Here is a 143,716-nt window from a genome sequence, read left to right as displayed (position 1 = left end):
CTACCTGAGCACCAAAGGGAAATCCATGGTGGCTGTGGAGATCTTCTCCATCTTAATCTCTAGTGCAGGCTTACTTGGTTGCATTTTCGCTCCCAAAATTTATATCATTGTCCTGAGGCCTGAACTAAACAATAGAAAGATGCTTGTAAAGAATAAATAGTTTTAAGATATGTTTTTCTCTGATTATTTAATGTGCATAGTCTTAAATTTTCACAGACCTACACTCCCTAAAGTTTTGTACTCGATTGTGATATTTGAATAATATGAACTATTTAATTTTATTTTATTTATGACATTTTCTCTATAACCTCGAGATCAGTTTAAAATGGAGGAAAGCAAAAGAAAAGATAACAAAACTTTGAACTGCTGTGAACTCCCGAATTATATACTATGTACTGCTAAATTCTTGACGATTTCTGCCTTCCGGGGCAAAACGTGCAGGGCCTTTGCTTGGAAATTTTTGATTTCTATCTTTGTGCATGACACTCTCCTCATGAAAGACCCCTTCCACATTTTCCCTCTCTCCGTCACAGCTTTTTTCCTCCTGATGAGGCTGCAAGGAAAAACATGCTGAACTTCATCCCCCACCCCTTGGCTTGTCAATTACAGCAAGCCACCCATCATAGCACAGCAGTTCTCTTGTGGATTGAAACTTTCTACTCCCTCAAACACCAAAATTATTTTTTTGTTAAAAGTCACTTGCATTTTGCCATGCAGTAAGGCCATAACACTGATGCATTTTTAATTTTAAAAAGATCAAAAGTTCTCTGTTGGTATGCAGAAATGCCAGAATGATCCAGAATCCACTTTTGGGGGATTTATGTTCTTTTGGACTTTACTTATGCCTGGGTTGATTTCTGGGATGCTGAATATAGTAACTGAAGCCACAAAAGTCATTTTTTTTGTAAATCATTAGCACCTAGAGGCTGTCCAGGGGTAGATTCCTTGTGCGGAAATGGTCTCTGTTGCTGCCATTGAGATGCACAAAAATTACACAGGGAAGTAAATTTTGGTGCATTTTTATAATACTCATAAGTTTGCCAATTTTGTATAAATTACTGTGTAATTATGCTTTTATGAGTCTGAGTTTCAAATGCACTCAACATTTCACTTTGCATTTATTGTTCTGGCCTAAATGACTTTAAATAGAGTTTGTTTCAATGTGCTGGTTTAACCAAAGAACATGCATATCTCTCACTACAGTAGGAGCTAGATGTGTTCTTTATGCTAAGGGAAAAACCCACAGGCAAGCAATGTCTGTTAATACTAACATGATATAATTTTCATTTAAAATTGCTGACAGTGTGTGTTTAGTTTTTAGTGTCATAGTTTTAAAGAATGTTTTATTTTTTTCCAAAATAAAAATAAATGTTACATTTTTATTAAGTAGAACAATACTTAATAAAAGGCCCAAGCACTTTGGCACCTGTTAAAGTCAATAGTGCCATTGACCTTAAATGGATTTTTTGGCTTTCCCGCCTTTCCCAGGTTCTGAGGGCATGGGGGTTTCAGTAACAGCCTCCATTCCTTCAGGGTAGCTGGGGAGGTGGGTAATCGGGAGAATTTACTGCTTTGTTTTGACCTTAATGATGCTCCAGCTACTTGGGACATCAAATGGTCATTTGTCAATTTACATTTGAAAGCCCTTATCAGCTTCAGAGATAGTTCTTGGATACAGATATTTCATGAAGAGTCTGGGCCAAGGAACAAGAAGTCCCAGAAATCATATTCCGCTGAGTGATGAATGGGAGAAGGGGAGGGGGAGTTTCCATCAACTGGACCATCAGCTGCAATTTGTTTATAGTTTCAGCTCCCTCAAGGACACCAGCAGATTTAGATGCTCATCCATGAAAAGTCAACAGGGTTCCAACAGAGTTCTAATGTGTTCCATTATACAGTTCTTCCATTTCAGCTAGCAATCACCACTAGGGTGTTTACTAAGTGTATGTTGTCAGCGTCAATTGTTTACCACCATTCCAATGGGGTGACAGTTTTTAACCTTCCTTGATGACTGACTATCAGTAGGGTCATCCCCTCTGAAGGACCAAGAGTAGGTGGACAAGGTCTTAAGGCTATGTTCATATAGGCATCCCAACCATAAATGGTTCCTTCCCCTGTGGTTTTTTTTTTTAGTAATATCCATTCTTTCAACCCAGTGAGGGCCACTGCTTCAAAATGAAGCTTGAAACTGGGAACTTTTAGACTTCATCTCTCTTTAGAATGTTTTCATTTTAATTCTTGCTTTCTGTCCTTGCCAGATATATTCTGCTAATTTCTTTTGCCAACAATACAATACTTTGTCTGAACTTATAATGGGTATATTTTGGAAAAGAAACATAATTTAGGTTAGGGTTAGGGTTAGGGTTAGGGTTACTAAGATTCTCACTAGGAAAGATTAATTTAGATGCTCCCACCTATTTATATCTTCTTTTATTTCTTTCCATAATTATTTTGAAAAAGTGTTTAATTAGAGTTAGTTATTAGAACTCCTAAGTATTTAACTTTGCTGACTATTTGAAAACCAAGAGCTTTTGGTCTTTTAACAGTATATTTTTTATAATGATTTTAGATTTACCTTTGTTAACTTTTAAGCCTGATACTCTACCAAATCCTTCTAGTTTTGCGTTTGAGTATTTGGAATTATCACTGATTTTTTAGCCACAGGCATAGATCAATTTCAAATGAAATAATAAAATTCACCTTTCGATCAGCAAAAAGCAGCAGAAGATAATGCTGGTCCTTGGGGAATGTCAGAATAATCTGAAATTCTCAATCCAGGAATAAAGCCAGGCTTTGTTATTTTAGTCTGCTTTCCCCTTAAATTATTACAATTGCATTAATATATATTAATTTAAATTGTGCCAATTTCAATGGCCCTTTGAGACCAAGGTCAACATCTTCGGCACTATGATAATTAGGAAGGCATGTCCTCATTACAGTTGTTGTCTTGTTAGACAAGAAATTTCCAGGGGCCATGATAACAAAATTCACTCTGTATAACCCCCCGTAAATTAGCAGAGCTTTGATGCATATGTACAGGGATCCGTGTAAATTTATCTGTATATCTGTAAAGTTGTTTCCAACTCATGCAGAGCTGGATGGCCCAGACTATCCCCATTACATCAGAAGCTAAGTGGGATTGCAGACTACTGAGAAACTCCATGATTGCTCTACAGAAGCTAGCAATGGTACACCGCCTCTATTTGTTTATTCTCCTGAAGGCACAACGAGGTATCTAGAAACTGTTTATGATTTGAGGACACTTTCTGCCATTTCCCCACTGATCTCCCTTAGAAATTACAAAAAAACAAAACCCCAAACCCCACGAACAGAGAAAAGCTGGATCTAAACAGAAATTCTCCTGGTGAAAATGAAGGAGGCATCATATTTCAGGAAACATAATGGGTATGCTGAGAATCATGAGTCCCACATCGGCAAAAGCCTTGTGAGGTAGGGGCTGTAGCATAGACCGTTTATGCACTGGGAACTTCACTGCCCCAGCTGTCATGCAGGAGCACAAATCGGGGTCAGTTGAGGGGCACTGGGCCAAATGCTCGCCCGTGTGGGTGCAAGAAGAGGTGGAGCAACCTGCCACGACTAAAACTCCAGCCTGAAACCTGACATGAAACCTCCCGTGCATAAACGGTCATAGAGGGAACTAGGTAAGACTGAGTAAGAAACTGGATGGATACAAACTCAGTCCCACAATTAATCTCCTCTCTAAGCCCTCATACTTGTCACTTGGACCTCATGGAAGGGGCAGGGAGAGTACATAAAGTTTTACAAAGTAATGTGGTGTTTTTTTGTGTTTTGGGGGGGAAATGGTTAATGGGGAGAACATATTGCTTTGTTTTGAACTTAGTCACATTTCTGCTTCTTGAACCATCAAATGCTTCTGTTTCAATTTACACCTGAAAGACAGAATCAATTCCAGGAATAGTTCTTGGAGGAAGCTCTTTTAGAATGAGTTTAGACAAAGGAACAGCCAGTTAAAAAGAGAGGAGAATGTAAGAAGGCATAGATATTGCATTCTACTGAGAGATGAATAGGAGGAGGCAGGAGGGGGAAGCATCCATTGACTGAACCTTCTGCTGAGATTTCCTTATAGGTTCAGCTACCTCAAGCAGACCAGCAGATTCGTTTGCTGATTCATGCATTCAAAACACAGTGAATTCTGAGAAAACAGCACTTGCCAACAGACGTCTGGGAATGGAAGGAAAGTGGTTCTTGAGGAAGCTGCTGATAATGCTGCTGCTGCTTTTATTCCTGTGCCCTGCCATATGCAAGAAACATCCCATTCAATGCACCACGGCTGTTGACCTTCTTCCTATTCCTCATGCGTTTTATCAGCCTGGTGACCTGGTTGTGGGTGAGATTGTTTCTCAGGTCTTCCATGTATACGAGACTCCCTCCTTCAAAGACCAGCCTGCCCAGTTGTTCATTGGGGAGCCTGTGTAAGCCATTCATGCATACTCTTTTTCTCATTTATCAATTTATGTAAATCCTCCATATGTCTGACATTTGTAAAAAGGAAGATTAGACTGGCTTTTGTCTTTCGGACACATGGAAGGTGCATGGAAGGTAGCAATATGAGCAGAGAGGGGTGCATTGGAGAGGAGGAGGAAGGGAAAGAATAGACTTCGCTCCCCATGACATGTATTTTGGCCCCTGTACGTCATCTTACAGGAAAAATGGATTAGAAAAGTAAGTGCTTTTTGTGGCAGAGTGCTGCCTGGGGAGAAGGACTGACCGTTTATGCACTGGGAACTTCACTGCCCTACCTTCCTATCAGGAGCACAGATAGGGGGTGGATGACATGCACCAGGCCAAATGCTCCCCCATGTGGGTGCAGGAAGAGGTGGGGGCAACCTGCCACAACTAAAACTCCAGCCTGCAGCCCAGCATGAAACCTACAGTGCATAAACGGTCACTGAGATGCAACAACTGAGCATTGGAGAAATAGAGTTATATTTTTTAATCAGGAAAAAGGAACACCAGAACATGGACCAAGAGTGAAATGAAATGAGAGTTAGAAAGGAGATAATCTATTCATTTTGCAGTCATGTCTGACCCTCGGCGATTCTATTGAAAAGTCTCTGTCATGTGCCCCTGTCTCTGACAGCTTCTTTTAGTTGGTTCATAGTCATCCCTGTGTCGGCTTTGATCGTGTCGAGCCAGTGGATACTTTGGCGACCACCTTTCCTTTTGCCTCTGACCATACCCTATCAGTTGCAACTGATAGGGTGTACTTAATCCCCATCAATATGTCAGTATGATATTGGGAAAGTGGAATTGAACTTTAGTAGTTGACTTGGAGAGCAGGGCATTGCATGGGAAGTCTATTAACAAGCACCCTGAGCCATAAATGGAGGAGTCAGTCATGAATAGGCCATCATTCATCTCTTTTCTTCAAAGAAGTTTGTAACATCTCTTCCTCAAAGTCTTTTTATCAGTGGGGCAATGTAATGGGCATATTTAAACACACACCTTTTCATTATAGCAAGAATACAAAAGGGGAAATGACAGTGGTGGTCAGATTTGCCACCACAAGAATGACTCTCCCCAAGCACCTCCCAAATGAATATTTTCATTTTTTCATCATGCTAGAAAGGAAGAAAGGAATCCCCTGAAAGTGAATTCATTCAGATTAATTACACCATAAACTGGAAAATTAGAGAAAGACAAGGTCAGATTATGATAATCTGTAAGCATCCCAAAGCATTTTGAAAATTACCATGTTGCCCTGACTTGTAACATGTGAACACATCTTTCTTATTTCAGTTTCTCCAATCTAGTGTTAACAAAGCAATACCAGAGATATTGTCACTCAGCATTTCTGAATAGTTCAGTATTTGCAGGGCAGAGCTATGATGCAAACCAATAATACCCTCGTCTCCATCTCCACAATTTCATTGTATTTGCACAAACCATCACATCACATTGTTTTTTTTTTCTTTCATTTCAGTGAGATAAACATTGGCATTTGGAAATACCAAACCTCTGCTAAAAGCACAATTGTAAAGGATCAGAGTCCTACTGTGATGAAACAGCTCCTTGTAGGAAGGAGGGATATAAATATGGAGAACTAAAGGAAGATATATTTTGTCTCTTTAGTTTTAAATTCATCTATAACTCTCATTATAGATCAATACTAAAGAACTACCAGCACGTCCTGGCCATGGCTTTCGCTGTCAAAGAAATTAATGGGAATCCCAATTTCTTACCAAACATCACTTTGGGCTTCCACATTCTCAACAGCTACTATGGGACAAGGATGACCTATAAAGCCACCTTGAGCTTACTGTCTTCACAGCACAAGTTCCTCCCCAATTTCAAGTGTGATTCCCAGAGCAACCACATTGCAGTTGTTGGAGGACTGAATTCAGAAACGTCTGCCAATATGGCCACCATCGTTGGCATTTACAAGATACCACAGGTAGGTCATCCACACAGGGGAGCAACTCATAGGAGTTTGTGGAAATTTCATTCATTTAACACAGGGACACGGGGCCTGTGAGATGGAGCTCTCGCATCAGGCATTTGGTTGAGGCTGGGACCAATAAGATGATGGGCGTCTCCCCACAATGGCCAGGACATTGGGCCAACCCCTAAATACTCCCCCAGCCTAGCACAATAAGAGGACTTTCATGCTGGATGATTGGGTTGGGGTAGGAGTTAAGTTATTCACTGATGGGGGTGGGTGGGTTGGTTTAATGGGGTTTTATGATTTTATGTGGGGCTTTTATCTCATAACCCACCACAAGCCAGCTAGCCTGAGACCGGCAGTTAATAAATCTCAGCAGCAGGAGGAGGACCAGCACCAGCATCAACATTGAATAGTATGTTTCATTCCATACAGGGAAAAAAAACAAACATAAATACTTTTTTTCCAGCTTGCTTATGGATCATTTTCACCAGCACAAGTAAACCAACTGCAAGTGTCTTCAATGTATCAGATGGTCCCAAATGAAGCCACCCAGTATATGGGAGTTATCAGGTTATTTCACCACTTCAGATGGACATGGATCGTGCTCTTCGTTGCAGAAGACGAAAATGGGGATAGGTTTTTGCAGATCATGGTGGCAATGCTTTCTGAGAATGGCATCTGTTTTGACTTTACAATAAGATTAACAAAACAGAGATATTTCCAAGAGGTGATGGATGTCCTTATAAAGGAGTCGGAAAATTTAGCTGTTCTCAGACAAACCAAATCCAATGTGCATTTTGTATATGGAGAAAACTCATCCATGTTAGTTTTGCGAATAATGTTGTTTTTAAATACATTTACTTCATTGCCTCCCCAGCACAAGGTGTGGATTGTTACATGTCACTGGGATTTTGAATCATTGTCTGTCCAAAGGGCTTGGGATGTAGACACCTTCCATGGTGCCCTGTCCCTTGCAGTTCACTCCAATCAGCCACCTGGATTCAAAACATTTCTACAGTCCATAAGCCCCTCCTGGGCAAAAGGGGATGGTTTTATTGAGAACTTTTGGGAGCAGACATTTGGTTGTTCACTGAGGAATCCAGATGACAGCAAGATAATGTGCACTGGAGAGGAGATGCTGGATTCTATCCCTGTCACTTTGTTTGAAATGAACATGACTGGCCACAGCTATAATGTCTACAATGCTGTCTATGCAGTCGCACATGCCTTGCATGCCCTCTACGGACTCAGATCTAAATACAGAACAAGAGAAAAGGAAGAGGAAAAGGAGAGGAATCTAATCTTGTATAATATGCAACCCTGGCAGGTAATTACTTCTCAAACTGTACATCCCAAAGACATCCTTTTTTTCACAGCAGTCTTCAATTTTTATTACATTTTAAATATTTATACTGCATATCTTTTTGTCCAGATTTTGAAACAGTTTTCCGGACAATAACCCTATAGAAGGACTGATAACCTAACATAATGAAATTAATGCAATATCAATAAGCAGAGAGAACCAGTGAAGAAAAATCATTCTTACCAAGCAATTATTTGCAGATATTGCAGATCAAAAAACCCTCTGCAGACAGAGTTCAATAGTACTTGTTCGATGTCTGAGCTAAACTATGTTCTCTTCAGCCATCAGTTCCCAAGTATTTCTGCTCAACTGATACTAATCTATTGAATCCCTTTGAGCAACCTGTAATTCAAGGCTCTCTGTCTCTGTGACACATTAACCCCTCATAGACCTTAACATGTTCATACAGCACATATCCCTTAGATATTATCATAGATCATTGGGAGCTTTATGGTAACAAACAGCAGCTTGTTTAATTTCACTCATACAATCAAAGTAGGATGCTAACAGTACACTAACAGCTTCTCTTAATCAGGATAAATATCTCAGCACCCTTTAGAAGCAGATCCACATGGAGTTCATTATATCCACCAACCTCCAAGTAACACAGGGATCAAAAATCATGGCCAAAGAAGCCTCTTAAGGAAGGTTCATATGTGGTTCACCAAAGGACCTATGAACTAGACAGCTCTGGGTTACCAATTGGTGACTATAGGAGAGGTGAGACCCAGGACAAAATAATTAATTCATTAGCCCAATTTAGCTTTAATACTAGTGAACGAATAGTTCCAATGTCTTCTCATTATAGCACATTATATCATTTGTCCCAGTATATTTAAGACATATTCTGGATCTTGGTCATTCCTGAAATTGCTTACATTTTATTTCTTTTCTTTTTTTTCCCAATCAGCTACATCTTATTTTAAGGAGCATCACATTCAACAACAGTGCTGGTGACACCATACAGTTTAATGAAAAAGGGGAACTGAAAAGTGGTTTTGATGTGACAAACTGGGTCACTTTCCCAAATGGCTCCTTCATCAGACTCAAAGTTGGAAGACTTGATCCTTGGGCTTCTCCAGGAGAAGAATTGACCATTCATGATGATCAAATTGTGTGGCACAGAACATTTAATCAGGTGAGATATCGGCATGGATAGAGAAAAACATTGTGTTTTTCAACTACATCCCAGATGAGTGATCTTCATGCACACCCCATGACCACCAGCATTGTCCATTCTGCTGATATTTGTGGAATTCATAATTCATCATTAAAAATCCCCCTTTATTTTCCTCTGTACAGAACGCCAATAATATTTGGCAAAATCTACAGAATTACAACTAAGTAATATTTAAGTACATGTTTTTTTCTCTCAGGTTGATAAATAATGTCCCCCATTATTCCATGGGCCAGAATGCGATGCATTGGTTGTAATGTTAAGGTTTTGGCAGCTGAATCATTCCCACATTTTTATTTTTCTTGTTTGTTTACAACTTTTCCACTTCTTTGGTCAGTAACCCAAATCTAGAAATGGTATGCAAAAATAGAAAGCAACCCTCAAGGACTTGCAGTGGTTTCTTTATTTCTCCCTATAATCCTTATCCCACATAGTGTCCTCTTTCTTTGCTCTTAGACGCCCCTAAATCCTCTCTGTTGACTTTCTTTCTGTCTCGTTTCACCAACCAACCTTTCTTTTGTCTGCTCTTACAAATCTTCGTCTTAGTTATTATTTATTGACTACTTTATAACTCAATTTTGTCTCCAAATGGGGCCTAAAGCAACCCACATCAGTCTCTCTTCTTCGATTTTATCGACAATTTTCTGCATGCATGAGAGAATGCACTTTCAATGTGCATTTCTAGTTGGATTTTCATGTGTTTAACAGGGAAAGTGACTTCTAAAGTGCAATGAAAGTGCATTCTCCAACATGTACAGAATTGGTTGAGAGAAACTGACCATCACCATGTCCCCCAGTAAGCTTCCATGGGAGAGTGGGAATTCGAATCTGCATTTACCAATGGCTCTCAGTTTCCCTTCCTCCTTCTCCCAAGTTGTCTCTCCCTGAGAAAAGTCTGGTTACGTTTCAAACTGGTGAGGTAGCAAATAATTCAGGGTATGCTGTGTGGTTCTGGTAATTTGTACAAATTGGGCAAAGGGCGCTTCGGGGCTCAGGTTATCTGTGTGGTTATCCTGTAGCCACTGCTCATCTGGGTTAGTCTATCAGAGTTCTCCATGGTTAACAGCATAGATTGTGTTCATCTGAGGTTCTCATTGGACATATGGGTGCCGAACTCACTTCCTGTTTATTCACAGGTTCTACCAGTCTCTGTGTGCAATGAGCACTGCTTTCCTGGCTCCAGCCGACAAAAGAAGGAGGGAAAGAAATTTTGCTGCTATGACTGCCTTCCATGTTCAGATGGGATGATCTCTGAGGAGATAGGTAGGAAACAGAATGAATAGAGATAGCAATCATACACAGTATGAAATTCAAATATAAGTTCATGGCATATAAGTTCATGGCACATGATATCTAAGAAGGGTATGTCTCAAAATGCAAATTTCATAAATGAGAGTTGACAGATGGATTTAAGCAAGGAAGCCAGCGGAAATTTGGATGCATCCTAAGGCTTCAACCATAGGCCCTTCAGAACAGCTGTTTTACAGGCTCTGCAGAACTGCATAAGGACCCACAGGACACTGATCTCACCAGCCAGAGAAGTTCATCATGGTAGTGGGATGTTTCACACATAAGAAGCCACAGTCAGAATTGTATCATTCACCACCTTCACTGCTATCCCATTGTTCAATAGGGGGGTGCTGTCCACAATTATTCACAGCACCAGCAATACATTATATTTGTAACAGCTTTTGCTTTTATAAATTATTGAGAAGGCTCTCCTAAGGTGGGCCCTCTTTGGCCCTTTTCGGCTGATGGATGACTACAGCCTGGAAGGCTGCCTGCCGCCACCTCTCCCAGGCTCGGCTGGCCTTTTCAGAGTTGCCTCTTCACACCAAAGATTCCAAGTGAGCCTGGGAGAGGCATCAGCAGGCAACCCTCCTGGCCACAGGTGAATGTGTCAGTAGAGCTGCCTGTGGCTGTGGCTACAAGGCTCATCAGGCTTTTTTGGCTTGGGGAGGGAAGCAAAGTTCCTCCCAGCCAAGCCAGGAAGCCCCACCGATCCTGTGAGACATGATGGCAGCAAGCCCTCCTGGCCACAGGTGTGTATGGCTAGTGGGACTGCCTGCCACTGCAGATTCAAGGGTGTGGTGGAAAGAAGTGCTCAGTGAGCAAACATCAACAGGAATCTATGCCTGGAGTGGAACCAGAGCGCCAAGAAAGCTAGATAGGGAAAACAATGGATGAGTAGGTTGTCCTTCAGAAATTGAGCCTAGGATATTTTTCACAGCATGTGTTTTAAGCGAAAACTCTAATTCTGTGTAATGAAGAGGTCAGCATAAAATACAAAAACTGGATTAAGAACAGGAATAGGTTAAAAAGCAAGTGAACATAGAATTTTTTAGAGAGCCAATAAATTGGGGGGGGGGGGTCTCTAATCCAGGAAATTCTGCCTCATTAGATGTCCTGTCAAATACCAAAAAGGGAAATGAAAACCCAACCTGGTTAGACAAGTTAGGAAACCAAAGGTTGAGCTGCAGGTAAAATTTGTATTTAAAATACAAATATTTATTATAATCAGGTGCACATGATAAAAGAAATGAGAAACATTGATATCTCCACTACATACTATATATAACAATTGTTTGACTTATTTTCATGTGGAGACTTTTATCTGATATCCCTGCTAAAGAGTGCTCCAGTTGTTTATTTGAAGATTCCTTAGGCTGCCAACACGGCCGCTTCTGAAGAAAGAGGCTGCTTTTAAACCTACTCCATCCTCCTCTCATCCTTGAAAATATATTAGATTGTTTTCATGAAACCTGTTTTGCCACCATGGCAGACCTAACCCTAAGCAGCAAAAATCCATGGAAGAAAATGATAAAGAGAAAAATCTCCCATATGAATTAAATTCAGAGCTGAGTTATGATCAGAGTAGAGACAACTTTGCAATATAGGAAGGTTTCCTAGTCTAACAAGGACAATCAGATTCAAAAGGAAACTCCATTTTTAAAAATATGTTTCCAAACAGCAGACAAATATGGAAATACTATAACAAGCTCTCTCTCTCTCTCTCTCTCTCTCTCCCCAGACATGGATAGCTGTGTCATCTGTCCCCGAGATCACTATTCTAATTACAACAAAAATCAATGTGTTCCCAAGGATGTAAGCTTCCTGTCTTATGAAGAACCCATAGGTATCATCTTAGCAATCATGGCTATTACTTTCTCACTGACCTCAACTTTGGTACTTGGAACATTTGTGAAGCACCAGGATACCCCCATAGTCAAAGCCAACAACCGCAGTCTGACCTATCTTCTTCTCATCTCCCTTGCTCATTGCTTCCTCTCTGCCTTGCTCTTCATTGGGAAGCCTGGAAAGGTGACCTGCCTTCTCCGACAAACAAGTTTTGGCATCATATTCTCAATAGCTATTTCTAGTGTTCTGGCCAAAACCATCACTGTGGTTCTGGTCTTTCTGGCTACCAAACCAGGCTCTAGTTTCAGGCCATTGGTGGGGAAAAGACAGGCATATTCTTTTGTCCTTTCTTGCTCCCTTGTTCAAGTAGGTATTTGTGTTCTTTGGATCAGTACTTCCTCTCCTTTCCCAGATAAGGATCTGCATTCACTGAAGGAGACAATCATACTGGAATGTAACGAGGGCTCGGCTGCCATGTTTTTCTGTGTCCTAGGCTACATGGGCTTCCTAGCTGCAGTCAGCTTCATGGTGGCTTTCTTAGCCAGGAAGTTGCCTGACAGTTTCAATGAGGCCAAGTTCATTACTTTCAGCATGTTGCTCTTTTGCAGTGTTTGGCTGTCTTTTATTCCAAGCTACCTGAGCACCAAAGGGAAATCCATGGTGGCTGTGGAGATCTTCTCCATCTTAATCTCTAGTGCAGGCTTACTTGGTTGCATTTTCGCTCCCAAAATTTATATCATTGTCCTGAGGCCTGAACTAAACAATAAAAAGATGCTTGTAAAGAATAAATAGTTTTAAGATATATTTTTCTCTGATTATTTAATGTGCATACTCTTAATTTTTCACAGACTTACACTCCCTAACGTTTTGTATTCAAAATTGTGATATTTGAATCAGTATGAACAATTTAATTTTCTCTTGGTAAAGAATTTTTCTCTATAACCTGGAGATCAGTTTAAAAAGGAGGAGAACAAAAGAAAAGATAACAAAACTTTGAACTGCTGTGACCCCCTAAACTATATACAATGTACTGCTAAATTATTTGACCATTTCTGCATGTTGGCACAAAACGTGCCTGGCCTTTGCTTGGAAACTTGGGATGGCACCCCTCTTCATGGGAGACCCCCTCCACATTTTCCCTCACCCCATCACAGGTTTTGTCCTTCTAATGAGGTTGCAAGAGAAAACATGCCGAACTTCATCCCCCACACTTTAGTTTGTCAATTGCAGCAAGCCACCCATCATAGCACAGCAGTTCTGGATTTAAACTTTCTAACCCCTAAAGGACCAAAATTATTTTTTTTGTTAAGAGGCAGTTCCATGTTGCCATGCAGCAAGGCCAAAAAAAAGTTCTGTGTTGGTATGCAGAAAAGCCAGAATGATCCAATATCCTTCCATCTTTTTGGGATTCGTGTTCTTTTTGACTTTACTTATGCTTGTGGGTTTTTGGGATACTGAATATGGTAACTGGAGCCCCCAAAGTCATTTTTTTTGTGTAAATCATTAGGAACCAGAGGCTGTCCAGGGGTAGATTCCTTGTGCAGAAATGGTCTCTGTCAATGGTCTCATTGAGATGCACAAAAATTACACAGGGAAGAACTTTTTGGTGCATTTTTTATAATACTCATACGTTTTCCAATTTTATATAAATTACTGTGTAATTATGCTTTTATGAGTCTGAGTTTCAAATGCACTCAACATTTCACTTTGCATTTATTGTTCTAGCTTAAATGACTTTAAATAAAGTTTGTTTCAGTGTGTTGGCGTAAACAAAGAACATGCTTATCTCTCACTATAGCAGGAGCTAGATGTGTTCTTTATGCTAAGGGGAAAACCCATAGCCAAGCAATGTCTGGTAATACTAACATGATATAATTTTCATTTAAATTTGAGGACACTATGTGTTCAGTTTTTAGTGTCATAGTTTTAAAGCATTTGTTCTTTTTTACAAAATAAAAATAAATTTCTGGTAATACTTACATGATACTATTTTCATTTATATATATATCTCTGAATTGGGGCTGCTTTTGAGAGATTCAGACTGACTTGGATCAATTTCTATCACTACCATTTCTCCACTGGTCCTCCCTTATAAATTAACCTCACAAAAATGAATTGTATAAATTGGATCTAATCAGAGTTTCAACTGGACCGTTTACGCACTGGAGGTTTCATGCAGTTTTAGACATGGCAGGTTGCCCCACCTCTTCCTGCACCCACATGGGGGAGCATTTGGTCCGGAGCACCTCATCCGCCCCCAATCTGTTCTCCAGCACGGGAGGTGGGGCAGTGAAGTTCCCAGTTCATAAACGGTCCTGATGGAAATGGATGCATCATATCTGACCAAATATAATGGTGAGAATCATGGGTCTCACAGGGGAAAAAGTCTTGTGAGAGAGGGGCTGTAGCATGAAGGGAAGTGGTAAGACTGAGTCGAAAAGCTGGCTTCATTCAACCTCAATCTCATAATTAATCTGCTCTCTTATCCCTCATGCTTCTCATTTCCACCATATGGGGGGCATATAATTTTCCACAGTACTATGGTGCATTTTATAATTTTGGGAGGTGGGTAATTGGGAGAATTTACTGATTTGTTTTGACCTTAGTGATGCTTCAGCTACTTGGGCCATCAAATGATCATTTGTCAATTTACATTTGAAAGCCCTTATCAGCTTCAGAGATAGTTCTTGGATACAGATATTTCACGGAGAGTCTGGGCCAAGGAACAACCACTTGACCTAGAGAGGAGAATGTAAGAAGGCACAGAAATCATATTCCGCTGAGTGATGAATGGGAGAAAGGGGGAGTTTCCATTAACTGGACCATCTGCTAAGATTTTCTTATAGTTTCAGCTACCTCAAGGACACAAGCAGATTTTGATGCTCATCCATGAAAAGTCAGCAGGGTTCCAACAGGGTTCTAATGTGTTCTGTTATACAGTTCTTCCATTTCAGCTAGCAATCACCACTAGGGTGTTTACTAAGTGTATGTTGTCAGTGTCAATTGTCTACCACCATTCCAATGGGGTGATAGTTTTTACCTTTCTGTAAAAGGCAGACAGACTCATAACTAGGCTTCTGGATTAATAGAAAGCTTTATTGGATGTAGATCTGAACACTCCGACGTCTGTAGTGGAATCTAATCAATACATGGCAAGCAATCAGTTATCAATGCATCCTTCCTGCCCAAATGCCCCCTCGTTCCCAGGGTAGAATTACCCCCATTCTCACAGATGCCATCCTTGGCTTCCTGCCAGACCGTCTCTGGCCTGGCAGGCCTTGGGGGATCAGCACCCTCCCTTTCAGATAACAAAGTACAGAGCAACATTTGCAAGAAAGTGTCACAGCATGAAAGGATACACAAAGCAGTGTGAAATAGTTCAGGTTTGTAAAAAGGGTTACCAAAGGTTTATCAAAAAACACACATCAAACCAACATGGAGTTTCTCTTCTCAACCACAAATCATGGCAGAGATCAGACGGGCTGATCCTGACACTTCCTTGATGACTGACTATTAGTAGGGTCATCCCCCCTGGAGGACCAAGACTAGGTGGACAAGGTCTTAACGGTCTGTTCATATAGACGTGCCAACTGTAAATGGTCCCTTCTAATGTCAACAATCTGTGTTTTTTGAGTAATATCAATTTTTACAACCAAGACAAGACGACTGCTTCAAAATAAAGTTTTAAATTGGGAACTTTTAGACCTCCTCTCTCTCTAGAATTTCATAATGTTTTCATTTTAATTCTTGCTTTTCGTCCTCGCCAAATATGTTCTGCTAATTTCTTTTGCCAACAATTCAATACTTTGTCTGAACTTATAATGGGTATATTTTGGAAAAGAAACATAATTCGGGGTAATATATTCGCTTTAATTACTGAGATTCTCACTAGCAGAGATAAACTTAGATGCTTCCCCCTATTTCTATCTTCTTTTATTTCTTTCCAAACCATCTCATAATTATTTTGAAAAAGTGTTAAATTAGAGTGAGTTATTATAACTCCTAAATATTTTACTTTACTGACTATTTGAACTGATTTTGCTTCCAAGAGCTTTTGGTCTTTTAACAATATATTTTTTATAATGATTTTAGATTTACCTTTATTAACTTTTAAGCCTGATACTCTACCAAATCCTTCTAGTTTTGCGTTTGAGTATCTGGAATTATCACTGATTTTTTAGCCACAGGCATAGATCAATTTCAAATGAAATGCTAAAACTCACCTTACGATCAGCAGAAAACTGCAGAAGATAATGTTGGTCCCCAGGGAATGTCAGAATAATCTGAAGTTCTCAATCTAGGAATAAAGCCAGGCTTTGTTATTTTAGTCTGCTTTCCCCTTAAATTATTACAATTACATTGATATATATTAATTTAAATTGTGCCAATTTCAATAGCCCTTTGAGACCAAGGCCAACTTCTTCGGCACTATGATAATTAGGAAGGCATGTCCTCATTACAGTTGTTGTCTTGTTGGACAAGAAATTTCCAGGGGCCATGATAACAAAATTCACTGTGTATAACCCCCCGTAAATTAGCAGAGCTTTGATGCATATGTACAGGGATCCCTGTAAATCTATCTGTATATCTGTAAAGTTGTTTCCAACTCATGCAGAGCTGGATGGCCCAGACTACCCCCATTACATCAGAAGCTGTGGGATCAGCCCTGGATTGCAGACTACTGAGAAACTCCATGATTGCTCTGCAGAAGCTAGCAATGGTACACCGCATCTGTTCGTTTATTCTCCTGAAGGCACAACGAGGTATCTAGAAACTGTTTATGATTTGAAGGCACTTTCTACCATTTCCCCACTGACCTGCCTTAGAAATTACAAAAAAACAAAACCCCAAACCCACGAACTGAGAAAAGCTGGATCTAAGCAGATTTTCTCCTGGTGAGAATGAAGGAGGCATCTTATTTCAGCACATGTGATGGATATGCTGAGAATCATTGGTCCCTCATGGGCAAAAGCCTTGTGAGGTAGGGGCTGTAGCATAGAGGGAACTGGGTAGGACTGAGTGGAAAGCTAGGTGGACACAAACTCAATCCCACAATTAATCTCCTCTCTAAACCCTCATACTTCTCAGGTAGGGAGAGTACATAAAGTTTTACAAAGTAATGTGGTGTTTTTTGTGTTTTTAAATGGTTAATGGGGAGAACATATTGCTTTGTTTTGACCTTAGTCACACTTCTGCTTCTTGAACCATCAAATGCTTCTGTTTCAATTTACACCTGAAAGACAGAATCAATTCCAGGAATAGTTCTTGGAGGAAGCTCTTTTAGAATGAGTTTAGACAAAGGAACAGCCAGTTAAAAAGAGAGGAGAATGTAAGAAGGCATAGATATTGCATTCTACTGAGAGATGAATAGGAGGAGGCTGGAGGGGGAAGCATCCATTGACTGAACCTTCTGCTGAGATTTCCTTATAGGTTCAGCTACCTCAAGCACACCAGCAGATCCATGAATTCAAAACACAGTGAATGTTGAGAATACAGCACTTGCCAACAGACATCTTGGAATGGAGGGAAAGTGGTTCATGAGGAAGATCATTGTTCTGCTGCTGCTGCTTTTATTCCTGTTCCCCGCCGTATGCAAGAAGCATCCCATTCAATGCACCACGCCTGTTGACCTTCTTCCTATTCCTCATGCGTTTTATCAGCCTGGTGACCTGGTTGTGGGTGAGATTGTTTCTCAAGTCTTCTATGTATATGAGACTCTCTCCTTCAAAGAGCAGCCTAGCCAGTTGTCCATTGGGGAACCTATGTAAGCCATTCATGTGTACTCTTTTTATCGTTTATCAATTTAACTATATCCTCCATGTATCTGACATTTGTAAAAATGAAGGTTAGACTGGCTTTGTCTTTTGGCTACAAAATGTATCGTTTGATGTATGGAAAACAGGAAAAATACTTATATTTTTTAGTCAGGAAAAAGGAGCATCAGCAAAAGAAGCAGAGAGAGTTGCAGGGGAGAGAAGGAAAAAGGGGAAGAATGAGCTTCTCTTACCATGGCATGCACATTGGCTCATGTAAGTCACCCTGTAGGAAGAATGGTTGAGAAGAATAAGTGGTTTTGGTCACAGAGTGCTGCTTGGAGAGAGCGATCAAGGTCCAACAACTCAAGATTAGAGAAAAAGACTTTTTTTTCCAGCCAGGAAAAAGGAGGACCAGAACATGGGCCAAGATTGAGATAAAGGAAATGAGAGTTAGAAAGGAGATAATTTCTCAGTGTTGCAACTGACAGAGAATATTCTAAGTCAATATCTCAGTATGATATTGGGAAAGTGGAATTGAACCTTCGTAGTTGCCTTTGGAGAGCAGGGCATTGCATGGGAAGTCAATTGGCAAGCACGCTGAGCCATAAATGGAACAGTCAGGCATTAATAGGCCATCATTCATCTATTTTCTTCAAAGAAGGATGTAATATATGTCCCTCACAGTCTTTGTATCAGTGGGGCGATATAATGGGCATATCTAAGCACATAACTTTTCATTATAGCAAGAATACAAAAGGGGAATGGACAGTGGTGGTCAGATTTGCTGCCACAAGACTAAAAGACTTTTCCCAAGCACCTCCCAAATGATTATTTTCTTTATTTCATCATGCCCAAAAGGAAGACAAAAATCCCCCAAGAGCTAATTCATTCAGATTAATTACACCATAAAATGGAAAATTACCAAAATTCAAGGTCAGATTATGATAATCTATAACCATCCCAAAGCATTTTCAGAATTAGCATGTCATACTGGCATATAACATATGAAGTCATCTTTCATATTTCACTTGCTCCAATCTACCTGTTAAGAAAGTAATCCCAGTAATATTGTTGCTCAGTATTTTTTTTAAGTTGAGAGTATTGTATTACAGAGCTAACAATATATTGTCTTCTCCATATCCACAATTCCATTGTACATGCACAAACCATCACAGTATTTTTTTTTCCATTTCATTGAGATAAACATTAGCACTTATATATACAAAGAACAAGTCATGTCAGACCAACCTTATCTCTTTTCTGAAGATATTGACTACCTTGCTGGATCAGGGGGATGCAGTGCACATAGTTTATATGGATTTCAGTAAAGCTTTTGATAATGTTCCACATGATATTCTGATTGACAACTTGGTAGAATGCGGTATGGATCCGAATTCTGTCAGGTGGATTGATAACTGGTTGACAGATCATACCCCAAGGGTACTTGTAAGTGGTTCAGCATCATCTAGGAGAAGAGTGACAAGTAGGGTTGTGCACGGCGGCATCAGCCAGCGCCACACCACAGGGGGGGGAAGGGAGGCATGGGTGCCAGTGCACAACTCAGGGAACACACGCAGGTGCCAAGCTTCGTGCATGTATGTGTGTTCCAACGGATGCACCGGTGCCTGCACCTTCCCTACCCTTGCCGTGGTGCGCACTGGCCACGTCAGCCTGGAACAGAGTTCCCCAGGGATCTGTCCTAGGGCCAGTGTTGCTCAACATATTTATAAATGATTTGGATAAGGGATTAGAGGAGGTACTTATTAATTTTGCAGACAATACTAATCTGGGAGGAGTAGCAAACACAACAGAAGACCAAATCAGAAAACAGGATGATCTTGATAGGTTCAAGAACTGGGCTAAACTAAATAAAATTAAATTAAATAGGGACAAATGTAAAGTTCTGCATTTAAGTAGGAAAAACCATTTACCCCAATATAAGATGGGGGAGATTTGTCTTGGCAGTAGCATGTGCAAAAAGGATCTAGGAGTCTTAGTAGACCATACATTGAACATGAGTCAGCAGTGTGACTTGGTGGCTAAAATGGCAAATGGGATTTTGGGCTGTATCAAACAGAGTATCGTGTCCAGTTCACAGGAGGTGATGCTATCATTTAACTCTGCTCTGGTTTGTCCTCACTTGAAGTACTGTATTCAGTTTTGCGCAACACAGTTGCAGAGGACAAACTGGAGCGTGTCCACAGGAGGGCAACAAAAATGGTGAGGGGTTTAGAGACCAGGACATATGAGGAATGGTTGGGGGAGTTTGGTCTGTTTAGCCCGGAGAGGAGAGGACTGTGACGGGATCTGATCACCATCTTCAAGTATTTTAAAGGCTGCCATATCGAGGATGGAGCAGAGTTATTCTCTCTTGGCCTGGAAGGATGGACCAGAATCAATGGGATGAAATTAATTCAAAAGAAATCCCATCTAAACATCTGTAAGAAGTTCCTGACAGAGTGGTTTAACAGTGGAACAGGCTTCCTCGGGAGGTGGTGGGTTCTCCATCTTTTTTTTTTTCAACAGAGATTCAACAGAGATTTTTCAACAGAGGCTGGATAGCCATCTGACAGAGAGGTTGATTCTGTGAAGGTTCAAGGAGGTGGCAGGTTACAGTGGATGAGCAATAGGATTGTGACTGTCATGCATAGTGCAGGAGTTGGACTAGATTACTCAGTTGGTTCCTTCCAACTCTATGATTCTATGTTTCTAAATATCTGTTAAAAGCAAAATTATAAAGGATTATAAAGGATCAGAGTTATAGTGTGATGATGAAGTTTTTCAAAGGAAGGAGGGATATATGGAGAACTAATGGAAGTTGTATCTTTGCTCTTTAGTTTTCATTTATAACTCTCATTATAGATCAGTAGCAAAGAATTACCAGCACAACCTGGCTTTGACTTTTGCTGTCAAGGAGATCAATGGGAATCCCAATATCTTACCAAACATCACTTTGGGCTTTCACATTCTCAACAGCTACTATGTGGCAAGGATGACCTATAAAGCCACCCTGAGCTTTCTTTCTTCACAGCAGAAGTTTCTCCCAAATTTCAAGTGTGATAAACAGAGCAATCATGTTGCAGTTATTGGAGGATTGAATTCAGAAATGTCTGCCAATATGGCCCCCATAGTCACCATTTACAAGATACCACAGGTAGGTCATCAGAACAGGAGTGCAACACATACATGTGGAAATTTCATGTCTTTAACACATAGATGCAGGGCCTGTAAGACAGAGCTCTTTCACCAGGCATGTGGACATGTAAGATCAGGGGCTGCTCCTCAAAATGATTAGGATATCAGGCCTGGCCCCCTCCAAGCTTCCCAAGGCACTGAAGGAGGTCTGTCAGGCTGGATGGGTGGGTTGGGTTAGGAGTTATGGTATTTGCTGTCTGGGGTGGAATTGTGTTGGGATTAATGGGGTTTTATGATTCACGTTGAGATTTTATTTTGCTTGAGGCTGACTGACTCAAAACATCTACATGTCCAGCCCCCCCTCCCGTCAGACTGAGACGTCAAACCTATCTAGGGATTGTCAATGTTATTGTTTTGTTGAAATGCTATTGTATCTTGTATGTTATATCATGATTGTTATCTGCTATATTGTTATATGTTCTATGTAAATGTTCTTTAATGTTTTATGTAAACTGCCCAGAGCCATATGGAATGGCGGTATAAAAATCTAAATACATAAATAAATAAATCTTGTAACCCGCTGCTAGACTGGGAGTGGTAGGTAATAATGATGATGATGAAAAATGGTATGTTTCATTCCATATGTTAAAAAAAAAACTGTGTCTTTTTCCAGCTTACTTATGGATCATTTTCACCAAGCCACAGTAGCCCATTGCTCATTTCTACATTGTATCAGATGGTCCCAAATGAAGCCACTCAGTATACGGGAGTTATCAGGTTATTTCACCACTTCAGATGGACATGGATTGTGCTCTTTGTTGCAGATGATGACAGTGGGGACAGGTTCCTGCAGATCATGGTGCCAATGCTGACTGAGAATGGCATCTGTTTTGATTTCACTGTAAGATTAACACAACAGACGTATTTCCAAGAGGAGATGGATGCCCTTACACAGCGGATGGATAATCTAGCTGTTCTCAGTCAAACCAAAGCCAATGTGCATTTTGTATATGGAGAAAACTCATCCATGTTCGTTTTACGAGTAATGTTGTTTTTAGCTAACTTTATTCCATTTCCTCCCTTTCATAAGGTGTGGATTGTCACATGCCACTGGGATTTTGAATCAACATCAGCCCAAAGGGCTTGGGATGTAGACACCTTCCATGGTGCCCTATCCCTTGCAGTTCACTCCAATGAGCCACCAGGATTCAAAACATTTCTGCAGTCCATAAGCCCCTCTTGGGCAAAAGGGGATGGTTTTATTGAGAACTTCTGGGAGCAGGCATTTGGCTGTTCATTTCATCCAGATGTTCATGGGGACAGCAAGATAATGTGCACTGGAGAGGAGAAGCTGGATTCTGTTCCTGTTGTTTTGTTTGAAATGAGCATGACAGGCCACAGCTATAATGTCTACAATGCTGTCTATGCAGTGGCACATGCGTTGCATGCCCTCTACATACTCGGATCTAAATGCAGAACAAGAGAAAAAGAGAGGAATCTAATCTTCTATAATGTGCAACCCTGGCAGGTAAATGTTTCTCAAACTGTACCTCCCAAAGTCATTCTTTTTTCACAGCAGTCTTCAATTTTTATTACATTTTCAATATTTGTACTGTATATCGTCATGTTCAGATTTTGAAACAGTTTTCCAGTCATGTATCCAATACTGATAACCTAACATACAAAATGATAAAAAATAGTGAAATTGATACAGTATCAATAAGTAGAGGGAACAAGTGAAGAAAAATTCATACCAAGCAATTACTTGCAAATATTGCAGATAAAAAACCCTCTGCAGACAGAGTTCAACAGTACTTGTTCGATGTCTGAGCTAAACTATGTTCCCTTCAGCCATCAGTTCTCAAGTATTTCTGCTGAACTGATACTAACCCATTGAATCCCTTTAAGCAACCGGTCATTCATGGCTCTCTGACTCTGTGAGACATTAAACTCTCATAGGTTTAAACATGTTCATACAGCACATATCCCATTATCATATATCATTGGGAGCTTTATGGTAACAAACAACAGCTCAGTTGATTCCACACATACAATCAAAGTAGGATACTAACAGTGCACTACAGTTAGTGCACTAACAGCTTCTCTGAACCAGGATAAATTTCTCAGCACCCTTCATAAGCAGATCCACATGGAGTTCATTATATCCACCAACCTCCAAGTAACACAGGGATCAAAAATCATGGCCAAAGGTAGCCTCTTAAGGAAGGTTCATATGTGGTTCACCAGTCAAGATTGGCTAAAGCAGGGGTAGACATCCTGTGGTCCTCCATATGTTCATGGACTGCAATTCCCATGAGCCCATGACAGTGTTTGCTGGCAGGGGCTCATGGGAATTGTAGTCCATGAACAACTGGAGGCCCACAGGTTGACTACCCCTGGGCTTAAGGACCTAAGAATGAGAGAGCTCTGGGACTCAATCTGGCAAGATATCAAACGGTGACCCTAATACTATAGTGGAAGAGAGATCCAAGCCAAAATAAGTTAATTCATTAACCCAACTTGGCTTTACTATCAGTGAATGAATAGTTCCAATGTATTCTTATTATAGCAAATTATATCATTTGCCCCAGTACATTTAGGACATATTCTTGATCTTGGTCATTCCTGAAATTGCTTACATTTTATTTCATTTTTTCTCAACAAGCTGCATCTTTTTTTAAGGAGCATAACATTTAACAACAGTGCTGGTGACACCATACATTTTAATGAAAATGGGGAACTGAAAAGTGGTTTTGATGTGACAAACTGGGTCACTTTCCCAAATGGCTCCTTCATTAGAAAGAAAGTTGGAAGACTTGATCCTTGGGGTCCACTTGGTGAAGAACTGACCATTCATGATGATCAAATTGTGTGGCACAGAACATTTAATCAGGTGGGATATCTGCATGTGTAGAAAAAAAAACATACATTTTCTCCTTTGCAATTTCTGTTTACGTCAAATCTGGGGATGGATCTTCCTAGCATTTTTCTTGAAAGTCACTCCAGTCACCTATTTCCTTTAACTGCATCCCAGATGAGTGATCTTCATGCACACCCCATGACCCCCAACGTTTTCCATTCTGCTAATAGACTATTTTGGGAATTCATAATTCATCAATAAAAATTCTCTTTTGTTTTCCTCTGTAGAGTGTACTGTAAGGACCGCCAATGATATTTATTCTCCAACATGTACACAGTTGGTTGAGAGAAACTGACCATCACAGTGTCCCCCAGTAAGCTTCCATGGGAGAGTGGGAATTTGAATCTGCATTTACCAATGGCTCTCAGTTACCCTTCTTCCTTCTCCCAAGTCATCTCTCCCTGAGAAAAGTCTGGTTAAGTTTCAAAACTGGTGAGGAAGCAAATCATTCAGGGCAGCTGTGTAGTACCCCTAAGGATTCTGGTAAATTGGACAGGGGTGGGTTCAAGGCTCAGGTGATTTGTGTGGTTATCTGGAAACCACTGCTGATCTGGGTTAGTCTCAGGGACAATTGGCTAGTCAAGAAACAGTTCTAGAACAGGGACATCTACAGTAGGTGAAAATTGCTGATTGCTGGGCATTCTGGAGGAATCTATTGTTGGTTGTTGCTTATTTTATTTCACTTATTTGTTTCATTTATACTATGTAATTAGTATCAATTAATTATGAATTACCCCTATTCTGATGATGTTTTTACAAGCCATTAAGGGTTTTTTTGAAATTTGAAATTTACTTATTCTCAGGAAACTCATAATATCAAGTTGTGTACTGCTTGTTTCTATGCCTTGCCTTCTAATGAGTAGGAGTACAGGGCTGTATTGTATCTCCTTCCCCCCCCCCCTTATATTAGTACTTCACTTTTATCCCTAAAAAAGGCTTTGAATATGATTCTCCTCTTCTCTATTTCATTTTCCCAGGAATAACAACAACTCTGTAAGGAAGGTTAGGGAAAAACCACTAAGTATTCATCACTCTATGATTTAAACCAGGGTTTCATAAGTTATTCTTCTTAGAGAGGCAGACTGGTATAGTGGCTAAGAGTGGTGGCCTTTAATCTGGAGTACAGGGTTTTATTACTCACTCTGCCACATACAGCCAGATGGGAGACCTTGGGTCAATCACAGTTCTAAGAGTTCTCTCAGCCTCACCTACCTCACAGGGTGACTGTTGTAAGCAGAGGGAAGGTAGCTGCTTTTAGAAGCTTTCACCAAATAAAAAGGCGATACAAAAAAACAGCTCTTCTTCTCCACTTTCTCCAACATTCTTCTCCACTTTCTCCAACATTCTTCATGGTTAACAGCAAATATTGTGTTCACCTGAGGTTCTCATTGGACATGTGGGTGCCACTCTCCCTTCCTGTTTATGCACAGGTATTACCACTCTCTTTGTGCAATGACCACTGCTTTCCTGGCTCCAGCCGACAAAAGAAGGAGGGAAAGGAATTTTGCTGCTATGACTGCATTCCGTGTTCAGATGGGATGATCTCTGAGGAAATAGGTAGGAAACAGAATGAACAGAAATTTAAATCATACACAGTATTATATTCAAATAGACCAAAGACGAGTTCATAGCACATGCTCTACATGACCTCTTGTGTATGGGCATAACCTTATTTCCTTGTTTGATTTCTGGATGATGAGTTAAATTCCCAAACCTTAATCTAAACAAAAATACAATCCAGGATTATCAAACAAAGGAATTGTCTCCCCCATGGTACAGATATGCTGATATAATTTAATATTTATTTTAATTCCCCAAAGTCTCAGAGTAGGTTACAACAAATAAGATATACATTTCAAAGTTGTATTTTTAAAGTATATATATTTTATTTTAAAGTTACTTGAAACTACAATACTTTGAAGTACAGAAAATCCAAAAATCCAAAGTATTTCCCCAGTACCGCTTCTTATATATGTGGGGGGCATGTCTGAAAAAACAAATTCCATAAGTGAGAGTTGACATTGATTTAGGAAGGGTAGCCAGATGAAAATTGGACGTACCCTAAGGCTTCAACCAACGTTTCCTTGGCAAGGTCTTGGTTTATCTCCCCACCTTTTGTTTGTATCCACAATTATTAGTGATATGTCACACCTTAATGTAGATTATAAAATATTTACTTCAATGATTGCCCAAAGATTAAATTAATCCTAAATATTTGATTCATGAAGACCAAGCAGCGTTACTCCCAAATACCCAGATAAAAGGAAATATGATAACATTTATACAGTGATTTAATATTATCAAACCCATCCAGATAAACAATTAGCTTTTCTTTTTCTGGATATAGAAAATGCCTTTGATTCTTTGGACTGGAAAATGATGTTGGCAGTGCTAGAAAAAAATGTACTGTGCGAAGAATTTTATTGGTTAGAATAAAACATATATAAAGATCAACACACTATTTTAATAATTAATGGAGAAATATCCCTTACTTATAAAATAAGGCAGGGATTTCCTCTTTCGTCACTACTTTTTATTATGATGTTGGAAATTATGATGCCCCCCCCTTCTGTAGTTAACTGTTTTGCTAGCTTGGCAGACAACCCTAACCACAAGAATCCATGGGAGAGAATGAAAAGAGATAAATTTAGAGCTGAGTCATGAACAGAGTGAAGACAACTTTCTAATATAAGACGGTTTCCTAGTCTAACAAGGGCAATCAGATTCATAAGGAATGTACAAATTTTAAAAAACTATATATTTTCAAGCTACAGATAAATCTGGAAATACTATAATAAGCTCTCTCTCTCTCTCCCCCCCCCCAGACATGGATAACTGTGTCATCTGTCCCCAAGATCACTATTCCAATTACAACAAAAATCAATGTGTTCCCAAGGATGTAGGCTTCCTGTCTTATGAAGAACCCATAGGCTTCATCTTCGCAACGTTGGCTATTTCTTTCTCCCTGGTCACAGCTTTGATACTTGGAACATTTGTGAAGCACAAGGATACCCCCATAGTCAAAGCCAACAACCGCAGTCTGACCTATCTTCTTCTCATCTCCCTTGTTCATTGCTTCCTCTCTGCCTTGCTCTTCATTGGGCAACCTGGAAAGTTGACCTGCCTTCTCCGACAAACAAGTTTTGGCATCATATTCTCAGTGGCTATTTCGAGTATACTGGCCAAAACCATCACTGTGGTTCTGGCCTTTCTGGCTACGAAACCATCCTCTAAGCTAAGGCCATTGGTGGGGAAAAGACAGGCCTATTCTCTTGTCCTGTCTTGCTCCCTTGTTCAAATAGGCATTTGTGTTCTTTGGATAAGTACTTCTTCTCCATTCCCGGATAAGGATCTGCATTCCTTGAAGGAAACAATCATACTGGAATGTAACGAGGGCTCAGCTGCCATGTTTTTCTGTGTCCTTGGCTATATGGGCTTCCTAGCTGCAGTCAGCTTCATAGTGGCTTTCTTAGCCAGGAAATTGCCTGACAGTTTCAATGAGGCCAAGTTTATCACTTTCAGCATGTTGCTCTTTTGCTGTGTTTGGCTGTCTTTTATTCCAAGCTACCTGAGCACCAAAGGGAAATCCATGGTGGCTGTGGAGATCTTCTCCATCTTAATCTCTAGTGCAGGCTTACTTGGTTGCATTTTTCTCCCCAAATGTTATATCATTGTCCTGAGGTTTGAACTAAACAACAGACAGCTGCTTGTAAAGAGGAAATATTGATAACATGTGTTTTCTTCTTGATTAATATTCTGAGTAGGCCATTTTACAATTATGCTGTAAGTTTTAGCTCTGGTTTTGGGACAATTTCTGGCAAGGAAGTACATATTAGGGTTGTGCAATATCAAATACCCAAAGCAAAACTACACACAAAAACTGGTATTTTGGTTCAACACCATGATTTTCCAGAATGGTAACATAGCCAGAATTATTGGGCATTACCAAAAATATCTCCCCTACCCACAGTTTGGTGCTGTTTCCCATGTTTTGGTCTTTTTGGTCAGCAATGCAAAGGGCATTTCACTTTTCTTTGATATTCTGAATTTCCCCACAGCAGAATTTTGCTCCTTAATTTGAACATTCCAGGGGCTCAGGAGGTGAGAGCTCTTAGGCAACCCTCAGAGAATGAATTTTACTAAAAGTGTTTGTGCCAAGCTGTGAGTACTTAGAATACGCCATATAGGTATTATGAAAATAACTTCTAACTGGATATTCTTTAGGATAGGGAAAGTGTTTCTTCCTTCCTTAGTGCTATCCCCACTAAGAGAGCCAGTTTGGTGTAGTGGTTAGGAGTGCGGACTTCTAATCTGGCATGCCGGGTTCGATTCTGCGCTCCCCCAAATGCAGCCAGCTGGGTGACCTTGGGCTCGCCATGGCACTGATAAAACTGTTCTGACCGGGCAGTGATATCAGGGCTCTCTCAGCCTCACCCACCCCACAGGGTTTCTGTTGTGGGGAGAGGAAAGGGAAGGCGACTGGAAGCCGCTTTGAGCCTCCTTCGGGTAGGGAAAAGCGGCATATAAGAACCAACTCTTCTGCTTCTTCTTCTTCTAAGCAAAACTGACTTTGCTTTCAGACTAACCCATTATAACTGTGTTTTTAACAATGCTAATGTTTATCTTACTGCCATGAGAACAAAATACTGTGGTGGTTTGTGCTTGTGCAATGGAATTATTAATATGGAAAAGAGGCTATGATTAGCTTACCTTTGTTGTGCATTTTGAAGACTAAGCTGTACAGAAATACTGAGTGACTTTGTCTTAAGAATGGCTTTTTAATAGACAAATTGGAGTAACTTAAATAAGAAAGCTGCCTTCATAAATTATTTTCCAGTGCAGCAACAACAAATACAATCTTGTTATGGCTACAAATGAACATAATTCAGTCTCAGCTTTCCCTATTTATCCGTTTTATGGTGCATTTTATCTAAACAAATTAAAATTCAGGGGATTTAAAAAAAATTTGCACTATGGGATTTACCATAGTTTAGGGGAAACCCTTTTACTTATTTTTTTCTGGTGGCAGATCTGAAATCCATTGTCAATGTCCACATATTTATTTATTTATTACATTTACATACTGCCCTCCCCTGAGGCTCAAGGTGGTTCATGTGAAACATAGGAGAACAGGAACAATACAGAGAACGTTGGTGACCATAAATAACAATAGAGCAGTAATAAACATTGAGAACAGTAAATTCATAGCTGTAACACACTGATGGACCAATAATTGGTTGGTTCAGGGCATTTGAAATTCATGAGAGGGAAGCTCAGGGGCCCAATAGGAGATGTTAGTTTCAGTCAACCTCAACCAAATGCCTTGTAGAAGAGCTCCATTTTTCAGGCCCTGTGGGATTTTTCTAGTTTTGTTGGGGTCCTGCTCTTCTCTGAAAACTCATTCCACCAGGTGGAGGCCAGGACAGAGAAAGCTCTGGCCCTGATAGAGGTCAAGTGATCTACCTTGGGGCCATGTATCACCAGCCAGCTGGAGGTGGTAGAGCATAAAGTTCTTGGAGGGGTCTAGGCAGAGAAGTGGTGCCTCAGGCACATTAAGCCCAGACCACATATGGTTTTAAAGGTGATTACCAGAACATTGAGTCTGATCTGGAATTTGACTGGCAACCAGCACAGATGATGGAGAACAGGCCGAATGTGAGGCCTCCGTGGTGTTGCTGTGAGGCTCCTGACTGCTGCATTTTGGACCATCTGTAGTTTATGGATCGAGATTAAGGGCAGGCCTGTGTAGAGTGAGTTGCATAAGTCCAGTCTAGAGGTGAGTATTGTGTTGGTGACATCCCAGCCCAAACTTTCACACCAGTTGAGCAAGAGGGTGCATGAAGATGTTAAACAGAACTGGAGATAGGTCTGTTCCTTGCAGGACTCCGCATGTAAGTGGATGGTGGTTTGAAGATCTCTCTCATTTTGCTCCCCTCTTTCTGCAACCCCAGAGAAAGGAGTTTAGCCATTGAAGGGCTGTCCCCTATATCCTGGAATTGGTGAGGCGGTGAGCTAGAAAGTTCATAAAGAGGCATAGTGTGATAAAGTAGCTCATCAAAGGAAGAAGGTGGCTACATATATGGGAAACTAATGGAAAACACATCTGTGGCTCATTCAAAGAACTATCAGCACAACCTGGTGTTACCCAAATTGCTGAACACGTGTCCGAAAACATGTATCTTTGAGCTTGTGGGGAATATTAGCCCAAAATGCTGCGAGAGGGGGGTAACTTAGCGTTATCGGATTGTTACCTATGTATACGAGGGTCGATTCCACCCGTAGGAACTCAAGGCAAACACAGATGTAAATGGTAAAATATTAATATAAGCTTTTATTGAAAGGAAAATAACAAAAAGACACACAAATAGCTAACACACATACATGCAGTCATATGGAGAAGGGGGAGGAAGAGTGGAAGGCTTGATAGTTACCTGTCCGAGGAGTGGTGGGTCAGAAGAAGAAGCACGAACCAGCGTGGGAGGTCCCGGGTTGGAAGACACTCAGAGTGGCTGTGTGAAGCCACAGTTTTTATAGGATTTTGGGAAGGTGGCTACGTGACAAGGCTCAGGTAAGCATGTGCTGGAAGTTTCCAGGGTCCCCGGAGATTAGGACAATACCTGGCCAAGTGGGGGGTGATGGCCGTAAATGGATTTGGATAAAGGTATTAATGGCTCTGAGGAAGAGAGCCATCAGGTCTAGCTGGCAGGATATGGGGAGGAGATTTCCCCTGGCAGAGGGGCCAAGTGTAAAGAATGTTGCAAGACAAAGGATTTTCCTAGGAGCCCTTAGGCAAACAGGAGGAAGCCAGTCCACTCACTTAGAAATACAATGGGGAGGGGGCGAGAGTAGGGCATGGAGGCACCTGGATTTCCAAACCTGTAGCTGAGAACAAGCCTGATGGAGTCTGCTCTGACATTGCCCTGCCAGAGTGACTTGGTCTGTCCTGTGTCTAGCTTGCTCCCAAGTCTAGACTGTCGCGCTGCACTATTGGTTAAGGAGTACAGTGTGCCAAGGCATAAGGCAGGGATCCTGCCATGCGTAACACTGGCCTTGGCTTTTGCCATCAAAGAGATCAATGGGAATCCCAACATCTTACCAAACATCACTTTGGGCTTCCACATTCTCAACATTTACAACGTGGCAAGGATGACTGATAAAGAAACTCTGAGCTTGCTTTCTTCACAGCACAAGTATCTCACAAATTTCAAGTGTGATACACAAAGCAACCAGATTGCAGTTATTGGAGGACTGAATTCAGAAATGTCTGCCAATATAGCCACCGTACTCACCATTTAAAAGATACGACAGGTAGGCCATCTATATGGAATGTACCCCATAGAGTAGTTTGGAAATTTCATGGTTTTGACACAGGACTTTTAAAATATATATTTTTAATTAGAAGAAACAAAAAAGGATAAGTATAGCATAAGTATAGCATATACAACATATAATAAGATTTGCATTATAAATCTGGCAGCTTCCATTATCCCCACCACTGCAGAATGCAGCGGTGAGGGCCTCCAGGATGGGGAAACAAAGAGGCATGGTTTTCTTTGATGGGGCCCAGTGGGAGAGCCAAGCCTCATGGCATCCACTGTCCCAGCATTGTGAGAAATAGGTATGCTTGGGCTGGCCAAGTCTCCATGTATCTGAATATATAAATAAAATGGTAAGGGGGTGATGGGAGGAGTTGGGACTCATTGCTTAACGGCCAGTCAGGTAGGCTGTACCGCGTGACCCATCCCTGATTGGCTGTCCATCCAATGAACAGCCAATCTGGCCAGCCCATGGTAAGCCAGCAGGAGCTGGAATGGAAAGTACACTTTCTGGAGTTAAACTGCTGTTTCAGGTTTCAGAAGGCAGAAAAGTTACCAGTTCCTTCTCTCAACCTTCTAAGATCATTCTAAACTTTGAGCAATCTCGCTTATCAACTGAGTATTAATCACTTCTCTAAATAGAGGAGCTGTCATTTTTCTGGCCTGAATGGGGATTTTCAACAATCCTTCTTCACTTCCTTGTCAACTTTCTCAGGCCTTTTTCAGAATTAAACTGTTCTCAGTCAGTGCTAAACTCTCCTCAGTCAAAGTAATCCATTCCAGTTCTAAGTCAGATCTAAATTGTGTTGTCTTCAGCAGTCAGTTCCCAAGTCTTTATGCTTAATTGATGCTAACCAATCAAATCTCTTTGAGCAGCCAGTCACTCAAAGTTCTCTGGATACCACATTTGGCATTGTCTTCTCTGTGGCCCTTTCCAGTGTGTTTGCCAAAACCGTCACTTTCTTTTTAAACTTCATGGCTACCAAACCAGGATCCAAGATAAGGAAATGGATTGAGAAAAAAGGGAGCTTCTGTGGTCCTCTTCTGCTCCTTTATTCAAGCAGGCATTTGTACTCTTTGGCTAAGTACTTCTCCTCCCTTCCCTGATTCGGACATACATTCAATTATAGGGGAAACCATACTGCAGTGTAATGAATACAGAATGTAGCTACATGAAACCCAATGTTCATAATTGCATATCTATCCCAACCTAGAATTGCTGGGCTCAGTCCTGCAACCAGAGGGAGAAGGGGTTGATGGTGTCATTGGTGGTAGCTGTCAATGTTAGCGTGACATCCAGTTTTCCTGAAAGTTCTTTCTTTCTTTCTTTCTTTCTTTCTTTCTTTCTTTCTTTCTTTCTTTCTTTCTTTCTTTCTTTCTTTCTTTCTTTCTTTCCCCTTAAATTATTCCCCTTAAATTATTACAATTGCATGCATGCACATCAAATGAAATTGTGACAAATTCAGATTGCCATCTGAGACCAAGGCCAGAACTATTAGCACCACTATAATTAGAAAGACATGCCACCATCATTAGTTCTTTCTTCTGCTAGGCAAAAACATTTCCAGGGACTCCTTAAGAGTAATCCCTGTACAGAAAAAACCCCAGCAATGGACAGGGCTCAGATGCAGGGACAGAGGGGGTTCAATCAGCTGTCCATAACATTGCTTTTATTCATAAGTATGGTAGTTTCCCACATTCCTTGACCTGGATCTAGTCCAGTCTTGTTTGTTCTCAGAAGCCCAGCAGAGTTGACCAATGTTAGTGCTTGGATTGTAGACCACCCAGAAAGTTCATGATTGTTCCTCAGAGTAAGGTAATGTTAAACAACTTATGTTCTTGTCTTGAAAACCTATTGGGGTTGACTGCACTATCTTCGAGTATTGTTTTAGGCAGATTTGTTTAACAAATGTTACCCCCTTCTTGTGGCGCAAAGTAGTAAAGCAACAGACATGCAGTCTGAAGCTCTGACTGTGAGGCTGGGAGTTCAATCCCAGCAGCCGGCTCAAGGTTGACTCAGCCTTCCATCCTTCCGAGGTCGCTAAAATTGAGTACCCAGCTTGCTGGGGGGTAAACGGTAATGACTGGGGAAGGCACTGGCAAACCACCCTGTATTGAGTCTGCCATGAAAATGCTAGAGGGCATCACCCCAAGGGTCAGACATGACCCGGTGCTTGCACAGGGGATACCTTTTATCTTTCCTCCTTTGCCTCTCACTTCTGCTTCATTTTGGAAAGAAAGGACTTTACCACCCTACTGTAATATTTTGAAATTTGGGAAAAGTGAGGAGAAACATATTGCAACATTTTGGTTTTCATCACTCTTCCACTGCTTAGACCACTAAAGATCTGCTTTACAATTGACATTTTAAAAAGTAAATCAGTTTCAGCCATTGTTCTGGGATATAGCTGGTTTAGAGGGAGTTGGGACAAAGGAACAGCTTGTTCAGGAGAACAGGAGAAAGCATTGCAATCACATGGCAAATAGTAATGAGGTTAAAGGGACAGAGACAAGCTACCACTAACTGAACTTTATTTTGATTCAGGAAAAAAATCAGAATGAAACTTATACTGATGACAAAGGAGGAAAATGGAGGAAAAGCAGGTTACAAGGAAGATGCTGTTGCTTTTATGGCTGTCCCATGCTCTGTGCATGAAACATCCCATTCAGTGCACCACAACTGTTGACCCTCTTCCTATTCCTCATGCATTTTACCTGCCAGGTGACCTGATTGTGGGTGAGATTCCTTCTCAAATCTTATACATACCCAGCATTCCTTCATTTAATGCACAGCCTGCCAATTTGTTCATTTCTGAACCTATGTAAGTCTCATTTCATATGTTTTGTATATTTTCTTTATTCAGCTAAATATCCATGTGTAGGATTGGATTTCAGTAGAGCAGCACTGAAGGGGCCAACGAGAGTTTGAGCATATCTGCTTTTGAAAGCTCCCTTCATGTGTGGTGGTTTAAAAAAAAAAGAAAGAAAGGGGAAATTCAGTCTTCTCTTGAGGAAGAAAATCTCAAAAATGATAGATGATGATGATGATGATGATGTCATTCATGGATGGTCAAAAACAGGAGCAGAGTGAGGTATTGTGAGGAGAAGGAGAAAGAGGGAAGAATGAGCATATATTTCTATGACATATACATAAGCTTAGTCCATCAGCACTGAAGAGCCCAAGAAGACTTCCAGAGTAAAAGCTTTTGAAAACTTCCTTTATGTATGTTGAGTTTAGTTTCATGGAATAAAACCTCTAACATAATTGGTGGATGGCAGGAAAAGGTGCAGAGAATGATGGAGTAGAGAGACGCAGAAAGGGGAAGGGTTTAGCTTTCCATGGTATGTGTCCTTAGTAAAGATCTGAGGGATCATGTCTAAATCTTCACAGAACAGGAGGATGTTGAAGATGGATCTGAAGGTAGTAAAAGAGTTGACATCATTCTGTTAGGGGCAAAAGGAACCCAGTGTTAAGATTGGTAGCTTAGTGAACAAGGCATCTTTGGATGATTCGTGTTTTGACGGTCAAAAAATAGCCACCAGAGGCAGGATACATCAGGGTACAGTAATGAAAGGGAATGAGCGGTAGGGAGTGCCCATATTCAACCAGTGCTACACCATCTGCATTGGTTACCAGTCTTCCAGATCAAGTTTTAGGTTCTGGTTTTAACCTTTAAGGCTATACCTGGGTCCGGCTTATCTGCGGGACCGCTTATCTGCTTATGTCCCCCGCAGGGCTCTTCGCTCTGCAGGTATGAATTTACTGGTGGCCTCATGCTCCCAGGACATGTGCCTGGCCTCGACCAGGGCCAGGGCTTTTTCAGTCCTAGCACCAACCTGGTGGAACGAGCTCCAGGAAGAGCCTGCAAGATGGAGCTCTTCCACCAGGCATATGGTTGAACCCAGGTGACTCCCAGCGCTATCAGCTGTGGATCTCTAGCTGAAACCAACTAAGTCCCTCACTCCTAGGTAGAGAGTAATAGACCATTGCTGGATGGGGGGAGGGAACTGGGTTATATATTTATTATCCACCATCGTGATGTTTTGTTTTAATTACAATTTGATGTTTTTATGGGACTTTATTGTTCTTACGTATCTCTACAAACCGCCACGAGACATTTGAGAGTGGTGGTATATAAATATTAAAAAAATAAAATAAATAAAGGTCAATAAGTGTTTCAAGATTATCTACAACTCTCTTTGTAGATCAGTGCCAAAGAATTACCAGCACAACTTGGCCTTGGCTTTTGCTGTCAAAGAGATCAATGGGGACCCCAACATCTTACCAAACATCACTTTGGGGCTTCGTATCCTCAATAGCTACTACAATGCAAGGATGACCTCCAAAGCTACCTTGAGTTTGCTTTCGTCACAACACAGGTTTTTCCCAAATTTCAAGTGTGTGACATTGAACACTCTCATTGCAGTCATTGGAGGGGTGAGTTCACATGTATCTGCCCATATTGCCAGCATAGGAAACATTTATAAAATACCACAGGTAGGCCATCCATTCACTGCCTCAACATATGTTTAAAGTTTTGATTCATTCTCTAAACATAAAGTATATATATATATTTCCTCTAGCTCACTTATGGATCATTTTCCACGGTGCAAGAGAACAAATTGCTGCTCTCCTCCATGTATCAGATGGTGCCCAATGAAGCCACCCAGTATTTGGGAGTTATCCGACTATTTCACCACTTCAGGTGGACGTGGATTGCACTGTTTGCTCAGGAAGATGACAGCGGGGACAAGTTCCTGGAGATCTTGGTGCCAATGCTCTCTGGGAATGACATCTGTGTTGACTTTACTGCCAGATTACCAGCAGACACATTTATTGCAAATGAACTAAATGATTTCTTCAGAAAGGCAGAATTTTTTACTGCTCACTTTGAAACCAAAGCCAATGTATGTTTTGTATATGGAGAAGGCTCATCCATGGTAAGTTTGAGAATATTGTTGATGGTTGGATCCTTCCTTTCATTTCCTCCTGTGCATAAGGTGTGGATTCTTACCTGCCACTGGGAATTTGAACTACTGTCTACACAAAGAGATTGGGATATAGAAATGTTCCATGGTGCACTATCCTTTGCAGTTCACTCCAATCAGCCACCGGGGTTCAACAGATTCCTGATGTCGATAAGCCCTTCCTGGGCAAAAGGAGACAGTTTTATCCAGAACTTCTGGGAGCAGGCATTCAATTGCTTAATGAAAACATCCAGTGTTCAAGGAGGCAGCAAGGAAATGTGCAGTGGAGAGGAGAAGCTGGATTCTCTTCCAGTTGTGTTGTTTGAAATGCAGATGTCTGGCCACAGTTATAATGTCTACAATGCTGTCTATGCTGTGGCACATGCTTTGCATGCCACCTATGGATCTATCTCTAGACTCAAAGGAATGGAAGAAGGCAGGATTCTACAGTTCTATGATGTGCAACCATGGCAGGTAATTGCTTCACAAATGTTACATCTGATGGTCATTTGCCACTTCTACAGCAGTCTTGCCTCCTTTGTTATTTATTTCATTTAATATTTCAAGTATTTATAGATGTCAATTTAAAACGATTTTCCAAATACATAACTTATCAAAATGCCATAGCATAAAAACAAAGCCTACAAAAAAAATCAAGAGCAACAAAACAGTTAAAACTTCAATATGCATATGTGAAAAGTGAACCAGAAATATCACTCAGAGCAAGCAACTTGTTCAAACATTCGGCACTACAATGAAATCCCTGAAATGATTAAAACACAGAAACCTTTTCCGCATTGTGCAGAATAAATGAATGAAAAGCAACCCATGAGGAACAGCTTTACTCAGAGAGAGTGGGATGATCAGTGTGTCTTTAGCTTCTTTCTAAAGATTGCAGATGTTTAGCCAAGAACGTCTCTTTTCAGTGGAAAGCCAGAGCTGGCCACTAAAGAGGAAAATATCCTTTTCGGTCCCGGCCCCGACATGGTGGAATGAGCTCCCAGGAAAGCCGAGGGCCATGATGGAGCTCTCACATTACTGCAGGGAGTGCAACACAAGGTTGAGGCTAGTGCTAAAACCTGCATGGCATCTCCTCAGGTTTGGTTTGCTACTATATCTAAACTCCCACATCTAGAGAGGGCTGCTTGGGGGACTAGATAAATTTGGCTGCCAATCTTTTGGTTTGTAAAGCCTCAGGGCTAAGTGGAGGGGTTTAATATAGGGGGTTTTATGAGGGTTTTATGTATATAAACTTTGTATGTATATAAACTTTGGAAAATGGCAGGTTATAAGTTCAAATAATAATAATAATAATAGTAACAACAATAACAATAATAATATCTGGATTTCTCTCTTCACTGTGCCATAGAGGGCATACTGATCAGGCCATCCTCAGTATATTATTATTTTGCAAGAGGAAAGTCATGTGGACTGGAGAGCAAATTATTGAGTTGGGTAGTCCACTCTTTAGATAACATGGTTTTAAGTAACAGGGGGCTTTACGGGGAAGAAATAGAAGCTCATTTTATTTTGCTTAAAACAAACTCAATGAGTGTACCTGTAAGGCTATGTGTCTAGTATACTTGTAAGTTTTGGGGAACAGAAGAAATGCTTGGCCATCATATCCGGCCAACCTGGAAGAAATCAAAGCCTTGAAAATCATGACCAAATGAAGCCTCTACATGCAGGATAATACTTGGAGCATCCATCAAAATTGATAAAGCGACCAATGAAATACAGAGTTGGATGACTTAAACTAGTTACACATCCATATTGGGAACCAGATTACGTGCAGAGAACTGAAATCCGATTTAGAAGAGGTCAAATCTTCGAATTCAAATTGCCTCCTTATCAGTGTATTACCATTGTATTCTATGGATTGACAATCATTTTTTTAATGCTGATAAAAATGGTATTCAATGTTCTTGGCCTTCTCACAATTCCACTCAGGTTGTAGTCATTTAAACTTTTCACTGACTTAGTTAACATGTATCAGCCAGAATCATCTATTCATACTTGGCCATATTTGCAAAGCTTATTATTATATCTATTTTATATCCCCCAATTCCATGGTGGGTGCAGGGCAAGTAACATCAATCAGCTAAAAAAAATTACACACACACATTCATCAGTTTTAGGTTAAACAATATGTATAATATTATTTTTAAAACCACTTATCCTATCTAAATGAGATATTACCCAACTGGGGAGTGCATGTTGGATTGTTCTAGAAGAATTGGATAGGTTCTTAAGTGGGGAGGTGATCGTCTCTTTGATGTTATTTCCTGGTCTCAACCATAATCTTGGTGGAATAGTTCTGTCTTCAGGCACTTGGGCCCTTTACAGGCCCTAATCTCACTTGGAAGAGCATTCCACCAAGCTGCAGCCAAAGCCAAAAAAGTCCTAGGCATGATGAAGGCCAGTTTTAACTCTTTGTGAACATTTCTTTCTCTGCTAGCTCCATCATTTTCTAAGGACCATCAAGTTCAACAATAGTGCTGGAGACACTGTGTCTTTTGATGAAAACAGAGAACTAAATACTGGTTTTGATGTTATAAACTTGGTTACATTCCCCAATGGCTCTTTTACAAGAGTGAAAGTGGGAAGGCTGGATCCTCGGTCTCCGCTAGGCAAAGAGCTGACCCTTCATGATGATCACATTGTGTGGCATGGAACATTTAACCAGGTGAGACACAGAGACTGAATTTTGAACTTTCGAATGAGAGTTCTTATCTTTTCTATCTAATGATATTAGAACAAATAAGGATTGTATCAGAAGCAACCAGCTGGGTGACCTTCGGCTCGTCACGGCACTGATAAAATTGTTCTGACTGGGCAGTAATATTAGCACGCTCTCAGCCTCACCCACCCCACAGGGTGTCTGTTGTGGGGAGAGGAAAGGGAAGGCAACTGTAAGTCGCTTTGAGCCTCCTTCAGGAAGGGAAAAGCAGCATATAAGAACCAACTCTTCTTCTTCTTCTTTTTCTTCTTCTTGTTAGAATCATAGAATCATAGAATCATAGAGTTGGAAGGGGCCATACAGGCCATCTAGTCCAACCCCCTGCTCAACGCAGGATCAGCCTTAAGCATCCTAAAGCATCCAAGAAAAGTGTGTATCCAACCTTTGCTTGTAGACTGCCAGTGACTTCTTCTTTCTTCTTCTTTCTTCTTTATTTCTTCTTTCTTTCTTTCTTCTTTCTTTCTTCTTTCTTCTTTCTTCTTTCTCCTTCTCCTTCTCCTTCTCCTTCTTCTACTTCTTCTTTTACCTCAGGGCAATGAATTAGTGAAAGTTTTTACCTAGTGGGCTGGATTCAACATGTTCCACTGATGAGAAGGGCAGGAAAAGACTGCGTTGACCACTCAAAAAAATTGCATTGGAATTAGGAGATTATCCAAACAAAACCATTCTGTGGTTAGGATCATAGTAAGGAGGGGAATTACCAAATTTGAAGAAAATGTTCAGTTTCAACGTTTATCTCAAAGAACTTTCCCAAAAGTTTAATTGTTGCTTTCTGCTCATATGGTTCCATCATAGAACATAGTTTAACTCTTTTGAAATAATGTGTTTCAATCATGCTAAAATGTCACAGAATCATTTACATCAAATAACGATTCTTTTCTAAAAGTGGTTTGAATGTAGCAGAAGTATTCAATGACTTTAAATACTGGAACCAGAGTGGAATGATGACCTCTGGTAATGGGTACAGGTGCTCTGGGACTCGTATGAAAGATCAATGAGTGGAATGACAAACTCCAGAGGATCAGATATGTTCTAGAAAGTCCAAGACTTGAATGAAAGACTGTGTGATGGAAATCATTGTTCAGCAATTGGGTATCATACACTGATTTCAATTATAAAGGTTGTCATTCCACATGGGGATCCATCATTCCAGTTCCAGAACACATCTGCTACTCTTAGGGGATGACATTCTGTTCTGGTGGATGGCATTCCAGTCCCAGAACACTTCTGCTCCTCTGAGTGTTCTCCTCCTACTGTGTGGGATGTCAACTACAATCCCAAAATTATTATATGACTTCCAGCTACCATCATTCTACAATGGGTGGTCATCATGCCAGTCCCAAAATACTTCAACTACTCCAGAACTGTCATTCTGTTGCTCCAAGGTGTTGTCCTTCCACTTTAAATACAGAAATCCCAAGCCCAGAAATCTTCTGCAGCTCCCAGGGAATATTATTCTACTCTGCAACCTGCTATTCCAGTCACAGAACAATTGTGGTATTCTCATAACTTTCCACTGTGGACCATCATTCTAGTCCCAAAGAACTCGGGCTCAGCCCTGTGATATTCAACCAAAATCCATCCTGCATTTGAAGCGTGCTATATTTTTCATAAACTATTTCAATCAAGCCCTTTTAATTTTGTTTTAATTTATTTCTTAATGGAAAAAAAACTAGGTACAGGGGTTGGCACAGATTCATCTTTAACATCCAACTAAAACTTAAGAACATTATCGAGTGCTACTGTATCTAGACGGTACAATTTTCATGGCCCGGGACCGCCATTGATGCAGTGGGAGGGGCAGGCTAGGAGATACACATGGGTAAAAGAGAGGCATCATGAGGCACACGCAGCTTAGGAGGCCTCATGGCACCACATGATTAGCCAGTTAGGGGGGAGATCAGTGCAGGCTCAAGAGAGTGCTTTGTGCCCATCGTCCTCTTGCCGGGGTGAAGTGGAGAAGATCCCCACCAGCCTTCGGTAGTTGAGTTAAGCTTTTGCCTGGGTTTGTTGGTTGGTTTAGGTCACAACACAATTTGAGCTTTGATTTCAGGATGTTACAGTCACAGCTTGTGGATTGGCAAGAGGTGGAGCCGGCTTGCTGGGGAGGAGGCCTTGCATGGTGAACTCCCCAAAAGGGAGACTCTTTAAAGAGGTAGCAGACCTATGAGCAGGTGCCTAACTTAGCTAGGGGAGACACAGAATTCTGGACTGGGATGGATCGATCAAGAGTTTTGCACCTCCTCCAGTGTCCCAAGTGTTCACTTTCCTTGGTTAGGCATGACAGCGGCTTAAGGGTTCCAAGTTCCCAGCTGGGAACTATAGGACATTGCAAGCCACTGTCTGGGGGTTAGAGCAGTCGGCCTACTGCAAAGTGGCTCCCAAACTCCTGCCATGCCAACACCATAAAGGAGCTATGTTTAAATAAAGCTGTGGCCTTTTTAATGCCAAAACATATGTGAGCATCTATTATTCGCCCGGACTCCCTCCCTGCAAGCCAATTGTCATGAAAATAAGCATTGTGATCCTCCTCTGTTCAACAAGAACGTTGTGGTGCCAGCTTTCTGTAGAAACAGGGCAAGGATTGCAAGAATAACATTAGGATTCAGTGACTATGTCTGTGTTACTAATAGTCCTTTTGTCTTATGGACAGGTGGTGCCTCTTTCTCTCTGCAATGAACGTTGTCATCCTGGCTATAGCAAGCAAAAGAAGGAAGGGGAGAAGTTTTGCTGCTATGATTGCGTTCCATGCCCAGAAAGGACCATTTCTCAGGATGAGGGTAGGAAGCATAACTTTGGGACATGAGAACTAAAATCCTGAAAGATGAATGATTTGTGTAATATGCAAAAAAGATAGTACTGTTGATAAGACTATGATTGTTGTTATGTGCGAAGTCGTGTCCGACCCATCGCGACCCCATGGACAATGATCCTCCAGGCCTTCCTGTCCTCTACCATTCCCTGGAGTCCATTTAAGTTTGCACCTACTGCTTCAGTGACTCCATCCAGCCACCTCATTCTCTGTCGTCCCCTTCTTCTTTTGCCCTCGATCGCTCCCAGCATTAGGCTCTTCTCCAGGGAGTCCTTCCTTCTCAAAGACTATGATAGAACCTCCCAATTTCCACTCCATGGAAAGAGTACCGGAGATTAGAAAATTTTTCACTCCATGGAAACGAGTAGGTAGTGAGTAGGCCTGTAAGCAAACTCGAGTGGAACGCTTTTGCCTCAGATCTGAATCATTGAGGAAGAATCAGAAAACAGGATAAATATACCTAGGAGCCCATTCTGATTGCCACGAAGTTGTATGGTTTATATACCTAATACACCTAATAAGAATGAATGAGAGACTAATTATTTTTCGCATTCTGATTTCAGTTGTCTTATCTATATCATTGGGAAATCAATGGTGTAGTTTCTTTGCATTGAATTCAGATTTGCACCAAGCAAATAATAACCTGATAGACTTAGCTTGTCATTCCTGTATGACCTATGAAACTGTTAAACATCTCCGTTACGCTGTGTACTAATTTATTGTGCAACCTCTGTTCATATGTATGGACTGGCAATTCCTATTTCACTCTGTCTGAAGAAATATGCATGCTCAGAAAAGGATGCACCAGGAATAAAATGTGGTTGGTCTTATAGTTGCCATCAGACTCACATTTTGCTATATGGTGGATGGAATGCTGAGATAATTTCTGCCCCAAAGCAATTTAGTAATCTCTTGACAGAAATGAGATCAGAATGATCGTCTTTGATGCCATTTGATGCCAGTATTTGATGCCATTATCTAGTCACTGATCAGATTTTTGAGATATTTCAACTTCTTTTTCAGACATGGATGCTTGTATGAAATGTCCACAAGATGAGTATGCCAACATGAAGAAAAATCAATGCATCCCCAAGGTCCACATTTTCCTCTCTTACAGAGAAATATCTGGCATCACATTAGCTATCTTATCTATTTCTTTCTCTCTGATCACAGCTTTGGTGCTTGGGATTTTCATAAAGCACCAGGAAACTCCCATTGTCAAAGCCAACAACCGGAGCCTCACCTACATTCTCCTCATCTCCCTTCTTCTCTGCTTCCTCTGCTCCTTGCTCTTCATTGGAAGACCTTTCCAGGTGACCTGCCTTCTCCGACAAACTGCTTTTGCCATTGTCTTCTCTGTGGCCATTTCCAGTGTGTTGGCCAAAACCATCACAGTTGTTTTAGCCTTTGTGGCTACCAAACCAGGATCCAGGATAAGGAGATGGTTTGGGAAAAGAATGGCAACTTCTGTGGTCTTTTTCTGTTCCTTTATTCAAGCAGGCATTTGTACTCTTTGGCTAAGTACTTCCCCTCCCTTCCCTGATATGGACATGCATTCATTTGCAGGGGAAATCATCCTGCAGTGTAATGAGGGCTCAGCGGCCATGTTTTACTGTGTCTTGGGATATATGGGCATCCTGGCCACTGCCAGCTTCTCTGTAGCTTTCTTTGCGAGGAAGTTACCCGACAGTTTTAATGAAGCCAAGTTCCTCACCTTTAGCATGTTGGTCTTTTGCAGTGTTTGGGTGTCCTTTCTTCCAACCTACCTGAGCACCAAAGGGAAATCCATGGTGGCTGTGGAGATCTTTTCCATCTTGGCCTCTAGTGCTGGCTTGCTGGGCTGTATCTTCTGCCCTAAATGCTACATCATTATTCTAAAACCTGAATTGAATGCCAGGGATCAATTAATAAAGAGAAAAATGTGACAGGAATATAATGCTATTTTCACTTGGAGAATGTAGTAGCCAACTCTGGTAGGGAACATTCCTGGAGATTTAGAATCACTGAATCATAAAATCATAGATCTAGAAGGGGCCATAGAGGCCACATAGCTCAAACCCCTGCTCAATGCAGGATGAGCCAAAGGCATCCATGATGAATATCTGTCCAGACACTGCTTGAACACTGCCAGTGGTGTGGCGCTCACTACCTTTTCATGTTGCTTATTTAAGGTGGAGCCTGAGGACAGTGTGGTTTGTGGACAAACATGACCTTAGTGGGGTACACCATGAATGCCATCTCCAAGGCTGCCATTACCTACTTGAGTACTAAAGTTTTTTGTCTGGGGGACAGTTGTAATTGAGAGAGCTCTCCAGACCCACCTGGAGCCTGGCAACCAAATTTCAGACTTTTTCATGGAAACAGTTAGGAAATCAAAGGCTGTAGAAAATTATGGTGGCTATAATATAATAGAAGAAGGAGAAGAAGGTCACTTTTCTCTGCCTCAAGGAGTCTCAAAGCAGTTTATAATCTCCTTTTCTTTCCACTCCCCACAACCGACACAATGTGAGGTAAGTGAGGCTGAGAGAATCTTGATATTACTTTTTGGTCAGAAAAAGCAGTAAAGGCTTATCTGCAGCCGCTGTTGATGCTGTGGAGGAGCAGGCAGCAGGAAGACATGCTGAGAGACTGGGGGGGGCAGGGCGCCACTGGACACATCCCTTGGGTGGGATCCCAGTGGCAAGGGGACCTGCATTCCCAGCAATGAAACTGGATGCTCCCCAGGTTGCTGATGGAATCTGGGTTCTTGTGGTCAGCCAACTACAAGTTAGTCTCCCTCTCCCATGCTGTGCCCTCACTCCTGCAGAGTAGTAATAAAGCTGTGACCTTGTTTAAGCCAATGAAAATGTGTGTGTCTTCCTTGAGCCCAAGGTGCCCTACTGCAAGTCAACAGCTTTATCCATGGTGTGATGAGCCCAAGGTTACCCGGCTGGCTGCACGTGGCGGAGCAGGAAATCAAACCTGGCTCACCAGATTAGAAGTCTCCAACTCCTAGCCAGTACACCAAGCTGGTTCTCTTGTATAGCTTAAGAATGTAAGGGGAACGGTTCACTATCATAAAAATACTCCCCTCTGCCATAAAAGTGAAGCATTTTTAAGGTGCTACTTATAGGAATCGTTTTACTTTTCTGTTCCTGAGAAATAAGAGAGCATCTTCTTTGATCACCCATGAAAAAAATGTTGATTATCATGAGTTGTTCAGGACTAAAAGGCTTATAAAATATTGGTGTTCAGATAGAAAAATGTCTAGAATTGCTTCAAACATGCTCTAGGGTCATCACACAAGTATTTCAGACTTATTTGTGCAAAAACTCAAGAAATCATATCAGTTTAGAAAATGGGGATGGCTCAATGACAACATATGAACATATGAAGGAAATAAGGAGAGTGGTTCACTATCGTAAAAATATCTCCTTCCCCTATTAAAGCATTTTTAATGCACGGCTTAAAGGATAAATTTCACTTTTATGTTGCTTAGATGTAAGAGAGAAACTTCTTTGATCATCCACAAAATCTTTGAAGAGTCACCTATAAAAACTTTGAAGAGTAAGTATCATGAGCCCTTCATGATCAAAAGCCATATGAGATTGGCAGTCAGATAGAAAAGAATTAGGATATACTGAATTAAAAATATGGCTTGATGAAACCCAGTGTCCATAAGTGCATATCTATCTATCCCAACTTAGCATTTTCAGGCTCAGTCTTGCAATCAAAAGGAGACTGGGCGGATGGTGTCATTGGGGGGTGGCTGTTCATGGCAGTGTGACATCACTTCTGGGTTCCCAGAAAGAGAAGTTCATCCTCTCTAGTAATCCTTGGAAGTGACATCATATTGTATCAATGAAGAATTTTTAAAATCTGATTTTCAAATCATGCAAACCTGCAACAGAGGACAGATGGTGCCTTTTATACTTATACTAGGGACCAAGCCCGTTGTACTCGTAAATACAATGGGTGCTAGGTGTGCTTCTGGTTCTGGGAGTAAGCCTTTCTCTCCACCCCCCCCAAAATCCCGGCAGCAGAGCGGCCATTCCGCTGGGCCCAGAAGCACACCCGCGGCCTTCCTGAAGTCTGGACTCTGAGGCATTGTATGATTTTCAAGTCCCATCTCCAAAACTCCAGGAATAGCCAGGGGTAGCCAACCTCCAGGTGGGGCCTGGAGACCTCCAGGAATTACAGCTCATCTTCATAGCATAAAGATCAGCCCCCCAGCCAGAAAGGGCTACTTTGGACAGGGTTGAGGTAGAGAAGAAACATTTAAGGCCTCCCACAAAGGTTGTTGTTGAATTGAAAGAATGGAGGCCTACTGCACAGGATTGTTGTGCAGATGAAACAGGAGAAAAAAGAACCTCCACAATAGCATCCAGTTTCTTCTGCAGAATAATGCTGTGTAGTGGCCTCAAATCTGCAGAAAGTTGTGAAGAAGAAATACACATGGCTTGGCTGTGTCTAACCCCCGGGGAAAACATTACTTTGAGAAGGGGCTTTTCTGTGGCCTCTCAGTCAGCTGTTTGGCAGAAGGATAAATCCCCCCCCAAAGGAATGGCTACTACCATGCCCAGAGGCTCCCCTGCGTTGCTCTTGGAAATGACTCCCTCCCCTCAGTCAGGGGTTGTTAAAGGATCCATCCCAGCAGGCCTGAAGAGAGCCTTGGGGTAAAAAGAGATGGCACAGCTCTTTTTGATAATTTTGATTTAAAAGAGAAGTTCCTTTTGAAATGCAAATAAACATTGCAAGTTTCTAAAGCAGCAGAACTACTCAGTTATTCAATAAGCAAATGGGGCATATACTCTCTAAAGAATAGTTCTGTCTCATGTAACTGGAGAAGGGGTATTGTCTTCTTGGGATCTTTTCTATCAAAACAGAATGGCATTTTGTCTTCAAGTAGAAATATAAGTTCAAGAATAACATGCATAATTCCGTTCCGGTTGTTGGGAGCTACAGGTAGTACTTCATCAGTATACCTGATTTGGAGCATTATGCATATAATGCAGAAAAAAACAGAAGTTGCCTCAACTAGCCACAATGAAAAAGTTTCATATCTTCACACATTTCCCCTTAAATTATTACAATTACATGCATGCACATCAAATTAAATTGTGACAAATTCAGATTGCCATCTGAGACCAAGGCCAGAACTATTAGCACCACTATAATTAGAAAGGCATGCCACCATCATTAGTTCTTCCTTCTGCTAGGCAAAAACATTTCCAGGGACTCCTTAAGAGTAATCCCTGTACAGAAAAAAAACCAGCAATGGATAGGGCTCAGATGCAGGGACAGAGGGGGTTCAATCAGCTGTCCATAACATTGCTTCTATTCATAAGTATGGTAGTTTCCCACATTCCTTGACCTGGATCTAGTCCAGTCTTGTTGGTTCTCAGAAGCCCAGCAGAGTTGACCAATGTTAGTGCTTGGATTGTAGACCACCCAGAAAGTTCATGATTGTTCCTCAGAGTAAGGTAATGTTAAACAACTTCTGTTCTTGTCTTGAAAACCTATTGGGGTTGACTGCACTATCTTCCACTATTGTTTTAGGCAGATTTGTTTAACAAATGTTACCCCCTTCTTGTGGCGCAAAGTAGTAAGGCAGCAGACATGCAGTCTGAAGCTCTGCCCGTGAGGCTGGGAGTTCAATCCCAGCAGCCGGCTCAAGGTTGACTCAGTCTTCCATCCTTCCGAGGTCGCTAAAATTGAGTACCCAGCTTGCTGGGGTGTAAACGGTAATGACTGGGGAAGTCACTGGCAAACCACCCTGTATTGAGTTTGCCATGAAAACGCTAGAGGGCATCACCCCAAGGGTCAGACATGACCCGGTGCTTGCACAGGGGATACCTCTACCTTTACTCCCTTCAAAATGCAGTAACGGAATATAACGTAAAATCAAAAGAATCCTATAATAGGGAGGGAGAATATAAACCATCAAGTCCAACCCACAGCTCAATGCAGGATCAGTCTAAAGCCTCCAGGATATGGATTGGTGCTTGAAGACTGGCATTGAAGGGAGTTTTCTATCCATCCAGAGTTCTTCCTGGGGGAAATTTGGAAGGTTCATTTTTGACTACACATAAAGGTTATGTAGAGAGTCATGGGACCTAGATTAACAAAAGCCATGTGCCCAGGAAGGAACAATTTGGAAGGACCTAGGTGAGTCTGAGTGAAGACACTAGCAGGATTTGGCATCTGATATCTTTCCTCCTTTGCCTCTCACTTCTGCTTCATTTTGGAAAGAAAGGACTTTACCACCCTACTGTAATATTTTGAAATTTGGGAAAAGTGAGGAGAAACATATTGCAACATTTTGGTTTTCATCACTCTTCCACTGCTTAGACCACTAAAGATCTGCTTTACAATTGACATTTTACAAAGTAAATCAGTTTCAGCCATTGTTCTGGGATATAGCTGGTTTAGAGGGAGTTGGGACAAAGGAACAGCTTGTTCATCCAGAAAGGAGAACAGGAGAAAGCATTGCAATCACATGGCAAAAAGTAATGAAGTTAAAGGGACAGAGACAAGCTGCCACTAACTGAACTTTATTTTGATTCAGGAAAAAAATCGGAATGAAACTTATACTGATGACAAAGGAGGAAAAGCAGGTCACAAGGAAGATGCCGTTGCTTTTATGGCTGTCCCATGCTCTGTGCATGAAACATCCCATTCAGTGCACCACAGCTGTTGACCCTCTTCCTATTCCTCATGCATTTTACCTGCCAGGTGACCTGATTGTGGGTGAGATTCCTTCTCAAATCTTATAAATACCCAGAATTCCTTCATTTAATGCACAGCCTGCCAATTTGTTCATTTCTGAACCTATGTAAGTCTCATTTCATATGTTTTGTATATTTTCTTTATTCAGCTAAATATCCATGTGTAGGATTGGATTTCAGTAGAGCAGCACTGAAGGGGCCAATGAGAGTTTGAGCATATCTGCTTTTGAAAGCTCCCTTCATGTGTGGTGGTTTAAAAAAAAATGAAAGAAAGGGGAAATTCAGTCTTCTCTTGAGGAAGAAAATGTCAAAAATGATAGATGATGATGATGATGATGATGATGTCATTCATGGATGGTCAAAAACAGGAGCAGAGTGTGGTATTGTGAAGAGAAGGAGAAAGAGGGAAGAATGAGCATATATTTCTATGACATATACATAAGCTTTGTCCATCACCAGTGAAGAGCCCAAGAAGAGTTCCAGAGTACAAGCTTTTGAAAACTTCCTTTATGTATGTTGAGTTTTGTTTCATGGAATAAAACCTCTAACATAATTGGTGGATGGCAGGAAAAGGTGCAGAGAATGATGGAGTAGAGAGAAGCAGAAAGGGGAAGGGTTCAGCTTTCCATGGTATGTGTCCTTAGTAAAGATCTGAGGGATCATGTCTAAATCTTCACAGAACAGGAGGATGTTGAAGATGGATCTGAAGGTAGTAAAAGAGCTGACATCATTCTGTTAGGGGCGAAAGAAACCCAGTGTTAAGATTGGTAGCTTAGTGAACAAGGCATCTTTGGATGATTCGTGTTTTGACGGTCAAAAAATAGCCACCAGAGGCAGGATACATCAGGGTACAGTAATGAAAGGGAATGAGCGGTAGGGAGTGCCCATATTCAACCAGTGCTACACCATCTGCATTGGTTACCAGTCTTCCAGATCAAGTTTTAGGTTCTGGTTTTAACCTTTAAGGCTATACCTGGGTCCGGCTTATCTGCGGGACCGCTTATCTGCTTATGTCCCCAGCAGGGCTCTTCACTCTGCAGGTATGAATTTACTGGTGGCCTCATGCTCCCAGGACATGTGCCTGGCCTCAACCAGGGCCAGGGCTTTTTCAGTCCTAGCCCCAACCTGGTGGAACGAGCTCCAGGAAGAGCCTGCAAGATGGAGCTCTTCCACCAGGCATATGGTTGAACCCAGGTGACTCCCAGCGCTCTCAGCTGTGGATCTCTAGCTGAAACCAACTAAGTCCCTCACTCCTAGGTAGAGAGTAATAGACCATTGCTGAATGGGGGGAGGGGACTTGGTTATAAATTTATTATCCATCATCGTGATGTTGTGTTTTAATTACAATTTAATGTTTTCATAGGATTTTATTGTTCTTACAAATCTCTACAAACCGCCACGAGACATTTGAGAGTGGTGGTATATAAATATTAAAAAAATAAAATAAATAAAGGTCAATAAGTGTTTCAAGATTATCTACAACTCTCTTTGTAGATCAGTGCCAAAGAATTACCAGCACAACTTGGCCTTGGCTTTTGCTGTCAAAGAGATCAATGGGGACCCCAACATCTTACCAAACATCACTTTGGGGCTTCGTATCCTCAATAGCTACTACCATTCAAGGATGACCTCCAAAGCTACCTTGAGTTTGCTTTCGTCACAACACAGGTTTTCCCCAAATTTCAAGTGTGTGACATTGAACACTCTCATTGCAGTCATTGGAGGGGTGAGTTCACATGTATCTGCCCATATTGCCAGCATAGGAAACATTTATAAAATACCACAGGTAGGCCATCCATTCACTGCCTCAACATATGTTTAAAGTTTTGATTCATTCTCTAAACATAAAGTATATATATATATTTCCTCTAGCTCACTTATGGATCATTTTCCACGGTGCAAGAGAACAAATTGCTGCTTTCCTCCATATATCAGATGGTGCCCAATGAAGCCACCCAGTATTTGGGAGTTATCCGACTATTTCACCACTTCAGGTGGACGTGGATTGCACTGTTTGCTCGGGAAGATGACAGCGGGGACAAGTTCCTGGAGATTTTGTTACCAATGCTCTCTGGGAATGACATCTGTGTTGACTTTACTGTCAGATTACCAGCAGACACATTTATTGCAAATGAACTAAATGATTTCTTCAGAAAGGCAGAATTTTTTACTGCTCACTTTGAAACCAAAGCCAATGTATGTTTTGTATATGGAGAAGGCTCATCCATGGTATGTTTGAGAATATTGTTGATGGTTGGATCCTTCCTTTCATTTCCTCCCGTGAATAAGGTGTGGATTCTTACCTGCCACTGGGAATTTGAACTACTGTCTACACAAAGAGATTGGGATATAGAAATGTTCCATGGTGCACTATCCTTTGCAGTTCACTCCAATCAGCCACCGGGGTTCAACAGATTCCTGATGTCGATAAGCCCTTCCTGGGCAAAAGGAGACAGTTTTATCCAGAACTTCTGGGAGCAGGCATTCAATTGCTTAATGAAAACATCCAGTGTTCAAGGAGGCAGCAAGGAAATGTGCAGTGGAGAGGAGAAGCTGGATTCTCTTCCAGTTGTGTTGTTTGAAATGCAGATGTCTGGCCACAGTTATAATGTCTACAATGCTGTCTATGCTGTGGCACATGCTTTGCATGCCACCTATGGATCTATCTCTAAACTCAAAGGAATGGAAGAAGGCAGGATTCTACAGTTCTATGATGTGCAACCATGGCAGGTAATTGCTTCACAAATGTTACATCTGATGGACATTTGCCACTTCTACAGCAGTCTTGACTCCTTTGTTATTTATTTCATTTAATATTTCAAGTATTTATAGATGTCAATTTAAAACGATTTTCCAAATACATAACTTATCAAAATGCCATAGCATAAAAACAAAGCCTACAAAAAAAATCAAGAGCAACAAAACAGTTAAAACTTCAATATGCATATGTGAAAAGTGAACCAGAAATATCACTCAGAGCAAGCAACTTGTTCAAACATTCGGCACTACAATGAAATCCCTGAAATGATTAAAACACAGAAACCTTTTCCGCATTGTGCAGAATAAATGAATGAAAAGCAACCCATGAGGAACAGCTTTACTCAGAGAGAGTGGGATGATCAGTGTGTCTTTAGCTTCTTTCTAAAGATTGCAGATGTTTAGCCAAGAACGTCTCTTTTCAGTGGAAAGCCAGAGCTGGCCACTAAAGAGGAAAATATCCTTTTCGGTCCCGGCCCCGACATGGTGGAATGAGCTCCCAGGAAAGCCGAGGGCCATGATGGAGCTCTCACATTACTGCAGGGAGTGCAACACAAGGTTGAGGCTAGTGCTAAAACCTGCATGGCATCTCCTCAGGTTTGGTTTGCTACTATATCTAAACTCCCACATCTAGAGAGGGCTGCTTGGGGGACTAGATAAATTTGGCTGCCAATCTTTTGGTTTGTAAAGCCTCAGGGCTAAGTGGAGGGGTTTAATATAGGGGGTTTTATGAGGGTTTTATGTATATAAACTTTGTATGTATATAAACTTTGGAAAATGGCAGGTTATAAGTTCAAATAATAATAATAATAGTAACAACAATAACAATAATAATATCTGGATTTCTCTCTTCACTGTGCCATAGAGGGCATACTGATCAGGCCATCCTCAGTATATTATTATTTTGCAAGAGGAAAGTCATGTGGACTGGAGAGCAAATTATTGAGTTGGGTAGTCCACTCTTTAGATAACATGGTTTTAAGTAACAGGGGGCTTTACGGGGAAGAAATAGAAGCTCATTTTATTTTGCTTAAAACAAACTCAATGAGTGTACCTGTAAGGCTATGTGTCTAGTATACTTGTAAGTTTTGGGGAACAGAAGAAATGCTTGGCCATCATATCCGGCCAACCTGGAAGAAATCAAAGCCTTGAAAATCATGACCAAATGAAGCCTCTACATGCAGGATAATACTTGGAGCATCCATCAAAATTGATAAAGCGACCAATGAAATACAGAGTTGGATGACTTAAACTAGTTACACATCCATATTGGGAACCAGATTACGTGCAGAGAACTGAAATCCGATTTAGAAGAGGTCAAATCTTCGAATTCAAATTGCCTCCTTATCAGTGTATTACCATTGTATTCTATGGATTGACAATCATTTTTTTAATGCTGATAAAAATGGTATTCAATGTTCTTGGCCTTCTCACAATTCCACTCAGGTTGTAGTCATTTAAACTTTTCACTGACTTAGTTAACATGTATCAGCCAGAATCATCTATTCATACTTGGCCATATTTGCAAAGCTTATTATTATATCTATTTTATATCCCCCAATTCCATGGTGGGTGCAGGGCAAGTAACATCAATCAGCTAAAAAAAATTACACACACACATTCATCAGTTTTAGGTTAAACAATATGTATAATATTATTTTTAAAACCACTTATCCTATCTAAATGAGATATTACCCAACTGGGGAGTGCATGTTGGATTGTTCTAGAAGAATTGGATAGGTTCTTAAGTGGGGAGGTGATCGTCTCTTTGATGTTATTTCCTGGTCTCAACCATAATCTTGGTGGAATAGTTCTGTCTTCAGGCACTTGGGTGCTTTACAGGCCCTAATCTCACTTGGAAGAGCATTCCACCAAGCTGCAGCCAAAGCCAAAAAAGTCCTAGGCATGATGAAGGCCAGTTTTAACTCTTTGTGAACATTTCTTTCTCTGCTAGCTCCATCATTTTCTAAGGACCATCAAGTTCAACAATAGTGCTGGAGACACTGTGTCTTTTGATGAAAACAGAGAACTAAATACTGGTTTTGATGTTATAAACTTGGTTACATTCCCCAATGGCTCTTTTACAAGAGTGAAAGTGGGAAGGCTGGATCCTTGGGCTCCGCTAGGCAAAGAGCTGACCCTTCATGATGATCACATTGTGTGGCATGGAACATTTAACCAGGTGAGAAACAGAGACTGAATTTTGAACTTTTGAATGAGAGTTCTTATCTTTTCTATCTAATGATATTAGAACAAATAAGGATTGTATCAGAAGCAACCAGCTGGGTGACCTTGGGCTCACCATGGCACTGATAAAATTGTTCTGACTGGGCAGTAATATTAGCACGCTCTCAGCCGCACCCACCCCACAGGGTGTCTGTTGTGGGGAGAGGAAAGGGAAGGCAACTGTAAGCCGCTTTGAGCCTCCTTCAGGAAGGGAAAAGCAGCATATAAGAACCAACTCTTCTTCTTCTTCTTTTTCTTCTTCTTGTTAGAATCATAGAATCATAGAATCATAGAGTTGGAAGGGGCCATACAGGCCATCTAGTCCAACCCCCTGCTCAACGCAGGATCAGCCTTAAACATCCTAAAGCATCCAAGAAAAGTGTGTATCCAACCTTTGCTTGTAGACTGCCAGTGACTTCTTCTTCTTTCTTCTTTCTTTCTTCTTTCTTTCTTCTTTCTCCTTCTCCTTCTCCTTCTCCTTCTCCTTCTTCTACTTCTACTTCTACTTCTACTTCTTCTTCTTTTACCTCAGGGCAATGAATTAGTGAAAGTTTTTACCTAGTGGGCTGGATTCAACATGTTCCACTGATGAGAAGGGCAGGAAAAGACTGCTTTGACCACTCAAAAAAATTGCATTGGAATTAGGAGATTATCCAAACAAAACCATTCTGTGGTTAGGATCATAGTAAGGAGGGGAATTACCAAATTTGAAGAAAATGTTCAGTTTCAACGTTTATCTCAAAGAACTTTCCCAAAAGTTTAATTGTTGCTTTCTGCTCATATGGTTCCATCATAGAACATAGTTTAACTCTTTTGAAATAATGTGCTTCAATCATGCTAAAATGTCACAGAATCATTTACATCAAATAACGATTCTTTTCTAAAAGTGGTTTGAATGTAGCAGAAGTATTCAATGACTTTAAATACTGGAACCAGAGTGGAATGATGACCTCTGGTAATGGGTACAGGTGCTCTGGGACTCGTATGAAAGATCAATGAGTGGAATGACAAACTCCAGAGGATCAGATATGTTCTAGAAAGTCCAAGACTTGAATGAAACCCGGTTTGATGGAAATCATTGTTCTGCAATTGGGTATCATACACTGATTTCAATTATAAAGGTTGTCATTCCACATGGGGATCCATCATTCCAGTTCCAGAACACATCTACTACTCTTAGGGGATGACATTCTGTTCTGGTGGATGGCATTCCAGTCCCAGAACACTTCTGCTCCTCTGAGTGTTCTCCTCCTACTGTGTGGGATGTCAACTACAATCCCAAAATTATTATATGACTTCCAGCTACCATCATTCTACAATGGGTGGTCATCATGCCAGTCCCAAAATACTTCAACTACTCCAGAACTGTCATTCTGTTGCTCCAAGGTGTTGTCCTTCCACTTTGAATACAGAAATCCCAAGCCCAGAAATCTTTTGCAGCTCCCAGGGAATATTATTCTACTCTGCAACCTGCTATTCCAGTCACAGAACAATTGTGGTATTCTCATAACTTTCCACTGTGGACCATCATTCTAGTCCCAAAGAACTCGGGCTCAGCCCTGTGATATTCAACCAAAATCCATCCTGCATTTGAAGCGTGCTATATTTTTCATAAACTATTTCAATCAAGCCCTTTTTATTTTGTTTTAATTTATTTCTTAATGGAAAAAAAAACTAGGTACAGGGGTTGGCACAGATTCATCTTTAACGTCCAACTAAAACTTAAGAACATTATCGAGTGCTACTGTATCTAGACGGTACAATTTTCATGGCCCGGGACCGCCATTGATGCAGTGGGAGGGGCAGGCTAGGAGATACACATGGGTAAAAGAGAGGCATCATGAGGCACACGCAGCTTAGGAGGCCTCATGGCACCACATGATTAGCCAGTTAGGGGGGAGATCAGTGCAGGCTCAAGAGAGTGCTTTGTGCCCATCGTCCTCTTGCCGGGGTGAAGTGGAGAAGATCCCCACCAGCCTTCGGTAGTTGAGTTAAGCTTTTGCCTGGGTTTGTTGGTTGGTTTAGGTCACAACACAATTTGAGCTTTGATTTCAGCATGTTACAGTCACAGCTTGTGGATTGGCAAGAGGTGGAGCCGGCTTGCTGGGGAGGAGGCCTTGCATGGTGAACTCCCCAAAAGGGAGACTCTTTAAAGAGGTAGCAGACCTATGAGCAGGTGCCTAACTTAGCTAGGGGAGGCACAGAATTCTGGACTGGGATGGATCGATCAAGAGTTTTGCACCTCCTCCAGTGTCCCAAGTGTTCACTTTCCTTGGTTAGGCCAAGGGTTCCAAGTTCCCAGCTGGGAACTGCAGGACATTGCAAGCCACAGTCTGGGGGTTAGAGCAGTCGGCCTACTGCAAAGTGGCTCCCAAACTCCTGCCATGCCAACACCATAAAGGAGCTATGTTTAAATAAAGCTGTGGCCTTTTTAATGCCAAAACATATGTGAGCATCTATTATTCGCCCGGACTCCCTCCCCGCAAGCCAATTGTCATGAAAATAAGCAGTGTGAACCTCCTCTGTTCAACAAGAACTTTGTGGTGCCAGCTTTCTGTAGAAACAGGGCAAGGATTGCAAGACTAACATTAGGATTCAGTGACTATGTCTGTGTTACTAATAGTCCTTTTGTCTTATGGACAGGTGGTGCCTCTTTCTCTATGCAATGAACGTTGTCATCCTGGCTATAGCAAGCAAAAGAAGGAAGGGGAGAAGTTTTGCTGCTATGATTGCGTTCCATGCCCAGAAAGGACCATTTCTCAGGATGAGGGTAGGAAGCATAACTTTGGGACATGAGAACTAAAATCCTGACAGATGAATGATTTGTGTAATATGCAAAAAAGATAGTACTGTTGATAAGACTACGATAGAACCTCCCAATTTCCGCTCCATGGAAAGAGTACCGGAGATTAGAACATTTTTCACTCCATGGAAACGAGTAGGTAGTGAGTAGGCCTGTAAGCAAACTCGAGTGGAACACTTTTGCCTCAGATCTGAATCATTGAGGAAGAATCAGAAAACAGGATAAATATACCTAGGAGCCCATTCTGATTGCCACGAAGTTGTATGGTTTGTATACCTAATACACCTAATAAGAATAAATGAGAGACTAATTATTTTGGCATTCTGATTTCAGTTGTCTTATCTATATCATTGCGAAATCAATGGTGTAGTTTCTTTGCATTGAATTCAGATTTGCACCAAGCAAATAATAACCTGATAGACTTAGCTTGTCATTCCTGTATGACCTATGAAACTGTTAAACATCTCCGTTACGCTGTGTACTAATTTATTGTGCAACCTCTGTTCATATGTATGGACTGGCAATCCCCATTTCACTCTGTCTGAAGAAATATGCATGCTCAGAAAAGGATGCACCTGGAATAAAATGTGGTTGGTCTTATAGTTGCCATTGGACTCACATTTTGCTATATGAAGAAGAAGAAGAAGAAGAAGAGTTGGTTCTTATATGCCGCTTTTCCCTACCCAAAGGAGGCCCAAAGCGGCTTACAGTCACCTTCCCATTCCTCTCCCCACAACAGACACCCTGTGGGGTGGGTGAGGCTGAGAGAGCCCTGATATCCTGCTGGGTTAGAACAGTTTTATCAGTGCTGTGGCGAGCCCAAGGTCACCCAGCTGGTTGCATGTGGGGGAGCACAGAATCGAACCCGGCAATTAGAAGTTCGCACTCCTAATCACTACACCAAACTGGCTCTCTATGGTGGATGAAATGCCGAGATAATTTCTGTCCCAAAGCAATTAAGTAATCTCTTGACAGAAATGAGATCAGAATGATAGTCTTCATGGTTTGTCGGATATAGTAATGATGTATTTGATGCCATTATCTAGTCACTGATCAAATTTTTGAGATATTTCAACTTCTTTTTCAGACATGGATGCTTGTATGAAATGTCCACAAGATGAGTATGCCAACATGAAGAAAAATCAATGCATCCCCAAGGTCCACAGTTTCCTCTCTTACAGAGAAATATCTGGCATCACATTAGCTATCTTATCTATTTCTTTCTCTCTGATCACAGCTTTGGTGCTTGGGATTTTCATAAAGCACCAGGAAACTCCCATTGTCAAAGCCAACAACCGGAGCCTCACCTACATTCTCCTCATCTCCCTTCTTCTCTGCTTCCTCTGCTCCTTGCTCTTCATTGGAAGACCTTTCCAGGTGACCTGCCTTCTCCGACAAACTGCTTTTGCCATTGTCTTCTCTGTGGCCATTTCCAGTGTGTTGGCCAAAACCATCACAGTTGTTTTAGCCTTTGTGGCTACCAAACCAGGATCCCGGATAAGGAGATGGTTTGGGAAAAGAATGGCAACTTCTGTGGTCCTTTTCTGTTCTTTTATTCAAGCAGGCATTTGTACTCTTTGGCTAAGTACTTCCCCTCCCTTCCCTGATATGGACATGCATTCATTTGCAGGGGAAATCATCCTGCAGTGTAATGAGGGCTCAGCGGTTATGTTTTACTGTGTCTTGGGATATATGGGCATCCTGGCCACTGCCAGCTTCTCTGTAGCTTTCTTTGCAAGGAAGTTACCCGACAGTTTTAATGAAGCCAAGTTCCTCACCTTTAGCATGTTGGTCTTTTGCAGTGTTTGGGTGTCCTTTCTTCCAACCTACCTGAGCACCAAAGGGAAATCCATGGTGGCTGTGGAGATCTTTTCCATCTTGGCCTCCAGTGCTGGCTTGCTGGGCTGTATCTTTTGCCCTAAATGCTACATCATTATTCTAAAACCTGAATTGAATGCCAGGGATCAACTAATAAAGAAAAAAATGTGACAGGAATATAATGCTATTTTCACTTGGAGAATGTAGTAGCCAACTCTGGTAGGGAACATTCCTGGAGATTTAGAATCACTGAATCATAAAATCATAGATCTAGAAGGGGCCATAGAGGCCACATAGCTCAAACCCCTGCTCAATGCAGGATGAGCCAAAGGCATCCATGATGAATATCTGTCCAGACACTGCTTGAACACTGCCAGTGGTGTGGCGCTCACTACCTTTTCATGTTGCTTATTTAAGGTGGAGCCTGAGGACAGTGTGGTTTGTGGACAAACATGACCTTAGTGGGGTACACCATGAATGCCATCTCCAAGGCTGCCATTACCTACTTGAGTACTAAAGTTTCTTGTCTGGGGGACAGTTGTAATTGAGAGAGCTCTCCAGACCCACCTGGAGCCTGGCAACCAAATTTCAGACTTTTTCCTGGAAACAGTTAGGAAATCAAAGCCTGTAGAAAATTATGGTGGCTATAATATAATAGAAGAAGGTGAAGAAGGTCACTTTTCTCTGCCTCAAGGAGTCTCAAAGCAGTTTATAATCTCCTTTTCTTTCCACTCTTGAATCTTGATATTACGTTTTGGTCAGAAAAAGCACCAAAGACTTACCTGCAGCCGCTGTTGATGCTGTGGAGGAGCAGGCAGCAGGAAGACATGCTGAGAGACTGGGGGGGGGGGCATGGCACCACTGGACACTTCTCTTGGGTGGGATCCCAGTGGCAAGGGACCTGCATTCCCAGCAATGAAACTGGATGCTCCCCAGGTTGCTGATGGGGTCTGGGTTCTTGTGGTCAGCCAACTACAAGTTTGTCTCCCTCTCTCATGCTGTGCCCTCACTCCTGCAGAGTAGTAATAAAGCTGTGGCCTTGTTTAAGGCAATGAAAATGAGTGTGTCTTCCTTGAGCCCAAGGTGCCCTACTGGAAGTCAACAGCTTTATCCATGGTGTGATGAGCCCAAGGTTACCCGGCTGGCTGCATGTGGCGGAGCAGGAAATCAAACCTGGCTCACCAGATTAGAAGTCTCCAACTCCTAGCCAGTACACCAAGCTGGTTTTCTTGTATAGCTTAAGAATGTAAGGGGAACAGTTCACTATCATAAAAATACCCCCCTCCGCCATAAAAGTTAAGCATTTTTAAGGTGCTACTTATAGGAATCGTTTTACTTTTCTGTTCCTGAGAAATAAGAGAGCATCTTCTTTGATCACCCATGAAAAACATGTTGATTATCATGAGTTGTTCAGGACTAAAAGGCTTATAAAATATTGGTGTTCAGATAGAAAAATGTCTAGAATTGCTTCAAACATACTCTAGGGCCATCACACAAGTATTTCAGACTTATTTGTGCAAAAACTCAAGAAATCATATAAGTTTAGAAAATGGGGATGGCTACATGACAACATATGAACATATGAAGGGAATAAGGAGAGTGGTTCACTATCGTAAAAATATCTCCTTCCCCTATTAAAGCATTTTTAATGTACGGCTTAAAGGATAAATTTCACTTTTATGTTGCTTAGAAGTAAGAGAGAAACTTCTTTGATCATCCACAAAATCTTTGAAGAATCACCTTTAAAAACTTTGAAGAGTAAGTATCATGAGCCCTTCATGATCAAAAGCCATATGAGATTGGCAGTCAGATAGAAAAGAATTAGGATATACTGAATTAAAAATATGGCTTGATGAAACCCAATGTCCATAAGTGCATATCTATCTATCCCAATTTAGCATTGTCAGGCTCAGTCTTGCAATCAGAAGGAGACTGGGTGGATGGTGTCATTGGGGGTGGCTGTTCATGGCAGTGTGACATCACTTCTGGGTTCCCAGAAAGAGAAGTTCATCCTCTCTAGTAATCCTTGGAAGTGACATCATATTGTATCAATGAAGAATTTTTAAAATCTGATTTTCAAATCATGCAAACCTGCAACAGAGGACAGATGGTGCCTTTTATACTTATACTAGGGACCAAGCCCGTTGTACTCGTAAATACAATGGGTGCTAGGTGTGCTTCTGGTTCCGGGAGTAAGCCTTTCTCTCCCCACCCCCCCAATCCCGGCAGCAGAGCGGCCATTCCGCTGGGCCCAGAAGCACACCCGCGGCCTTCCTGAAGTCTGGACTCTGAGGCATTGTATGATTTTCAAGTCCCATCTCCAAAACTCCAGGAATAGCCAGGGGTAGCCAACCTCCAGGTGGGGCCTGGAGACCTCCAGGTATTACAGCTCATCTTCATGGCATAAAGATCAGCCCCCCAGCCAGAAAGGGCTACTTTGGACAGGGTTGAGGTAGAGAAGAAACATTTAAGGCCTCCCACAAAGGCTGTTGTTGAATTGAAAGACTTGAGGCCTACTGCACAGGATTGTTGTGCAGATGAAACAGGAGAAAAAAGAACCTCCACAATAGCATCCAGTTTCGTCTGCAGAATAATGCTGTGCAGTGGCCTCAAATCTGCAGAAAGTTGTGAAGAAGAAATACACATGGCTTGGCTGTGTCTAACCCCCGGGGAAAACATTACTTTAAGTGAGAAGGGGCTTTTCTGTGGCCTCTCAGTCAGCTGTTTGGCAGAAGGATAAATCCCCCCCCCCAAAGGAATGGCTACTACCATGCCCAGAGGCTCCCCTGCGTTGCTCTTGGAAATGACTCCCTCCCCTCAGTCAGGGGCTGTTAAAGGATCCATCCCAGCAGGCCTGAAGAGAGCCTTGGGGTAAAAAGAGATGGCGCAGCTCTTTTTGATAATTTTGATTTAAAAGAGAAGTTCCTTTTGAAATGCAAATAAACATTGCAAGTTTCTAAAGCAGCAGAACTACTCAGTTATTCAATAGGCAAATGGGGCATATACTCTCTAAAGAATAGTTTTGCCTCATTTAACTGGAGAAGGGGTATTGTCTTCTTGGGATCTTTTCTATCAAAACAGAATGGCATTTTGTCTTCAAGTAGAAATATAAATCCAAGAATAACATGCATAATTCCGTTCCGGTTTTTGGGAGCTACAGGTAGTACTTCATCAGTATACCTGATTTGGAGCATTATGCATATAATGCAGAAAAAAACAGAAGTTGCCTCAACTAGCCACAATGAAAAAGTTTCATATCTTCACACATTTCCACTTAAATTATTACAATTGCATGCATGCACATCAAATTAAATTGTGACAAATTCAGATTGCCATCTGAGACCAAGGCCAGAACTATTAGCACCACTATAATTAGAAAGGCATGCCACCATCATTAGTTCTTCCTTCTGCTAGGCAAAAACATTTCCAGGGACTCCTTAAGAGTAATCCCTGTACAGAAAAAAAACCAGCAATGGATAGGGCTCAGATGCAGGGACAGAGGGGGTTCAATCAGCTGTCCATAACATTGCTTCTATTCATAAGTATGGTAGTTTCCCACATTCCTTGACCTGGATCTAGTCCAGTCTTGTTGGTTCTCAGAAGCCCAGCAGAGTTGACCAATGTTAGTGCTTGGATTGTAGACCACCCAGAAAGTTCATGATCGTTCCTCAGAGTAAGGTAATGTTAAACAATTTATGTTCTTGTCTTGAAAACCTATTGGGGTTGACTGCACTATCTTCCACTAGTATTTTAGGCAGATTTGTTTAACAAATGTTACCCCCTTCTTGTGGCGCAAAGTAGTAAGGCAGCAGACATGCAGTCTGAAGCTCTGCCCGTGAGGCTGGGAGTTCAATCCCAGCAGCCGGCTCAAGGTTGACTCAGCCTTCCATCCTTCCGAGGTCGCTAAAATTGAGTACCCAGCTTGCTGGGGTGTAAACAGTAATGACTGGGGAAGTCACTGGCAAACCACCCTGTATTGAGTCTGCCATGAAAACGCTAGAGGGCATCACCCCAAGGGTCAGACATGACCCGGTGCTTGCACAGGGGATACCTCTACCTTTACTCCCTTCAAAATGCAGTAACGGAATATAACGTAAAATCAAAGAATCCTATAGTAGGGAGGGAGAATATAAACCATCAAGTCCAACCCACAGCTCAATGCAGGATCAGTCTAAAGCCTCCAGGATATGGATCTGTGCTTGAAGACTGGCATTGAAGGGAGTTTTCTATCCATCCAGAGTTCTTCCTGGGGGAAATTTGGAAGGTTCATTTTTGACTACACATAAAGGTTATGTAGAGAGTCATGGGACCCAGATTAACAAAAGCCATGTGCCCAGGAAGGAACAATTTGGAAGGACCTAGGTGAGTCTGAGTGAAGACACTAGCAGGATTTGGCATCTGATATTTTTCCTCCTTTGCCTCTCACTTCTGCTTCATTTTGGAAAGAAAGGACTTTACCACCCTACTGTAATATTTTGAAATTTGGCAAAATTGAGGAGAAACATATTGCAACATTTTGGTTTTCATCACTCTTCCACTGCTTAGACCACTAAAGATCTGCTTTACAATTGACTTTTTAAAAAGTAAATCAGTTTCAGCCATTGTTCTGGGATATAGCTGGTTTAGAGGGAGTTGGGACAAAGGAACAGCTTGTTCAGGAGAACAGGAGAAAGCATTGCAATCACATGGCAAAAAGTAATGAAGTTAAAGGGACAGAGACAAGCTACCACTAACTGAACTTTATTTTGATTCAGGAAAAAAATCAGAATGAAACTTATACTGATGACAAAGGAGGAAAAGCAGGTCACAAGGAAGATGCCGTTGCTTTTATGGCTGTCCCATGCTGTGTGCATGAAACATCCCATTCAGTGCACCACGGCTGTTGACCCTCTTCCTATTCCTCATGCATTTTACCTGCCAGGTGACCTGATTGTGGGGGAGATTCCTTCTCAAATCTTATACATACCCAGCATTCCTTCATTTAATGCACAGCCTGCCAATTTGTTCATTTCTGAACCTATGTAAGTCTCATTTCATATGTTTTGTATATTTTCTTTATTCAGCTAAATATCCATGTGTAGGATTGGATTTCAGTAGAGCAGCACTGATCTTATGTATCTCTACAAACCGCCACAAGATATTTGAGAGTGGCGGTATATAAATATAAAATAAAATAAAGGTCAATAAGTGTTTCAAGCTTATCTACAACTCTCTTTGCAGATCAGTGCCAAAAAATTACCAGCACAACTTGGCCTTGGCTTTTGCTGTCAAAGAGATCAATGGGGACCCCAACATCTTACCAAACATCACCTTGGGGTTTCATATCCTCAATAGCTACTACAATGCAAGGATGACCTCCAAAGCTACCTTGAGTTTGCTTTCGTCTCAACACAGGTTTTTCCCAAATTTCAAGTGTGTGACATTGAACACTCTCATTGCAGTCATTGGAGGGGTGAATTCACATGTATCTGCCCATATTGCCAGCATAGGAAACATTTATAAAATACCACAGGTAGGCCATCCATTCACTGCTTCAGCATACATTTAAAGTTTTGATTCATTCTCTAAACATAAAGTATATATATATTTTTCCTCTAGCTCACTTATGGATCATTTTCCACGGTGCAAGAGAACAAATTGCTGCTTTCCTCCATATATCAGATGGTGCCCAATGAAGCCACCCAGTATTTGGGAGTTATCCGACTATTTCACCACTTTCGATGGACATGGATTGCACTGTTTGCTCAGGAAGATGACAGTGGGGATAAGTTCCTGGAGATCTTGGTGCCAATGCTCTCTGGGAATGACATCTGTGTTGACTTTACTGCCAGATTACCAGCAGACACATTTATTGCAAATGAACTAAATGATTTCTCCAAAAAGGCAGAATTTTTTACTGCTCACTTTGAAACCAAAGCCAATGTATGCTTTGTATATGGAGAAGGCTCATCCATGGTAAGTTTGAGAATATTGTTGATGGTTGGATCCTTCCTTTCATTTCCTCCTGTGCATAAGGTGTGGATTCTTACCTGCCACTGGGAATTTGAACTACTGTCTATACAAAGAGATTGGGATATAGAAATGTTCCATGGTGCACTATCCTTTGCAGTTCACTCCAATCAGCCACCGGGGTTCAACAGATTCCTGATGTCCATAAGCCCTTCCTGGGCAAAAGGAGACAGTTTTATCCAGAACTTCTGGGAGCAGGCATTCAATTGCTTAATGAAAACATCCAGTGTTCAAGGAGGCAGCAAGGAAATGTGCAGTGGAGAGGAGAAGCTGGATTCTCTTCCAGTTGTGTTGTTTGAAATGCAGATGACTGGCCACAGTTATAATGTCTACAATGCTGTCTATGCTGTGGCACATGCTTTGCATGCCACCTATGAATCGATCTCTAGACTCAAAGGAATGGAAGAAGGCAGGATTCTACAGTTCTATGATGTGCAACCATGGCAGGTAATTGCTTCACAAATGTTACATTTGATGGACATTTGCCACTTCTACAGCAGTCTTGACTCCTTCGTTATTTATTTCATTTAATATTTCAAGTATTTATAGGTCCATTTAAAACGATTTTCCAAATACATAACTTATCAAAACACCGTAGCATAAAAACAAAGCCTACAAAAAAAAATCAAGAGCAAGAAAAAAGGTTAAAACTTCAATATGCATATGGGAAAAGTGAACCAGAAAAATCACTCAGAGCAAGCAACTTGTTCAAAGCTGAATAAACATTCAGCACTACAATGAAATCCCTGAAACGATTAAAACACAGAAACCTTTTCCGCATTGTGTAGAATAAATGAATGAAAAACAACCCATGAGGAACAGCTTTGCTCAGAGAGAGTGGGATGATCAGTGTGTCTTTAGCTTCTTTCTAAAGATTGCAGATGTTTAGCCAAGAACGTCTCTTTTCAGTGGAAAGCCAGAGCTGGCCACTAAAGAGGAAAATATCCTTTTTGGTCCTGGCCCCGTCCTGGTGGAATGAGCTCCCAGGAAAGCCGAGGGCCATGATGGAGCTCTCACATTACTGCCGGGAGTGCAACACAAGGTCTTTGGTCAACGCTAATGCTAAAATCTACATGGCATCTCCTCAGGTTTGGTTTGCTATTATATCTAAGCTCCCACATCTAGAGAGGGCTGCTTGGAGGACTAGAAAAATTTGGCTGCCAATTTTGTGGTTTGTAAAGCCTCAGACTTAGGAGCCATTTTGGTATAGTGGTTAGGAGTGCGGACTTCTAATCTGGCATGCCAGGTTCGATTCTGTGCTCCCCCATATGCAACCAGCTGGGCGACCTTGGGCTCCCCACAGCACTGATAAAACTGTTCTGACCGACCAAGTGACCGACCTACATGCAGGATCATACTTGGAGCAGCCATTAAAATTGATAAAGAGACCAATGAAATACAGAGTTGGATGACTTAGAAGAAGAAGAAGTGTTGGTTCTTTTATGCTGCTTTTTCCTACCTGAAGGAGGCCCAAAGCGGTTTACAATCGCCTTCCCATTCCTCTCCCCACAACAGACACCCTGTGGGGTGGGTGAGGCTGAGATAGCCCTGATATTCCTGCTCGGTCAGAACAGTTTATCAGTGCCGTGGCGAGCCCAAGGTCACCCAGCTGGTTGCATGTGGGGGAGCGCAGAATCAAACCTGGCATGCCAGATTAGAAGTCCGCACTCCTAACCACTACACCAAACTGGCTCTCAAACTAGTTATACATCCAAATTGGGAGCCAGATTATGTGCAGAGGACTGAAATCCGATTTAGAAGAGGTCAAATCTTCAGATTCCTTATCAGTGTATTACCATTGTATTCTATGGATTGACAATCATTTTTTGAATGCAGATAAAAATGGTATTCAATGTTCTTGGCTTTCTCACAATTCCATTCAGGTTGTAGTCATTTAAACTTTTCACTGATTCAGTTAACATGTATCAGCCAGAATCATCTATTCATACTTGGCCATATTTGAAAAGCTTAATAGAAAATATCTATTTTATAGACCCCAATTCCATGTTGGGTGCAGGGCAGGTAACATCAATCAGCTAAAAAAATGTACACACACATACACACGCATGCACACACACACACATGCACACACATTCATCAGTTTTAGGTTAAACAATGTTCTACAATTATTTTTAAAACCACTTATCCTATTTAAATGAGAAATTACTCAACAGAGGAGTGCATGTCGGATTGATCTAGATGAATTGGATAGGTTCTTATGTGGGCAGGTGATTGTCTCTTTGATGTTACTTCCTGGCCTCAACCACAATCCTGGTGGAATAGTTCTGTCTTCAGGCACTTGGGTCCTTTACAGGCCCTGATGTCACTTGGAAGAGCATTCCACCAAGCTGCAGCGAAGGCCAAAAAAGTCCTAGGCATGAAGAAGGCCAGTTTTACCTCTTTGTGAACATTTCTTTCTCTGCTAGCTCCATCATTTTCTAAGGAGCATCAAGTTCAACAATAGCGCTGGAGACACTGTGTGTTTTGATGAAAATGGAGAACTAAATACTGGTTTTGTCGTTACAAACTTGGTTACATTCCCCAATGGCTCTTTTACAAGAGTGAAAGTGGGAAGGCTGGATCCTCAGGCGCCCCTAGGGAAAGAGCTGACCCTGCATGATGATCACATTGTGTGGCATGGAACATTTAACCAGGTGAGACACAGAGGCAGATTCTTGAGTGTATGAAGAGGAGTAAAACTTATCCATCTTAAATATTAGAGCTCTGTCTGCCTTTGATTTCAGATAAACAATGAATTTTTGTGTACTTTTATGTCAGTTATTCCCTGCCCTGGCTTGCCTAGTCAATCCCAAGTTGTTAGATCAAGCTGGCCCTCTAAAGGTAAAGGTAAAGGTATCCCCTGTGCAAGCACCGCATCATGGCTTGCCTAGTCAATCCCAAGTTGTTAGATCAAGCTGGCCCTCTAAAGGTAAAGGTAAAGGTATCCCCTGTGCAAGCACCGCATCATGTCTGACCCTTGGGGTGTCATCCTCTAGCGTTTTCATGGCAGATTGAATACGGGGTGGTTTGCCAGTGCCTTCCCAAGTCATTACCGTTTACCCCCCCCCCCCAGCAAGCTGGGTACTCATTTTACCGACCTCGGAAGGATGGAAGGCTGAGTCAACCTTGAGCTGGCTACTGGGATTGAACTCCCAGCCTCATGGGCAGACAGCTTCAGACAGCATGACTGCTGCCTTAACACTCTGCACCACAAGCAATTTTTCTGTGGCAGGAAGGTCTTTGGCTTTTCCTGAGGTGCTTGCTGTTCCTGCTGTTTGTGTCTTTCAATCAAACTTTGTTCTAATTTTCCCTGGGTGTCATTAACTTTCTGTTTGAGAATGGAATCTTTTTGAAGTTACGATTTATGACTTGAATTGGTGTTAAAGGTATTAAAAATGGCCCATGTAATTTTGTGTGAGAGCAAGTAAATACATTTGTTTCAACTTCTTAGAATCTCATTCAAATATGTTATTGCTTCCATTTTAGAAGCACACAAGAGAAAAAAAAAAGACTCCAATAGGAGCAGACTGTCAGGCATATTTTCTCTTTTTGGAGACTGAATCAAAAAAAAATTTGAACTTTAGAAAGAGCGTTCTTATCTTTTCCATCTAATGATATTAGAACAAATAAGGATTGTATCAGAAGCAAAAGAACTGCAGTGATGTCATAGTGTTCAAAGGAGTACAGACTCCGGTATGGCTTCATTCAAATTTGCTGTCTCTTAAAAAAACCTACAGTTATGATTGCCAGAAAAAAGGGTACCAAGTAGATAGGTGTAAAGCATATCTGTCTCATTCAGTAAGTTGAAAACAGCTTATCAAAAAAAGATAAACTATGGAACTCCAAAGAAAGCTACCGCTGGCAGATGCCATCGTGGATCCCTCCAGGACAGTCTCACATTGCATAAAATATGGGGACTGAAAAAAGAATATTACTTTGCATGAGGATGTTACCTTAGCAATCCTTATCCATTGTTGTTCCTCTATATATTTCTGAAACAGCCTAGAGGGTGGGACGTGTCCGGCTGTCCAAGTTGGAATAGGGCCAATCAGGGTGCAGCCAGCTTTGTCCTGATTGGCCCTGCTTCTGCGCCTCCCGCCCTCCAGCCCTGGACTCTAGCTGCTTTGCTCTCCAATGCCTCAGTGCCAGAAGCCAGGAAGGGGAGAGGGCCCTGGGCAAAGGATCGTGGTAGATGGCTTACTAATGAGGGCCTCTTGGCCTGCTTGGCTGGCTGCTGACTGACTGCTAAGGAGCTCTGTCTCGGCCCTGATAACGAGCTGCCCACCCTCACCCACCCCACTTGATTTCGCTGTGAGCTGCGGGTCAAAACCACCTTAAGCTGCCTGGCCAGGGGCAGAAGTATTCAATGATTGGGAGTATTGGAACCAGAGTGGAATGATGACCCTGGTAAATAGTACGGGTTCTCTGGGACTCGTATGAAAGATCCAGTATGAAAGATCCAGTATGAAAGATGCAGTGGAATGACAAACTCCAGAAGATCAGATATGTTCTTGGACTCCAATGGAAAGTCCAAGACTTGAATGAAACCCGGTTTGATGGAAATCATTGTTCTGCAATTGGGTATCATACACTGATTTCAATTATAAAGGTTGTCATTCCACATGGGGATCCATCATTCCAGTTCCAGAACACATCTGCTACTTTTAGGGGATGACATTCTGTTCTGGTAGATGGCATTCCAGTCCCAGAACACTTCTGCTCCTCTGAGTTTTCTCCTTCTACTGTGTGGGATGTCAACTACAATCCCCAAATACTTATATAACTTTCAGCTACCATCATTCTACAATGGGGGGGTCATCATGCCAGTCACAAAATACTTCATCTACTTCACTTACACCAGAACAGTCATTCTGTTCCAGTCATACTCCAAGGTGTTGTCCTTCCACTTTGAATAACGAAATCCCAGCTCCCAGAGACTATTATTCTACTCTGCAACCTGCTATTCCAGTCACAGAACAATTGTGGTATTCTCATATAGTTCCACTGTGGACCATCATTCTAGTCCCAAAGAAGTCGGGCTCAGCCCTGATACCTTCAACCAAAATCCATCCTGCATTTGAAGTGTGCTATATTTTTCAAAAATTATTTCAATCAAGCCCTTTTTATTTTGTTTTAATTTATTTCTTAATGAAAAAAATACAGGGGTTGGCACAGATTCATCTTTAACGTCCAACTAAAACTTAAGGACACTATTGAGAGGTACTGTATCTAGACTATGGTACAATTTTCTTGGCCCGGGACCACCATTGATGCAGTGGGAGGGGCAGGCTAGGAGATACACATGGGTAAGAGAGAGGCATCATTAGGCACACGCAGCCTAGGGTGAATTGGAGGGTGAATTACCAGGGTGAATTGGAGAAGATCCCCACCAGCCTTCGGTAGCTGAGTTAAGCTTTTGCCTGGGTTTGTTGGTGGGTTTAGGTCACAACACAATTTGAGCTGGGATTTCAGGATGTTACTATCACAGCTTGTGAATTGGCAAGAGGTGTAGCCGGCTGGCTGGGGAGGAGGCCTTGCATGGTGAACTCCCCAACAGGAGGACTCTTTAAAGAGGTAGCAGACCTATGAGCAGGTGCCTAACTTAGCTAGGGGAGGCACAGGATTCATAGGGCTGGGTGGCCTGGGATCGATCGGGGAGAGTTTTGCACCTCCTCCAGTGTCCCAAGTGTTCACTTTCCTTGGTTAGGCATGACAGCGGCTTAAGGGTTCCAAGTTCCCAGCTGGGAACTATAGGACATTGCAAGCCACTGTCTGGGGGTTAGAGCAGTCGGCCTACTGCAAAGTGGCTCCCAAATTCCTGCCATGCCAACACCATAAAAGAGCTATGTTTAAATAAAGCTGTGGCCTTTTTAATGCCAAAACATATGTGAGCATCTATTATTCGCCCGCACTCCCTCGCTGCAAGTCAATTGTCATGAAAATAAGCATTGTGATCCTCCTCTGTTCAACAAGAACGTTGTGGTGCCAGCTTTCTGTAGAAACAGGGCAAGGATTGCAAGAATAACATTAGGATCCAGTGACTATGTCTGTGTTACTAATAGTCCTTTTGTCTTATGGACAGGTGGTGCCTCTTTCTGTCTGCAATGAACGTTGTCAACCTGGCTATAGCAAGCAAAAGAAGGAAGGGGAGAAGTTTTGCTGCTATGATTGCGTTCCATGCCCAGAAAGAACCATTTCTCAGGATGAGGGTAGGAAGCATAACCTTGGGACATGAGAACTAAAATCCTGAAAGATGAATGATTTGTGTAATATGCAAAAAAGATAGTACTGTTGATAAGACTATGATAGAACCTCCCAATTTCCACTCCATGGAAAGGGTACCGGAGATTAGAAAATTTTTCACTCCATAGAAACGAGTAGGTAGTGGGTAGGCCTGTAAGCCTCAAACTCGAGTGGAACACTTTTGTCTCAGATTTGAATCATTGAGGAAGAATCAGAAAACAGGATAAATATACCTAGGAGCCCATTCTGATTGCCATGAAGTTGTATGGTTTATATACCTAATACACCTAATAAGAATGAATGAGAGACTCATTAATTTGGCCTTCTGATTTAAGTTTTGTCTTATCTACATCATTGTGAAATCAAATAATCACCTGATAAACTTAGCTTGTCATTCCTGTATGACCTATGAAACTGTTAAACATCTCCGTTATGCTGTGTACTAATTTATTGTGCAACCTCTGTTCATATGTATGGACTGGCAATTCCCATTTCACTCTGTCTGAAGAAATATGCATGCTCAGAAAAGGATGTGGTTGGTCTTATAGTTGCCATTGGACTCACATTTTGCTATATGAAGAAGAAGAAGAAGAAGAAGAAGGTCACCCAGCTGGTTGCATGTGGGGGAGCACAGAATCGAACCCGGCATGCCAGATTAGAAGTCCGCACTCCAAATCACTACACCAAACTGGCTCTCTATGGTGGATGGAATGCCGAGATAATTTCTGTCCCAAAGCAATTAAGTAATCTCTTGACAGAAATGAGATCAGAATGATAGTCTTCATGGTTTGTTGGATATAGTAATGATGTATTTGATGCCATTATCTAGTCACTGATCAAATTTTTGAGATATTTCAACTTCTTTTTCAGACATGGATGCTTGTATGAAATGTCCACAAGATGAGTATGCCAACATGAAGAAAAATCAATGCATCCCCAAGGTCCACATTTTCCTCTCTTACAGAGAAATATCTGGCATCACATTAGCTATCTTATCTATTTCTTTCTCTCTGATCACAGCTTTGGTGCTTGGGATTTTCATAAAGCACCAGGAAACTCCCATTGTCAAAGCCAACAACCGGAGCCTCACCTACATTCTCCTCATCTCCCTTCTTCTCTGCTTCCTCTGCTCCTTGCTCTTCATTGGAAGACCTTTCCAGGTGACCTGCCTTCTCCGACAAACTGCTTTTGGCATTGTCTTCTCTGTGGCCCTGTCCAGTGTGTTGGCCAAAACCATCACAGTTGTTTTAGCCTTTGTGGCTACCAAACCAGGATCCAGGATAAGGAGATGGTTTGGGAAAAGAATGGCAACTTCCGTGGTCCTCTTCTGCTCCTTTATTCAAGCAGGCATTTGTACTCTTTGGCTAAGTACTTCCCCTCCCTTCCCTGATATGGACATGCATTCATTTGCAGGGGAAATCATCCTGCAGTGTAATGAGGGCTCAGCGGCCATGTTTTACTGTGTCTTGGGATATATGGGTATCCTGGCCACTGCCAGCTTCTCCGTAGCTTTCTTTGCGAGGAAGTTACCTGACACTTTTAATGAAGCCAAGTTCCTCACCTTCAGCATGTTGGTCTTTTGCAGTGTTTGGGTGTCCTTTCTTCCAAGCTACCTGAGCACCAAAGGGAAATCTATGGTGGCTGTGGAGATCTTTTCCATCTTGGCCTCCAGTGCCGGCTTGCTGGGCTGTATCTTTTGTTCTAAATGCTACATCATTATTCTAAAACCTGAATTGAATACCAGGGATCAATTAATAAAGAGAAAAAAGTGACAGGAATATAATGCTATTTTCACTTGCAGAATGTAGTAGCCAACTCTGGTGGGGAAAATGCCTGGAGATTTAGAATCACTGAATCATAAATTCATAGATCTAGAAGGGGCCATACAGGCCACATAGCTCAAACCCCTGCTCAATGCAGGATGAGATTAAGGCATCCATAATGAATATCTGTCCAGACACTGCTTGAACACTGCCAGTTGTGTGGCACTCATAGAATCATAGAATCATAGAATCATAGAGTTGGAAGGGGCCATACAGGCCATCTAGTCCAACCCCCTGCTCAACACAAGATCAGCCCAAAGCATCCTAAAGCATCCAAGAAAAGTGTGTATCCAACCTTTGCTTGAAGACTTCCAGTGAGGGGGAGCTCACCACCTCCTTAGGCAGCCTATTCCACTGCTGAACTACTCTGACTGTGAAAACTTTTTCCTGATATCTAGCCTATATCGTTGTACTTGAAGTTTAAACCCATTACTGCGTGTCCTCTCCTCTGCAGCCAACAGAAACAGCATCCTGCCCTCCTCCAAGTGACAACCTTTCAAATACTTAAAGAGGGCTATCATGTCCCCTCTCAACCTCCTTTAATCCAGGCTGAACATTCCCAAGTCCCTCAACCTATCTTCATAGGGCTTGGTCCCTTGGCCCCAGATTATCTTCGCCATTCTCCTCTGTACCCTTTCAATTTTATTCACAACTCACTACCTCCTCATGTAGCTTATTTAAGGTGAAGCCTGAGGACAGTGTGGTTTGTGGACAAACATGACCTTAGCCATGAATGCCACCTCCAAGGCTGCCATTACCTCCTTGAGTACTAAAGTTTCTTGTCTGGGGGACAGTTGTAATTGAGAGAGCTCTCCAGACTCACCTGGAGCCTGGCAACCAAATTTCAGACTTTTTCCTGGAAACAGTTAGGTTGTAGAAAATTCTGGTGGCCATAGTATAATAGAAGAACGTGTAGAATGTCACTTTTCTCTGCCTCAAGGAGTCTCAAAGCAGTTTATAATCTCCTTTTCTTTCCACTCCCCATAACCGTCACAATGTGAGGTAAGTGAGGCTGAGAGAATCTTGATATTACGTTTTGGTCAGAAAAAGCAGCAAAGACTTACCTGCAGCCGCTGTTGATGCTGTGGAGGAACAGGCAGCAGGAAGACATGCTGAGAGACTGGGGGGGGGGCATGGCACCACTGGACACTTCTCTTGGGTGGGATCCCAGTGGCAAGGAGACCTGCATTCCCATCAATGAAACTGGATGCTCCCTAGGTTGCTGATGGGGTCTGGGTTCTTGTGGTCAGCCAACTACATGTTAGTCTCCCTCTCCCATGCTGTGCCCTCACTCCTGCAGAGTAGTAATAAAGCTGTGGCCTTGTTTAAGCCAATGAAAATGTGTGTGTTTTCCTTGAGCCCAAGGTGCCCTACTGCAAGTCAACAGCTTTATCCATGGTGTGATGAGCCCAACGTTACCCGGCTGGCTGCACGTGGCGGAGCAGGAAATCAAACCTGGCTCACCAGATTAGAAGTCTCCAACTCCTAGCCAGTACACCAAGCTGGTTCTCTTGTATAGCTTAAGAATGTAAAGGGAATGGTTCACTATCATAAAAATACCCCCCTCCTCCATAAAAGTTAAGTATTTTTAAGGTGCTACTTATAGGAATCGTTTTACTTTTCTGTTCCTGAGAAATAAGAGAGCATCTTCTTTGATCACCCATGAAAAAATTGTTGATAATCATGAGTTGTTCAGGACTAAAAGGCTTATAAAATATTGGTGGTCAAATAGAAAAATGTCTAGAATTGCTTCAAACATACTCTAGGGCAGTGGTCCCCAACCCCTGGTCCGGGGACCGGTACCAGTTCGTAGATCAGTCAGTACCGGGCCGCAGCTCCTCTTTGTCCTCCTCCCAGGCTGCTGCCTTGGGGGCTGCCCTGCCACTCTACCACCCGCTCACCTTTGGTGCTCTCTAGCAGCCGCCATGGCTGGGGCTCCCCCTCGGTGTGGCATTGTGCAGCTGCTGCTGGCAGCACCCCGCAGCTGGCGGCAGCCATTCCCCTGGGTCCAGAAGCGCATCCGTGGCCTCCTTGAAGGCAGGACTCTAAGGCATTGTATGATTTTCAAGTCCCATCTCCAAAACTCCAGGAATAGCCAGGGGTAGCCAACCTCCAGGTGGGGCCTGGAGAGCTCCAGGAATTTCAGCTCATCTTCATAGCATAAATATCAGCCCCCCAGGCAGAAAAGGCTACTTTGGACAGGGTTGAGGTAGAGAAGAAACATTTAAGGCCTCCCACAAAGGTTGTTGTTGAATTGAAAGACTTGAGGCCTACTGCACAGGATTGTTGTGCAGATGAAACAGGAGAAAAAAGAACCTCCGCAATAGCATCCAGTTTCTTCTGCAGAATAATGCTGTGCAGTGGCCACAAGTTGTGATGAAGAAATACACATGGCTTGGCTGTGTCTAACCGCTGGGAAGAATATTACTTTAAGTGAGAAGGGGCTTTTCTGTGGCCTCTCAGTCAGCCGTTTGGCAGAAGGATAAATCCCCCTCTCAAAAGGAATGCCCACCACCATGCCCAGAGGATCCCCTACATTGCTCATGGAAATGACTCCCTCCCCTCAGTCAGGGGCTCTTAAAGGATCCATCCCAGCAGGCCTGAAGGGAGCCTTGGGGTAAAAAGGGCTGGCGCAGCTCTTTTTGATAATTTTGATTTAAAAGAGAAGTTCCTTTTGAAATGAAAATAGACATTGCAAGTTTCCAAAGCAGCAGAACTACTCAGTTAATCAATAGGCAAATGGGGCATATACTCTCTAAAGAATGGTTCTGCCTCATGTAACTGGAGAAGGGGTGTAGTTTTCTTGGGATCTTTTCTATCAAAATAGGATGGCATTTTGTCTTCAAGTAGAAATATAAGTCCAAGAATAACATGCATAATTCCTTCCTGGTTGTTTTGAGCTATAGGTAGTAGTTTATCAGTATACCTGATTTGGAGCATTATGCATATAATGACTTCACAGGGCATAGGGGCATCCTCACTGACGTTTAAGCTTCCGGTAAAGTCAGTTTCCAAGTTCAGCACAAAACTTCAACCTTCCATCATCATTCACGACTTAATGATAATGCTTTGATGCCTACCAGGACCTGTTTCACTGACTAAGGGTCACTTGGAGACCGCAGAAAAAACAGAAGTTGAGCAAACTAGTCACAATCAAAGGGTTTGATGCCTCTGCAGATCTTCCCTTACAGTATTATAATTGAACGTTTACTTACCAAATTCTATAGCAAACAATTTCTAATTGCCTTCTAAGACCAAGCCCAGAACCATCAGCACTACTATAATTAGGAAAGAATTCTACAGTCATTACACACATGTTCTGCTAGACGAAAATATTTTTAGGGACTCCTAGAAAAAAATATCCCTGCATATAAATTCTCCAGCAATGAGTAGGTCTCCAATGAATGCAATAGAAGGGGTTCCATCAGTCTTCAATGTTATTGCCTCTAATAGCTAATTGGAAGTGGTTTTCCACTTGACCTGACCTGCATTACCTAGACTAGCATAGTTTGGTTAGCTCTCAGAAGCTCAGCAAAGTTGCCTTTCTTAGTCGTTGGATTATAGACCATCCAGAAAGTCCACCACTGCTGTGCAGAGGGAAGTAAAGGTAAACCATTTTTGTTCGTGTCTTGAAAATCTTGCGATTTGCTTGGAAGTTGCATGCATCTTGACGTCACTTCCTACTACCGATAAGTTAGACTGATTCCCTTACAAATGTTTCCACTATGAAACCCCAAAAGCATTTGTTTCCAAATAGAGTCCCTGCTACGGAGGCTTCATTTTTGACTATAAATAAAGGGTAAATTGAACTAGATTAACAAAAGCCATGTGTGCAGGGAGGTGCAATAAGGAAGGACCTAGATGAGACTGAGTGAAGACATGAGCAGGATTCAGCAGCTGATCTCCTGTAATTCTTTTTGCCTCTCACATCTGGTCCATTTTGGAAGAAAAGGATCATAACAGTTCACCACCCAATTGTGGCATATTTTGCCATTTGGGAGAAGTGAAGAGAAACATATTCATCATTTTGGCCTTCATCACTCTTCTGCTGCTTTGACCACTAAAGGTTTGCTTTAAAATCTACATTTTAAAAAGGAAATTAGTTTCAGGCATAGTTCTGAGATACAGCTGTTTTAGAGGGAGTCAGGACAATGGGAAAGCTTGTTAATCCAGAGGTGCGAACAGGAGAAAGCACAGAAATCATATGGCACAAACTATTGAAGTTAAAGAGACAGGGACAAGCAACCACTAATTTTACGTTCTGTTGATATTTCCGTATAGGTTAGATGAGATCAAGGAACCTTGGACACACATCTAGTGATCCCAAAAAAATCAAAACTAAACTTATACTGATGACACGGGAGGAAAATGGAGGAAAAGGAGGCCACAGGGAAGATGCTGCTGCTTTTATTGCTGTCCCATGCCATGTGCATGAAACATCCCATTCAATGCACCACAGCTGTTGACCCTCTTCCTATTCCTCATGCATTTTACCAGCCGGGTGACCTGATTGTGGGTGAGATTGTTTCTCAGATCTTTTACATACCCAGCAATCCTTCGTTTACAGGAGAATCTGACCATTTGTTCATTTCTGAAACTCTGTAAGTCCCATTTCAAACTCTTTGTATCTTTTCTTTATTCAGCTAAATATAGTATAGCAGCACTGAAGGGGTCAACAAGAGTTTGAGCCTATCAGCTTTTGAAGGCTCCCTTCATGTGTGGTCCCTTCATGCAGAAATGCCTTTGGTCTTCTCTTGTGAAAGAAAATGTCTTAAATGATATAGGATGATGATGATCATGTTAGGCATTCATGGATGTCTGAAAACAGGAGCAGAGGGAGGTGGTGTGCAGAGAAGGAGAAAGAGGGAAGAATGAGTTTACATTTCCATGGCATGTACATAAGCTAAGTCCAATAGCACCAAAGACACCAAGAAGCTTAGGGCTGATCAGCTTAGGGCTGATCCTGCGTTGAGCAGGGGGTTGGACTAGATGGCCTGTATGGCCCCTTCCAACTGTATGATTCTATGATTCTATGATTCTAAGAGTTCCTAAGGAAAAGCTTTTGAAAGCTCCCTTCATGCATGGGTTTTTTTTTACAAAAGAAAGTCAAAAAATTAGCTCGTTTCATGACATTAAACCTCTAATATAATAAATGGATGGCAGGAAAAGGTGCAGAGGAAGATGGAGGAGAGAGGAGGAGAAAGGAGAAGAGTTTATCTATACATGGTGTGTGCCCTTGGCTTAGTAAATAACTGAAAATTCATGCCTAAAACTTCACAGAATAGGCGGATTTTGAAGATGGATCTGAATGTTGTAAAAGAGCTGACATCATTCTGCTGGGTGGAAAAGTAGTTAGAGGCAAAAGAAACCCAATGTTAAGACTGGTAGTTTAGGGAACAAGGCATCTTTGGAAAGTAACCACAGTTGGAAAGTAATCAGGAGAGGCAGCATGCATTAAGGTACAGTAATAAAGAGTTATGAGCAGTAGGGAGTATAACAATCAAGAAGGCTTTCATCTACAACTCTCATTGTAGGTCACTGCCAAAGAATTACCAGCACAACTTGGCCTTGGCTTTTGCTGTCAAAGAGATCAATGGGGACCCCAACATCTTACCAAACATCACCTTGGGGTTTCATATCCTCAATAGCTACTACAATGCAAGGATGACCTCTAAAGCTACCTTGAGCTTGCTTTCTTCACAACACAGCTTGGTCCCAAATTTCAAGTGTAGGTCAATGAGCAATCTCATTGCAGTCGTTGGAGGGCTGACTTCACATGTATCTGCCCATATTGCCACTACAGGAACCATTTATAAAATACCACAGGTAGGCCATCCATTCAGAGCTATGGAAACTTTACTGCTTCAACATATATTTGCAAGATACGTTTCATTCTCTAAACATAAAGTGTATATATGTTTTTTTCCCCTAGCTCACTTATGGATCATTTTCCACGGTGCAAGAGAACAAATTGCTGCTTTCCTCCATGTATCAGATGGTGCCCAATGAAGCCACCCAGTATTTGGGAGTTATCCGTCTATTTCACCACTTCAGGTGGACGTGGATTGCACTGTTTGCTCAGGAAGATGACAGCGGGGACAAGTTCCTGGAGATCTTGGTGCCAATGCTTTTAGAGAATGCAATCTGTGTTGACTTCACTGCCAGATTACCAGCAGAGGCTTATATTGCAAATGAGCTGAATGATTATTCTAGGCAGGCAGAATTTTATACCGTTCACTTTAAAAGCAAAGCTAATGTATGCTTTGTTTATGGAGAAGGCTCATCCATATTAAGTTTGAGAATATTATTGCTGGTAGGACCCTTCTTTTCATTTCCTCCTGTGCATAAGGTGTGGATTCTTACCTGCCACTGGGATTTTGAATTATTGTCTAAACAAAGGGATTGGGATATAGAAATCTTCCATGGTGCCCTATCTTTTGCAGTTCACTCCAATCAGCCACTGGGATTCAACATATTCCTGCAGTCCATAAGCCCTTCATGGGCAAAAGGAGACTGTTTTATCCAGGACTTCTGGGAGCAGGCATTCAATTGCTCACTGAAAACATCCAATGTTCAAGGCGACAGTAAGGATATGTGCACTGGAGAGGAGAAGCTGGATTCCATTCCAGTTGTTTTGTTTGAAATGAGCATGACTGGGCACAGCTATAATGTCTACAATGCTGTCTATGCTGTGGCACATGCTTTGCATGCCATCTATGTATCTACCTCTCAACTCAAAGGAATGGAAGAAGGCAGGATTCTACGGTTTTATGACGTGCAACCATGGCAGGTAATTTCTTCTGAAAGATTACATTTCAAAAACACCATGCTATTTCCACAACAGACTTCTCTCCTTTCTTATGTATTTCATTTATTATTTACTTTTGCATATTTCTAAATGTTCAGTTTAAAGTGCTTTAAAACAGTGAACCAAAAACATTGTTCAGAGCAAGCAACCTGTTAAAAAGCTGCCTAATTTTGACCAATATAATGAAACTTCTGAATTGATTAGAACATCACTATTTAGTCTGGAGAAACCTTTTCTATATTGTGCAGAATAAATGAATTTAAAGGTACCCTTCAGGAATAACTTTTCCCAGAGAGAGTAGGACAATGAGTGTTCCTTCAACTGCTTTCTAAGGATTGCAGATGTTTTGCCAAGCACATTTCTTTTCAGGGGAATGCCAGAGATTGGCATTGTAGAGAAAACAAAGCAGTATCTGGATTTCCTCCTTCATTCTACCATTGAGGGTGGACGGGTCATGTCATCCTCAGTCCATTACACTTTTGCAAGAGGGAAAGTGGCTAGTAATGTGGACTTTAGAGCAAGTTCTTGTGTTAAGCTATCTATTCTTTAGAAAATGTGTTTTAAGAACATTGGGGGCAGGAAAGAACATTTAGAACAGGAAAGAAACAGCAGCACATTGCATTTTGCTTAAAACAAACTCAGCCAGGATTGATCCCTATAATGTGTCTAGTGTGATTGTAGGCTTTTTGGAGCAAAGGATATGCTTGGCCATTACATCTGGCCAACCTGCAAGAAATCAAAGCCTAGACAATCATGACCAAGTGAAGTTTCCACTTATGGGATCATTCTTCTAAGTGCCATCCACTTTTGATCCATCAAAATTTATAAAGAGCCAATGAAATAAAGAGTCCAAAGGTTCAATCTGGATACACATCCAAGTTGGGAGCGAAAATCTTTGGGGAGGACTGATATCCAATTTTGAACACGTCAAAGATTTGGTTACGCCAGTTATGCTTCAGTTACTTAATGATGTGGTAGAAAAGCTGTGCAACAAATTATCCGGTTCTTGGCAACAGGCCTTAGCAACTCTTAACCATAAAAATTGCCATGACCCACTCTCTCCACAGTCTTACAGACTGATATCTTTCCTCAACGTGTATTACCAAATTTTTGCTAAGATATTAGGGGACAGTTTAAAGTGATGTATTGATAAAGTAGTGCACCCTGATCAAACCGGTTTTATGCTGAAAATACATATGAATCATTTTAAATGCTTTGAACTTTGCACATAGAAATCAACAAGGTTCAACATTTGTTTTGGGGTGGTTTTTTGGATGCTGAAAAAGCTTTTGATAATATATTATGGACATTTCTTCGAGCAAATCTTCAAACCCTGGGGCATGGTGAAAAATGCCATTCTTTAATTCAACACTTATATTCTGCCTATGAGGCAAGAATCTTGGTTAATGGTATACTTTACTAAGGAGAATATTCAAATTAGCAAAGGTACCAGACAAGGCTGCCCTCTTTCTCTATTGTTGTTTAAATTAGTTTTAGAAATGTTATCAACCAGCATCAGTGATAACCTTAGGGGGCTAAAGGATGACGGAAAGGAATTTAAGTTGAGAAGCTCTGATGACAATGTTACTTGTGTGTTAACTGAGCCTGAATTCGGCATTTATTCAGTGTACAAAATCAATAGAAATAAAACGAAAATTATTCTTGTAAAATTCTCTGATCAAAATGTAAAGGTTATTAAAAATAACTGGGTGTGAAGCCAAACTGAAATTGTGACAGTCTGTCCATATTGCCAAAGTGAAAATGAATATTTTACCCAAGTTTAACTTTTTATTTCATGTTTTACCTCTACAAATTTAAGACATCATAATTCACAAATGGCAAACAGATGTAAACAGATTTTTATGGGACAACAGAAGACCAAGAATTATGGTGCAGAGTGGTAAGGCAGCAGTCATGCAGTCTGAAAGCACTGCCCATGAAGCTGGGAGTTTGATCCCAGCAGCCAGCTCAAGGTTGACTCAGCCTTCCATCCTTCTGAGGTCGGTAAAATGAGTACCCAGCTTGCTGCGGGGTAAACGGTAATGACTGGGGAAGGCACTGACAAACCACCTGCCATGAAAACGCTAGAGGGCGTCACCCGAAGGGTCAGACATGACCCGGTGCTTGCACAGGGGATACCTTTACCTTTACCGTTAAGATGACAAGAGAGGCAGACAAGGAGTTCCAAATTCAAAACTTTATTTACATGCTGCAATATTAATGGCATTTGTGGAATGGATTATAGAACCAGCATCAAGAGCCAGAAAAAGCAGGCTGGGAAAGAAGATTTTCATCTCATTCTTTGACCCACATTGAAAAAACAAACAAACCAAAAAAAAGAGCTTAATTGACTTGCAGACTGGCATATAGGCTAAATGATCATGCTTACTCTTATTTCTATTTGGCAAACAGGCCACAGCTTTTATTCAACAATAATTTGCTGTCCAGCAATGGAAGATGGAACCTGCTACTTTAACCGCATCATGGACCCATCTCACTTGCTCCAAAAGCAGATAACATCAATCAACTAAATATATATAATAAAATATTTATCAATTATAGGTTAAATAAGGTTATAAAATATTTTTAAAACCTCCTCCACTGTCTAAATTAGATAATACCCAAACAGGGAGTGCATGTTGGATCGTCCCCGGCCCTAGGGAAGCACGCCTGGCCTCGACCAGGGCCAGGGCCTTCTCAGTCCTGGCCCCTGCCTGGTGGAAAGAGCTCCCGGGAGAGCTGCGGGCCCTGCGGGACCTTCCATCGTTCCGCAGGGCCTGCAAGACGGAGCTCTTCCGCCAGGTTTACGGTTGAGACCAGGCTTAACATCTATGCCCCCCCGGGACCTGAGGATTGGGATTAGAGATGGGTACCACCAGTATCCCCTCTCCACTTGCTAGGTGGGGAATGGGTAGTTGATTAGCCGCTCTTGCCAGGTAAAGGTAAAGGTAAAGGTATCCCCTGTGCAAGCACCGAGTCATGTCTGACCCTTGGGGTGACGCCCTCTAGCGTTTTCATGGCAGACTCAATACGGGGTGGTTTGCCAGTGCCTTCCCCAGTCATGACCGTTTACCCCCCAGCAGCAAGCTGGGTACTCATTTTACCGACCTCGGAAGGATGGAAGGCTGAGTCAACCTTGAGCCGGCTGCTGGGATCGAACTCCCAACCTCATGGGCAAAGCTTTCAGGCGGCTGCCTTACCACTCTGCGCCACAAGAGGCTCTTGCCAGGTAGTTATTAACTATTGATATGTTCATTGGTTTTTAATGTATTTTATGGGGTTTTATACTGTTGTAACCCGCCACGAGCCGCAAGGGAGTGGCGGGTAATAAATTCAATAATAATAATAATAATAATAATAAAAATAATTGTTCTAGATGAATTGGGTAGGTTCTTAAATGGGGAAGTGATCACCTTTTGATGTTACTTCCTGGTCTCAACTGGTGGAACAGTTCTGTCTTCAGGCACTTGGGTCCTTTACAGGCCCTGATCTCACTTGGAAGAGCATTCGACCAGGCTGAAGCCACTGCCAAAAAGACTTAAGCATGGTGAAGGCCAGTTTAACCTCTTTGTGAACATTTCTTTCTCTGCTAGCTCCATCATTTTCTAAGGAGCATCAAGTTCAACAATAGCGCTGGAGACACTGTGTGTTTTGATGAAAATGGAGAACTAAATACTGGTTTTGACGTTACAAACTTGGTTACATTCCCCAATGGCTCTTTTGCAAGAGTGAAAGTGGGAAGGCTGGATCCTCACGCACCCCTAGGGAAAGAGTTGACCCTTCATGATGATCAGATCATGTGGCACAGAACTTTTAACCAGGTGAGACACATTGGCAGATTCTTGATTGTATGAAGAGGAGAAAAAACTTACACATCATAAATTTTAGAGATCTGCCTGCTGTAGACATCACAAAAGCAATGAATTTTTGTGTACTTCTGTGTCTTTGATTTGCTGCCCTGGCCTGCATAGTTAATCTGGCCTCTAGATAGGAAGATCTTTGGCTTTTCCTGAGATGGTTGCTATTCCTGATGCTTGTTTTTTTGTTTTTTCTCCAATCAAACTTTGGTCTACTTTTCACTGGGTATCATTAACTTTCTCTTAGAGGATATAGGCTTTTTGAATTTATGATGTTGATTCATATGGTTTTGAGTAAGACAATCTCTTACTGTTTTATCCTTGCCTACTTCCAGTAGTTTATCTCTATGAAGATTCAGTCAAGAAGTAATTTTAATTTGTTCAGGCTTAGGTAAATTTCCAAACAAATGAAGGAGATCTTCCCCAACTGAGTTATGCAAACATGATGATCCAGTGCGGGGAACATCTATCTTCCCTGTCTTTGTGTTGTCCAATTTTGGTCAGTTCTATAAGAGCTGATTCTTGAGCCAGTGCTGTTGTATTTTTGGGGTTAAAAGGGAGGGAAGATAATGACTGTATTACAAATTACATGGCATGGAAAAGCTCCATCTCCTTCAAATGCTCTCTTTGTTCCAATAAGAATAAAGGGATTCCTGTTGATCAAATGGTATTGATTAAGAGAGTTTAAGGGTACAATAGAGTGCAAGTCAATACATTCGTTTGAACTTCTTAGAACGTCGCTCAAATATGTTATTGCTTCCAGTTTAACGAAGGTTAAAATCCCCAGTAGGGGAATACTGTCAGGCAAAGTTTCTCTTTTTGGAGAATGAATCAAAACATTTTGGAAATTTAGGATTATTTCAGAAGTCAAAGAACAGCAGTGAAATCAGAACATTCAAAGGAGTGAAAACTCTGGTACTGGCTTCATTTAAAGTCAATGAATGTCTCTTAAAAACACCTATAGTTATACTTGCCAAGAAAGTTTACCAAGTAGATAGGTATAGTTCATACCTGGCTTATACCATCAGTTCAAAACAGCTACTGGGAAATCTACAAAATGTTCTAAAATAGTGCTCTAAAGAAATAAAGAGCTCTAAAGAAATCTACCAGCTAGCAGATGCCATGATAGATCTCTCTAATACAGTCTCACATTGCATAAAATATTGGGTCTGAAATAAGAATATTACTTTGAGTGACCATATTAGTTTAGCCATCTAATATAAGTAATGTTTTATTTAATTATTAAAACCTAATTTAATATCTTGATGAATTTATGAACAATTATGTACCATAATGGTTATTTTTTTAATTTTACTTCTTTCCCCCCCCTATAGCTGGTCAATGACCATAATTTAAGATATTATTTGATTGGACCTCAGGGTATAGACAAAGTTTTCACCTAGGTGGCTGAATTCAACATGTTGCACTGGTGAGAAGGGCAGAGGAGAAGATCCCTTTGACAACTCAAGAAACCTTATATGAAATGAGGGGATTATCCATACAAAACCTTTCTAGAGCTAGGGCAATAGTAAGGCACGAGATGACCAAGTTTGAAGAAAATGTTCAGTTTCCAATTTTATCTTTAAAAACTGACTTCCCAAAAGTTTAATTCATATGGTTCCCAGAAATTCAATTCATATGGTCCCATCATAGAACAAACTCTTTTTAAATAATTTCTGTTTCAATTGTGCTATTAAGTCACAGAATCCTTCCCATCATGTAACAATTGTTTTCTAAAAGTGGTTTGAGATCATCAGAAGATTTCAGGGATTGGAAAGACTGAAACCAGAGTGGAATGATGACCCCTGATAATGGGTCTGGGTGCTCTGGAACTGGAATGAAAGATTCCTGAGTGGAATGACACCACCAGGAGAAGCAGGTAAGTACTAGAACTCCAATGGAAAGACCAAGACTGGAATGAAAGTTCCTGTGATAGAAATCATTGTTCTGCACCTTTAATTACAACCTTTGGAGTGCAATGAGGTACCATACACAGATTTAATTTATAGAGAATCTCATTCCATATTGTCCTTCCAGTTCCAGAACACATCTGCTAAACTTACGGGATGACATTCCACTCTCATGGATGACATTCCACTCCCAGAACACTTATGTTCCTCTGAGATATCTCTTTCCACTGCAGGGGTTGTCAACTACAATCCCAAAATACTGCTGTAACTTCCAGTGACCATCATTCTACAGTGGGCGTTCATCATGATAGTACCAGTACACTTCACCTATTCCAATGTGCTGTCATTCTGTTGCTCCAAGATGTTGTCATTCCACTTTGAGGACAGAAATTCCAAAGGCAGAAATCTTCTGTTGCTCGTAGGGACTATTATTCTATTCGGTGACCTGGTATTCCAATCTTAGGACAATTATGGTACTCTCGGGGACCATAATTTTCTTCTGAGGGCCATCACTCTAGTCCCAAAGAACTCAATCTCAGCCCTGAGACTTTCAACCAAAATCAATCCTGTATTTGATTGTGGGACATTTTTCATAAACTATTTCAACAAAGCCCTTTTTATTTTATTTTAATTTATTTCTTCATGGGGAAAAAAACCTAGGTACAGGAGTTGACACAGATTCATCTTTAACATCCAACTAAAAATGAAGGACATTATTGATGGCTACTGTATCTAGACTGATCACTCGTGCAATTCTCTTTTCTGACAATTGTTCTGAATCTTCTGTGCTCAGCAAGAACTCTGTGTCACCATCTTTCTGTAGAAACAGTGCAAGGGTGGCAAAAACAACATTGTTTCTCAGTCAATACGTACGTGATATTAAAGGTCCTTTTGTCTTATGGACAGGTGGTGCCTCTTTCTGTCTGCAATGAACGTTGTCACCCTGGCTATAGCAAGAAAAAGAAGGAAGGAGAGGAGTTTTGCTGCTATGATTGTTTTCCATGCCCAGAAAGAACCATTTCTCCGAATGAGGGTAGGAAGCATAATGCACAGAGATATCCTTCATAAAAGCATTTCCCCTATAAAATGGTTAAAATGAGAGTTCATTCAGTCTGTGATACTGATGTTATGGGAAGACCAGGCAATCATGTTTGTCTCCTTGAACAATACAATATTCAATCTTTCTCTTGAATTAAGAAGTGATCATGGGGAGTGGTTTTGTTACAATCTATGATACTTCTCTTTACTGCTTTTCCAAACTTGTATAGCTGTAATGAACATAAGACTCCAATGCGAAAGAGACTGTCAGGTGTTTTAAAATTCACACCCTTGCACTATAGGTGAATGTGCTTACAGACTGTTCATACAGCACTAGAAAGCAGCAGCGCATGCTTTTTCGCTTTTAGTACATGAGAACTAAAGTCCTGAAAGATTAATGTTTTGTGTAGCATGCACAAAGATAGTACTGTTGGTGAGACTTGGATAGAGCCTCCAAATTTCCACTCCATGGAAAGAGGACTGGAGCATAGAAGTATTTCACTCCATAGAAAGGATTAGGTAGTGGGTAAGCCTGTAAGCCCCGAAGTTGAGTTGAACGTTTTTGCCTTAGAGCTGAATCAAGCAAAGAATAACCTGATAAACTTAGCTTGTTACTTCTGTATGGCCTATGAATCTGATAAACATCTTCATTATGCTGTGTACTAATTTATTGTTCAACCTCTGTTTATATGTGTGAACTGGCAATTCCCATTTCATTGTGTCTGAAGAAATATTCATATAAGCTTATAACTGGAATGTAACATGGTTGGTCTTAAAGTTGCCATCGGATTTAAATTCTGCTATATAATGGATAACGTTCTTAGATAATACCTGTCCAAATATGACTTAGTAAACCATGGATTTGAATGAGATCTGAATGAAGGTCTTCATGTTTCTCTAGTCACTGATCAAATTCTTGAGATATTTAAACTTCTTTTTCAGACATGGATACTTGTATGAAATGTCTACAAGATGAGTATGCAAACAAGAAGAAAAATCAATGCATCCCCAAGGTCCACAGTTTCCTCTCTTACAGAGAAATATCTGGCATCACATTAGCTATCTTATCTATTTCTTTCTCTCTAATCACAACTTTGGTTCTTGGGATTTTCATAAAGCACCAGGAAACTCCCATTGTCAAAGCCAACAACCGGAGCCTCACCTACATTCTCCTCATCTCCCTTCTTTTGTGCTTCCTCTGCTCCTTGCTCTTCATTGGAAGACCTTTCCACGTGACCTGCCTTCTCCGACAAACTGCTTTCAGCATTGTTTTCTCTGTGGCCCTGTCCAGTGTGTTGGCCAAAACTATCACAGTTGTTTTAGCCTTCATGGCTACCAAACCAGGATCCAGGATGAGGAAATGGTTTGGGAAGGGAATGGCAACTTCTGTGGTCCTTTCCTGCTCCTTTATCCAAGCAGGCATTTGTACTGTTTGGCTAAGTACTTCCCCTCCTTTCCCTGATATGGACATGCATTCAATTGATGGGGAAATCATCCTGCAGTGTAATGAGGGCTCTGATGCCATGTTTTACTGTGTCTTGGGATATATGGGCATCCTGGCCACTGCCAGTTTCACTGTGGCTTTCTTTGCGAGGAAGTTACCCGACAGTTTTAATGAAGCCAAGTTCCTCACCTTCAGCATGTTGGTCTTTTGCAGTGTTTGGGTGTCCTTTCTTCCAAGCTACCTGAGCACCAAAGGGAAATCTATGGTGGCTGTGGAGATCTTTTCCATCTTGGCCTCCAGTGCTGGCTTACTGGGTTTCATCTTTTGCCCTAAATGTTATATTATTATTCTGAAGCCCGAGTTAAATACCAGGGATCAATTAATAAAGAGAAAAACATGACAGGAATATGTTTGTTTTCACTTCTAGAATAGGGTAGCCAACTCTGGTGGGAAAAGTCCTGGAGATTTAGAATAATAAAATCATAGAGTTAGAAGGGGCCATATAGGCCACATAGTTTAACTCCCTGCTAAATGTAGGATGAGCCTAAGGCATCCATGATTAGTACTTGTCCAGTCACTACTTGGAGACTGCCAGTGATGTGGAGCTCACTACCTTGTTATGTAGCTTATTTGTGGTAGAACCTGAGGAGAGTGCAGTTTGTGGACCAACATGACCATAGTAGTGGACAATGCCATGAATATCACCTCCAAAGCTGCAATTACCTCCAGGTGAACTAATCTTTCCAGAATGGAGAACAGTTGTAATTGGGAGAGCTCTCCAGCTCCACCTGGAGCCTGGCAACCCAATTTCAGTACTACATTTCACTTTAATACATTGTTGACTCCATAAGGGAAGCTCTCATGGACATGGTGTCCCTGTTGGTTTTGCAAAACCCGGCAAACTGCAAGCATGGGAAGAACACATTCCACATCCCCTGGTTCAGAGCTTGTTGATGCCCTAGCCACCATTGCCTGAAGTGGAGTTGTCGTTTTGACATCCTCCACTAATGTGATGGGGTAAGGGGTGAGACAAATCTCTTTAACTTTTTGTTCGGTAAGGAGAAACTTGGCTTCCAGAATTGTTTTCTTAATAAGAAGGCCCAGCTAGTGTGGAGGGATGCACTTGGATCTCTCTTGAAATATTGCCAATGCTGATGTGTCAAACTGACCTATTCTCAAGGCCAGATGCAGATGCTGAAATTGTTTATGTAAACCATTGGACACTGGCAGGGAGGGGGGAGGAACAGAAGTTGCCTTTTGGGGACCTTTCCGGGAAGCTGGCATGGTGGCAACAGGAGTGATCCTGTGAGATGTGCAAGGGGGTGGAGGCCCCAGGTTATTGGTTTGACCCAAAAGGGTTTTCCCGCCTCCAATGGGAAGTCATATAATCTCTTGTAACTGTATTGTTCTCTGCACAGGTAGTATTGGGGCCATTCCAGCTAGATCCCTATAGGGGGCACTACTTTCCCAACATGGTGCACATGGCAGATGTCCACCAGAGGAACCTTCCTGTGAAAGGCGGCCAATGAAACTATGGGCCAAAGGGAATGAGCTCGTACATCAAGAGGGCAAGGGACCCTTGCAGTTAAATAAGCAGACTTAATGGCCAAAACCATCCAGACACTGTGTTCAGAGAGGCTTTGCTTCCCTTATTGGGACCCCAGTAACATACAAATAAAGAATTTGATTTTCTAAATTCCTTTGTCCTGTGTAAGTAGTACACCAGAGCCCTTCTAACATCCAATGAATTGAGAGACCTCTCAGAATCGGAGGTTGGGTTGGGAAAGAAACCTAGTAGGGTTATAGCCTGAGCCAAGTAAAAATGAGAGAGAGACCACTTTTGGGAGAAATTGTGGATCAGGATGAAGGGTGGCCTTAGTCGGGAAAATCAGCAGGAAAACAGGGTCAGACCTCAGAGCACTTATCTCACTAGTACGTCTAACCAACGTGAAAAAAAAAAGGCCATCTTCATAGAGAGCAGCCCAAACAAGATTGTACCTAGAGGCTTAAAATGAGGGTGCATGAGGGTGGCCAGCACCAGGGAACCATCAGGCCCGCTCCATGTTTCATGCACCTACTGCTGCCTGTGCGCCTACAATTGCCATAGGGGCAGTGGCACCTTGTCCATGCCTTGGTAGACTCCAAGGCCACCCGTTCCTTCATCAACGACACCTTCCAGTGCCAGAACTCTGTACCCATCACCAAGAAACAGGTCCCAGCCAAAGTGGAAGCCATTGATTGGCGATTAATCGAGGCTGGGTGGGTGAAATGGGAAACCCAGCTGTTGTTCTTCCAGCTACAACAGCATAACCAGACCATGGTGTTCGATGAAGCTCACATGCCTCATTTTTCATTGGTGCTTGGAACCGGTATGGCCGATTCGAGTACTTGGTGATGCCTTTTGGTCTCAGGAATGTGGTCAAATGACTACAGGATGGGAGGGGCATTGAGTCATTGGCTCTGCCCACAATGTTTTTTTGCCTTCACTCATTTGTATATCAATAAACAGTGTGGCTCCTCATTTGCCAAAACATATTTCTGTGACTGTGTATCATTTGTTTACTGGATAGTCCCTCCCCTTACCTAGCAAATGCCCACTGAATTAATATGGATACTGACAGATGCAGATCCAGTTATACAAAGGTTCTGCCTGAAATGCAGAAGATCTCCATTCAGAATTACACATAATCCCACTCCCTGACATTATGTGGTTGGCACCGTCACCCACTATCCACTATTTGTAGTTGACTGGCCATTCCGAGCCAATTTTCCCTTCAGGGTGAAAAAGGTCAGGGACCTCTGGCCTACATGAACTACATACTCTTGTGTGACAAAATGGAAACAGAAATTGACTAGGGTATCATGTAAGGCATTAGTTTCAGCTCTCACATGTTAAGTCTACTACTTTAAGAAAAGTTAATGCCTGGTTACTACCAGTTGAAAAGGATGTGGTATATCATATCAATTAATTCTTGTCCATTTACATATACACACAAAGAATTACAAAGAGAACCATAAGAAATAGGAAAGGTAACGTTTAGTTTTATAGGTGGAAAGACTCTGTAATGAAGGTCCCCATCTGGTCAAAATCTACATGGCCAAGACAGTTCTTTGCCACTTTATTCATCATGGATTTACTTTTTTATGACAATAAATGTTTTCTGAATCTGAAACAGGTGACCTTTTAGAACTTTGGAGACAACAAATCCTTCTGTCTACTCATCTAATTTACAATGGATCAGGTGTGAAGCCCCGAAGCACTCCTCAATAGGGTGCAATTATCTCCAGCCAAATTGTCAAAATGATAGGTTTGCAATGGATTTCTGTACGATTTCCTGCAGGCACTAGCAAGGTAAGTAATAACAATTTCATATAAGGTGTACAAAATGATGACTTTTTCATTGGAACTGCATCCATAATTTAAAAGGGCTGAATTCCCCTTTCCCATTCTGTTTTATGGTAAGTTTCCTTTAGCTGTTGCCTTCATATATTTTCCTTTAAATTTTTTAAATGTAAAATATGCCACCTTATTCCTTCTCTTCACCTAATTGCTTCATTAGAGCTGTGGATTTTTTCCATCTGTAGAAAATCTCACAAATGAAACATGTGTTAGCTCCTAGTGCTTTATAAATGCTGCTGTTAGAAATTAAATTATGCAATAGATTTCATAACAGCTGTTATCAAATCTCCTCTGATTTAATACACTAAATGTTTAAATCTTTTTATATTATTTTCATGGATTGGTCTAGCGGGTGCCTCAATGCAATACTATGATATCAATAACAATTCTGAATTCTAATTCAGCAACAGCAGAAAACCTTTTCCTTCTATATCGGTTTTTAAACCAAGGAACCAAAGAAGTCATCAGCCACATGAGGAACGAAGAGGCAAAACTGATATGATATATCATGGTGGATGGCAAAGTGGTTGTCTGCAGCTGGGAGATACGTCTTATCTCCAAGATGCTGTTGGTACTGATGCTGCTTCTGCTGGTGCTGCCCTGTCGTACAATGTGCCAGATGTCTTCCATTAGTTGCTCCATATATGATGACCCCTTTCCTATTCCTCACAACTTTTATCAGCCAGGAGACCTTCTTATTGGTGTGGTCCATACTCAAGTTTCTTACTTCAATACCCCTCCATCTTTCCTAGAACACCCAGCACATATGGTGATTGATCGACCTATGTAAGAATCATGTTTTTCTTTCTCTAATAGAATCTGATCATTGCAGTTAAGCAGTAAGTAATGACAGATTAGGTTTTTATTCCATTTAATTTTTTTTCAGGAATTCCCAACCTGCTCCCCAATGGGAACCCACAGTGGCTCCTATGGCTCTCTTCCTTTTTATCCTTACCACAAGTCTGAGAGGTAGGTTAGGCTGATGTCAAAGGCAGACAGACTCACAACGAGCCTTCTGGTTTAATAGAAAGCTTTAATTGGAAGTAGTTCTGAACACTCTAACATCTGAAGTCAAGACCGATATCAAGCAAGCAAGCAGTTATCAATACAATTATCCCGCCCAAATGGTCCCCAGTTCCCGGGGAGGAATATTCCTCCCTCACCAGGTGCCATCCTGGGATTCCTGCCAGACCGTCTCTGGCTCTGCGGCCTTAGTCGAATCGGCGCCTCTCTTTGTAGATAAGATGTTTACAGGGGTACTTGCAACAGAGTATCACAACGGGAGAATGCAGTGTGAAAAGCTCAGGGTCATCAAAGGAGGATAGAGGTTCAAAGAGTTACTACAGAGACATAAAGCATAGAAGGTTACAAACAAACGAAAATGGAGTCTCTCTGGTCATCCTGGCTCAATCATGGCAGAGAGCTGGGGACTGATCCTGACAGCCAAGAAGTGACCCAAAAGCATAGTATAGTGAGAATTCAAACTGGGTTCACCCATATTCTAGTCCACGATTTTAAACACTATATCATGTTGGCTATTTCATTTTGGCATTCCGTAATTTGCCCAAAGCATTTTATTCAATCCAATGCATAAGCAACAAAAGATTCTTTTCAATGTTCCCATCAGCTTAAGGCTGATTCTAGCAACCAGATGTGAGGAGAAATAAGTAAGAAAAGCTAGAAATTTGCATATCTTTAACTGCTCCTGGTGGAGCGGATAATATAATCCGTTAAGGGCACCTAAGGTGGACCCTGTCCATGATGGGGAAGGGTGCCCATAGGCCCCTTCACCCAGAGTGACAATCGTAGGGCCCAATCAGCAGGCGCAAAGCGCCTGCCAATTCGCCCCTACGATTGTCACTCTGCCACCAAGGCCCCAATTGTGAGCCGCACGCAGTGCGGCTCGCAATTGGCCCCTTCACGCAGGACTGCCTAATCGGAGGTGCAAAGCGCCTCCTGAACCGCCCCCCTTCCTCCTCGCCTGCACCCGCATGCCCACCGCCATTGCTTGCCTCGGCAGCCTGCCGATGCCGCCTTGCCTCCTCGCTGCGCCGCCGACGCCGCCCCAGGTTGCCAGCGCACCATGGGGGCCCGCCAATCCGCCACGTGCTGCGCCGCAGCCAAACACACTTGCTGCTCCCCGACTCGGGTGCTCCCCAACTCCATGTGGCCTGCCCGACCCGCGCTGCGCTGCGCCGCACCGTGCCCCCATCGCCCTCGCAGACTCCCGCGCCCCGGGAGAGCTGCCCTGGCCCATGACTGTGCCGCTCCTTGCCTCCGAGGACCCGCTAGCGCCCGCTGCATTAAGACTGCAGCGGGCTTATTCACTAGTTAGTTATATTTCTTTAAATAATACTTTGGATTCATGTGCTGTAGTGTACTAAAATAAACTCTATTTTTTCTCTGTTGTTATAAATGTCAGGATACACAGTGGTAATGTCATATTTTAAGGAGACCAAATCATCATCTTCATCTTTGTAGTAGTAATAGTATTACTCCTCCCTGTTAACAGGATCAGGGTGACTAACATTAGTAAAAAGAAAAAACGATACTACATGAATATCAAAAAACATATAAAAACCGCGGGGCTTAATAGAGCTTGTACATTCGGCCGGATTGAATCTGTTGGAGGTCCCTGGCCTGAGGGAGGTTAGCCAGGGCCAAGGCCTTTTTTGGCCCCTGCCTGGTGGAATGAGCTCCCAGGATAGCTAAGTGCCCTGTCATAACTGTCAGTTCCACAGAGCCTGTAAGATGGAGCTCTTACTCCAAGTCTTTAGTTGAGGCCAGGGCTAGAAATATCTGGGTCCCCTGCTGGCTAGTTAATCTATCACATATATCCCCCTCCCCCCTGTTTGCACCCCGGAACACTGGTTACTGAAAAGGTCTTTTGAGAGGGGGCAGGGGGGATTGTTGCCACAAGGGGAGGTTTAAAGGGGCTAATTGGTTTTAGGGGATTTTATAATCTGGTGTCAGTGAGGCAGCAAGCTAGAAGCTTATGGTTGACTGTGTCAAAAGCTGCTGAGAAATCTAGTAGTATCAGCAGTGCTAACAAGCCCCAGTCCAACTGGCAACAGAGGCCATCCATCAAGGCAACTAGGGCTGTCTCTACCCCATGGCCAGGCCGGAAACCTGACTAAGATGGGTCTAGGACTTGAAGCTTCATCTCTTTGATGGTTGACATATACTCAGGGCCTTTTCACACGGGGATCTTTGTTGCAAATTGTTTGCGGAATGAAAAATCGCCATTTAAAATAGTGGAATTCGTCGTTATGCATACCTGCCTTTGTAGTGGAATCAGTTGCGTTTTTTAGCGTTTCCCACAGGCTTCCGGTCTCGGCAGAAATCGCTAGAAAGGAAGCGCTATTGCCAAGCTCGTCCCACCCCTGGCCGTCAAGCAGCCAATGGGCAGCCGTGAGCATGCTCCCAAACAGCCCCTTTCCCTTTAAGAAAGGTTTAAAAAAAAAAAAAACAGACCCATAGCAACGAATCTAGGTAGATTCGTTGCAACGGAGAGACCCATCCAGCTGCCTAATGTGAGCTGTCGTTTGATTGTATGATCGTTGGCACGCTGCCTCGAGTGATAAAAAAAAAATCCCCCCCCTCTCACGGGCCCGATTTTCGGCTGAATTAATGTGTAAAAAATAAAGGGACTTTATTTCAGCAAACGGGCTTTTATGTGGTTTGTGCTTAGTGACTAAAGGTGAAGGACTGAAGCCAGGGAAGCCTCTAAACAGAAAGAGGCTCGCTGGTGCGTTTATCCCCGCTCGCTCAGAGAAAAAAAAATGGCGATCGCTTCGCCGGAAGTTTGGAGGACAGGCTCAGGAGGAGGGACTTTGAAGAACCCGCAACAATGGTAACGCACAGGTCTTTAGCGCTAGTGTTGCAGATTGGTTGCAGGAGTGTATCGCTATCCGGAGGGTGAATCCACTTTTCTGGATTCCCCTGAAAGCGCTACAACGAAGCGCTTTTTGCTGATTGGTTTCAGGAGTGTTGCAGATTGTCTGCGACGTCGTGCGTTAAGGCAAATTAGTAGTGTTTTCAATTAGCAACCATTGTGCTATTTTGAAGCCGTGCGAAATGGCCTTCAGTTTCCTGTGTGTGGATATAAACTATTTAACTTTCACTATTGCTATGTCCTTTTGAATAACATTAAAAATCAGTGCTAACACCCTTTCCGCTGACTAATAAGTGTGAATAAGCCTGTGAATTGGCTTGGAGTGATCATGGATTTTTAATTTACGTTACTTGTTTCAATTTGTAGTTCTGTTTTCTCTTTTATCTTTTAAAAACGCTGAGTCTCTTGTTCCTTCGAACATTAATCTTTTTTATAATGTCTGAACTCCAATGGGCTGCGTACAATATTTGAATAAATGAGTGAATGATGTATAAATGTCAGGTATGTAAAAAAATTAAAGAAGTCTGAAGTTGTTAAAGGCATAGCTAAAGAAACTGATTCAAAAATTGGGAGATTAGCTGGAAGGAAGAACACTGTAAATGTAGTTTTTTCAAAAACTTTTCTGAATGTTTTTATCATAGATCATACACAAAAAACTACCAGCACGTTCTGGCCTCGGCATTTGCTGTACAAGAGCTGAATAAGAATCCCAGCTTCTTACCAAATGTCAGTTTGGGGCTCTATGTCCTCAACACTTATGGCCTGGGAAGAATGACTTTCAAGGCCACCCTCAGCCTACTTTCTGCACAGCAGAAGCTGGTCCCTAATTTCAGCTGTGATCACCAACAGAAAGTCAAAGCTGTCATAGGAGGGCTTTTGTCTGAAACCTCTGCTCAGATGGCCTCGATCCTGAACATCTACAAGACTCCTCAGGTAAGCTATTAGCATGGGGAGTACATAGGCTGCAGAATTCCAGCATATTACTGAAAATTCTGAATTCATGAATATGAAAAAGTAACTATTTTATTTCAGCTCACTCATGGATCCTTTTCCCTTGCAAAGGGTGAGAAACAACAATTTCCTTCCATATATCAGATGGTGCCTGATGACACCTATCAGTACAGGGGAGTTGTACAGTTACTTCATCAATTTAAATGGACTTGGATTGGGCTCATTGCTATGGATGATGACCATGGAAGCCATTTCTTGCAGAGAATAATACCTATCCTGTCAGAAAATAGCATTTGTTTTGCATTCGCATACCAATTACCAAAGATAACATACTTCAAAGAGATGTTGGAGATGGTTATAAAACAGGCTGACCGGTATCCAATTTTTTTGGACAAAAAAACCAAAGTATTTTTTGCCTATGGAGAACCTCCAACCATGATAGCTTTAAGGATCTATCTTTATCTAGCTCCTTTCATGTTTTTGCCTCCTCTCAGTAAAGTGTGGATAGTTACATCACACTGGGACTTTGAGTCATTTCCTAGCCAAAGATATTTAGATACAGACTCCCTCTATGGAGCCCTGTCCTTTACAGTCCATTCCAATCAGCCCTCTGGATTCCAAGAATTCCTTCAGACCATAAGACCTTCCTGGGCTGCAGGAGATGGTTTTATTCAGAACTTTTGGGAGCAAGCATTCAGCTGTTCCTTGATATATGGGCAAGAGGATATTGAGTCAAACTGCAGTGGGGAAGAGAAACTGGAGAGTCTTCCTGGGACTTTGTTTGAAATGCAGATGACTGGTCATAGCTATAATGTCTACAATGCTGTTCATGCTGTGGCCCAGGCTTTGCACCATGCCTACACACATGGATCCATGCACAGAGAACTGGTAGAACACTGGAGGCTGGATGTTCAGAATATACAACCATGGCAGGTACAGTAATTATTCAAACTGGTCACCACTTATTGCTGGAATTGTTCTCTTTCTCCTTCCACTTTGCATATTCAGTCCTGACATCAACATAATAAATGCATACACCTTTGTGTATATATTTGTGCTGGGTGGTCTGTATCATTTTTAACGTTGCTGTGCATTTTCTTTTTTATTTTGTTTTCTTGTTTCAATCTAGTTACACCATTTTTTAAGGAGAACCTTATTCAACAATAGTGTCGGAGAAAATCTACAGTTTGATCAAGCTGGAGAACTAGTTACAATTTTTGATGTCACCAATTGGGTTACCTTCTCAAATGGATCATTTGCTAGAGTCCAAGTGGGAGAACTGGATCCTCAGGCTCCTTCTGGCAAAGAACTGACTCTGGCAGAGGATAAAATTGTGTGGCATCGAAGCTTTAACCAGGTGAGGCAAGGACCCTGGTGTTTGATTTTCTGATCTTTCTTTTGTGAGCAAGCCAAGTCCTTTTGAAAATGATGAATGGGGAAAAAGTTGATATCGACATTGTTTTCTTCACATGCCTCTTCGTACAATATTTATTCCCCTATGAATTTATCTTGAAACATTCCATCAACACATTCTGCCTTGTTGCTCCAACATGATAGAAAGGAGTGCCTGAGGAACTCAGAATTTTTTTTGAAAGTGTCATTCTCCACTCTTTTAATGAAATATAAATGGCAGATCTCTCTTTCAGGTGAGGGCCAGGAATTGTTTTGTTGGTTTAAGTTATAATGTTTTTCATGACGGGATGGGCATGAACAGGAAAATTCAAATTCAGTTCAGTTTTCAAGGAATCCCAAACCAAATACCTGAACACAAAGTGTAATCGATCCCTGAGATAGCTTGTAGTCATTTCATCCTGACAGCGAGGCATGCAATCCCACCTGCTGACATCCTGAAATGGCTGCTAGGCTTAGCAAGGATTTTTGAAAATGTCTTTCTCCCCCCCCCCCCGTGGAAAAGGGGGAACAAAACAGGTTGTTCCGAAGGGACTGTGGCTCTTGTGGCCCTTTCTTGCATGCCCAGGGAAATGACAATAGACTTCCCTGCCTTAGTGCCTTATGAATCACACAAGGTTCAGTTAGATCTCCATTATTTGTGTAGACTGTGTATGTATCGATTTCACCTATTTTACAACATTATCTCCAAAGCTCATCACTTCTAAAACCTAAATGTGTAAAGTCCAGTTCAGATTGTCAAATGCTTTTACTGCATCTGAGAAAATCAATGCTGCCTGTTGTTCGTTATGCTTTTCCAAAGATTTTGGAACATTAAATTCATTTTTGACATTGCACTTTATCAATTTCTTAGGTAGAAACCTAAACTGATCCTTGTGAATGAAGTCTTGGAAAATCCTTTTCCATCTATCTGCTAACATTGTAGTAAAAAGTTTATACTCATTATTGAGCAATGATGTTGACCTATAGTTTATTGCCAGATCCAGAGCTAAAAATTCTTTAGGTATCATTACACTAGCTCCTTTCCAAGATTCTGGCATCTTTCTTCCTTGTAAAATAGAATTAATTATTGTATAATCAAACAGTACAACAGACAAAGTCAAAAACTCCTAGCTTCATTCAATTTAGTAATTCAGAATTTTAAAAAGTATCTGAAAATCTTCCAGTTGCAATGTTTAAATTATATGAGGTCCTACCAGGTGATAAGAATCCAAAAGTTAACTGAAGAATCTGGAGTAAATCAGACAGCTAATCTCCAATAACTTTAATAAATGCTGATTAAAGAAATCTAGGGGAGCCACCCTGTTATATCACCATTTTCCATGGTGGTTCTGCTTTCCACCAGTGATGCAGAAGAAGCAACCACTAGGAGAATACAAAGACTCTCCCTTTGACCTAAGGAGATAAACTATGTCTATAAAGCTTTTCTGGCCATTCATCAAGATTGTGTTGCTCTTTCATTAAAATGAAAGTCTCAGCCTTCCGTTAAGTTCACACCAGAAATTCAGCTGTCACCTCATAGTTGACAAATCACAGATCATTGCTCATATCACAAAAAAAAAAACCCTGATTGATACAAAGTGGTAACTTGGTTTTTCTAATGTCATAATTAGAGCCAGCTTGGTGTAATGATTAGGATAGCGGACTTCCAATCTGGTGAGCCGGGTCTTGCACTCCCCCACATGCAGCCAGCTGAGTGACCTTTGACTTGCCACAGGACTGATAAAGCTGTTCTGACCGAGCAGTAATATCAGGACTCTCTCAGCCTCACCTACCTCACAGGGTGTCTTGTTGTGGGGAGAGGAAAGGAAAGGTGACTGTAAGCCGCTTTGAGATTCCTTCGGGTAGAGAAAAGTGGCATATAAGAACAAACTCTTCTTCTTCTTCTTCTTCTTCTTCTTCTTCTTCTTCTTCTTCTTCTTCTTCTTCTTCTTCTTCTTCTTCTTCTTCTTCTTCTTCTTCCCACAAAAAAGTTTGGTAGATCAATCATTATCAAAAGACAATAATTTTATACTAATGTGTTTTTTTTATTTATGGAGAGGTGCTTCCCATTTCTGTCTGCAATGATCCATGCCATCCTGGCTACAGAAAGACAATGAAGGAAGGAAAGAAATTTTGCTGTTATGATTGTATTCTCTGTCCAGAAGGGATGATCTCTGAGCAGAAGGGTAAGAGGCATGCTGTGAAACATTCTTGTCGAACTGGAAGAAAAAAACCTGTTATTCTGCCTTATGGAGATTTAAAAAATGTAGCTTTCCATGACAGAATTGATCACTTCTGCCATTTTGGGAATACCAGTAGGTTATTCAGCACCTCAAAAATAGCTAATACAGCATTGGCAACTTCTTTCAACTTAGATATGAATTATAGCTTTAAAGTCACCCCCTAACAGAACAGTTGAAAATTTAAAGCCATTCTGCACCCGATTAAAAAAGTGAGAGTCTTACCCTTTGCAAATGCCATATTTTTGGTGTTATGTACGACACCATAAATATACAGTGTTACATCTGCAGACTGGGAGCTACATCCTCCATTTTAAAGTGTTTGCAGGAAAATCCACAAAACTGGATTACCCCCTGCCATGTAACACTAGCATGATAAGAGCAGCCAGCAAGACACTCACACAAGACACGTGTGTTACCAAAGTGGCTGAAGTAGCGAGATTTCCAGCTCCAGTGCCCGCCCTTGAGCTGGCCTCCCTCTCTCTTAACCCAGAACGGGGCTTTCTTTTTTTAAAAAAACTGCTCAGAGTAATGAATAGACACACAATCGCCCAGGCAGAGCACAAAATAAATTTTCCCCACCAGTTTGCCCACCAGTTTGCCTCTTCCCCACCCAAAAAAAATTGCCCCCCATTTTTTTTTAAGTTTCAACAGTGAAAAGAGCCCTATGCATCCATGAATAAACACATATGTGTTTAAATGAGTAAGTCTTATTTTAAAATACAATAGCAGGCATTGCGGTCCCTTTAAAAGAGCAAGAAAGGTGATTGGCCACCAGTCTTGACTGGCAGGCAGAAGAGAGGAGCCTGCCTAGCATGTTCCCATCTTTCGCCATTTCAAGCACATGTGTGAAATGCCAGGAAGCGCAAGTTGGCAGCAGAGGAGCCAGGAGATGAGAAATTGCAGAAGGCACAAGGTTTTTTTTAGTGTTATGCCATTGCGCTGGTGTAAGGCTTTTTTTCCCGTGTACTCATGGGAGAGGTGTAGAACGGGTGTGCACTTGCGCACAACACCGGGGCTGGAAAGCCCAACATGCTGCCTGGAGGCAGTAACAGCAAGGAGGGGAGTGGGGGTACTGGGGGAAATGGAGCCATAACACACAATGGCAGAAAGTGACATGCTGCTCTCCCACCAATGTGGGGGTGGGGGGACTCCCCGGTTGGCTCCGCAGCTCTGCGGCGCTAACAAGCACATGCAGTGTCCCTTCCCTGATGCTGCCATCCTGGATTTCCAACTTTGTGTATAACGGGTCATAGAGTGCGTTACAGAAACCAAGCCTAATGGTGGCAATCACATGGATCACTGAAACTAGGTGTCTTGGGGCCAGGCAGGGCACTAGTAGCTTGGATTAGAATATTGGAATATTGGATTTGTTTATCTAGGAAGATCTAGATTGCTTTTCAAAATGTAAAGCTTAGAAGAAGAGGAAAGCAAGAGTGAAAGATATATTACTTATACACTGTGTGTCTGACAGGCCTCATACCTGGCCAGTCAGCCAAAAAATAACTGATTACCATTATTCAAAAGCACTGACATATATATAATGAGAGGAAGCTGAGGGAGGAGAAAGAAAGAAGGGGAATTAATTCTACCTCATGTAAAAGATTACCTCTTAGATACTGGTCACTGTCTTGGAATACTGAAACAGCTCTTTTGATTCCTTCAGATATGGATTCCTGTGTCAAATGTCCAGATGATCATTATCCCAGTGAAAACCATCATGAATGCCTTCTCAAGGTCCCAACCTACCTTTCATATGAAGAGACTTTAGGGATCATCTTTCTGATCTTGGCCATATCTTTCTCTCTGGTCACAGCTTTGGTTCTTGGAACCTTCCTGAAATACAAGAACACTCCCATTGTTAAAGCCAACAACCGAAGCCTCACCTACATTCTCCTCCTCTCCCTCCTGCTTTGCTTCCTCAGCACCTTGCTGTTCATTGGAGAGCCAGGGAAAGTGACCTGCCTTCTGCGACAAACTATATTTGGCCTCATATTCTGTGTAGCTCTTTTGAGTGTGTTAGCCAAAACCATCACTGTTGTTCTGGCTTTTATGGCCACCAACCCAGGGTCTCATGTGAGGTCATGGGTGGGTAAGAAACTGGCCTATTCTATTGTCCTTTCTGGCTCCTTAATTCAAGTAGTGATTTCTATTATTTGGGTCTGTATTTTCCCTCCCTTCCCACAAATGAATATGCTTTCACAACCCAAGAGTATCATCCTGGAATGTAATGAGGGTTCTGCTACCATGTTTTACTTGGTCCTTGGCTATTTGAGCTTTCTGGCCAGTGTCAGCTTCACAGTGGCTTTTCTTGCCAGGAAGTTACCTGGCAGTTTCAATGAAGCCAAGTTCATCACTTTCAGTATGTTGGTCTTTTGCAGTGTTTGGTTTTCCTTTATTCCAGCTTACTTGAGCTCTAAAGGAAAATTCATGGTGGCTGTGGAGATCTTCTCCATCTTGTCCTCTGGTGCTGGCTTATTAGGGTGCATATTTTTCCCAAAATGTTACATCATTTTACTGAGACCAGAAATGAACAATCGGGAGCAGATAATTAGAAAAATGTGAAAATCTCCAATATTGTGTTGAATGTTGATGTCTTTAAAGAATAAAGTACTGATTATTTCTTCCTTCCTGGTGTCAGCAGTCAAAATCCTTCTTAAGTCACTTGGCGACAGCACATATTCTCATTGTATGACCATTGTATTCTCTTGATAGAATTCTGCAGAATTCTGCCTCCCTCCATTTCTTTGAAGTTATGTAAACATTTTTTTTTCCTGAGAGGAGACAGTCTGCCTACAGCTATATCCCAACATGAAACTAGCAAATACTGAAACAGCTCAGTTTTCACAACTAATAATAACATACTAATTTTATAATAAAATCAGAGTCCAGTCGCACCTTTAAGACCAACAAAGATTTATTTAAGGCGTGAGCTTCCGAGTGCAAGCCCTCTTCCTCAGACGATGATCTTCTTACATGACAGGGAATATATAGCAAAACTCAATTCTGTTACATCAGTAGACTGTGTCAACAACTAAATGTAACATAATTGATTTTTGCTATATATTCCCTGTCATGTAAGGAGTTCATAGTCTGACGAAGAGTGCTTGCACTTGAAAGCTGAATAAGTCTTTGCTGGTCTTAAAGGTGCTGCTGGACTCTGATTTTATTGTGCTACTTCAGACCAACATGGCTACCCATTTGTATCTATACTAATTTTTTATGCAGTAAGCGCCACGCAAGTTACATAAATGGGCTCTGTAGTTATATCCTAAATTCCCAAAAGATGATTAAAGTGCACAGTGCATTAAGCAAATAAAAATTTCACCGACAGAGTCACTTGGGCTGATTTCACATGGGCAGAAAAGGCCGGTAGCACAGTCATATGGCAGAGGGGATAATCCTCGCTTTCCATATGATGTCACCATTGGGGCAGGCCTCTCCTGGGCCCTGAGCTTTTTAAGACACCATTGGCCAGAGTTCAGGGAACGTGGATATTTTCCACCCTGGGGTCCAATGAGGACTCTCCAGTTGCAGGCCAATGTTAATGGAGGTAGAGCCAGGACTCCTTCCCCTCTTGCGGTCACCTGAAGGGGGCCGGAAATGTCCATTCGACTCCACTGCTTTTCATAGTGCCGCAGGGAACATTTTTTTTCATTTTTGCAGGAATGTGGGATTGTGTCATTAAACTGGAAGTTAATAATAATATCATCATATTAACTTCTGTTCATTTTTTAAAACAAATTAATGCTCCTATCAAAATCTGGCCAGAATCCCTTCCTTACTGTACACCACTGTAAGAAGAAATATTATCCCACCCCCTTTCCTTGGCATAAGTTTGTTAAATGCCTACATAATTAGGATAGATACTGAAAGTTAAGGATTAATTCTTGTTCATCAAACACATACAAATTCACAAAGAAAAGCAGCTGCCACAGTTATGTTGGCCCCAATTTTCTCAGCATATGCCCATATAGTTCTTTACCACTTTAGCAAAACAAAGGAAGCAGGTGTCCTGTTAGAACTCTGGAGAGAGAGAAAATAATTCTCTTAACACTCTTAGTTTACAGGGTAGCAGGTGTGAGGATCTGATGAAATCCTCAGTGGGGTGCAATTATCTCTAGCCAAATAGTCAATATGACTGGTTTCTTCCTCATTTGCAATGGATTTCCTGAAGGGCATTAAAATGTACAAATGATGACCTTCATCAGAACTGCATCTCGAATTAAAGAGGATTCAGATGATTGACAGTATTCCCCTTTCCCAGTCTCTTTGATGGTAGGTTTCCTTCAGTTGTTCCCTTCATAGAAAGTGGTGTAATATTGTACCTTATTCCTACTCTTGTTGGAAAGCCAACAATCTTCCTTCTTTAGAAGGAAGCAATGTACCTATCTACATTGCAAATGGTATGCTTGCAGCAGGGCTTGGTCAACAAACTCTTGAAACTAGAGCCTGCCTAAACACCTTTAAATACTTGGGTAAAATGCCGTTTTATGCAGCACCAAACTCTCTGCTCTATAACCTGTTAGGCGACCCCTTATTTTTGGAAGTTGAAAATAAGAGAATTTTAAGGAAACTCCAGCATATTGGGCTGGATATCCATCTACTAGTTGCCCAAGATTAGAGAACAATCATGAGACAAATAATGCAGAGAGTGGAGGATGGAGGATATACAGATACTGAGTTCAATGTCCGATATCAGTTGCTGCCCTCAATATTGAGGCTCCCTCCATGTGTATAGATATGTTGTTGTCTATTTGGAAATATTAGTTTTCTAAGAACAGCTTTTCTTTTAGTGCAGCTAAATATTCTCCCTTCCCATGTATCCATAAGCTATCTTTTGGATGAATGTGTTTAAGGATATGGCGTTGCTGACACCTTATATCACCTATTGGTCAGGTGTCCCGAAATTTCTCCACTTGCAAAAACCACTAGTCAAATACTGGAAAAAAACTTAAATCTAAAAGTGTAGATGAGAACCAAATCATACACAGAATTTTAGCTGAAAGGGATCAGGAGCTCATCTATTGAGTGTCCAATGTATTATCTTCAACACTAAGGTAAATCATTCAGATCTGAGGCCCAAATCAGTTAAATAACAAATATCTGTGTACCTCGTTGTAAACTGCATATTAAAATATGATCACCTCATCATCCAGCATCTACTGCTTTATACGTTATTGATGGATTATATGAATTATTCTATCAGTAAAGGGAATCTGTGTTCTGTAGTGGTTAAGAGTGTGGATATCTAATCTGCTGATTGGGTTTGATACCACGTTCCCTCATTTGTAACCAGCTGGGTGACCTTGGGTTCGTCACAGCACTGATAAAGCTGTTCTAACCAAGCAGTAATATCAGGACTCTCTCAGCCTCACCTCCCTCACAGGGTCTTGTGGGGAAAGGAAAGGGAAGGCAAATGTAAGCCGCTCTGAGACTCCGTTGAGTAGAGAAAAGCAGCATATAAGAACCAACTCTCTTCTAATTCTTCTCCTTCTCCTTCTGTATTCTCAATTATTTATTTATTTATTTCTGTGGGGTGTTTAATCTGAAGAAAATTGATGAAATGTAAAATGCGATGGCAAGCAGCCATACTCAAATTATGCACTAGATTTCATAAGGACTCTTATCACATCTCCTCTCTTTTGATAATTTTTTTTTTACTCTGGAGTCATAAACAGAGCAGAAATATTTAAATATCTTTATCCATATATTTAAATCTCTTTATTTTCTTTTTCCATATATTGATCTATTTATGTTTATCAAATCTTATGCCAATAAAGGTATCTGAATCTGAATCTATTGATCTGTTTGATGTCTGAATACAATATTATGTCAATAACAATTATGAATTCTAATTCAGGAACAGCAAGCGGAGATTTCCTTCTATATCAGTTTTTAAAACAAAGGACCAACAAGGTCATTGGACCTATGAGAAATGTATTAACACGGTAGATGGGAAAGCCATTGTCTACAGCTGGATGGGAAGTCTTGTCATCAAAATGCTGCTAGTACTGATGCTGCTTCTCCTGGTTCTGCCCTGTCGTATAGTGGGTCAGATGTCTTCCATTAATTGCTCCACATATGATGACCCCTTTCCTATTCCTCACAACTTTTATCAGCCAGGGGACCATCTTATTGGTGGGATTGTCACTCAAGTTGGTTTCTTATATAACCCCCCATCTTTCCTAGAACACCCATCTCATATGGTGGTTGATGAACCGATGTAAGGATTTTGTTTTTCTTTCTCTATATTTACATAATCTTTGTAGTCAGGAAGTGAGTATTCACTTGGTCTTCAACAATAATTTGGAGGTAAGTGTGTGCTGCAGCCTTCAAAAAGCCCTCCCTTCTCTTTTTTTCTGTGCTTATAAATAATTATCTGAATATACAGAATGGTGATATCAGGATGTAAACTGCACGGAGCTTTTATTCCAATCCCAGGTCAATTCAGTCCATGCCCCCTACACAGAATGCGATTTCCCCACTTATGCACGATGCCTGCACGATCCAGGCCCCCTCCTGCCACTGCATCACTTTAGGGCCTCTGAGGGCCCACTGCAAGGGTTTGCTGAAATCACCACATTCCTTTTCTTGCCCCTGCCATGAGAATCGGCTGGCAGTCGTGAACAAACGTGCATAATAGGTGTATGTGTCCACAGTATTAAAAGCAATATTAATTCAGCATTTAGGCAAGCCAAACAATTGCTACAGGCATAGCTAAATAAATGGAGTAATAAACTAGGAGTTGAGCTGGGAGGATGAACACTGTAAATTCAGATTTGCTTGCATTCTTACATATATTGTTTGCAGATCAATGATAAAACGGTATCAGAACATTTTGGCCATGGCTTTTGCCGTGAAAGAGGTGAATGAGAAAACAAACTTGTTACCGAATATCAGTCTGGGTCTCTACATCCTCAACAGCTATGGCCTTGGAAGGATGACTTTTAAGGCCACCCTCAATTTACTTTCTGCACAGCAGAAGCTGGCCCCTAACTTCAGCTGTGATAACCGGCAGAGATGCATAGCTGTCATAGGAGGGCTTTTGTCTGAAACCTCTGCTCAGATGGCTTCAGTCCTGAACATCTACAAGACCCCTCAGGTAAACTACAAGCATGGGGCTACATAGACTTCACAACATCAACATATAATTAAAACTATTGAATTCATTAATATTTTTAAAATATCAATGTGTTTTCTTTCAGCTCACTCATGGGTCATTTTCCCTTGCAAAGGATGATAAACAACAACTTTCTTTCCTATATCAGATGGTGCCTGATGACGCCCATCAGTACAGGGGAGTTGCACAGTTACTTCATCATTTTAGGTGGACTTGGATTGGGCTCCTGGCTATGGATGATGACAATGGAAACCAGTTTGTGCAGAGAATAATACCTATTCTTTCTGGGAATAGCATTTGTATTGCATTCACATATAAATTAATGAAGTTTGCTTACATAGAAGTGTTAGCAGAGTTACTTGTAGAACAGGTTTATCATTACCCAGTCCTTATGGACCGAAAAACCAACGTATTTGTTGTGCATGGAGAACCTCCAACCATGATGGCTGTAAGGATAATACTTTATCAATATATTTTTATTGTAATGCCTCCTCTAGATAAAGTGTGGATAGTTACGTCACACTGGGACTTTGAGTCATATTTCCAGAGGATTTTAGATATAGACTCTTTCCATGGTGCCCTGTCCTTTACAGTCCATTCCAATCAGCCCCCAGGATTCCAGGAATTCCTTCAGACCATAAGGCCTTCTTCAGCAGCAGGAGATGGTTTCATTCAGAACTTTTGGGAGCAAGCATTCAACTGTTCATTGAAAAATGCTCACGAAAATGTTAAGGGAGACTGCAGTGGTGAGGAGAAACTGGAGAGCCTCCCTGGCCCTTTGTTTGAAATGCAGATGACTGGCCATAGCTATAATGTCTACAATGCTGTCTATGCTGTGGCCCATGCTTTGCACTACATCCACACACGAGGATCCATATGCAGAGTACTGGTAGAAGATGGAGGGCTGGATGTTCAGAATATACAGTCATGGAAGGTATAGTGGTTATTCAAACTGGCCATCAAAGATGGCTGGAATTCTGGTCTTTCTCCTTCCACTTTACACATTCAGTTCTGCCACCAACATAATAAATGCCTTCATGGATTGAAAATTCTTTATTTTGTTTAGGTTTGTATATGTGCTCCGCATATATTTTAATACAGCTGCCAGTTTTCCAAAAAGAGAACTGCTTTCTTTCTTTTTTTTTCAATCTAGTTACACAATTTTTTAAGGAAAATCTTGTTCAACAATAGTCTTGGAGAAACCCTACAGTTTGACCAAGATGGACAATTAGTTACTGTTTTTGATGTCACCAATTGGGTTACCTTCTCAAATGGATCATTTGCTAGAGTGAAAGTGGGACAACTGGATCCTCAGGCCCCTTCAGGCAAAGAGCTGACTCTAGCGGATGACAAAATTGTGTGGCATAGAAGCTTTAACCAGGTGAGATAACAAATGGTTTTTCTCCCCCTCCCCCTTTGATAAAGGAGGGAAGTCAAATTGGTGGTCTTGATTAGCTCAAAGTCATTTAAAAATAAAATCTTCACTAAATAAGAGATCTGGGAAATGTTTGGGGCATCTCTTGTGAATTTAAGCAGGGGGCGGGGTATAAACCACACAAATTATTGTTGTATGTCAGGTTGTAATTCCATTTGTTCTCATCCCCAGTTATGTGTTAAAATCCACAAAATACAAAACCTCCTGAGAAAATATTCTGGTGAAGTTCCTCTTGCCCATATCTCTGCACTAATCATTTTTTCAGCTACAGGCAGTTTACGTGCAGGTCACCACTGTATATATGATTATAATTGTAATCCCAATATCCAAGCCATAAATTACACAATCAGGTATGATCCAGAGCATGAAGAGCAGCCATCTCCTGCCTCTGACCTCCAATAAAAACAGTGAAAAACATCAGCTTCCTACAATTTATGAAGAAAATGCAGCCATTAGGAGAATATGTGGAGAATCTCTGGACTCTCCTTTTGCTATGTTGTGAAAACCCTTCTGGCTAGCATTCCAAAACAAAGGATCTATGGGATTCCCAAACAAAGGATCTATGAACCCCCGGGCCTTTCCCCTTTTGCTCTTTTGGAGCTCTTTTGCCTTTTTGAAAAAGGCTGGTCTTTCATCAAAATGGAAGTGTCAACCTTCCATGGAGTCGTCATCAGAAAGGCACCTATCACCTCACTGTTGATTAATCACAGAACATTGGAGCATAAAATAAAACCCTGCTTAATAAAATGGGCAAATTTGTTTTCGCTGGTGTAATAATTTCTCCCCTCCCCGCAAAGAACTTTGGTAGACCACCCATTGTCTAAAGACATTGATTTGCTGATAAGCTAATTTTGTATTTTTGGACAGGGGCTTCCCATTTCTGCCTGCAATGACCAATGCCGGCCTGGGTATAGCAAGACAATGAAGGAGGGAAAATCTTTTTGCTGTTATGATTGTACTGTATGTCCAGAAGGGACGGTCTCTGAGCAGAAGGGTAAGAGGCATGCTGGGAAATAGTCTTGTTGAACTGGAAGAAAACATTGATGACCAACATTTATAATCTGTGCATAAGATTTCATGTGCATGCACACGTCTGCAGGCGTATGTAAAGAAATACCCTCTAGCCTTATATATAGATAGAAATTGGGAGAGGGGTTTAGGTGCCATGAAAGGCTAGTTAGTGTCTACATCTGTAATTACTGTAATCATATTTTATTAAAGTAGTTAGTAAGAACTGTGAATAAAAGGGCTCTAGCATACCAATAATTCAACTGCTTTAAAAGTGCAACTGGACTCAGACTTCCTTTAGTTAAAATTCAGCAAATATGAATAGAGACATGGAAGCCCATATCAATTCACCTGCTCTTGGGACCTCATATACCCAGTTTGGTGTAGTGGTTAGGAGTGCGGACTTCTAATCTAGCATGCCGGGTTCGATTCTGCACTCCCCCACATGCAACCAGCTGGGTGACCTTGGGCTCGCCACGGCACTGATAAAACTGTTCTGACCAGGCAGTGATATCAGATCTCTCTCAGCCTCACCCACCCCACAGGGTGTCTGTTGTGAGGAGAGGAATGGGAAGGTGACTGTAAGCTGCTTTGAGCCTCCTTCGGGTAGGGAAAAGCGACATATAAGAACCAACTCTTCTTCTTCTTCTTCTTCTTCTTCTTCTTCTTCTTCTTCTTCTTCTTCTACCCATCAACTTGTTTTTTTTTTCCTCTTCATTTTCTGCCTTTCAGTTGCCTGCCAGCATACATTGTTTTAACTATACTAGTACCGTCATTGTAGTGTCTCAGATGTGTCTTAAAGATAGACACAGGCAGTCAATTTTTGAGTAGAATGAGAAGCTGCAGCTCTCCATCTATCCCATTGTCCCACTTCCATCTGACTTTCCCAGTGAATGTTAAAAGAGAATCAGATATACAAATAGAACCTTCCATGAAGTGTTGTTTTTGTAAGGTATCTGACTGGTAAACCTTCAGCAATGGTAGATAGAATATAGCATAAAACACAGATTTATGAGGAGGAACACTTCCACCACATCTTTGTGTAATCAATACACCCCTCCCCAGGGCTGATATCACCCACTGGGCCTGACATCGCCCAGTGAAATGCGTGGTTTCACACGTGGGAACAGAAGTGCCATGGTGATTCAGGATTTTATTAGAGATAGGAACCATTGCCACCATCTGTCATGTTCTGGGATTTAATGCTGGCATGATGGAATTGTAGAATGAAGGGAGGGGCATTCATATCTACATCATTTATATGAATTTATCTTGTATACTAGTCACTGCTGTGAAATTCTGAAACAGCTCTTTTCCCCCCTGCAGATATGGATGCTTGTGTTAAATGTCCAGCTGATCACTACTCAAGTGAAGACCATCATAAATGCATTCCCAAGGTCACAACCTACCTTTCATACAAAGAGACCTTAGGAATTATTTCTGTTCTGTGTACAGTATGTTTCTCTATGCTCACAGCTTTGGTGCTTCAGACGTTCATGAAATACAAGAACACTCCCATTGTTAAAGCCAACAACCGAAGCCTCAGCTATATTCTCCTCCTCTCCCTCCTCCTTTGCTTCCTCAGCTCCATGCTGTTCATTGGAGAGCCAGGGAAGGTGACCTGCCTTCTGCGTCAGACTACTTTTGGACTCATCTTCTGTGTAGCTCTTTCCAGTGTGTTAGCTAAAACCATCACTGTTGTCCTGGCCTTCATGGCCACCAAACCAGGATCCCACATGAGGAGATGGGTGGGTAAAAAACTGGCCTATTCTATTGTCCTTTCTGGCTCCTTAATTCAAGCAGTGATTTCTATTATTTGGGTTCGTATTTCTCCCCCATTCCCACAAATGAATATGCATTCACAACCCAGGGAAATCATCCTGGAATGTAATGAGGGTTCTGCTACCATGTTTTACTTGGTTCTTGGCTATCTGGGCTTTCTGGCCAGTGTGAGCTTCACAGTGGCTTTTCTTGCCAGGAAGTTACCTGACAGTTTCAATGAAGCCAAGTTCATCACTTTCAGCATGTTGGTCTTTTGCAGTGTTTGGTTCGCCTTCATTCCAAGTTACTTGAGCTCTAAAGGAAAATTCATGGTGGCTGTGGAGATCTTCTCTATCTTATCCTCTGGAGCTGGTTTACTGGGCTGCATCTTTTTCCCAAAATGCTACATCATTTTCTTGAAGCCAGGAATGAACATTCGGGAGCAGATAATTAGCAAAGTTTGAAAATCTTAGCCATGTTTTTGAAAGTCATATCACAGTTGAATATTGATGACTGTAAATTATCAAGAATCTCTTAGTTCTTTCTTACTGCCTCATGTCAACAGTTGGAATCCTATTTCAATCAGTTGATGGCATTGCAAATTAAACAAAGGAGAAGAATTGCCTGTTTCAATTATTACAGTCTCTCCCAAGTTGGGGAAATATTTTTTTGGACACAGACATAATTGTGATCATTTTAACATCCCCTACATATGTTAAATGTATCGGACCTTTTTAGTCATGACATTTCAATGCGTGTCTATCTGTGAACCTGAAATCATAGTCTCCTTAACTGCTTCTTTACCCCATCTCTCCAAAAGGTGGACCCAAACTCAGCTTGATGAATAAAATCTTGTTTTATATGGACTGATATTTCATCTTGATGAGAGGCACAAATGGATTAACAAACTGCAGTTAGTCACTAGTTTATGATCATATAGTGATGGAACTGAGAAACACCATCCCTGAAACCTGCTTGTTCAATCCCTGTTAATCCTTCCTGTTCTAAACAGGACGATAGGTTGTCCAGCAGATGCCAGCATAAAGCTTAGTGGGGATGCTTAGAAGACTAATTGGATGGGTTCTTATAATCTCCATTTTTGTATAATGGCACTATAAATGCTGCTTTCCATCTGTTACAAATTTGACTTGTTGAGTCAATATAAGAAAAGATGGTTGCCGATGAAGGTGTCACCCAATTTTCAATGTTCTTAGGAGCTTCTGGTGGAATGTCATCTATCCCTGGAGCTTTATGGCTTTTCAGCTGTTTAATAAGTGCCCTACTCTTATTTGGTGACACAAGAGGCCATTTGGGTAATCCTTTGGTGTGGAGTAGTGTCACTGTCTAGTGAAAGATAAAAACTGAGTACGCAGTTGAAACATAATCATTGTCATCATCATCATCCTCATTATCATTATTTCTTATCAGTCCTAATAATCATGTTGCCTACTGACACCATGCAACAAGGGGACACAGTTCCTGGTGCCTGCCATTCGTTTTTAGAATGTAGATGGGTCCAGATGGACCTTTTGAGTCTTTAATGTTCATGGTATCATGAGAATAATGACTTTATTTAATATATATGTGCAACTGATACTCTGAAAAGACAGTGGGACTTGCTTCTGACTAAATACACAAATTAATGCTATTTACTGGAAATTGTATTCAAGTCATCTTCTCTGATTTAACGTATTTTCCTCCAGTTCATCTTGATGTTTATAATAGCATCACTAAATGAATTTTTGTTCATTTCTTCAAGCATAATTAATGTTCCTATCAAAATCAGGTCAGAATGTCTTCCTTGCAATACACCTTTCAAGGAATTCATATAGAGAGATTGCCATAAGAAAAAGCTTTCCCTTTTTCTTTGGAATAATGTAGAAGCCTAACGAATCGACAGATGAAAATCCAATTTCGGACTATGCCTGAAATGCTGAAGACATTTTTTTTCAGAGTTATGCAGTCTGATTCCAATTTTATGGTTGTGTCAAAAGGTAGCCAACCTGTAGCTGAGTCCCCCATCCTGAGTCCATATTCCCAAGGTACCTGCAGGCAGGCATTATGGAACTCTGACATACATGGGCAATACATGCTCTGATGTGATATGACTGACACAGGGATTGATTCGGGTAGCATTTAAAGCAGGGGTAGTCAAACTGCGGCCCTCCAGATGTCCATGGACTACATGGAATTGTAGTCCATGGACATCTGGAGGGCTGCAGTTTGACTACCCCTGATTTAAAGCATCTGTTTCAGTTCCTGTATCTTAGGTCTAGTACTTTAGGAGAAGGTAACTATATCCGGTTACTTCCAGTTTAAAAGGATGTGGTCCCTCACATCAATTAATTCTCATTTGCATAGCAGGAGGACACATATAAAGTTATACAAAGAGGACACTCTTACTGAGCTACTTTTTGTGAAAAAAACCTTCAGCAGGAGCACCAACGTTGAATGGGAAGGATCCATCCTCTTATGGTCAGTGGGCCATAAGCAAACCAGAATTCCAGTGGCAACCTGGAGCTGCTGAGTGCACTTGGCCTCACATGGAGCATGGCTCCCCCAGCCAGTGGAATCCACCTGGGGGGGGGCAACATTCAATGGGTGACCCTACCTTGTTTATGTGCAATGGTTTTGAAATGTTTTGCTGCCCCATGCTCCAAACCTCAAATGGAATGCTTAACGGTGTTAAAGGTACAGCTAAGAAATAAAAGAGTCAATGGGCAGAAGTCTTATTAATATCCTTCTGCCCACAATTGAAGGGAAAACTAAAGGGCTTCAGGATCCATTTTAATCATTAAGAAAACTATCAAAATAGCCAGACAAATCATGGTGAATATACTGTATATACTAGAGTATAAGCCAGCTTTTTCTGCACATATTTTTATGCTGAACTAGCTTCAAAGCACATTCCTAAGAACGGGCCTTGAAAGGGCCCCATCACCTGGCCCCTGGCCAGGCAGCTTAAGGTGGCTTTGGGTGGCAGCTCCTGCCAGATCAAGTGGAGTGGATGGGGGCTGAGCAGCTCATCATCAGGGCCGGAACAGAGCTCCTTAGCAGTCAGCTAGTCAGCTCCTTAGCCGTCCTTAACAGTCAGCAGGCCGGGAGGTCCTCATCAGCAGGCCCAGCCTAGCAGGCCAAGAGGGCCTCGTTAGCAAGCCCTCCACTACGACCCTTTGCCCAGGGCCCTTTTCCCTTACCTGCTGCTGGCTCCAGGCACTGAGGCGTCTGAGAGCAAAGTGGCTAGAGTCCAGGGAAGGAGGAAGGGAGCCGCAGGGGCAGGGCCAATCAGAACAAAGCCGGCTGCACCCTGATTGGCCCTATTCCCACTTGGACAGCTGGACACGTCCCACCCCCTGGGCTGTTTCAGAAATATATAGCGGAACAACAATGGATAAGAATAAGCCCCCCTCGGCTTTTGTTCGAGTGAGGGTCCCACGAATCTGTCGCTGTTAGCTGCTGACTACCTTGAGGCAGACCCCCCCAGGACACAGGCGAATGCTCTGGTCATGACATACACTTACCTGGGAGTAATCTGCAAGACTTAATTCCAAGGGAAGTTCTTTTTTTTTTGAAATAAATATTCAAACACAATTAACCTACCGATTCCTCAATTAATGTAATTTATTGTATCTATTTTAGATATCTATCTATTTTTATTTTTGAAATTTACCAAAAGCTGCTGCATTGCCCACCCCAGGCTTATAATCAAGTCAATATGTTTTCCCAGTTTTTTGTGGTAAAATAAGGTGCCTCGGGTTATATTCCGGATGGCTTAAACTCGAGTATAAATAGGTAATATGAAAATTCCATGTGGCATGTAAATGATTAAGGTTTTCCAAATACATGTTTATTGATACTCAGCTACAGTTAAGGAGCAAACTATCCTTATGATATAAAGGTCGGCTTATGATAGAAAATATGCAAGTTTCTAAGGAAGCATATTATGCTTCAATGATCATAGGATGAAATGAATAACATCTATAGGTTCAAAAATGTATTGTTTCAGTATGAGGATCTAAGAATTATTTTATAAAGTTGTGAATAATGTATTTCCACCTATGCACATGGGGGGAAAAGGTGAAATGTATTTTTAGTATAAAGGTAAAGGTATCCCCTGTGCAAGCACCGAGTCATATCTGACCCTTGGGGTGATGCCCTCTAGCGTTTTCATGGCAGACTCATTACGGGGTGGTTTGCTAGTGCCTTCCCCAGTCATTACCGTTTTATCTCCCAGCAAGCTGGGTACTCATTTTACCGACCTCGGAAGGATGGAAGGCTGAGTCAACCTTGAGCCGGCTGCTGGGATCAAACTCCCAGCCCCATGTTCAGAGCTTCAGACAGCATGTCTGAAATATACAGAAAGATTATATACAGAAAGTATACAGAAATATTTAGTATACGGAGAGATGACATAAAATGGATTTGGCAATTGCTTAACGTTGAAGACTTCAGGTGGCTTGTCCCATGGAACCTCCCTATTGGATATCCAAATAAATCTGGTGTGATTGCTTAAAAAATAGCTAGCCAATTGTCTTTTCAGAACACGGAAATCAGGCTGTGCCATCAGAAGATTCTGTCAACTGCCTATAGTCTCGATCATTATTTCCTGGTTTGATGCAAAATAAATTTTCCCTGCACCCATCTTAACCATATAGTTCCTCTAAATATTTAGAAAACTGCACTATAGGTGGTCACCACCTCCTGCCCACACAATCCCCACCAGCCACCAAGAGCAGCACATGCTTCTTCTTCGCATGATAGGAGCCATTGACCATGCCCAGTACACACACATCCAAACAACCCTTGGGTTAGAGACCCGGTTGCAACTGGGACTGGCTGCCAGGAGGAGCTGGCAGCCCCTGTGGCCCACTGCTGACCCCGAGGACCAGCTAACTCCTGTGGCTCCAGACCCAAACTGCCAGCCATCACCCCGCACTACCACCACCACACGCTGCAGCCCCACACTGCCCTCCCCATGCCGCCTCATGCATGTACAGTTTGGTAGGTTGTGGGAACCCGCTAATGACTTTACCTACCCAGCCCTTCCTCTCTCCACCTCACCTCCCACAAACAATGCCCCGTTAGTGCCCACTGCATTTAGCCATATAGCGGGCTGTTTTCCTAGTAGTTCTATGACACCCTAAGTTCCAGATTTCCCAGAATTACAGCTCATCTCCTGACTATAAAGATGAGCTCTCCAGGTGAAAACAATGGCTTTGGAGGGTGGGGGGACTCTGTGGCACTAGACCCAACTCGCGTCAAGTTTGTAGCTAACTATGTGGCATTTTGCCCCATTGAAGGATGCCAACATTCAGGATGGACCCAGGAATCCACCCGAATTACATCTGTTTTCTAGGGAACAGATCAGTTCCCCTGTAGAAAATGGCTGCTTTGAAGGTTGGACTCCAGGGCATTATGCCCTGTTGAGGTCCCACCCTGCAATCTAACTATCTGGTGTTAGCAACGTGATTGAGCTGGCTCTGGGGCTTCTGACAGCCATGGGCTCTGGGGCCCAGCCTTCCGATTCTAACCAGCACAAACAAAGCCAAATCTGCCTCCCTTCCCAATATTCATTCCCACCATGTTGGAGATCTGCACTCTTGTCTTCCCATTGTCATTTTGCTCCTTCGTCCCCTAGAGAAGGTGGTGGTGGTAGCTCTATTCCTCACTCTCTTTCAGCAGGAAAAGGTGTGCAAGGCTCTGAAAGGGGATCTCATGATGCAATTTTTGGAAAGGAGGAGAGAATTTTGAAAGAGATGTGTGTGAAGGAAGAGAACAAGGCTGCAGCAATGAGAGCTGGTGGGAATGAGGAGCGGGGAAGAGAGAAGAGTCACTCTGTGTCTTCCCTCCAGCAGTCAGGTCAGCCACAGCAGGACTGTAAGTGAGAAGGGGACTTTCTCCAGCCATCCTGCCTGCTGACTCTTAGGCTGAAGGGGGAAACTTTCCCCACTTCAAAAGTAAAGCTTTATTTTTTCCTTTTCCTTTGGTATAAGTTTCCTAGATGCCTACAAAATTAAGAGAGATACTGACAATTGAGGATCCAGTTATAAGGAGTTTCTGCCTGAAATGCTGAAGACCTATTTTCAAAGTTAGGCATGATGGCCTGGTGGTGAAGAAAATGATTGCAACCTTCTTATTGATCATATAGTTAATAGGGATTGGCTATAATTCTACATCCTGTCCCGGTTCAAGTCTTTGGTCCTTACCAGGTGGAGAAATCAGCCTGTTCCTCTCTGTAATGTAGCTTTTCATAAGCTCTCTCACAAAAGCAAAGTTTATTTTATAGTTGGGATAGTCTTTCTCAAGGCTAGAGACATGGAAGAAGAGTGTCACTATTGTTTGTGTAAACAACTGGAGGTTGGATATTGCTTCTGCAGTAAAAATATAAAAAATATTTTTCTCTCAGTGTGATTAATCAGAGATGGGCAAAAGAACATCAGTTGGCCATTTGGCTATCACGCATAACCCCACTCCCTGATCTCTTGTGGTTGGCTCCAGCATCCATGGCAACCAATTTGTAGTTGACTAGCAGGTGGCGACTGTTCCAGAAATGACGTGACCCAGCCTTTTGGCAACAAATTGGCCGCAGCCGTTTATTAACCAAGACCTCCCCCCAACGGAGGGTTAGCCCGAATGCCGGTAAGGAAGCCTACCTTCATCAGCCGTCTGGCTGACCACCAAAACCCGCAGCGCTCCGGTTCCACACCTCGCTCCCAGCCGGGAGTATGGGATGCCTTCTGCTGTGGGATCCCTGGGAAGCGACATTGGAGGACCCAACGGGCGTCCGCCTCCATTAGGTCCCCTATCCGCTTGGACCCGGGCCCCTGGCCTCCCAGCCGGGTAGGCCATACCCAGTTAACGGCCGGTCTCATTAGTGAGACCCCCTACTCCGGGGAGTCCCGTGTGCAGACGGGCTCCCCGCCAACAAGCTCCTTACCTGGCATAACTCGACTGCGACGAACTGTAACGAAATAACGCATTCTGGGTGGGATTGGAGGGTAACTGTCCAGGCGGCGTTGTGGGAACAAAAGGGGGCAGGCTGCCTCCTCCAGGCCTATTTAAGTCCGGCAGTCCCGCCCCTCGTGTGTCGCGCCGCGGCCGATGACCCGGCTGGGTCTGTGCTGTTCCCAGGCGCCTCCGCCGCGTCAATGCCGGCTACGCTTATTCGCGGCCGCTATCTGTGCACGCTATCCTGAGTCAAGAGTTCCAAGAAACCGGCTGGCTGTAAAAGGTCACAGACCTCTGGCATACATGGCAGTACATGCTGTGATGTGACATGAATGATGCAGGGATTGATTTGGGGTAGCATTAAAAGGCAGTGGTTTCAGCTCCTACATAGTGATTTATGAGAAGGTAATTGCGTCTGGTCACTACCAGTGGAAAAGGATGTGGTTTCTTGCATACACACACAGAAACAAAGTAAAGTAGAGGCCACAAGGAAAGGTAAACTACAGTTTTCTGGGTGGAAGAAATCAGTCATGCCTGAATCTGCATTGCCATTCTTTACCGTTTGAGCAACAAAAAAAGAAGCATTTTGCCTGTTAGAATTCTGAAAACAACAAATTCACCTGTCTGCCAATCTAGTTTACAGGGCAGCAGGTGTGGGGCCCAGAAGCAATCCTCAGAGGGGAGCAATTATCTTCCGCCAAATTGTCCATACGACTGTTTTCTTCATAGTTTGCAGTGGGTCTCCTGAAGGCACTAACAAGATAAATAATAAGAATTTCTTTTAAGTTGTATAAAAGGACTTCTTTATTAGAACTGCATCTAGAATTAAACAGGGCTCAGATGATCAATTGGATTCCCTTCTCCCATTCTATTTTTATGGTATCTTTTCTTTAATACCTTCATAACTGCCTTTATGGACTGCCTTCATAAATTGTTACTGTTTTTTTTTAAAGAATTGCTTTTATGCAATCATAGAGCTGGAAGGGGAGACACATGCCATCTTGCCCAACCCCCTGCTCAATGAACAATCAGCCTAAATTATCCATGATAAGTATCTTTCCAAATTCTTAAAGATTGTCAGTGAGGGGGAATTCACCATTTCCTTAGGCAGAATATTCCACTGTCTGTGTATTCTACCCCCACATCTAGTCAGTATTGTTTTACACATAGTTTAAGCTCATTACTGCAGATCCTATCCTCTGCTGCCAACAGGAACAGCTCCCTGTCCTCCTTCCATTGACATTTCAAATAGATAAAGAGAGCAAGCATCTCTCCTCTCAACCTCAGTTTCTTCAGGCTGAACATTCCCAAATCCCTTAGACTTCCCTAGTACAGTTTGGCCCTGCGGACAACGATATTTTGCAATTTTGATGTGATGCCTCTATTGATACAGCCAAACACTGCATTCACTGCATTCAACTCAGCACTTATCCAACTGAATTTAATGTTCTTCTCATTTGCCCACTTTTCCAGCCTGTTCAGATCTGGTTGAACTCAACTTCAGTCTACTGGTGTGTTAGCTACGTATCCCAATTCGGTGTCTTCTGGAAATCTGTGCTTAATATTGTACCGTTTTCCTTCTTTTGAGCTAATTACTTCGTCATTTCTGCAGGTTTTTTAATCTGAATAAATCTCGAAAATGAAAACTCTGCTAACCAACAACCATTCCGAGTGTAATGCACATGCTGCTCTTTGAAATTAAGTAATACAATAGATTTCATAATGGCTTTTTATCAAATCCGCTGTTTTTAAATTCAAGTCATAAAATGAGCAAAAACGTTTCAACATCTTTATATTCTTTTTCCATATATTGATCTAGTTGGTACCTCAATAAAAACGATGATCTGAATAATCATTATAAATTCTTATTCAGGAGCAGCAGGAGGAAACTCATCATTCACACGAGGAATGATGTGGCAAAAGTGATGTGATATAATGTGGTGGATGGAAAACTGGTAGCCTGCAGCTGGAAGGGAACTCTTGGCATCAAGATGCTGCTGGTGCTGGTGCTGGTGGTGCTGGTGCCACCCTGCCATATAGTGTGTCGGAGGTCTTCCATTAATTGCTCCATATATGATGACCCCTTTCCTATTCCTCACAACTTTTATCAGCCAGGGGACTTTGTTATTGGTGGGATCGCCACTCAAGTTGCTTACTTCAATAATCCTCCATCTTTCCTAGAGCACCCGGCACATATGGTGCTTGATGAGCCTTGGTAAGTATTTTCATTTTCTTTCTTTGACTTAATATGATCCCTATGTCCAGTCAGCGAGTAAGTAACCACAGGTTGAATTTTCATTCCGTTTATTTGCTTCAGGTATACCCATTTTTCAGCCCGGTGGGAAGCTAAAGTGTCTTCCATTGTTATTCTCTGTTCCTTTTTCTCTTTACTGATACTTTGAGAGTTAGATTAGGCTGCAAGTATATGAGTGACCCAAAGTTGCATGGAAAGCTTTCATGAGAATTCATACTGGAGACTCCTAGGTTCTAGTCCAAGACATTGATCTCTATACCATGCTGGCTATTTCATTTTGCCTCTCTGTAATTGGCTCAAAACATTCTAGTTATGCAATTGCATGAGTATCACTATATTTGATTTCAATGGAAATTATGGCGTTCCAGACAGCTTCATGATTAATATTTGTTTGGGTTGAATCTAGCAACCAAATGTGCGCAGAAAGATGTAAGAAAATGCAGAAACAATACTATTCACATTGTTTTAAACAATACTTTGGTGTTAGATGCTGTAGTCTATTAAAATAACTCCCATCCACTGCTTTCTCTCCCCCACCCCCCGCCATTGTTATAAGTAATTGTCAGAAAATGCAGAGTGGAAAAGGCAGGTTTCCAGAAGGGGACCTAATCTTGCAAGCTGCCAAGCTCTAACTGCATATCCACATTTTCATTTCTGGTTCCATATGTAAAAAAATAATCTTTCGATTTGCAAAATATTTTCTTTCATCATTCCTAATTATTCCCATCAAACTGTATGCATTTTTCAAAGTTATTTGTGAATCTCGTCCCACCAGCTTTACTGTACTTTGAGGCAACAATTGCAGCTCACCTCCGCTAGAGGGTTCCTTTGTGGATCCAAACCTTTTGTGCCAAGATCGAAATCATGCAAACATCTGTCTTATGTTCATTGTTTTGTTCCCCAGATCACAAAATCACAGTATCATAGATTTGGAAGGGGCCATACAGGCCATCTAATCCAACCCCCTGCTCAACGCAGGATCAGCCCAAAGCATCCTAAAGTAGTTGTGTTGCTGCATCTCCTCTCTCCCTCTAGAAGTCCCTGACAATCACATCTGTCTGGTTATTCTTTCATTTTTACCTCTTTCCTCCACCTCTCTTCACTTGACTGCTCTCTGACTGATTGGACAATGGTTGAAACCCATTGTCAACTCCACAGTTCTACAATAAGGCTTCTCCCTCTCAGGCTGAATTGAGTCAGGATTTAGTAGAACTCGTATCTTAATGTTTTTAAAAAGTCTGAATGACTTGACTGGAAACTTTTCTACTTGGATGACAAATGAGACTTTCCCCCACTGCATTTGGGCTTTGTGTACTCATCACCTCTCACACCTTGCTGACTGCTTTGAGAGTGGGCATTACTCTCACTGTTGGTAAATTTATTTGAATAACTTGAAAAATCAACAACACATTTTTGATGAGGAATAAATAGGAATAGGTCTGGACACTGGGTTGATGTCATTGCAGATTTTAATTTATGTAACTATTTCCAATTTGTAGACCTCTTTTTCCTTGTATCGATTTAAATGCTGAGTCTCTTGTTCATTTAGTCTTCAAAGTAACCCATGTTATACTGTCTGAACTCCAGTGGGATTCATGCAACTTTGAATAAAATAGTGAATGATGCATAAATAGCTGGCATGTAAAAATTAAGGAAGTCTTATGAAAAATGATAGCAAACAAAACAGATAACAAATGATACCAACTGCAATCAAACTAATATTAAAATGGGATCCTTGGCTAAGGCTGAGACTCCGCAGTTGACCCCTGCGGTCATACGTGCCCATTTGGTGCTCATGGCGGCATAGCAGGGCGGTCTCCCGGGTGCCTATTATAAGGCACCACATGGAGCCAACTGGTCTCTCTGCTTATCGCTGCCAGACAGTGTGCTGTTTGTGGGAGACAAGAGACAAGAGTTAGGCCAAGGAGCCTCCAGGCAGCAGCAGTGGGACATCGCAGAAAGCTCATAGATGTTTGAGGGGATCTATGTCTGTCAAATGGCTCAGTAGAAGGGGATCACCCAGCTGAATTTATCTACTGGATGAAGGACAGAAGGGGCATAATAGATTATATCATTGTATCAAAAAAAATTGTCCAATTCATAAGCTCATTCAAGATAGCATCCTTTTATGATAGCAATCATTTGCCTTTAAAAATGTTATTTAATTTTCCCATAACCAACCTGCAGTTAAACAAAAGAATTAGTGGACCCACAGATTCTGAAATCAAGATATGCCCAGTTAGATGGAATGCCAACATAGATAAACCCATGGCAGATTTGTTAAACTCTCACGCTTTCAGAGATATGTCACAAAGATTCTTAAACTGTGAACAGTTAGATACCGGCATAAAGGTCTTTGAACAATTGTTAGGAGAAGTACAGATGGCCCTAAAAAGTCTGAATGTGAACCAGAAGCGGTTGGCAAGTAATCTGTCTAAACCTTGGTATGACAAAGAATGTAGGCAGTGCAAGAGTTCCCTAAGGGCTAAACACAGAGAGTATAGATACAACCCTACACAAAACCTATGGGAAGAACTAAAGCAAAAAAAAAAACTTACAAAACATTCATTAAACACAAAAAGTTGGAAGATACTTACAAAGAATGGGAGTTGCTAGGGCAAGCAATTAAGCTAAATAACACATTGCAATTCTAAAGATTAGTTTCTGGCTGTACAAGTAGATCTTTTTCAAGTCACACTGCCAGAGATTTGAGGGAAACATTACCAAGAACTTTATGCAGCTCTAGACATTTCTGAAGCATGCCAAGTAAACCCAGAAAGTTTGAACAATCTTCCCCTTTGGCCTACTGTTCAACTTTCTGAGATCAAAAATTTGATAGGTACACTGCGGCCTGTTAAGGCAGCTGGATTTGATTTAGGCCCCTCAGACCTAATTAAAAGAAATACAGAATGGTGGGCACCGGTATTGGCTGATTTATTCACAATAATTGATAAGATGGGGAGAATTCCAAGGGGCTGGGAGGTGGCAATCATTGTACCCATACATAAAAAAGGGAATCTGAATGACCCAGCCAACTATAGACCGATAAGTCTACTAAGCGTAATAAGCAAACTCTATGCAAAACATCTTCAGTGTGAACTTCGGGATTGGCTGGACCAAAATAATTTTCTGGCAGATGAACAAGGAGGATTTAGAGACGGTTGTTCAATATAAGATCACTGTGCAATACTTGAACATCTCATAGTTAAATACTCTTCCAGCTCTATGACAACCCTGTATGCAGCTTTCGTTGATTTGAAATCAGCTTTTGACTTTGTGTCAAGGGAATTAGTATGGGAGAAATTAGATAAGACTAACATAGATAAGTGTCTTCTATTTCTGATATGTGCTATGTATGATAATATCACCAGAATTAAGTGTAATGCCTATAGTCATCTGACAAATTCTAATAAAGCACTTAGGAGAGTCAAACAGGGTTGTGTCCTATCACCCCTATTGTTTAACAACCTTATGGTGGAATATTTCCGGAATAGTGAATTACATACCCCCAGATTAGCTAACAAACATATCTCACTACTGCTGTATGCAGATGACGCTGTCCTGTTATCAAGAACACCAAATGGAATGATAAGGGCCTTGGTTCTACTGGCTACTTACTGCCAATTGAACCAGCTAGAGGTCAATCATTCAAAAACAAAAATTATGATTTTTGGTAAAAAGCCTAAAACATATGTATGATGTCTAAACCCATCACCCATAGAACAGGTCAAATTTTACAAATATCTGGGAGTACTATTCCAATCAATTGGCCGTAGAAACTCCCATATATCATATATTTCCTTGAATGTCCAGAGGAGGGCATGTGCCATTCAGAAATTCTTCTGGCACAAAGGTGGGCATAATGTTCCTGCAGCCTTTAAGCTGTTTAAGGCAAAAGCTCTAGCACAAATGATATATGGGGCCCCATTGTGTATAAAAGCTAATATTTCCAGCCTAGAAAATATTCTTTTTTTTTTTTTTTTTATAATGATTTTTTTTATTTTCATAAAGATAGAAATATAGTCATCATTTGAGAATATACGACCCCACATTGACTCCACAGTGATATAAACTTTTGCCCAAAACTCTAAGAGCCATGAGTCTAAGAGCCATCCACATTTCCACTACATTAAAAAAAAAAAAAAAGCCTGTTTAGATATACAAAAGAAAAGTTATTATTAATCAACTTACTTGAGAGATCGTAGACCTCACATTAACTGCTTGATACAATCTGAGAGCTATCCTAGCAGATATTTCTAGGTTTGAGTTAGATGCTTAACATTAAACATTTCTTATAGCACAGTATTAGTTTTGGCCCTGTATCAATACCCTGATAAAGGGAGAGGAAAGTAGGGCTTTGCCTTAAAGATGTACAAAGAAAAAAAATTACAAAGGGATTTCATAATTTCTCCTTATCCTTAATACAGATACATCTACAAACCATTTATACTTGGCCCATTCTAAGAGCCATCCTGACAGGTATAAGTTGAGAGCTTTGCATTTTCTACAGATCAATATGAGCTTTGGCCCTATAACAATACACCAATAAAAAAAATAATAAGAGGGGAAAGCCCCATTTTATATTTCCAACGCTAACGATTATATTACCTATATGCCTACTAAGAAAAAGAAACAAGAGAGAAAAAAGGCACTGCTTCCCCTTTTTCATAAAAATAGCAATATAGGATACAGTATATGTTGTTAATACAGAGAATAATAAGATTTCCAGGTTTAGATTAAATGCTTAACATTAAACATAGAACAATATAAGCTTTCAGTCTTCTATAGCTTCTCCTTATCCTTGGTTCTAATACATCTACAAAACAATTTTTGCTTGACCCATTCTGAGAACCATCCTCAGTGTAGGCTTTAGTCCTAGGACAATTCACTAATAGAAGAAAGAAAAAATAAGGGGGGAGAACCCCATTTTACATTTTCAGCACTAATGATTATATTACCTATATGCCTATAAAAGAAAAGAGACACAAAAAAAAAAAACAAGAGCGAAAGAGACACTGCTTCCCCTTTTTCATAAAAATGGAAATATAGAATACGGTATAACATTAAACATAAAACAATATGAGCTTTCGGTCTTCTTAAGGGGGTCTCATCTCGAGGCTTGCTACATCTTGTCGTTCCCGTAAAATTATATTCTGTCCCATTGGCCTTTGGCGTAGAAAGTGCAGTTGTACTCTTTCCCGCAAAATATGCATCGATAAATCTTGAGGCCGTTGCACCTCCTGGACTCCAGTATCAATACAATTTTTTCCCCAGAGAGATCCTTTAAATCGGTTACTTTCACTGCAGATCCATATTTCTTTTGATTGATTTTTGTACACTCTTGCTTTGAGATGGCTGTATGTCTTTTTAAAAAGGGTGTCCTTATCTGGGCTGCAGAACTCCGGCATCGCATTTTCCGTCTCCAGAATTTCAGATTTCTCTTCTACTGTTGGTTTTCCACCTTGTTTAGAGCTGTCATCAGCCACTGTTATTGATCCATTATTCCTGTTAAAGACGTCTTCCTTGGCATCTTGGATCTCCTTGAAGATATGAATTTCAGATTTCTCTTCTGCTGTTGGTTTTCCACCTTGTTTAAAGCTGTCATCAGTCACTGTTATTGATCCATCATTCCTATTGAAGACTTCTTCCTTGCCATCTTGGATCTCCTTGGAGATATTTTTGATCAATCCATCTAAGAATACTTTGTAATCTTGGGTTTGTATCTCTATTAGATGAGCCAATCTTTTTAACATAGACATGATTTTGACTTTAAAAAAACCCGGCCCCAAACAATTTTACAAGTGGCCAGTAGAGGTCCTCTGTTTTATCCTCTAATGTTCCGGCACAGGCATGTGACGTATTGAAGCCGGTTAAGGCAGGGATTCTCGTACTGGCACAAAGTTCTCGTGAGATTTTCACATTCACTGCTCTTATCTCTATCTCCGAAAACCAAAACAATTACAATAAGAGCTTTTGCCAATTAATTCGAGTTGATTTGAATCCTTCTTCTGCTTAGTTAGGAGAATTAGCCTGCCTCTTAACGAGGTGGCTTCAGGCAGAGCAGAGTAAGAGGAGGGGGGAAACAAAGGGCTTTGATGCAGGAAGAGAGACGGAGAAAAAAAAAAGCGAGAGATACTTGCAGTAAATGATGTTTTGGAACTCAGCCGAAGTCCTCCCCTCAGTTCAAAGCGTTCATTTGTGGTAAATCATCATGTAGGGTTGAAGCAGATACTTTAAGATTAAAGAAAGAAAAGAAAGTCCGAGGTAGAAAATGGCAGTCGTCCTCTGGACCTGGAACGCTGACAGCCTATAATCCAGGGAGATATACTCCCTAAAGGATTGGAGACGGCCCCAAGAACTTCCTGGGTAGAAAGGTGAGGTGAGGTTTGCGTACCCCTCCTCTTTTCTGCCAATTGCTTGCACAATTGACCCCTGTCAGGCTTCAGAGATAGCAGAGCAGATGCCCTGCCACCCTCTCAGGACGACATCTTTAGCCACACCCAGAAAATATTCTTAAGATCCCTGCTCCAAGAACCAAACAGCATTCCAACGCTGCAATCTGGGTGGAAACAGGAATGTATTCTGTCCAGATCAGAATATGGATACGCCCATGTATTAAAGCTGTGGCAACTGTTATTGCCAAAAAACCAAGTAACGTATTGATTGGCCTTATAATGAGTGTGCAGTTGATGCCATGGAGGGCGGGAATGTGAAGGCACACCTTGGCATGGCCAGTGGCAAGCATGTGCAAACATTCATCTTACACAGCAGTGTTCCAGGGCAGACTCCCGGGTGCCTATGTGAGGTACCATGTGGGGCTGACTGACCTCTCCGCATCAGATAACTGCCAGACAGCATCCTACCCGCCCACCCACCCACCAACACTTTGGTATTTTTATATAATTGTTTATGCTTTTTGCTATTATATTCACAGCTATGGTTTAAGAGGTGACGAACAACTAAATTAAAGCTGTGCTCTTTGTTATTGCCAAAAAACCAAGTCCCCATGCCATCCTACCAGTCAAAAACAATCCCGCGTTCTTTGTACCCATCAAAATCCCTGACATGATTACAAACAGGATTTTCATTGCTAAGCAGTTTAAAATCTATATCTTATATTTTATATTTACATACGTCAAACACTTACTAAAGACATCACTAAAGAAAACCATTCATAAACTGGAAATTTATTTTGGAGATTTGAATTTATAAATGCAATTTTGATTGCCTTCCTAAATATCTCTTTGCAGGTCAATAACAAAAAACTACCAGCACATTTTGGCCTTGGCATTTGCTATAAAAGAGCTCAATGAAAATCCCAACTTCTTACCAAACATCAGTCTGGGGCTCTACATCATCAACAGCTACAACCTTGGAAGGATGACTTTTAAAGCTACCCTCAGCTTACTTTCTACACAGCAGAAACTGGTCCCTAACTTCAGCTGTGATAACCAGCAAAAAGGCATAGCTGTCATTGGAGGGCTTTTGTCTGAAACCTCTGCTCAGATAGCCTCCATTCTGAACATCTACAAGACTCCTCAAGTAAGCTATCAGCATGAGGGGTACACAGGCTTCCCAATACTAGCAAATCACAGAATATTCTGATGTAATGAATATTTTTAAACATAACAGTGTATGTTTTATTTTTCAGCTCACGTTTGGGTCCTTTTCCCTTTCAAAGGGTGACAAACAACCATTTTCTTCCCTATATCAGATGGTGCCTGATGACACCTATCAGTACAGGGGAGTTGTACAGTTACTTCATCATTTTAGATGGACTTGGATTGGGCTCTTGGCTATGGATGATGACAATGGAAACCAGTTTTTGCAAAGGATATTACCTATCCTCTCTGAGAATCGTGTTTGTTTTGCATTTACACACAAAGTCCCAAAGCTGACTTACCTACAAGAGATGGTGGAGATGGTTGTAGAACAGGCTGAATGGTACACAGTAGTTATGGAGTCAAAAACCAATGTATTTTTTGTGCATGGAGAACCTCCAACCATCATGGCTCTAAGGATCTCTTTTTATCTGGCATCTTTCACTTTATTGCCTCCTCTGCATAAAGTGTGGATAGTTACATCACACTGGGACTTTGAGTCATTATCTGTCCAAATAGTTTTAGATACAGACTCCCTCCATGGTGCCCTGTCCTTTACAGTCCATTCTAATCAGCCCCCGGGATTCCAAGAATACCTTCAAACAATAAGACCGTCCTGGGCTGCAGGAGATGGTTTCATTCAGAACTTTTGGGAGCAAGCATTCAGGTGTTCATGGAAACATGAACAGGACAATATCAAGAAAATCTGCAGTGGTGAGGAGAAACTGGAGAGACTCCCTGGCCCTTTGTTTGAAATGCAGATGACTGGCCACAGCTATAATGTCTACAATGCAATCTATGCTGTAGCCCATGCTTTGGAGTATATCCACAAACATGGATCCAAACGCAGAATCCTGGTAGAAGATGGGGGGCTGGATGTCCAGAATATACAGCCATGGCAGGTATAGCAATGATTCAAACTGGTCATCACAGATAACTGGAATTCTTCTGGTTCCTTTCCACTTCACACATTCAGTTTTGCCCCCAACATAATAAATGCTTTCATCTTTTGAAAACTCTTTCTCTTGGTTTATGTGTGTGTTGTCTAAATCATTTTTTATCTCATGGCAAATTTCACAGAATTAGAATTGTTCCTTGTGTTTTCTTTTCTTTTTGACTCTAGTTACACAAGTTTTTACGGAGAATCTTATTCAACAATACTGTTGGAGAAATGATACAGTTTGATCAAGATAGAGAATTAGTTTCTGTTTTTGATGTTACCAATTGGGTTACCTTTTCAAATGGGTCCTTTGTAAGAGTAAAAGTGGGACAACTGGATCCTCAGGCCCCTTCAGGCAAAGAGCTGACTCTAGTAGATGATGAAATTGTGTGGCACAGAAGCTTTAACCAGGTGAGAAAAAGAGACGGGTGTTAGATATTCTCAACTCAATTCCTTCTTTTGTGAGCAAGCCAATCCCCGTCTTGGGGAAAAATGTTATAATCCACCTTGTTTTCACCACGTGCCTCTTTCTATTATTTTCTTCAAGAAGCAGAAAATTCTAGTTCAGATTACAGTTTTGGGATTCCTGAATGAAATACCTAAACCCACATGACCCAGCCCCCCTTTATGGATCAAACTCATCTGGTTCAGGATGTCCAGTTTAGGAGGAGGGGGAAGCAAACTGGAAGTCTGAAATAACTTGCAGCCATTTTGAGGTGACTGTGGAGTGTTGTGTACTCCCCGTTATCAGCCCAAAATAGCTCCAAGCCATTTCAGCACTCTAGTTTTGCACACACAGATTGCAGTGTTCACCCTCAAATGACTGCGAGTCATTTAAGGGTGCGAGTTGACTTTCGGCCATTTGTAATGGAGGAGGGAGCAAAATGGCTTGCTGAAGACTGGGGATGGCAGCTGTGAGGTGCATGAGTCTTATTGGCGTTCTTCAGCTCTTTTAGCCTGATAGCAGGGCATGCTCATCCACGTGTTGTCAGCCCAAAATGGGGGAGGATCAAAATGGGTGACTTCTAATAGCTCAGAGTCATTCAAAACTAGCAAATGAGAGGCAGACTGCCCTGCTTAGCATCTAGGATTAAAAGATCCAGACCCCAAGCCCAACCGCACAGAAAGTCCTGGAAATGTTCAAGGGGCAGCTTCTCTGAAAATGGGTTTGAAGGAGATGACCCAGCCAAAACTATAATGAATTTCAAGTTAGGAACTGGTTTGTTCCATTCCCTAGTTAGGAGTTAAAAGCCATGATAAATATAGCTACTCTAAGAAACTATCCTGCACTAGCAGTTTCTCAGGTGCAGGGTATCTTATTGGTTGGTGCATCCTGCAGATACTTCTACCAAAACCCAAGAACAAATTTACTGAAAACCGCAGGGCTTCCAAATGTGAGGTATTATGTTGTCCAAATTGGATAAACCACCAGTTTGTTTTGAGCCCCTCTGCTCCTGTGTGATCCAAAGCCACATTTAAATGAGCAATATCAAGGGGTGGATAACGTTACTAGAGCTTATTTTCATTTATATATCTACTTTCTAGGTCATGATGGAAGTAGACAATTTTGATCATTACTACCCCTGTGTTGCGTATCTTAATTCTCCACATTTCTGCCCCCTCGTAGTTGAAAAAAAAAAGAGCAATGTTGATAGGACAGAAAACCTGCTATAGTGGTTAGGAGTGAAGACTTCTAATCTGGCTAGCCAGATTTAATACTCCACTCCCCCACATGCAACCAGCTGCGTGACCTTGAACTCACAATGGCATTGATAAAGCTGTTCTGACCAAGCCGTGATATCAGGGCTCTCTCAGCCTCACCTCCCTCACAGGGTGCCTGTTGTGGGGAGAGCAAAGGGAAGGTGAATGTAAGCTACTTTGAGCCACCTTCGGGTAGAGAAAAGCGGCATATAAGAACCAACTCTTCTTATTATTAAATTTTATTTATTCACATTTATATACCGCCCTCCCCGAAGGCTCATTTTGTATTATTATTACATTTGTATTATTATTACAAAATGCTAATTTGATTTCTCAGGTGTAATTTCTTCCCCCTCTCCCTAAAAATTGCATGGCAGACCACCAATTATAAGTGGAAAATGACTTTGTGCTAGCCTCCCTTTCTGTTTATGGACAGGTGCTTCCCATTTCTGTCTGCAATGGCCCATGCCAGCCTGGCTTCAGCAAGACAAAGAAGGAGGGAAGTAAATTTTGCTGCTATGATTGTATGCCCTGTCCAGAAGGGATGATTTCTGAGCAGAAAGGTAAGAGGCGTGTTGTGAAACATTCTGGTAGAACAGGAAAAATAACCGGAGACAAGAAAACACAGCTTTCTATGAAGCAGAATTAAGCATGGTCATGTCCCAGATTCTGGGAACATGGACAAGGTTAAAGTCACGGGAAAAATAGCTTATATATATATTACTTGTAAAAAGCCCATTGTATGTCTAAATACAATGGGCGCTAGCCTCTCGCCGCAGGGAGCGCCTGGCAGCCGCGCAGAGCACTGCTGGCCCCTCTCACTCACCGGGCGGCTGGTGTCGAGGTGGTGCAGCTCCAGATCGGTGAAGTCGTTTCAGGGCGTGGCACCAGTTGGGCTTCTCCCCGCGGCTGCCGGGCGTCTCCCGGGCCTCGTGCGGCGGCTGCAGCGGCTGTTGGGAGCGATTCCCGGCCTGGGGAAGGGAGCGAGGCTGCCGGAGGGCTCCCGGGTCTCGTGCGGCAGCGGCGGCGGCTTGTGCGGCGGGCTGAGGCGTCGGGAGGCGCTTTGCGGTGGCGGCGGCGCGGCTCGCATCAGGGCCACTGGGGCAGGTGAAAGTGGCGGCGGGTGGGCGGCAGCCGAGTGTGTCGGCGGGCGAGAAGAAGCCGGTTGGGAGGGCGGCAAGGCGGGCTGCTGGTGGCCCTATGCGGGCCGCTGGCGACAGGAGGAGGCGCTGGTCCTGCTGGAGATGCGTCCAGCTCAGCGGCAAGTGGGGAAATGGCGGATGTGGGTGGCCACCCCAGGGTGGGCCAAGTGGCTAATAGGGAGGCGTGCATAGCTCGCCTCCCAATTGGCCACTTGGCCCTCGAGTGGCACTTGGAGGGGCCCAATCAGGAGCCGCGAAGCAGCTCCTGATTGGACGCCTCCAGGTTTTTATCCCGGACTGGTCCCGCCCTAACTCCTCCCCACAACCCCTTACTCTTTTATTTAGTCTGTGGCGCCCGCAGCGCCACAGGCGGTGTACAGATTGTTAGGTGCGAAGTCATGTCCGACCCATTGCGACCCCATGGACAATGATCCTCCAGGCCTTCCTGTCCTCTACCATTCCCCGGAGTCCATTTAAACTTGTACCAACTGCTTCTCTGTCATCCCCTTCTTCTTTTGCCCTCAATCGCTCCCAGCATTAGGCTCTTCTCCAGGTAGTCCTTCCTTCTCATGAGGTGGCCAAAGTATTTGAGTTTCATCTTCAGGATCTGGCCTTCTAAGGAGCAGTCAGGGCTGATCTCCTCTAGGACTGACCAGTTTGTTCGCCCTGCAGTCCAAGAGACTCGCAAAAGTCTTCTCCAGCACCAGAGTTTAAAAGCCTCAATCCTTTGACACTCGGCCTTCCTTATGGTCCGACTTGCAGAGCCATACATTGCAACTGGGAAGACCATAGCCTTGACTAGATGCACTTTTGTTGGCAGGGTGATGTCTCTGCTCTTTAGGATGCTGTCTAGTTTTGCCATACCTTTCCTCTGCAGGAGCAAGCGTCTTTTAAAGTCTTTGCTGCAGTCCCCATCTGCAGTGATCTTGGAGCCCAGGAAAATAAAATCTGTCACTACCTCCATTTCTTCCCCATCTATTTGCCAGGAATTGAGAGGGCCGGATGCCATGATCTTCATTTTCTTGATGTTGACTTTCAAGCCAACATTTGCACTCTCCTCTTTCACCCGCATCAACAGGCTCTTTAGTTCCTCTTCACTTTCTGCCATTAGAGTGGTATCATCTCCATATCTGAGGTTGTTGATCTTTCTCCCTGCAATCTTAATCCCAATTTGTGACTCATCTAACCCCGCCTTTTTCATGATGAGCTCCACATACAAGTTAAATAGGTAAGGCGACAGTATACAGCCTTGCCAAACTCCTTTCTCAATTTTGAACCAATCAGTGATTCCACGCCTGGTTCTCACTGTTGCTTCTTGCCCTGAATATATGTTTTTCAAGAGAGAAATAAGATGCTCTGATATTCCCATCTCTTTAAGAACTTGCCACAATTTGTTGTGCTCCACACAATCAAAGGCTTTAGCATAGTCAATGAAGCAGAAGTAAATGTTCTTCTGGAACTCCCTAGCTTTCTCCATGATCCAGCGTATGTTGGCAATTTGATCTCTAGTTCCTCTGCCTCTTCGAAATCCTGTCTGTACTTCTGGAAGTTCTCGGTCCACATATTGCTGGAGCCTAGCTTGTAGGAGTTTGAGCATAACTCTGCTAGCATGATAAATGAGTGCAATGGTGTGGTAGTTTGAACATTCTTTGGCATTGCCCTTCTTTGGGATTGGAATGTAAACTGACCTTTTCCAATCCTGTGGCCACTGCTGAGTTTTCCAAATTTGCTGGCATATTGAGTGTAGCACTTGTACTGCATCCAGGTCCATCGTGGTTATCCCGGATGTTAAGTTGGCTCTTGTATAGTTCTTCTTTATAATTTTGCCACCATTTTTAAATCTCTTCTTCGTCTATTAGGTCCCTCCCATTTTGGTCCTTTAGTATACCCATCTATGCATGAAATGTTCTCTTCATATATCCCATTTTCTTGAAGAGATCTCCGGTGCTCCCTATTCTATTGTTTTCTTCTATTTGTTTGTACTGTTCATTTAAGAAGGCATTCTTATCTCTTCTAGCTATTCTCTGGAATTCTGCATTCAATTGGGTGTATCGTTCTCTTTCTCCCTTGCCTTTTACTTCCCTTCTGTCCTCAGCTATTTGTAAAGCTTCCTCACATAGCCATTTTGCTTACTTGCATTTCTTTTTCTTTGGGATGATTTTAGTTGCTGCCTCGTGTACAATGTTGCAAACCTCCATCCATAAATCTTCAGGCACTGTCTATCAGATCTAATTCCTTAAATCTATTTGTCACCTCTACTTTATATTCGTTGGGGATATGATTTAGTTCATACCTGAGTGGCCTAGTGCTTTTCCCTACTTTCTTCAATTTAAGCCTAAATTTTGGTGTAGTGGTTAGGAGTGCGGACTTCTAATCTGGCATGCTGGGTTCGATTCTGCACTCCCCCACATGCAACCAGCTGGGTGACCTTGGGCTCGCCACGGCACTGATAAAACTGTTCTGACCGAGCAGTGATATCAGGGCTCTCTCAGCCTCACCCACCCCACAGGGTGTCTGTTGTGGGGAGAGGAATGGGAAGGCGACTGTAAGCCGCTTTGAACCTCCTTTGGGTAGGGAAAAGCGGCATATAAGAACCAACTCTTCTTCTTCTTCTTCTTCTTCTTTGCAACAAGAAGCTAATGTCTGATCCACAATCGGCTCCTGGTCTTGTTTTTACTGACTGTATAGAAATTCTTCATCTTTGGCTCCAGATCACATAGCCAATCTGATTTCTGTGTTGACCGTCTGGTGTTATCCATGTGTAGAGTTGTCTTTTGGGTTGTTGGAAAAGAGTGTTTGCTGTGACCATTGTATTCTCTTGACATAATTATACCAGCCTGTGCCTTGCTTAATTTTGTACTCCAAGGCCTGTTATCCCGGTTATCTTTTGGCTTCCTCCTTTAGCATTCCAATCCCCCATGATGATAACCACATCATTTTTTGGCATTGCTTCTAGAAGGTGTTGTAGGGCTTCATAGAACTGGTCAACTTCTTCCTCTTCAGTAGCAGAGGTTGGGGCATAGACCTGGATTACTGTAATTTTGAATGATTTGCCCTGGATTCGATCAGTATTTTAAGTGAGAAGAGGCTTTTCTGTGACCTCCCTGTCAGCCAACTTTTTGGCAGAAGTGGAAAGTCCCCCCCCTCAAAAGGAAGGCCCACACCCATGCCCTCAGGCTCCCCTGCATTGCTCTCGGAAAAGCCTCCCACCCCTCAGTCAGGGGCTTTCAGAGGCTCCTTCCAAGCAGGCCTGAAGGGAGGGGGGAAGGGAGCACACTCACCAACCTCCTGCCATCTCTGTCAGTGTTCTGAGGCAAAGTGAGGGAAGTTACAGTGGGACATGACAGTTAGGGCTGCAGTGGGGCAAAAAGGGGTGGCACAGCCTGTCCAAGCCTCTATTCTCATTCCCCTTGGGCATCCCTACTGACCTTCTCCCCCTGTGGTGATCAGGGGCAGATTGTCCGCAATGTCTCCAGATTGCCCCTGGCTGAGCTGGGTGGGCGGGCCCTGTCAAAACTTTGGCCCTGTCAGAACTTTGGTTTCATGCCTCCCGACTGGCTGGAACTATGATCTGTCCTGGTGAGGGTACAAGCATAAGGCACGAAATGCCTTCCATTTGGGTCCTCATCTGGACCGGCCCCACCCACTCTCTGCCCACTTAGCCCTTATCCAATTATAGATACCACTCCCCGAGAGATTACAGATGATGCTCTGGGTAAGGGGGCAAAGAAGAAAGGTAGATTCTTCCAAGCAATGCATGGCTTTTTGATAAGCTATCTGACTGGTCCACCACTCAAGGGCATCACATATAACACAGCTGTATTAGGAAGAAACAGAAGGGAGCTGAATCCTTATCCAGATTATGTAGAATTCTAGAAAGCAAAATAAATCCTCTTTATTTCAGACATTGAAGTCTGGGAGGTGATTGATATCCCATTCTAAATATAAATAAAATAAAATAAATAAATAAAATCAGTACATTCACAACATTATACATTTCTCATAAAAACCAAATTTTGAAATGTTTTTTTCTATTTTTTTAATATGGCGGAATGAATATCCCTTTTTAAAATGCAGTCCTCAGGACAAGAGAAATGATGAAAAGAAAGACATCTTTCCTGTGCATACAGTGTCTGACAGTCCCAATACCTAGTCAGCCAACAAACCCATTAGCAATACAATGATTTCAAACCATTGACGTATATGTATTGAGGGGATGCAGATGGAGGAAAAGGAAGGGAGAGCATTAATTTCTACCTCATGTCTATGATTGCCACTTCAATATTATTTACAACCTTGAAATACCGAAACAGCTCTTTTGATTCCTTCAGATATGGATGCCTGTGTCAGATGTCTAGATGACCACTATCCAAGCAAAGATCATCATGAATGCCTTCCCAAGATCCCAACCTACCTGTCCTATGAAGAGACTTTAGGGATCAATTTTGTCACCTTGTCTATATCTTTCTCTCTGGTCACAGTTTTTGTGCTAGGAACCTTCATGAAATACAAGGACAGTCCCATTGTTAAAGCCAACAACCGGAGCCTCACCTACATTCTCCTCCTCTCCCTCCTGCTTTGCTTTCTCAGCTCCATGCTGTTCATTGGAGAGCCAGGAAAAGTGACTTGCCTCCTGCGGCAAACAAGTTTTGGCCTCATCTTCTGTGTGGCTCTTTGTACTGTCTTAGCCAAAACCATCACTGTGGTCCTGGCCTTCATGGCTACCAAACCAGGGTCCCACATGAGGAGATGGGTGGGTAAAAATCTGGCCTATTCCATTGTTCTTTCTGGCTCCTTAATTCAAGTAGTGATTTGTACTGTTTGGATTTGTATTTCCCCTCCCTTCCCTCAAATGAATATGCATTCACAAGCCAAGACAATCATCCTGGAATGTAATGAGGGTTCTGCTACCATGTTTTACTTGGTCCTTGGTTATTTGGGCTTTCTGGCCAGTGTCAGCTTCACAGTGGCTTTTTTTGCCAGGAAGTTACCTGACAGTTTTAACGAAGCCAAGTTCATCACTTTCAGTATGTTGGTCTTCTGCAGTGTTTGGTTTTCTTTTATTCCAGCTTACTTGAGCTCTAAAGGAAAATTCATGGTGGCTGTGGAAATCTTCTCCATTTTGTCCTCTGGTGCTGGCTTACTGATTTGCATCTTTTTCCCAAAATGCTACATCATTTTCTTGAAACCAGGAATGAACATTCGAGAGCAGATAATCAGGAAAGTCTGACATTCTCTGCCATTTAGGTCTTGAAACTCAAAATTGGGCTGTATGTTGATGATTATTGTTTTTGTTGGTGTTATTAAATTTATTTTCTGCTGCTTCTTGGAATCCATCTCGTGTCAAGTTAAAAAATAAAAACACCACATAAAAACATACACATTTTAATATCCCTATTTTAAAGATGTATTTACCGGTCTCCATACACCACAAGCATAAAGACTGCCTTCCAGTGCACCATAGGTTACTCCAAATGCCAGCAGTCCACCAAGATTGATGGCCAGGCTGGTGGTGATCTCTTCTGGGGGGCCCATCTGATGTTCCATGCCATAGCTTCAACCACAAAGCTGGTGGAAGAGCTCCATCTTGCAGTCCATGCCAAGTGCCTGAAGCTGTGTACTTTAATAACTCAAGAGCTCATGTATGTAAATTATTAGGAACTTAGTGCATAGGAAAATGATACATTGTTATTCATTGTTTTGGTATTGATGGTTTTTGACAGTTTCATGTACAGTATTCTATGACAACCCTTCCACTATATTTTGTTTCATCAAAATGTATCCTTTCATGAACTGCCAAAACGTGGATAGTCTGCACTGCTTGTCTCCTCAAAGGAAGGGTCAGACTCCCAAGAAGAATAGTCCTGTCTCTGTGCCACCTCTTGGGCTCACTGGTAAATTACTATTGACCCCACCCCAAGTTCCCCCATAGCCTGAGTCCCTTTCCTCCATGGGCTTGGTCATTTTTAGCCACTCCTCAGAGGTCAGGGATTTCTGTCTGCCTCTTTGCCCCTTTCCTTGTTCAGTCCACCCTACTTCTTTGGCAGGAGAGGGAGATAAAGAACTGAGAGAAGGCAACAGGATCCCAGAGGAAGAAAAAGGCCACTGGCAAGAAGGAAATTGAAATGTCAGATACACTTGTCTTGATGTTGTAATGTCATCATGAACCAGCAGTGGAAGAAGATACAAAGGAAATCAACTCCTTTGTATCTAGTGGAGCCCATTTTACACTTTCCCTCCTAAATGCTAGGAAAACTGAAGTTGTTGAACACCAATTCTTGCACTATTGATAACATTTCCAAGGGAATCTCAATGAGGCTAGCCTGTCTGCTCAAGTATTTGGTTAGTTTACTGAGCAGATCTGTATTGTCACCAAAGGGCTCCTGAATAGGGTTCTTTGCAGGTCTATCAAGGAAATCAGTCTGTGACATTTGCAGAATCTTTTATTTGCCTATCATTATTTCCTGGTTTAAAATCTTAAAAGACGATACAGTAAAAGTGCTGCAAATCTGGAAAACTCAAAACTGGCCACAGGATTGGAAAAGGTCAGTTTACATTCCAATCCAATTGGCAATGTCCTTTCTGGGCAATGCCAAAGAACGTTCAAACTACCACACCATTGTACTCATTTATCATGCTAGCAAAGTTATGCTCAAAATCCTACAAGCTAGGCTCCAGCAATATGTGGACTGAGAACTTCCTGAAGTACAGGCAGGATTTCAAAGAGGCAGAGGAACTAGAGATCAAATAGCCAACATACGCTGGATCATGGAGAAAGCTAGGGAGTTCCAGAAGTACATCTGTTTCATTGATTATGCTAAAACCTTTGATTGTGTGGAGCATAACAAATTGAGGCAAGTTCTTAAAGAGATGGGAATACCAGAGCATCTTATCTGTCTCCTGAGAAACATATATTCAGGGCAAGAAGCAACAGTGAGAACTGAACACGGAATCACTGATTGGTTCAAAATTGAGAAAGGAGTTTGGTAAGGCTGTATACTGTCGCCTTGCCTATTTAACTTGTATGCGGAGCACATCTTGAGAAAGGCGGAGTTAGATGAGTCACAAATTGGGATCAATATTGCAGGGAGAAATATCAACAACCTCAGATATGCAGATGATACCACTCTAATGGCAGAAAGCGAAGAGGAACTAAAGAGCCTGTTGATGCAGGTGCGCGGAGAGTGGCTGGTGGGGGCTCCCTGGCCGGTGGCCTGATGCGGCGAGAGGCGCAAAGTGCCTCTCGCCGCGTCAGGCCGCTGCCCAACAGCACAACAGCCGCCGAAGCTGCTGCCCAGCAACACAACTGCCGTGAAGCGCCTCCGACACGTCTGGCCGCTGCCCGACAGCACAACAGCCGCCGCCCAACAGCGCAGCGGCAGCGCCGCCGCGGAAACCGCGACCGGAGTCACACCCGCCGAAGACGGAGGATACCCCGCCACCGCTACCGCCAGCGCGGCTCCCACCACGGACAACGATCACTCGGGTAGGCCGCAGTGCCGGGGGGGGGGGGCAGGACAAACAGCTAGTGCCCGCTGTATTGCAGCTCCAGCGGGCTTAATTACTAGTTCATAATAATTATATTATTTTCAACGTTTTGGATCATGTCGCCCATCTGAACAAAGTTGCGAACTGAAAACTTTCCTGGTGCCTTCTATATATATTTTAGAAAGTGGGCTAGAACTTTAATATTGAGTCTTTAATATTCATGACAGCACGTTGACAGAGGCCTTATGAAATATACCTGTGCCAGTAGCAGACTGATATTCTAAAAAGACTGTGGGAATCAGTACTGACCAATCACAGTTGGGCTGCACAGCTTAATTGATTAATGCAATTAGCTGAGAATTCTATAACAACTCATGTATTAAAGCTGGAAGTTAATAATAATATCACCACATTAACTTCTATTCATGATTCAAAACCAATTAATGCTCCTCTCAAAATCTGGCCAGAATCACTTCCTTACTGTATATCACTGAAAGGAGAATATGTAAAAGGATTGCCCAAAGAAGAAATATTACCCCCCCTCCGCCTTTTCCTTAGCATAAGTTTATATTACATGTCTACAGAATTAGGAAAGATGAGGATCCAGTTATACAGGGGTTCTGCCCAAAATTCTGAAGACCTACTTTCAGAGTTAGGTATAGCCCCACTCCCTGATATTATGTACATGGCTTCATCACCCATGGCAGCCTATTTGTAGCTAAGCTCACCATCCTGAGCTAATATTCCAAAGGAACCTGCAGGATGAAAATTTTATGAAATACATGGCATACATACTCTGATGTGAAATTACTGATGCATGGACAAATTAGTGGTAGCATTAGAATCATTGATTTCTGCTCATACATGTTGGGTCTAGTACTTTAAGAGAAGGGTGTCTGGGTGCTACCCGTTGAAAAGGATGTGGTTTATCACATCCATTATTTTTTGTTCATCACACACACGGACAATCACAAAGAAAAGCAGAAGCCAAACTTCTGCAGGCCCCAATTTTGTCAGAATCTGCAAGACCAGGAGAGTTTTTTAAGAACTTTAGCAAAACAAAGGAATCAGGTGGCCTGTTAGAACTTTGGAGACAACAAATTCTTGTCTCCACACTCCTAGTTTACTGGGTAGCAGGTGTGAGGACCTGAAGCAGTCCTCAGTGGTTTCCAATTATCTCTAGCCAAATTGTCAAAATGACCGGTTACTTCATCATGTTTGATGGAGTTCCTGAAGGCATTTAAGATGTACAATTGATGACATGAATCAGATCTGCAACTCGAATGAAAGAGGATTTGGATGACTGCCTCTATTGCCCTTTCCCTGTCCATTTTATGGTAGGTTTCCTTCAGTTGTTGTCCTCATAGAGTGTGGTTTTTCAAATCACTTTTAAAATTGAGAGCCAATTTGGTGTAGTGGTTAGGAGTGTGGACTTCTAATCTGGTGAGCCAAATTCAATTCTGCACTCCCCCATGTGCAGCCAGCTGGGTGACCTTTGGCTTGCCACAGTACTGATAAAGCTGTTCTGACAAGTAATATCAGGGCTCTCTGAGCCTCACCCACCTCACAGGGTGTCTGTTGTGGGGAGAGGAAAGCGAAGGTGACTGTAAGCTGCTTTGAGACTACTTCGGGTAGAGAAAAGCAGCATATAAGAATCAATTCTCCTTCTTCTTCTTCTGGCAGGGGTCCTTGCAGGGATCCATCTACTAGTTGCCTGAGAACAATCAAGAGTCAAATAATGCAGAGAATGGAGGACATAGATATACACATACTGAGTTCAGTGTCCTGAGGAACCCTCTCTGTATATGGATCTTTTCCTGTATATTTGGAAATATTAGTTTTCTAAGAAGAGACTTTATTTTAGCGTGGCTGAATATCCTTTCCTACCAATATATCCAGAAGGCTTCTTTTGGATGAATGTCTTCATGGATGTGGTGTTGCTGACACCTTATGTCACCTGTTGGTGGAGTGCCCCCAATTTCTCCACTTGCAAAAGCCACTAGTCAAATTTCAGGAAAACTGAAATTTACTAGTATAGATGAGAACCAAATAATACATAGAATTCTTGGTGAAAGGGATGAGTAGATCATCCAAGAAGTGAAAAATGTATTATCCACAATACTGATGGTAACATTTATCCCTTGAGTCATAAAATGAGCAGAAATGTTTAAATCTCTTTATATTCTTTTTCCATATATTGATCTATTTGGTACCTCAATACAATACTATGTTATGAATAATAATTCAAATCAAGTCAAATACCTTTATTGGCATGATAGCAAAATGTGGAGGAATTTTGCAATGCCTTCAGTTACTTGAGGATTGTGATCCAGTAAAAAAGAGTGCACTACTGTTGAGGGACCGTGAATCTTGCTCGCTCGCATAAGAGGATATATGCAGTGTTCTCTAAGATGGTTGTGTTGCTCACAAAGGAGGAGAACGAGCGCCATTGACTCAGGTTTCTTGGCGGGACATGAGCAGAGTCTTTCGGCATATCGGATTTTAGCATATCGACATCTAGTCACTGCCGCTGGTAGGAGGTTTAGCCTTGCTAGCATAAAAAATCGCTTCAGGGAAGACAATTTTAAAGATGTAAAGTACTCCGGGATCCTTCTTGATGGGGATAGATATCAAAAAAGATGGGAGAGCATGTTCTGCGTGCTCCTGCGATAGTGTTCTGATAGTCAATGTCCAAGATTCGTTGCCTGATGGTGTCGTAAGCTTCGTTCTCTTCAAGGTTTTCCAAGAGTTCAATAGGCAGTCCTAAATACTGTAGTTTGATGTTAATCTTCACAAACCAGGGTGATAGAAACTTATCAAACAACATAAGATAGACTAAGCTCCCAGCTTGGGCTCTAAAGTTCAGGCAGAGCCAGTATTTAAAGATACGGAGCCAGGCTAGGGAGGCCAGTTGGGTGACGCCAGTCTCCAAGTATATTGTGGAGGCAGAAATGCATTTGGAAAGACCCAATAATTGATGAAGAAAGGCAGATTGCAGCCTCTCTACTCCTACAGGGAGGTGTATACCCCATACTGATATGCCATAGAAAAGTTTTGGGATCAGCATAGATTGGAAAATTTTAATAGCGGCGGGGAGATTTTGGCCTCCCTTAGAGAAGTAAAATCTCACTATTGAATTTGCTTTGAGATTTGTTTCGTTCCAATGTAGGGTCCATTTCAAAGAGTGGTGTAGATGAGAACCAAATAATTCATAGAATTTTAGATTAAAGGTTTCAGCAGATCATCCAAAAAGTGAAAAACTTATTATCTACAATACTAAGCGTAAAAATATCCCATTGGGTCATAAACTGAGCATATTCTGGGTCATAAACTGGGCCATATTCTTTTTCCATATATTGATCTATTTGGTATTACAATACAATACAATGTTCTGAATATGCTATGCCTTCTAATTCAGGAGCAGCAAGAAGCCATTTCCTTCTATGAACGTTTTTAAAACAAGCAACCAAAAGAGTCATCAGTCACATGAGGAATGAAGTGGCAAAACTAATGTGCTATAATATGGCGGATGGGAAAGCCGTTTTCTGCCGCTGGAAGGGAAGTCTTGTCATTGAGATTCTGCTGGTACTGATGCTGCTTCTGATGGTGCCGCCCTGTCATGTAGTGTGTCGGATGTCTTCCATTCATTGTGACATATCTGATGACCCCTTTCCGATTCCTCACAACTTTTATCAGCCAGGGGACTTCCTTATTGGTGGGATCGCCACTCAAGTTGCTTTCTTCCATAATCCTCCATCTTTCCTAGAACACCCGGCCCGAATGGTGGTTGACGATCCTATGTAAGGATTAAGGTTTTCTTCTTCTTTTTCTATCTGAATCTGAACATTGTAGTCAAGTAGTGAGCATGTAAAAGCAGAGAATGACTTATCAGTCCATTTTATTTGCATCAGGGCTATCCACCTTGCCCCTCAATGGAAGCACAAAGCGGCTTGCATTGCTCTTCTTTCTTCCCTTTTAATCTTACCAAAGCACAGAAAGGTAGATTAGGCTGAGAATATAAGAGGGTCCCAAAGGAACATACAGAAGTTCCATGGTATTGTGAGAATTCATACTGGAGTCTCCCAGATTTAGTTTGCCTTTTTGTAATTCGGAGTTAAGGATGTGCTGCAGCCTACAAAAGAACCTCCCTTCTGTGTTTCTCTGCTCTTATAAGTAATTATCAGAATATACAGAGTGGTGATGTCAGATTTCGAGGAGGGGATCTGATTTTCAAAGTTTCCAAGATCCAACAGCACATTCACATTTTGATTTCTGGTTACATTTATTTAAAAGTTATATTTACTTTGGCAACACATCTTCCTCCAGTATTCCTAATTATTCCACTCAAATTTTATGCATTTTTCATTAATATATGTGAATCCCATCAAATTTGCTTGATTTTCAGGCAACAATGGCGGCCTAACTCCAGTACAAGGGTCTTTCTCAGTTCAAAGCCTTTTATTCCAATATAGAAATATCTCTCCTCTGCTCACTGCTCTAAACCCCGAGTGTGTTTCCCTGCATCTATTCTGTATCTCAAAGCATCAGACAGTCATATGTGCTTGGGTATTCTGGTATCTTGTGTTCTCCATCACTATTGTATTGGCTGCTCTCTGATTGCTTTGACAATGGTTGGATCCAATTATGCACTTGACAAGTAGATAATGGGGCTTGTCCATCTGTGACTGAATTGGGTCAGGGTTTACTGAGTCTTGTAAATTACTGTAAAAACCAGCCTGAATATCTTGACTGAAAACGTCTCATATAAACTGAAAACTGAATCTGCACTCCAATGAATAGCTTTGTAATGTTTGCATAACTTCTCACACTTATTAGAACCACTTTCATGATTGACTTATACTCAATTGGCTTTCTGGGATTATAAACTATTGTACTCTAACCAGCTTGGTGTAGTGGTTAGAAGTCCAGACTTCTAATCTGTTGATCCGTGATTGAATCTGCACTCCCCCAGGTGCAACCAGCTGGGTGACCTTGGGCTCACCATAACACTGATGAAGTTGTTCTGCCTGAGCAGTAATGTCGGGGCTCTCTCGGCCTCACCTACCTCACAGAGTGTTTGTTGTTGTGAGAGGAAAGGGAAGGCGATTGTAAGCTATTTTGAGACTCCTTCAGGTAGAGAATAGTGGCATATAAGAACAAACTCTTCTTCTCCTTCTGAATATTTGAATAAATTAAAAACCAAAACATCTGCATTAACAGCATTTCTGATGAGGTACAAATG

General features: G+C 41.9%; 8 protein-coding genes across 8 annotated transcripts; all 8 read left to right on the top strand.

The window, feature by feature from the left end:
- The first annotated feature begins 8,361 nt into the window (after window positions 1-8,361).
- On the top strand, window positions 8,362-17,570 carry LOC143825437 (vomeronasal type-2 receptor 26-like). Its single transcript, XM_077313467.1, has 8 exons — window positions 8,362-8,391; window positions 8,701-8,928; window positions 10,104-10,230; window positions 11,999-12,882; window positions 13,904-13,960; window positions 14,958-15,131; window positions 16,721-16,868; window positions 17,536-17,570. Exons 1-8 carry the CDS (start codon window positions 8,362-8,364, stop codon window positions 17,568-17,570), a joined length of 1,683 nt encoding a protein of 560 aa, XP_077169582.1.
- Window positions 17,571-17,642: 72 nt separating this feature from the next.
- Window positions 17,643-27,643, top strand: LOC143825435 (vomeronasal type-2 receptor 26-like). Its single transcript, XM_077313466.1, has 6 exons — window positions 17,643-17,869; window positions 20,724-21,015; window positions 21,670-22,038; window positions 23,662-23,889; window positions 25,347-25,473; window positions 26,742-27,643. Exons 1-6 carry the CDS (start codon window positions 17,643-17,645, stop codon window positions 27,641-27,643), a joined length of 2,145 nt encoding a protein of 714 aa, XP_077169581.1.
- Window positions 27,644-34,260: 6,617 nt separating this feature from the next.
- LOC143825434 (vomeronasal type-2 receptor 26-like) lies at window positions 34,261-43,677 on the top strand. The gene is made up of 7 exons (XM_077313465.1): window positions 34,261-34,319; window positions 35,439-35,670; window positions 35,817-36,566; window positions 37,985-38,056; window positions 38,659-38,886; window positions 41,594-41,720; window positions 42,776-43,677. Exons 1-7 carry the CDS (start codon window positions 34,261-34,263, stop codon window positions 43,675-43,677), a joined length of 2,370 nt encoding a protein of 789 aa, XP_077169580.1.
- A 4,163-nt stretch (window positions 43,678-47,840) lies between these two features.
- On the top strand, window positions 47,841-58,234 carry LOC143825433 (vomeronasal type-2 receptor 26-like). Its single transcript, XM_077313464.1, has 6 exons — window positions 47,841-47,899; window positions 49,954-50,245; window positions 50,332-51,189; window positions 53,171-53,398; window positions 56,086-56,212; window positions 57,333-58,234. The coding sequence occupies exons 1-6, from the start codon at window positions 47,841-47,843 to the stop codon at window positions 58,232-58,234; spliced, it is 2,466 nt and encodes an 821-aa protein (XP_077169579.1).
- Window positions 58,235-62,366: 4,132 nt separating this feature from the next.
- Window positions 62,367-72,087, top strand: LOC143825432 (vomeronasal type-2 receptor 26-like). Its single transcript, XM_077313463.1, has 6 exons — window positions 62,367-62,425; window positions 63,284-63,575; window positions 63,662-64,018; window positions 66,499-66,726; window positions 70,155-70,281; window positions 71,186-72,087. The coding sequence occupies exons 1-6, from the start codon at window positions 62,367-62,369 to the stop codon at window positions 72,085-72,087; spliced, it is 1,965 nt and encodes a 654-aa protein (XP_077169578.1).
- A 5,313-nt stretch (window positions 72,088-77,400) lies between these two features.
- Window positions 77,401-87,595, top strand: LOC143825431 (vomeronasal type-2 receptor 26-like). Its single transcript, XM_077313462.1, has 6 exons — window positions 77,401-77,486; window positions 77,673-77,964; window positions 78,071-78,451; window positions 82,540-82,767; window positions 85,620-85,746; window positions 86,694-87,595. Exons 1-6 carry the CDS (start codon window positions 77,401-77,403, stop codon window positions 87,593-87,595), a joined length of 2,016 nt encoding a protein of 671 aa, XP_077169577.1.
- Window positions 87,596-103,935: 16,340 nt separating this feature from the next.
- LOC143825430 (vomeronasal type-2 receptor 26-like) lies at window positions 103,936-110,963 on the top strand. The gene is made up of 7 exons (XM_077313461.1): window positions 103,936-103,967; window positions 104,937-105,299; window positions 105,887-106,178; window positions 106,282-106,644; window positions 107,350-107,577; window positions 108,499-108,625; window positions 109,966-110,963. Exons 1-7 carry the CDS (start codon window positions 103,936-103,938, stop codon window positions 110,862-110,864), a joined length of 2,304 nt encoding a protein of 767 aa, XP_077169576.1. The 3' UTR covers window positions 110,865-110,963.
- A 24,356-nt stretch (window positions 110,964-135,319) lies between these two features.
- On the top strand, window positions 135,320-136,216 carry LOC143825429 (vomeronasal type-2 receptor 26-like). The gene has a single exon (XM_077313460.1). It carries the CDS (start codon window positions 135,320-135,322, stop codon window positions 136,214-136,216), a length of 897 nt encoding a protein of 298 aa, XP_077169575.1.
- Window positions 136,217-143,716: the final 7,500 nt, after the last annotated feature.

Source organism: Paroedura picta, chromosome 16 (assembly GCF_049243985.1).
Source record: "Paroedura picta isolate Pp20150507F chromosome 16, Ppicta_v3.0, whole genome shotgun sequence".
In the NCBI taxonomy this organism is placed as follows: Eukaryota; Metazoa; Chordata; class Lepidosauria; order Squamata; family Gekkonidae; genus Paroedura; species Paroedura picta.
Note: the sequence above shows the minus strand (reverse complement) of the source record. Positions and strands in the feature narration are given on the sequence as shown.

Coding starts and splice junctions, on each gene's coding strand:
- LOC143825430 (XM_077313461.1), top strand. CDS start 103,936: ATGGCGTTGCTGACACCTTATATCACCTATTG. Junction 105,300..105,886: donor ATGGTGGTTGATGAACCGAT/GTAAGGATTTTG, acceptor TATTGTTTGCAG/ATCAATGATAAAACGGTATC. Junction 106,179..106,281: donor ACATCTACAAGACCCCTCAG/GTAAACTACAAG, acceptor GTTTTCTTTCAG/CTCACTCATGGGTCATTTTC.
- LOC143825429 (XM_077313460.1), top strand. CDS start 135,320: ATGGATGCCTGTGTCAGATGTCTAGATGACCACTATCCAAGCAAAGAT.
- LOC143825432 (XM_077313463.1), top strand. CDS start 62,367: ATGGGACCCAGATTAACAAAAGCCATGTGCCCAGGAAGGAACAATTTG. Junction 62,426..63,283: donor AACAATTTGGAAGGACCTAG/GTGAGTCTGAGT, acceptor CTCTCTTTGCAG/ATCAGTGCCAAAAAATTACC. Junction 63,576..63,661: donor ACATTTATAAAATACCACAG/GTAGGCCATCCA, acceptor TTTTTCCTCTAG/CTCACTTATGGATCATTTTC.
- LOC143825435 (XM_077313466.1), top strand. CDS start 17,643: ATGAGGAAGATCATTGTTCTGCTGCTGCTGCTTTTATTCCTGTTCCCC. Junction 17,870..20,723: donor TTGTCCATTGGGGAACCTAT/GTAAGCCATTCA, acceptor CTCTCATTATAG/ATCAGTAGCAAAGAATTACC. Junction 23,890..25,346: donor GGCACAGAACATTTAATCAG/GTGGGATATCTG, acceptor GTTTATGCACAG/GTATTACCACTCTCTTTGTG.
- LOC143825431 (XM_077313462.1), top strand. CDS start 77,401: ATGCCTAAAACTTCACAGAATAGGCGGATTTTGAAGATGGATCTGAAT. Junction 82,768..85,619: donor GGCACAGAACTTTTAACCAG/GTGAGACACATT, acceptor TCTTATGGACAG/GTGGTGCCTCTTTCTGTCTG. Junction 85,747..86,693: donor AACCATTTCTCCGAATGAGG/GTAGGAAGCATA, acceptor CTTCTTTTTCAG/ACATGGATACTTGTATGAAA.
- LOC143825437 (XM_077313467.1), top strand. CDS start 8,362: ATGGAGTTCATTATATCCACCAACCTCCAA. Junction 8,929..10,103: donor GGCACAGAACATTTAATCAG/GTGAGATATCGG, acceptor GTTTATTCACAG/GTTCTACCAGTCTCTGTGTG. Junction 12,883..13,903: donor TAAACAATAAAAAGATGCTT/GTAAAGAATAAA, acceptor CTCTCACTATAG/CAGGAGCTAGATGTGTTCTT.
- LOC143825434 (XM_077313465.1), top strand. CDS start 34,261: ATGATAGATGATGATGATGATGATGATGTCATTCATGGATGGTCAAAA. Junction 34,320..35,438: donor TGGTCAAAAACAGGAGCAGA/GTGAGGTATTGT, acceptor CTCTCTTTGTAG/ATCAGTGCCAAAGAATTACC. Junction 36,567..37,984: donor GTTATAATGTCTACAATGCT/GTCTATGCTGTG, acceptor ATTGGGAACCAG/ATTACGTGCAGAGAACTGAA.
- LOC143825433 (XM_077313464.1), top strand. CDS start 47,841: ATGGGACCTAGATTAACAAAAGCCATGTGCCCAGGAAGGAACAATTTG. Junction 50,246..50,331: donor ACATTTATAAAATACCACAG/GTAGGCCATCCA, acceptor TATTTCCTCTAG/CTCACTTATGGATCATTTTC. Junction 56,213..57,332: donor GACCATTTCTCAGGATGAGG/GTAGGAAGCATA, acceptor CTTCTTTTTCAG/ACATGGATGCTTGTATGAAA.